At 39.5% G+C, this 125,504-nt stretch overlaps 2 protein-coding genes and 1 long non-coding RNA gene across 3 annotated transcripts; 2 read left to right on the forward strand and 1 right to left on the reverse strand.

Moving 5' to 3' along the window:
• The first annotated feature begins 3,059 nt into the window (after nt 1–3,059).
• Nucleotides 3,060–8,340, forward strand: RPL7L1 (ribosomal protein L7 like 1). The gene is made up of 7 exons (XM_052814307.1): nt 3,060–3,303; nt 3,446–3,554; nt 6,036–6,199; nt 6,382–6,519; nt 6,783–6,892; nt 7,133–7,345; nt 7,612–8,340. The coding sequence occupies exons 1-6, from the start codon at nt 3,290–3,292 to the stop codon at nt 7,339–7,341; spliced, it is 744 nt and encodes a 247-aa protein (XP_052670267.1). The 5' UTR covers nt 3,060–3,289; the 3' UTR covers nt 7,342–7,345; nt 7,612–8,340.
• A 477-nt stretch (nt 8,341–8,817) lies between these two features.
• On the reverse strand, nt 8,818–11,430 carry MAD2L1 (mitotic arrest deficient 2 like 1). The gene is made up of 5 exons (XM_052814323.1): nt 11,306–11,430; nt 10,941–11,087; nt 10,670–10,790; nt 9,934–10,037; nt 8,818–9,670 (listed from the first exon to the last, which is right to left on the reverse strand). The coding sequence occupies exons 1-5, from the start codon at nt 11,379–11,381 to the stop codon at nt 9,498–9,500; spliced, it is 621 nt and encodes a 206-aa protein (XP_052670283.1). The 5' UTR covers nt 11,382–11,430; the 3' UTR covers nt 8,818–9,497.
• A 204-nt stretch (nt 11,431–11,634) lies between these two features.
• Nucleotides 11,635–83,532, forward strand: LOC128154144 (uncharacterized). Its single transcript, XR_008239262.1, has 6 exons — nt 11,635–11,934; nt 62,335–62,736; nt 63,502–63,602; nt 66,307–66,493; nt 81,584–81,692; nt 83,285–83,532. It is a non-coding gene; the product is annotated as an uncharacterized LOC128154144 (long non-coding RNA).
• Nucleotides 83,533–125,504: the final 41,972 nt, after the last annotated feature.

Here is a 125,504-nt window from a genome sequence, read left to right on the forward strand (position 1 = left end):
AAACAAATTCTGACTTTCTTTGGCCAAAGACAAACAGAAGAATGCATCTTTTAAGTCTAATACTGTAAACCATACCCGATTACTTCGTAATTTAGTGAGTAAAGTATAAGGGTTGGCTACCACAGGGTGTAAATCTTTAATGATTTTATTCACTCCTCTTAAATCCTGTACTACTGGATAAGTTCCATCTGGTTTCTTTACCAGTAATATGGGGTGTTATATTCTGATTCACATTCCACTAACAGTCCATGCTGTAAAAAATTACTAATTAGGCTTTCTATCCCTTTTCAGTCTTCTAGTTTCAAAGGGTATTGCTTTTGTTGTACCGGACTGGTTCCTTCCTTGAGCTCTATGACTATAGGAATGGCATTTTTTACCCTCCCGGGAGTCCCTGCAGCCCATACTCCTGGATATACCCGATTAATAATTTCTTCAGTTTCAGGGGTCGTTGTGCCAGACTTCCCAGGGTACATTAGGGCTAAACTTAAAATCTCAATTAATTGATTTTCCTTTATTTTTAATTCCATAGTCCCATGTTTAAAGTTATCACTGCTCCTAATTGTTCTAATATGTCCCGACCCAACAGTGGTTTGGGAGAATTTGGCAAATACAAAAATCGATGTATCCCAATTTGCTTCCCTAACTTGAATTTGAGGGGTTTTAAAAAGAACGCTTTTTCCTGTTGGCCAGTAGCTCCTTTTACATTTACAAAGTCCTTACTTAAAGGTATCAGTTCTTGATTTAAAACAGAGAAAGAGGCTCCCATAGCCACCAAAAATTCTACTTTTCCCTGATTTCCCTAGCTTAATTTTAACCAGTGGATCCACTAAGGTAGATGCCCCAGGTCCCCATCAGTCGGCCTCCACTTCTGCTATCACAGCCTGTTGTACTCCCTTATGTTTTCGGGCATTCATTTTTCCAATGTCCTTCCTCCCAACAATACGCACGCTGATTTCTTCCCAATACCCATTCTATCCCTCTTCTATTCCCAAAGGGCCTTCCTCTCCCACGTCCTCTAAATCCTCCTCCATTTACCATTCCTTTCCGTTCCAAAGCTGCCACCATCACTGTCGCCATTACTTTTGTTAATTTTCGTTTATCTGTATCCTCTTGATTTCTAAAAACTCTCCATGCTTCTTCAAGCAACTTCTCTAAGTCCCTTATATCTGGCTCTTTTAATTTCTGTAACTTCTTCCTTGTATCTGTAGATGACTGTCCCAGAAACAGAGATGAGCTGTTGCTGTCCCACGTCTGAAGAAGGATCTAGGGTAGTGTATTTTCTCATGGCATTTCTTATTTGATCTAGAAATTCAGTAGGGGTTTCTTTTGGCCCCTGTTTGGCAGCATATAATGCAGACCAGTTTACAGCATTTGGAATCGCATTCTCTAATCCCAATTTAATCCAATCTTGATATCGTTTTAGCATTCTGTAATCTCATGCATCATTGGGATCCCAGTGTGGGTCAGTCAGGGGGATGTGGTCATCTATGTTCCCCTGTAAAGTTCCTCCAGTGATCTGGGCCTGTACATGGGTTCAAGCGGTTTTTAATACCAATTGTTTTTGTTTCTGTCATTTCTCCTAAAATTAAATCTACATCTGACCAATCGGGATCCTGATTTTTTTACTATCAATTCAAATCACTTTGCCACTTTAATGGGGTCATCTCGATACCCCTTAGCTACCTCTTTCCAGGCATCCAGATCGGCGGTGGAAAAGGGAACTTTTAGCCTAGCCGGACGTCCCACCCCCATTACTTCTCTCAATGGGGCTAGGAGTAACACAGCCCCTCTGGGTTTTACTCCGGGTTCGTGCTGTAATTGGAGTAAAATCGCTTGTTGCTCCTTCCTCCTCACTGTTACTATCTGTTTCGGACGGGGGTAAGGGAGGTAGATTTTGTAATGGAGGGGGTAATCCCAGGTCCTCGGGCTGCTCTTCTACCTCCTCTACTTTCTTCCTGGGGTTTGTCAGCTTCAAACACCTTTGTCCAATGCTACACGCTAAGCAGCATCTCTTCATTTTCTCCTGCCTCTTTCTTTCACCTCTATGTTCTTTTTCTAAGGATAAACCCAGGGGGGTCTTGTGGTGGTACATTGATCCCACAATCTCTCTGCCAGTCTGGGTGGTTTCGTAAGGTAAGGAACATATTGGCATATATAACCTCATCCTATTTTTCTTCTATCCGCAAAAATAACCTTAACTACAATATAGTATTATAATTCAAAGATCCATTAAAGGACCATTTTTCATCCTCCCCCAGCTTGTATAAAGGCCACCACTGATTACAGTATTTAATTAATGTAATCTTGATCACATTCCCACCTGGTGGTCCCCCTATATCTCTCCAGTGTGCTAGGACACATCCTAGGGGGCTTTTCTTTAGAATTCCACCACTTTGTTGTCCCCCCTTCTACTTTACTGATTCTGTACCTTGTTTATTTTCCCAGATTACTTTAATAACTTCAACCTGTCTTTCTTTTCTTTTCCCACCCTGACCACGTTAAACAATTCTCACACTGAATATCCCATCCAAATACTACCCATAGGTTTTGATCACAGATAAAGCAATTTATGAGAAAGTGGTTCACATTCATTTCCATGGTGAAATACACAGTTCGCCGGGTTTCCCACACTCACTGTGCTGCGTCCCAGTCGCTCACCAGTCACACCAGAGTTAACTCAGCTTATTCATACACGAGTGTCAAATCCAAATCAATTTTCAGTAAACAATTCCTTACAAATATATCCAAGTTCAATACCAATAAATCAATACCGCCACAGAGTACGTTACTGCAGAAGTACGTAGCCCAACCCGTGCCCGTACCAAATACCAGAGCGCAGCACTCACAGCGAGCGTGCACAAAACCAGAAGTACAAAAACTTACACAAGTTATATTGAGCATCTCAATACCGAATGATACCAGACGTATACCCTCAGGCACCAGTAACCTGGTATACGGTGCTCCGCGTAGGACGTCTCCTACGACTTATGAGAACGCCGTAACGCCCGGTCCCGGATTCCAGAAAAATGTAAAGAATACCTTTACTCCTTTAGATGGTCCTTGTCTGCTCCCGCAGCGATCCGACTGAGGCGAGGAGTCCCTCCGGGAAATCCCGGGGGTGCCCTAGGGACTCCTGTTCTCCGCGGGTCCTGCAGCCGAGCCGAGTGGATCCCTTCGGGTACAAGACGAGGAGGAGCTGCGGGGAGCCCGGCCCCGGGCTGGGCGGCCATGACACCGCCCCGCGCATGCGCGGTAGCGGCACCCCCCCCCACCCTCGACTGCCGGCGAAATGGCGGAAGAGGAGTGAGTGCGGGGGAGCGGTGGGTCGGGTATCCGCCGCCATCCGCGGGGACTGCGCTGTCGCGGGGCTGGGGGCGGCGGGGGTGTCCCGGGGGGTGTCGGGGTGCGGTGCTGCTGGATGTGACCGGCTTCTCCCGTCCCGCAGGCCGAGGCGGCGGATCCCGCTGGTGCCGGAGAACTTGCTGAAGAAGAGGAAGGCCTACCAGGCCATCAAGGCCACCCAGGCCAAGCAGGCGCTCCTCAACAAGCGGAAGGTAGGGGCCGGCCGCGGGGGGATCCCCGGGGCGGCGGTCCCCGGCCCGGGAGCGGGGGAGTTGGCGTTGTCCGGCCGGCTGGGAGAGCCTGGCTGTAAGGGGGCGAAGCCCGGGGTGGATCTGCAGTGCTGTTGCGGCTGTCCGTGCTTGTGTTTCGGAGGAGGGAATCGTAGCTCCGTGCAGTCGTACGAATGATCTGAGTGGTCAGCTTCCTCTGCGAGGGGGATTGCCGGAGCCCTGCGGGGGGGGCAAAGGAGGGAGCCAGCTCGTTGCTGAGACTCTGTATTGATACTGTGATGATCCTCTGGGTTATCTCTGAGAGGAAGCTTGAGTTCATCTCTTCAGTTATTGAGCGTCTTCCCCGTGTGTCTCTGAGCCCTGTAAAGAGGACAAAACTTTTTGGCGTGTTATACCGAAACACAAATTTATTGAAGACTGAGTCGTTCCTCTCAGATCAGTGATTACCAGGGTGCGTGTGTGCACGGCCAGATGTGGTAAAACGTAATGCTGCCGAGTTGTTTGTGCTACCATGGGATTACGCTGTCTGAAAGCAGTTCACCTTTGCATTGTAAACTGTCATGGAGACGGTGTGCCTTTCTGAGGGTGCGTTTAGAGTTAACTAGGTAGATAAATCTGTTGGAGCGTAGGCAGGTCATTGTGAAGCCTTTTTCTGTGTGTCAGGTGGCACGTGTTGCTCCCTGTGCTTGGTGTGTGGTTTTCAGACTGGCAGAGCACAGCAAACTTTCCTATTTCAGAATTTGAGACCTGTTCTGCTGTATTTCAGCTAATACAGCAGGTGCTTGTCTTGGAAGTGGCTTAAAGCTTTCCCAGTGAATCTGTTTTTGTGGAGTTGGTGGAATTATGTGCAAAACTCCTGCCGTTTTGGTTAAGTACTGTGTTTATGTTTTAAACTATATGAATGGCTTGCTGTATTTACGAGGTGGAAGGGGAAGTATAAGCAATAATGTTAAATTGCCACCTTTTAAGATTCTCATTAGAAAAATGACCCTAGTGATGAGATTTTGATCAGGTCTACCTGCTTTGAAAATTCAAACCAATTTTATGGGTGATTTACAAGGTGAAATGGGACAGAAGACACATAACATTAAATACTTCAATTTTAAAATGGCCTAATAATTTAGTCAGTAGTGTATCTGAAATATTACTGGGTAGCTGCCATGCACATTCAGCTCCTATTCATATGAGAAAGAACTATGATTTAGGTGGATGTACGTGTTCCTGAGCTAAGGATAGGCATTTAAACATCTTTTTAATTTAAAAAAGCTGTAAATTTTCCCATAATTCTGAAAAGACTTTTTTTTTTTTTAAGTGAGCTAGATGTTCTGTGTTTAAATTAGTAATACTTAATAGTTATTTGAATGCTTGGATTTTTTTTGTATGTGTGCCTTTGTAGAAAGGGACTTTAAACCCAGTTATTTTCTGTTGGGTGGTAATTTTGAGTCACACTAGGGTATTGCTGTAGCATCTGTTTTACCCAGATACCTACGTTGTTTCTGGCTTTCCCAGTGATTGGCTGAGCTGTGTATGTAGTTGTGAAGATCTGTCTGTCTGTAGCTGCAAATGCTTCCATTTGATTTCTTCTATGCCTAGAAGTGTCGTGGGTCTCACTTTGTCCTAATTTATTTTTTTTTCTGAGGAAAAACTCTTAGTTCACTGTTCATAAAATATAGGTAGATGCTTGTAAATTCGTATGTTGTCCTCAGTTCTGTCTCCCTGTAGTGGGTTGACCCTGGCTGGATGCCAGGTGCCCACCAAAGCTGCTCTATCACTCCCCCTTCTCAGCTGGACAGGGGGGAGAAAATATAACAAAAGGCTCATGGGTCAAGATAAGGACAGTTTAATAAAGTGAAAGCCAAGGTTGTGCGCGAAAGCAAAGAAAAACAAATGATATTATTCTCTACTTTCCATCAGCAGGCGATGTCTAGCCACTTCCTGGGAAGCAGGGCTTCAGTATGCGTAGTGGTTGCTCCGGAAGACAAAAATGCCCCCCTTCCGTCTCCCTTTACTTAGCTTTTATATCTGAGCTGACGTCGTATGGTATGGAATATCTGTTTGGTTAGTTTAGGTCAGCTGTCCTGGTTATGTCCCCTCCCGAGATCTTGCCCTGCCCCAGCCTGCCATTGAGGGGGGGGGGGGGGGGGGCAAAAATGTTGGGGAGACAGCCTTGATGCTGTGCCAGCACTGCTCAGCAGTAGCCAAAACACTGGTGTGTTATCAACACCTTTCTAGCTACTGATGCAGAGCACAGTGCTATGAGGGCTGCTATGGGGAGAATTAACTCCATCTCAGCCAGACCCAATACACTCCCCTGGGCTTAGATTATCAAATTTATTTTTCTTCTTACTGCCTCCAAAACTGAAAGACCATAGTTCATCAAGTTCTGAATTTCATTTGGCCTTGGAGATGCAAACCTCTGAGACTCTTGGGAAGGGTGATAATTTCTTATCCTTTTGTCTCTAGCACCAGAAGGGGAAACAAATCCAGTTTAAACGCCTTGAGGCTTTTGTTCGAGATTCATGGCGCAAACACCGAGATGACATCCGGCTGAGGCGCATGGAGCAGAGACCTGGACAGGCGCCTGTACCTCAGGAGCACAAACTAGCCTTTGTTGTGCGGATTGTAGAGTAAGAAAGTTTTGTTACTCCTTACCTTTATTGTTGTTACTATTTGTAGCTGTCATATAATTTCTAAGCAAAGGAAGGGTGATCAACCCAGACATGTCTCCTTATAGGTAATCTGAGACCTTTCGTTGCTGTATTAGAGAAACGTGGTTACTAATACTAAACTAAATGTTTTTCTGACTCAGTATTAAGGGAGTGAGTAGGAGGGTAAGAAGAGTGATCGAGTTGCTGCGGCTGAGAAAAAATTTCACTGGAACATTTGTTAAACTGACTCCTTTATCGCTGAAGATGCTGCGGATTGTGGAACCTTATGTGGCGTGGGGGTAAGTACCAGCCCCGTGACTTGATAGCAGTTTGTATTTAAATTTCATAGCTTTTTGATTCTCCCTCTGGTGTCACAAATCCATAGCTGGCTTTTCTAGTAATGGTCAAAACTTTGTCAACTTATATCTAAAACTTGTTATTGTCCCTTTTCTCATTGTTCTAAAAATAACTTGGTTACTTTCTCACCTCTATACAAAGGAGTAGGATGAGACTTTCAGCTGTATCACGTCTCTCTTGCAGAATCTGATTTTTGTTTTTGCAGACACCCTAACCTGAAATCTGTACGAGAGCTCATCCTGAAACGGGGTCAAGCCAAGATAAAGAAAAAGAGAATGCCTCTGACAGACAATATGCTGATAGAGCAGCATTTAGGTGAGGAAGAGGATGAGAAAATTAAGTGAATCAAGGAAAGAGGCCAATGTGGAGAGTTTGCAATCTGACCTCAGAGGGAAGGGAGGGGAGGGAGAAAAACCTTGCAAGACTTGCAGATGGAGAACTGGCTATTCTGGAGTAGCGTGAGGAAAGATAATACAGTTGGGCATCTTGTGTATATGTTGTAGGGGGTGTGCTTTTTGTTTTGTTGGGTTTTTTTAAAAAAAAAATTCTCTGCAGGGAACTATGGTATTATTTGCCTGGAAGACCTCATTCATGAAATCTACTCAGCTGGGAAGTATTTCAAACAAGTCGCAAACTTTCTATGGCCATTCCATCTGTCAGTGGCTCGCCATGCTTCACGTAACAAAGTGGGTTTCCTGAAGGAGATGGGTAAGCCTGGCTGCAGAGGTGAAGCAATCAACCAGCTTATACGTCAGCTGAACTAGTCAGGTGAGGAACGTCTGTTGTGTAACTTTTAAATCTTGCCCTTTATCTGGTTTCCTAAGAAAAGCTATACTGCCATCAGAGATGGGTGGAGGGGGCACCTATGTTTTTGATTCTTCACTCTACAGAAGAGACCCCCAAGGTAGGGGAAACTAATGAAGAGGGTGGGTTCCATTAGGTGTCAGCAAATCCTATTGGACATCTCTATAAAGGCTTGACTTCTGGGAGATTGCATTAATGTGACTTTTTTTTCTTTCTTTCTTGTTCTGCAGGGTCTTTGTGAAAACTTCAGGATTTTGCATATAGTTTTCATGGATGTTATCTCTATGCAATGATATACTCTATCTCTTGGCTGTTGGTGCCTCTATAAAAAAAGAAAAAACATACAGACTTGGAGATGGACTTGGAGCTGGTCCTTCTTAAAGAAGATAAATTGTATTTGGTACAAGAAAGAAGTGACTTGAATTTCCTGGAGCAGTCTGGCTTCTGTACCTCTGTAAAATAAGGGTGGTTTTTATACTCACTACTGCTGGCTCTGTACAAGTCACCTCCTGATCTCACCTTTGGTATGAAGCAGTGGTTGTCAGTTCCTTATTTAAATTTCTGTTACAGTTGACTTGCACTCACTGCTTTGATCCAGTCCTCCTCAGGGGCAGTGCTTGAAGGTGCACCTCCCAGGTGTAAAGGGGTAGCGCAGTCACCTGTTTAAGAAAATTGCAGACAGGCAGAAGAAAAAACACTAGGTATTCCTCTGTTACTGCAGTGCAAGCCCTAGCACTGAATAATGTAATATTTTTTGGAAGTACCTAGACTGTATGTGTTTTAAAAAGCTGTGATTTTGTGCTGCTGATTTACAGAAGGCTGCCTTTTCAATTCTGCTAGATTGGGACTGCTGGAGAGAACTATTTCCTGGTAGGAAAGCCCAGAAACTTTGTGATATAGTGGTGGAGTACTTGTAATCAATGTTTTTTAAATAAACTTTTGAAATTACACTGTTATAACAGGAAGAGTCATATATATACATATATATATATATATATATAACTCTAGAAGAGTGAGAAAAGTTAAATACTCTGGCTGAAGTGCATTTGGTGAAGGAAATGAACAAAACCACAGAAGTATCTGAAAGTTCTGTTAACACTTACAGTTTTAAATCCTAAATTTCTTCCGGTACAAACTGTGCGAAGAATGCGGGAAGAGTCCGATGCTATTTAACAAATACGGAAGGCGCTGTGCTTAATCATTAGGTCACTGTGACTTATTTATTTATACTGTTATTTGAAGACTTAAGTGCGGGAAAACTACTAATCCGTGACTGGATTTCATATTGACTGTACAACACTTGTTTTGAGACTCAGAGAAAACAGTTGAAGTAACAGTAAGTAGGACACCTTTAGGGTACTAGTTCTGTGACAGTTATAAATTAAGATGTAGCATCCATAAAAACATCTAAAATATGAAGTACTACAGACTTGGAATTAGAGAACACTATACAAGTTCAAGCTTTATTTGTAAAACAAGAATACAAACGTAGAAAATGCTTGACAGACACTAGAGACATACACCGACTTCGAACGACACCACCATCCCCAGAAGCAGAGTCCAGCAGTCATTAATGTACAAGGCTTCATATAGTTAAGATTTTCCTGATAAACAGCTGCTTTCATTGTAAAGAGGTACAAGTAACTTCAGAATTGTTCTGTTGATACATTTTAGAATTGTTTCTGGTAATAAAACAGCCCAGGCTTTTAATGAAGAACCGGCACGTCAGGAGTATGATATTTTTTTAGTGCCAGAGAGAACTTAAGCCTGCTAATAGAATGCAGTTTATAGTAATAAAATACGAAATTACAGGATCTGAACACAATTCTAGCAATTGATCCTAGGTTTAGACAGTTTTTCTGGTGAACACACCATTTGTTTAGCTCATACAGATAAGTAAGAATTGAACTATTGTTATGAATATCTTATTTAGACCTGTTTAAAAACAATGCCAGCTTAGTCTAGTGTTACACCACATTATCCTAGGCAACCATGTTGCCTTTTTTCTGTATCATACTTCAGCAAGAGCAACAGTAATGATGTGTTCGTGACTCAGCTGCACTAGGAACAGAAACTATGCAAGGTGACAGGATATATACAACACCCCTGCTGTGTCTTAGGGGAAGGAATCCTTTTTGTAAGCTACCATACTGTTTACTTTGTGGATTGTAGTAGTGAAGGAACGAAGACGAACCTCTTCCGAATTGGCTATGAATTGTGGTCCTGACTCTTCCCACTTTTCTGGCACTGCCAAATCTTTATCTGTGTATATCAGCAAGTCGAAGGCACCTGTAAGCAAGTGGAAACAAGTTAACAGTAATGCATACATAAGAAGATGGCATATTTGAAGTTAAAGTGCATCTTCTAGAAGCCACCCTGAGTTCTGTCCTGATCTCAGTCTAACAAAATGCTCTCAGAAATGTAATGATATATGACATGTAATAATGAAGAAGCCTCAGAAAATAGCAGAAAGTATTTTCTAAAAGTGGAAAAGTTGTTGAGATTTTCCCAAAGCAGCATTTGATTTCTTTAGTGAAGTTAGGAATACTCACAGGCAGTTTCCAACAGTGGCAGAAAAGTTACTGTGGCAGTTATTTGTCTGATAACAGATCTAATTTCATCCTGAATAGCTTTCTGAGATTTCTCTCGTGGTGCACTGGAAAAATAGGAAAACTCTGTTAAGAAAGCAAGCTTCTACTATACTGACAGTTTTCTTTAAATACAGTCCTCTCTGTTAAGCTCTGTTGGTCTGTTTGCTACAGAATTTTTTTATAGTAGTGACACTCTTTTAAACCCTAGGTAGACAGGCTTAGAAAAATTAAGCAATAGTCAGTTTCCCTTTATTGTTGTTTGTGAAGCTTCACAGTACTTGTAAGGAATGTTACATTTATTTTCAGTCCGGAATGGATGAGAACATTTTGGCATAACAACAGGAAAGCTGTAGTTCTTCAGGGCATGTACCCAATACAGGATTTTATGTACTTTGTTGAAGATGAAAAATCAAATTTTGATCTGGTGCTTTAAAAAAAAATTTAAAAGTCAACACCTGAGGATTATGTATACTTCAATCATATAATGACTGGTTTACAGACAAACAGAAGGAATAGCAGTAAGAAAGATAGTAGGTTTGGTAAGGTTTGAAGGAACACCTTCCATGTTGATACTGAGAAAAGGCCGTCTCGGCTGCTCTGAGCAACCAGAACAGTGCTGATGCACATGGAATTATCTTGTGCCTGCACAGCTACTAGGTAGAGGGAAGAGCAGGCATAGAGGAACACTGTTACTCACCTCTCATCCTTTGCAGTTTTGTCACACTCTATGTCAAACTGCCACCGCTCCAGAACCTCGTTGTTTTCGATACTCGAGATGACCACCACCAGGCGCTGCACGATGCACTTGTACAGCCACTCTGAAAGAAGCCACAGCGCTTATTTGCAGTGCGAGAAAGACAAGAAGCATCACCAGAGACACAACAAGGAGGGCACAGCAGCCTCCCGCCAGCTGCACTAGCTTGGCAGTTTGAAGAAGCCCCCCCCCCCCGCTCCCCGCGCCCCGCCACCTTTCATCTGCTCCACCACATTGTTGAGGTAATTCTTCAGCTCGGGGTCGGTGGTGACGAGGAGGGTGAGCCCGTACTTCTGGACGCGGGTGAAGGTCTCGGGGGGGTAGATGCCCCGCTGGTAGAGGATGCTGTTGATTCCATAAGCTGCAACACGCGGAAGGGAGAGGGGGTGGGGAGAAGATGTGTGCGTGAGGAGGCCGGGCCGCCCCTCCCCGCCGGCGGCCATGTCGCCCCGCAGGAGGCCTACCAGCCGCCCCGTCCTCCCTCCCTCCCTCCCTCCCTCCCTCCCTCCCTCCCTCCCACCCACCCACTCACTCCGGTCGGTCTCCGAGCCCCCCCTCCCCAGCGGCGCAGCCCCTTACAGAAAAACTCGGCGACGATCTCGGCGCTGCCCCGCAGGGTGATGCCCTGCTGGTCCCGGCCGAGCTGCTTGGCCATGGGGACTGCGCGGCGGCGGCCGCCGCTTTCCCCGCCGCCCGGTTCAAATCGAGCCCCGCCCCGCCACAACGCCCCTTTCCCGCCTCGTCAGGCCGTGGCTGCGCACGCGCGCTAGCGGAGGCCTCCCCCGCCCCCTCCTCCTCCTTCCCCGCGTGCGCGGACCGTTGGGGGAAGTCGTCCGCCGTGGTGCGCGTGCGTTGCCCCCCCAGGCGGCTGAGGGGAGGTCGCGGGACCTCACCTCACACCACACCGCCGGCCCCAGCGTGTCTTCTGGTGGCGAAGCGGGGTTGCCGTGCTGTGCATCGACAGAGGGAGCTGGCTCGGCAAGCTACCTGATAGAAAGGAAAGGTCTTCCCGCGTTAAACTTCCCACCAGCTCTAGGTGCCGTTGAGGCGGGTCGAGCCGTCGCCTGTGGCGGGGCTGAGGGAAGCACAGGCTGGGGGCGGAGTGAGGCCTCGCCGTGGAAGTGCTGTTGGAAGTTCGGTTTCAGAGTTTGTTTAGATGCATTCGTCCGTATGAAGGCGCTTTTGAACTTAAAAATGAAACTTGCCAGGTACGAATGAAATGAAGCAAGTACCTCGTTTATGGGTGATTTTTGGAAGCGTTCGCTATGTAAATCATGTAGTAGCTATCTAAAATAAAACCGGTCTATTCTGCAAGCACTGTCAACAGGCAGGCAAGGGAGACCTTGGGAAAGTGGGATGAAACAGACACTTTTTCCTTAAATCTGTAGGATAGCAAGTAACACAAAAAGAAAGGGGTTAAGAGGCATTTAGAAAGACAGGGAACCCACAAGCTCACCGCTCTGTTAGGGTGCCGCAGTGAAGGGCAATTGCTAGTTGGTCAAAGCACTTCAATCCTGTTATTACAGGGACACCAAGGAAAACACTGCAACTAGCAGTGACTATCAAAAGGAGGAAACTGGCAGATGTTAACAGGTAAGAGAGACAAGAGTGAAACAGCAAGTAAATGTGAAGTGTTGAAATATTTAAATAGTATCGTGAATAGGGGAAGCCATAGTCCACTGGGATAGTAACTAGGTGGCCAGCTAGTCAGCTGATAAAATCAACAGGCAAGTAAGTGCAAACTGGAAAGTGAATGGATTTGTTGGGCATGCAAGAGCTGCAAATGAAATCCTTTCCTGAATGTGATTTTTCTGAAGTGTCTGAAATTAATAGACATTTATCATCTAAGAAATACCTGTATTAAATGCCCATATTGACCCTGAAAGAAACTGATCAGAACAGCCTTAAAATGCAGTGACGTTCAAAACAGAAGTATTTTAAAACTTGGATAAAAACCATATGGTCATTACACAGTGCAGTAGGCCAGCTGCTAAAAGAGTGACTCGATGGCATGATTGCTTATTTTGTCATCATAAAATACTTTTTCTCAACCTGTTGGCTCCAATTTTTGCTCTAAGAGGAAGTACTGTTTTAATCACGCTGATGTGATTAAAACAAATAGCATAGTCCTGAAATCATGTGCTGAAGTTCTGAAAGGGTCTGAAGAATTCAGCTATTCACCTAGAGAACTATATTCTGGGCCTTGATCACAAGTGATTGTGTTATACATTAGTCTTCTGAATAAAACGTTTTCTGAGTAAGAGTGGTGTATTTCAAAGCCTATGGTAATGGAAGCGTTTTGATCGGAAGCCCAGCTTTTAGAAGCTAGATAGCTGTGAGTATCAGCTGGTTTGCTTCAAACCTTATGTACTATCATGCTCTTATTCATCTATCCCAAAATGGTCTCAACCCACTTTTTTTCCCCACTTGGCTTTTCATCTGTTTTGCTTCCTCTGAGGTTTTTGGAGAGCTGCTCATTTTTGTGATAAATATAAGAGCTTGAAAGCCCTGTTGCATGAGGCTAGGCAAGAATAGCAGAACTTATGATTAATATATACACATTTCTCCTCCAGCTGTTTTGTTACTGTTAAAACCAAATGAAAGAAAAAATTCAAATGCTTCTTGGTTTACCAGATTCACTTCACTGTATTTCAGGGTAGATGGCTTGAAGATCTGTTGATATGACCTGGCAGATATGCATATCAACAACAGACTTAATTGCACCATCTTTTTTTCTCCCAAGATTCATCTGGGAGGTATTGAGAGGTGGTGGTGATCCCCAGTACCTCTGTTAAAACTCTAAGCTTCCTTCAGTGAGCCTGGCACATGGTGTTTCACAGAGTTTTGGATCACTTCTCTATCCCCATTTCTGTGTCACAGTTAACACTGGTTTCTGCCCTGGTGTGCCCCCCCCCCCCAAAAAAAAAAACCCAAACAAACACCACCTTTGCATTTTGGAATTCTAATTCTTCTCTCTCTAGGGAAATACATTTCCCTTTTACAATGTGTTACTACTTCTCTTTACATTTCTTATATATGCTGCAATGTAATCTAATGGTAAGAGCTGCGTATTTTCAATACTTCTTTCTCCTGAGCCCCTAATACTTCCCTTTGTCTTTTAACACATTATTTTTCTGTGGCCAATTCTGTGGCCTTTTCTGTGGCCTTTGAAAAGGTCAATCTTTTATGTCCATGAAGTAGTGTCTTTCTTAACCTTTGTATTTCTTCTGCTGGAATGTTCTTCATCTTCACCTCTCTTTTTCTTCTCATGCCATCAAGATGTTCCTCTCTTTCCCCCCCAGCAATAATTCACTTGCATGAAGGTTTACTTATTTGACAATGTGTGTTTGCTGCTTTTCCCTTTACATTCTCCAATTATCTCATCTTTGTTTCTCTGTTACAAGTCCTAAGCTCCACAACACTTGTCTTCATTTTCTTCACTTCATTTAGGTTGGTGTCACTCAGCTTCTCTGCCAGGTCAATCCAATATCCCCCAACAAAGGCACCCAGCGAATGTGTGCTTACCTGTTGTGTAACTAATCTTCAGTCACCACTTGACCGTAGCCTGGTCAAGTGTGATGGGGACATACGTACATAACTCCTTTCGTCGTATTACTAAACGGGCATGCTCCATGCGATGATGGTGCCTATAGTTTGTGTTTAGGGCACGTCCAGCTACATGACAGGAGGAAGGCTGCGGGGCTCTTGCAAGGGAGAACAGCAGGGAGACTGCTGTGGGTTAGTGAATGATTTGTGTGGCTGACAGCCTGCTTCCTGACCAACTCTGAGGGACTCTCAGGAACGAAGATGACAGGCTGAGTTATATGTTCTGGCACACCAGGAGCTGGCTATCCTTGCTTTAATTATCTCATGCTAAAACCTTAATTTTCATAAGGAATGTGAAGTCCCAGTTGTATTTAATTTAGGTCTCTTACGATTCTTTAGTCATTACTCTGTTTCTCAATTACGGCTTGATGTTACGACAGAATTTTTTTCTCTCTCTGTGAAAGGAAACGTCCCCTATTTAGCTTGGCTTTTCTGCAACATTTAATGATTGCTTCCCCATGACAATTGTCAATGAACCTGGGACAATCCAAATCACTGGTACGTCTTCACTTTTTTTAAGGCAACCCAGGTCATTCCCATAGTCATCCAGCAGACTAGAAGACATAATCCACTTGTAGAGTTCATTCCCAGTTTTTTTTTTTACCCTCAGGATGATGTGGACAGGTCTCTCCTTCCATCATAGCAAAATAGTCTATAAAATGAAAGTTCTGTCTGGTACAAAAGCCCTCATATCACATTAACAAATTGTCATATTAAGCCTCAGTAAAACCAGTTTTTCCTGTGCAGAGAAAGGAATTCTTACCCTGGCCAACAGAGCCTTAGTGCTTTGCCTTTTCTGGTAGATCTCAAGCTCTTTTGAGTCATTTCTTCCCACACTTTAGGAAGAGATTCTGTACTCTTCTGTACTCTGAGCCTATAGAAATAGCTAACCCTTTTGCCTTCTTCCCTCCTATTTTCTGTGCATCGCTTTGATTCTCTTTAGGGTTTTAGAATGCTGTCCAGCCCTGTAGTTGCCAGCACTCAAAATTCATGGCAGGTGTTGAACTCATTCTTTTTCTGCAAGTTAGACATTTTGCTCCCTCACTTCCTTAGCCCAGCTTGTGGTATTTGTAGGTCTCATGCTAGGTAAGGCAATTATCAGTTGGCTGAGCTGCCATGATTTTTGGTGAAACTTATTTTTTCTCTATCAGCTGTTTAGTTTCTGTCCTGTAGGAGGGTGTGACATTTGGGTGGTTCCCGGGAAAAGCTTTTCCTGGACGTAGGGTAGGTGACCAGCACAGCCAAGTACCATCACTGTTCCTTTATGTAAGAGTTATTTTTAAATCTTCTAAATCTTTAAGCCACTTCCTTATCTTTAAATCACTTTGCTGTGTGTGAGCTTCTTTACAGCCTTCCATTGTGTCCTCACAGCTCTCATCCAGGATTCCCTTGGTGATTTATTATTATCTGGAATTAACTCTAAAATTAATGTAAAATACTGCACCTTTTGACAGGCATTTTATTACCAAGCTCTTTTTGTTTTTGTTGTTGGTCAAGTTTGTTTTCAACAGTCTTTGTAGCATTAAAGTTTGCAGGGTAAGTACAGGTACCTGGTGTCAGCTGTCAAAATAACTGTAACGTTTCTTTTCAAGTTGGCTAATGCTATTTTTTAAAACATAAAACATGGAATATTATTACAAATAGCAATACTGTATTGTTTCACAAACAGCAGTGAGAGAGTGGTGCAACTGGGAAAGATTGTCTTGAATTTTCAGTAGTCATTAAATTGATTTTAAAATGAGTCAGTATGGGCTAATGAGCCGCACTATAACTTCTAATATGATGAGCAGACTTCTCAAAGGGACTTCCTTATTTTGGCTTTGAACACTGTGCAGAAATTTTTAAAATTAATTTTCATTTAAAATGTTATCAGTGGTACTGAATGCATTTTGAAATTAGACTTACTCAGGTGACTACTTATTTCTTCTATAAAATGAAAGAGTTTTGTTGTTTCCTTATTTAAGCCAGTGTAAGAACACCATCTAGAGTGAAAGTAGCTACACCCAGATACTGGCTGCCTTGTACAGTGAAATAACTTTTTATGGATTTTGAGGGTTTTGAAAGCTACTTCTGTAGAACAACATTCAGTTCTCTCTTTCTCTCTCTGTTATTTTTTTTCCCCTCCCCCCGAACACCTGACATTTTTCTAAAGGATAGGTAGGAAAAAATTTAGTAAATTTGTGATGGTTTTACCTCTAAACTACCGGGAGGTGGCACCAGGCACATATATTATCTGCACCCTTTAAGTTTAGTCTTGAATTACAGCGAGTTTAATGTTAGGTACTTTGGTTTAGGCAAGCTCTAAATGCATTTCTTTTGCTAGTTTTAAAAACATTGTTCCAGAATGAAGGAAATACTTTATTTGATGCCAAGTTTTGATGTTTACCTTTGGTTGCTGTTGCACTAAAGACAATTTAACTGATGAACAGGTTTTTAAAGGTTTCAAGTGAAGACAACAATCCTGTTTCAGAATCAGAAAGAGCAGAACTTGAATGAGCTTTCCATGCCTTGAAAACTCTGTAGGGCTTGATAATATCATGTTACAGTGGTAACAGGTAATGTGAAATCCACTGAATCCATCTCTTTACGACTTAATCCCCTTTACTACTTAATCCCCAACCTGAAGGTTGGTAATTTGAAAGATGAATGTTAATCCAGTTCGTGTTAGCTTCTGTCACATCTGAAGTTTTCATATTAATAAATTAATGGAAACTAAGGAGTTCTCAGGTAGTTTAGACTTACTAAGCTGGTATACCACAGTTTAGCTTTAGGCTAAATCAGGTCTTCTAAAGAACACTAGAACAGATTCATCAGCGGAGATTTAGACTGTCAGTTGGTCATCGGATACTGAGGAGCAAAAGGGTCTAGAAGATTGGTAGCATAGTAAATATACCTTGATAGTACCGTAAGGACTTTTGGTAGGATCCTGTTGTATGATTACAACATGTTAGATGACAATTTTTGTGATCGCTTTCTAATCGTGTCACTTCTGATGTATAACCATGATGGACTTGTTCAATTAATTGTGTTGCAAGGAATACAGTACAGCTTACATAATGCCTAAGAATTATGATGACTGAGGAGGTAAATATATTGTGAAAAGTATACTATTAGCATTAGAAATATTTGAAGCAAAAATATGAATAATTCCTTAATTTCCTCTTGAAAATTAGAGTGCTTATGCATAATTTATTTCTACAGTTAGATCCCCAGGCAAGTTAGGTGCCCCGTTGTCAAAATGATAATCATTACTGAAAATAGGCATGCAAAATATTCAAATTCTTTCTCCTAAGTATTGGACAGCTTAAGAAAATGGTGAAGGATGACTTTCTAAATAAGACATCTATTCCTGTATAGAAGGAGGAATTCTTTAAAGACCATAATTTATTTCAAGAAAAACATCCTTTTTCACATGTTTTGAGAAATTTATGCATAACATTCTTTAAAAAAATGAAAGAACAAATGGTCATCGGTGTGTCATGGTAGTGAGATGAGCTAAAATATTTTATGAGGCACCCAGGCCACGTGTGCTGGGACTATACCCGGAGCCGTTCCACTCCACCTCACTACCTGCACCTCTCACTGCACATTGCTGCATTGGGAATTCTAATCCTATAGCATGGAGACAAATGCCTCACTTCTAAACTTTCTGTGATGTCTTCATCAGAACTCGTCTGCTCTGCTGGTTAATAGCAGAAGAAACATAAGTAGTCTAGGAGTGACGTGGATTGTTAAAAATACCTTTATCTGAAAATAAGGGCAATATTTGTTTACTAACATTGATAGCTTAAAAGCAATTAAAAAAGATGTCTTTGCACAAGAACAGCATTGAGATAGGCATGGGAAGTATCAGGTACAAAACAAAGCTTATACAATTCCACTTTAAGTGTAAAGAAGCTCCTGTCTCTCAATTCATCACATAGATCACAAGGAAGGTGAAATGTCCTACTTCTTAATTATTTTTTAATGATTACACTCATCAAGTAATAAGTAAGTACTTAAGTGTTTCTTAGATTTTAGTAATTGATTAATTTTCAGTCTGGCAGCCACTTAAGAAACGAGGGAAGACTATTTTGGATTCTGTTTGCCCTTAAAAAATCCACTTAGGGTGGACAGCAGGACGATTTGCAAAGTAGCTAGCAAAACAAGTGAAGAAAAGATTTGCCAGTACAATTTGAATAAAATCACTTTATTTTCTAAGTCATTAATGAGCCCAGAAGGACATGCTAGTCGCTGCTTGTTGTGTTAGTCAGCACTGGCAAAATTTTTAGGAGAAAAACTAGAGAATAGTGGAACAATATTTGAAAGTTCACGCTAGTTATCTGCGTCTCCTGCACAATGGATGGCCTCATCCAAACCTCGCGACCTGACTTTGCTAGGAGTGTAAAAATGGAAACCAGATGGCTTGGTAATGTGAGTAGAAGTTTGATGCTAATTGTTCCTTACAGTCTCCCTTCCTTGAAATCTGATTTGAGTGAAAACATGGCATTATTGCTCAAGGTAAGCTATTCCTTGGTTGTAATCTGACAGTTAGTTGGCAGGTAGACCAAGAGTAGGTACTTACTCTAAGGTTCAGGTCACTCTTGCTACCGAGGAGAATTCATTGAGGTAAAGCAAAGTTGCACTTTGTTTGTGTTAGCTGAAAGATTTGAGACATCTTTGATCTGATAAGTTTCTTTAAGCCTTTAAAGATGTTAATGAAGAAGTCCATGGATGTGGACTTACATGTAATGAAGTAGCAACCTAAGCAATGATCTAACGTTTGTCAGAGAGAGGAAAAAAATATAATAACTATAAATAAATATTTTTATTAAATGCAGTGTTACTGCAGTTTTTGCAGAAATGCAATATAATCTGTTAAAACAGGAGAGAAAGGTTATGCAGGCCTTCTGCTTGATGAGAAGAAATCACTGGGTAATAACTGATTACCCAGTTACATCAGGGGGTGGCATCACGGCTTTGCTGTGCTCTTTGCTTAAGCTACGTATTGGCCCAGGGTTTCTTTTTTTGTTACAAGCTCTCTGCAGGGACTGTGCAGCGTGACTGACCGTACAATGTTTTGCAAGGTGACACTCCCTTGTGGCTACTGCAGTTGGGAGTCAGCACTCAGCTTCATTTCCATCCTTGCTTGCCAGGGATGTTGTATGAACTTGGGCTAATAAGTTTAGATCTAAGTTTCCAACAAGGGATTTACAAGTCCTGCAAGCTTAGGTACATTGCATTTCTGCAATTTCTACCCTGGAGATGCCTTGCTCACTGCCATACTTTTATTTTAAAGAACAGAGAGTTTCTACTTTTTTTTTTTTTTTTTGTAGAGATGTGTCAGTGATGATGCCCACAGTTACTTATTTAATATTATGATATGAGAACAGTCATCTAGCATTGAGAAGATTGAGATTCATTAATTTTTGCCTCCAGAAGATATCCATAACCTCATCTCCCATGCCCAGAGAAGTGTTCTTGTCAGCAAGCTTTAGGCTAGTTTGTCTGGGCAACATTCTTTATCCCATCTGTTGAAACTGTGCCACAGAACAAAAGGGAATTGAAAATCCATTTGAAGACAGAAGGGAAAAGGAAGAGATTGAGTTTTAATGGTCAGACCTGGCAAAGAGAGTCCAGAACCACAGTCCAGCTGCCAGGGTATTTTGTGTTTCACATGCTTTATTTTCCATAGTATTCAACTTTGCATAAGCTTTTCAGTACCAGTAAAATCTCAACTTACTGAGGTCTCCTGTTCTGAATTAAACTCATGACAGAAAATCTCTTTTAATATTTCTTTTTAATGACTGATGAATTTGTTTATATGACATTTTCATTGTAAACAATGTTAAAAAAACACAAAACAGTATGGTGGGAAACAACAATAAAGACATGCTGCTGTAGTGATCATAGTAAACTTTAGGGGTACACATCTCCTGTTGTTATTACTGAAGTAATCTCCTAAAATGCTGCAGGATGATTCACCATATCTCCTTGCTGCCTATGCTAATTTGCTAGGTAAAATGCCCTGCATCGTTTTGTGTTCTGTTCAACATGCCCACAGTTGCATGTAGCTCTTTCCACTCAACAGCATGACCGGATTGCTGAACTCTGCCAAAAGCTTTATCTCACTGTGAATGGCTGTCTCCAGTTACTGCCACACATGCGTTTTGCATTACACTGATGATGTTGAGATTTCATCTCCGTAGCAGCCTTAACCTTGCTCTGTCCTTGGGCACATTTTGGCCAACCAGGCTGCACATGAATTTAGAAGTTGTAATAATCTGTGCTGACCCGCAGGTTTTTACACATTACTGTTGCCGATTTTGCATTATATTTAGCAAGCAAATGGCACTGTTATTCATAAAGAGGGAGAAAGAATCTACTGAAATTCTCTTTAGACAGTAGAGGATATGCACTTGATTACTCTATCTCCAGTGACAGCTGTGCTGATATTTCATGAAAAATATGAAAAAATGCTGATAATAACAAAACTGGACCTAGACTTAAACAAAAACCTGGAGGAAAGAAGCAGTAGGAAAGAAGCAGTTGCAGACACATTACATAGATATTCTCCAACATTAAACAGGATGCTGTAGAGCTGAAGGACATGATCTAATGGTGGGTAAGCATTGTAAACAAAAGCTTTGTGTAACACCTTAAAACACGCAGTAACAAAAATAGTTTGACAGAGATGACCTCCATATGGGTGCATTCTTAGGAGTAAGCAAGAAACTAGAGCTCAGGAAGCACATGGTTTACTCTGAGGTTCTCAATTACTCATGACTTGCTGTGTCATGTTACCTTTTTTTTACCCCTGACCCCATTCTTCAATTTCACCTACTTCAAGATGGGGTTGCAGTAGTCATGGTACCATAAATAGCATAGGTTTGTGAAGGATTCTGCGATGTTTGTCTGGGCACTGCTCATCAGCCACCTCTGCGTGAGAGAGTTGTTCTTGTATGTGTAGTTAGTATAAACTGAATTTTACAGCTACTAAGCACAACCACAACTGGAAAATGATTGGCTTTAAATTTGCATGGAGAAGTCACAGATAAGAAGCTACTGGCTGAACGGTATTTTGAGACTTCCTGAAGATTTAGGCAAACAATTTAGATACTAAAAAGGGACCCCATTTCTTGAGATGATAAATTGTGATTAAGCAAGATTTAGCCAACTTTCAGTATGTTAAAAGCTCATAAGAATCAACTGTACCTACTTCACTATATACAGAGCAGCTCATGTCTGAGCTGTTGTGACAAGGGAATAACTTGTGTTTGTGTACAGCTGACAATGCTTGCCTTTGCAGACCTTCTGAGAAGGCGGTGACACACTTTTCACCTTCACAATTCAATTAGTGATGTGATTTTAAAAGTATTTTGAAAAAATTGATTAAGTTCTAATTCACAAAGAGCACCTGACCCATGTATTAATGAATAATGACCACAAGTTACTATAGCCAGGTTTGGATAAAAGCTAGCGTGTATTGGTCTGAAACAAAGTACTGACCTATCTAGTGCTACCTCAGCTTTTCTTTATACAGAGTATTTCTATTGTGTTAAATAAATAACTTGGAGTTCCTTAAACCAGGCAGTATCAGTCCCTACTCAGCCCTGTCATGACCCTTTTTTCCCCTTTGTTTTTCTGGTTGCAGCCTTATTCTCATTGTCTTTGAGTGCAGGAGAAGGATATGGTCTGGGAGTGTGGCGTTAGAACTGCATGTCTCCCTTATTTCCTCTTGAGATTTGTAGTGTGAAATTATTAGTATCTTACAGCGTTAAGGTGAGATTTTATGGACCAGTCTTTTCTCGTATTTGGTAAAGTTGCTGTTACTTATTTATATGCTTGAGAATGAATTTTCTTATATTTGGTTTACTGTATTATTAAGTGGAACAGTAGAAACCATGCTTATTTTGGAATAGGACTGCCCTTCATAACCGGACTTGTTTTTGTGAAGCAAAATAATTGTTCCCAGAAAAACATGTTCCTTCCCCATCAAACCTCCATTCTATTTGACACACTGACTGTTCATTCTCTGGGAATCTAAAAATCATTTTTAGTGATTTATGGACTGCTGTTGCTAATATTTCCATGATCCTGTTAAAAGCGAGTGTTTTTTCCTCAGTGGCCAATTTTTGTGTTTTAAATAAGCAAAATGTCAATTAAACTAAAAACAGGTCTAAATCACGTATATACTAAAATTGGCAACAGCTTGCTGGCAGGTTTTATAAATCATCTGAATCTGTCTATATCTGAGGACAATGAAAAGCAAAGTTCTGAATAATGTAAGTAACCAGGAAAGGCATAAATTTACATGGTGTGTGGCAGTGAAATAGTCGCAAGTAAGTCAAATTTCAAATATTCCTCATTTGTATTTATTGTGTTACATGCTTTTGTATTATTCTATCTCAGACATGGTTTTATATATAAATATATATTTTTATATATATAAATATATGTACTTGCTTTGGTGGATTTGGTTTTCCTTTTTCTGTGATACTTTTTTCAAGTAATAGAAGTGAAAAGGTTACATGTGCAATTCAACATGTACTTATTCATAACACGTGTTATTTCTAGCACTTTGAAGGAGGTAGAGAACCACAGAATGGTTGAAGTTTGAAGGGATCTCAGGAGGTCATCTTATCCAACCCCCTCACTCAAGCAGGGTCACCTACAGCAGATTGCCCAGGACCATGTCCACATGGCTGTTGAATATCTCCAAGGAAAGAGATCTTCTCCAGGCTAAATAGTCCCAGCTCTCTCAGCCTTTCCTCATAGGAGAGGTACTCCAGTCCATTAATCATCTTAGTGGCCTTTTGCTGGACTCTCTCTAGTAGCTCCGTATCTCTCTTGTACTGGGGAGCTCAGAACTGGACACAGTACTCCAGGTGTGGCCTCACCAGTGCTGAGTAGAGGTGAAGGATCATCTCCCTCTACTTGCTGCAACATTCCTCCTAGTGCAGCCCAGGATACTGTTAGCCTTCTTCATGGCAAAGGCACATTGCTGCCTCATGTTCAACCTGGTGTCCAGATCCTTTTCTGCAAAGCTGCTTTCTAGCTAGTTGGCCCCCAGCATGCCCTGGTGTGTGGGGGTTATTTTATTCTTCCACAAGTGCAGGACTTTGTACATCCCCTTGTTGAACTTCATGAGGTTCCTGTTAGCCCGTTTCTCCAGCCTGTCGAGGTCCCTTGATGGCAGCATGGCCCTCTGGTGCATCAGCCGCTCCTCCCAGTTTTGTATCATTGGCAAACTTGTTGAGGGTATACCTTGCCCCATCATCCAGACCATTAATGAAAATGTTACAGTAAAGCTCTGGATAAAGAGCTTTTAACTGAACAGTTTTTTCTCTAAGGAGGAAGCCTCAAAATCCTAGTAAATCAATTGGGTCTTTTAAATTCTGTGTCTCCTCTTTTCTACGAGCATTGCAATTTCTTTCTTTGGGCATTGTGCACCATACGCATCTTACGGGCTTTGGGCACAAAGGCTCTGGGACTAAGCAATCTCCTTTGTCTCTTGGCAGTATTAAAGAGTTCACAGCCCCAGCCATCTCCTACACACCATAGAAAGACTTGGAGTCTTTTCATTTCTAATGAAATCTGGCAGAACAGGGGAAACCTCAGGGATCCACAGAAGAGTTAAGCCTGCCAGATGAATCTGTTTTACTTTTTCCTTCAGAGACAGGCTCAGTGACCTCTTCTGTGTCCGTGACAGCACAGTGGTTCTGATGCTTTCAGCACCTGGTGATGGGAAGGTCAGCAGCAAAGTTTGGCATCTTTGTAAAGTGAAGATATCTTTGGTTGCTTCTGTCCAAGAAAACTAAACACCGAACAGAACTCACCTTTCTGGTTTCTCAGTAGTGGCAAGAATCCTAACTGGTTGTATAATGGAGTATGTGACTGGGTGTCTGATAGTGGGGTATCGGGCTTGACCATCTTCTGTCTCTAAGTCTCTCCTTTCTCCTGAACACTTGGGTAAGTTAACACAGCTGATGTAACATCGCATGTGATTATTAAGGAGTGAAAGCCTTCAGCCCTAGTCATGACATGACAAAACCCACGTCAGAATACCTTCAGGAATGATGCTTAATATCTCATTTCTCCCCTATGGGAATGTTCCGCAAGGCAAGCTCAGTTAAACAATGAAACCGGTATAGTTACACCACGTTTACATTCATGTAAATGGGAACAGGCTTTGGCACAATACCTATGAAGCCAGATTTCTCTCAGTAACACAAGAAACAGCAAGATTAGAGGATATTTGTAACATGATACTTCTCTTACTTTTTAATAAGTTATCCAAACTGGATGCTTTACTAAATGTAGTTATTTTTCAATAAATTATTCTGGTGCTCATGTAGTTTCTGTTTACAAATGATTGAAACAGCAGCTTTTTCTCAGTAAACAAGCCTAGCACATCAGCCTGCTTGTTTACAGTGAATGCTACAAAAGCTGCATTAGGTATTTCCTGCAGAGAAGAGTTTTTTCCTATCCCCTGTATTTTATCCTAGAGGAGATGAGCTCATTGGTAAATCTGTTTGGCTATTAATGCTGAAAGGGGAAACAGGAATAGAGGCATTCAGATAGGAAAAGCCTCAAGCTTAGTTTTTTATTAATGTAGAGCAGAGTCTTATGGAGTAAGTGTTGAGATTGAAACATCTCTTGCCATAGTGAATGTTAATGAAATTACCTAAATGCACAAGGATAAGAGTCTAATTGTTTAATTTTTCATGAGTTACTGTTTGGTTTTTAAATTCACTTCTAAAAATATTTTTGTGCAGTGCAAACACTGTTTTATGAAAAAACATTGTTTCATGTGCCATTCTGAGTGATGTCCCATACTGAACGTCTTCGACTCTTGATTCATCCCCTATACAAGCAGGCCACAGCTTTCATTTGGTTGCTGTATATTCCATAAATTCCAGGTTGCTAAATTTAATTTCTTTAATCCATGTTTACATGAAATTAGCACTTCTGAAGTGACAGTTTCATGGAAAATATTCTTACGTGTTTCCCTAAAATTACAAAAATTCATATCCACTGAGCATTTATTTGCACATTGGAATATGACAGATGGCATCGTGTGCCGCTGTCATTAAAGCACCAGTTGATCTTGCCATTGCTAACTGAGGACTAAAGCTGAAAGTTAAGTCATGATTAGCAATATTTTTGGTCTGCATTTGATAGAAATAGTTATAACTGACAGTTATAAAAAAAACAGTCATTCCGTAAGTGTGTGAAGGAGGGCAGCACTGTCTAGTAAATGCTATGAGGCTGGTATTTCTAGAACCCCACAGCGAGTGTTTGGTGTCACACAACTGAAGTGTATGATTCTGGCTCAAGAGTGCAGTCAAAGGAAAGTACAATATTATAATGCACAGACATAATCAATAGTCTGAGTTTGTTCTTTTATGTCCTGTGAAAAGTTACAGGAAATGTTGTCTATCAGGAGGTACTTCATCAAGGAGGGAGTGGGGAGAACCAGAAGATTATTAACTTCTAATACAAAAGTCTGTACAAATGTCTGGAATTATCCAGACATGCTAACCAGAATAAAACCAATATTTTTGTTCTGTAGGAAGTTCTACTTTACGTTGTTCTTAACTTCTTGTCTACATGAAGTTAAACTAAAGCACACTTTTTGAGATGTGTATCTTTCAAAAAGTTTTTACTGGATAGATTGCAAGATAGATAATTTTTGTGCTCAGCACATCAAAATTTACCGTGACCATATAAACCTATGTGGATTATGAAGTATATTGTAAACGCATAAATGAAATGCATAGAAAATGTAGGAGAGTTTTGGAGTACGAAGTCAGTGCTTCTGAGACAGATTAAGACCTAGGTTTAGCTGCAAAATTTCTGGCTAAATATGGTATTGCCAGAAAATACGATTATGTGAAAATGTCAGTGAAAAAAATGAGAGTTTTAAGATTAATGGCATTGGAACTTCATGGATTTTCATTTTTCATCAAAATGTAGTGTTTGTTTTATTCAGGCTGTAAGCAAGCATTTTGACAATTTTTTAATTATTTTTTTTTTTTTAATTTAATCCTTTGCCATCCTGCTCTGTGAATAGGAACAATAAGTATGTAGGCAGGCACTGAATTGAAAACAAAGGGGTAGTTTCCCCACTAATGATTGAATAGGATTCAAGAGCATTCCAGCATAGTGCATTCCAGATAGGAATCATGTTTAAGAGCAGGAAAGGTAAAGGGTTGTGAACACTGCCCAGCTGTTTGTGTTGTCCAGGTTAGAAGGTATTTGTCTGAGTAAGGACCTTTTCAGAGCTACTAGTGTTTCAGTTGCTGGGACTGATGAAGTGGACATTTTGTCAGGGGAGGGAGAGGCTTCAGAGGTGGATTGTGGGAGCGCAACACACAAGGCTACACAAGATCCAGAGATGGGGATTTTTATGTGGCACTTAAGAAATACAGAATAATTTGCTTTCTGCTAATCCTGGACAAGTGACTGTACTAGCACAAGGACAAAAATATTAACATCTTATAATGGCATACCTTCTGTCCAGAATTTCACATAGCTTCCAGACTGTTTGGTTTCTGCTGCAGTTTAGAAAAAAGTATGTAAGTGTAAACTGGTAGTTTTTCATTATTATTTTTTTAAATTTTATTTTTATTATTTTACCTTTATAAGGCACTTTTAAAAAGAAAAAAACATGACTAAATTGAAGCTCATTGAAGCATTTTAAATAATCGTTTTAATGTGAGGAAGGTGGAGAAAAACCTAGAATAAAATAAATTCTAGTGGTTGATGTCTTTCTTTTTATTAAGAAAGATAAAATGTTACCCATGAAAACTCTCATCCGTGGACATTTTGGGCCAAAATAGCTGTTTTTATTGAAGTGGGGGGGGGAAGCAAGGAAACCTTTGATTCAGCTTATTGTTCAGTGTCAAAATTAGTTTGGGATCTGTGCTGCCCTTGCAGAGCCTATTAGTATCATAGCATGGTGCTGAGCCTTTGCCGAAGTGGGGTAAGTAAAGCGGTCCGTCGAGTGCAAGGTATCTGTAGTGCTGGGTGGTCCCAGCTCAGCACTAACCTCCTTCCACAGAGTCCTACTTCCTGCCAGTGTTACTGGAATCTTATTCCTAGCTCCATCCTAGCTGCCCACAGTATGCATGGCCTCTTCCTTGCATGCCAATAGCTGGTTTACAAACAAAAGCAGATAGCTGTCCTAAAATAGACTTGGGGATCTGTTCTGGATCGAGTTGCAGCTGGGGTTCAGAGGTAATAGTACTGCATGACCCTTTGTTGATGCACGTGTTAGCTTGGTTCAATGATCTCTTCACTGCTGTCTGCTGTACAGTGTAGCCCTTCTCTTGTGATCCAAGTACTGTACTATTTGGAAGCCTAGTTATATCATTTGGTTGGTGGCTGCTACATAATTTCTGCCCATTCTAGTTCAGTTGTTCAGTTAATCTGAGTGTGTGTATTTGTCTTCAAAGGGAGACCGTTGCTGTTCCGTCGCTGTTGGGTATGCTTGAGGAAGGCACTGTAACAAGGCTCTTTTTCACACATGCTATGAGGCAGTGTGCTCCATGAAGGGGGTCTCCTTTCCCCGTGTGAATGATTTGTCTGGTAAATGTTAGCAAGTTCTGTAGTTCTGTTGTGTCCATATGTTCAGTATATCTTTCTTACGCTGTTTAATTAATCCCCAGTGCCTTCACAACTCCTACACAAGGGATAAGTTTGCTGTAAGAAAATTGAACTCCAGCAAGTTGGGATTCTTTCACTGTTCAGTCACTTTTAATGTCCATTTTGCTGTTTTGCGATGAAAAACTGAATTATAATAGTAACCATATCAAACAAAGCTGAATGAGAATCATTTGCATTCCCATTAACTCTAATTGGCTTTTTTAAACTCAGTATAAAAAACAGATTGTCTCTAACTTCCAAAGTACCCCTTTTTACACAAAGGCTATCCCAGGGGACACTTGGCAGACCTCCCCGTTGAGCTTTTTTGCAGATTCTTGTATGCAGAAATGTAGTAGATGATTAGTATAAAGCCACACCATTTGTTGCTGTGATACTTGCCTTAAATTCAAGTGTTTTCATAACGATGCCACCGAGGGAGTGGAACTGAAGTCCAGAGTACAGTTTGAACCCCAACAGAAGGATACTTGTGAATATTTATTGAGACAAGCCTCGGTATTTGAAGTAACTGCAAGTGTGAAATAGATTAGTACAAAGTATTGTCTCCATCAGATAACTAATTTTGAAAACAAACAAAAAAGTTTTTCTGCTGTCTTATCTCTGAAGAGGGCAGAGGCAAGCCTGGGTTCACATTTGCCTCTCCTCTTTCTTACTGTCTGTGTGTGTTTCTTCCTGTTTGTCCCATTTCTGTCCATTTCACTTCCAGTACTGTTTTTCAGAGCTGTGGGTAGGCCACATTTCCAGTAGGCACAGATTGCCTGAATGTGGGTTTTTTTGAGTTTGGAAGCTGATTAAAGGGTCTACACTGTCCTGGTTTCAGCTGGGATAGAGTTAACTGTCTTCCTAGTAGCTGGTACAGTGCTGTGTTTTGAGTTCAGTATGTGAAGAATGTTGATAACACTGATGTTTTCAGTTGTTGCTCAGTAGTGTTTAGACTAATGTCAAGGATTTTTCAGCTTCTCATGCCCAGCCAGTGAGAAAGCTGGAGGGGCACAAGAAGTTGGCACAGGACACAGCCAGGGCACCTGACCCGAACTGGCCAACGGTGTATTCCATACCATGTGACGTCCCATCCAGTATAGGAAGGGGGAAGTGGGGGCAGGGATTCGCTGCTCGGGGACTGGCTGGGTGTCGGTCAGCGGGTGGTGAGCAATTGCACCGCGCATCATTTGTACATTCCAATCCTTTCATTATTTCTGTTGTCATTTTATTAGTGTTATCATTATCATTATTAGTTTCTTCTTTCCTGTTCTATTAAACCGTTCTTATCTCAACCCACGGGTTTTGCTTCTTTTCCTGATTTTCTCCCCCATCCCACTGGGTGGGGGGGAGTGAGCGAGCGGCTGCGTGGTGTTTAGTTGCTGGCTGGGGTTAAACCACGACAGCATCACTTTAGAGCAATAGACAGGTGACCTACAGGAGCAAAAGCTGTTGTTGAATTTGCATAGTGGGAAGTTTTAAGTTGCTATATGTTGCTATACTTTATGATTATTAAAATTAAAGTCACTGTGAAAGAGATGATACTGAAGTAGTAAGAACTGCATCCTTGGAAGCATTGCCCGATAATCTGAACAGAGGAGAGGAAAGAGAAATGAGACATGTGGAATTGAAGAGGATTCTATAGAATCCACAGGACAAAGAGAATGGCTTGGAAATGGATTCACTGAGGTCTGCTAAGCTGCAAACCTCCTTCAACATTTTCCTGTATTTAGGACGTTCATAATACCCTCCTGTGTGAATTGTCTGATATCTACTAAGGACTGAGAGACATCATTCCTCTCCCACATGGGCATTAGTAAGTTTTCTCCCCATTCCTGAAAACTGTAGAAATTTAACATCTTTTGAGACCTCTACTGTTTTGATAAATCTGCTTGAAGGGAGCTGGCAGAGCTTTAAAGTTATTGAGAGGGATGGCTCAGACAGATGGATACACACACCATACATGTAAATCTTACTTCCTAAGAAAGCAGCTCTTCTAAATTCCGATTTAGGTCTTCAGACTATTTATTTTATGATCACAGCCCTTAACTCTGCTAAGAGCTGTTTGTGCTACTGATTGATAGAATCAGGGAGGACGATAATCTGAATAAAAGGATAAGAAAGTGCAGCTGTTTGACATAAGGAATGCTGATGATTTCTAGGGCTTGTTGTCCATAGGTGGAATATACTATCTGAGAAAAGTAGAATTGTCCAAACCAGGTATCCCCCATTTACCTCTTTTTTTCCACTTCCCTGCGGTGGTTTCTTTCTTTAAAGAAAAAATGAAGAAAGCCAGGCTATCTTCAAAGTATAGGGAAAACAGAGATGCCTTTTTTTTTTCTGTCCAGGATATCTAGAGAAGGAGAGTAGGTAGAAATATGAGTTGGAACTGCAAGATTTTTTCAACAAAATTCTCGGTCATATGCTTTTAATTGTGTACCTGCACACTGAGTTAGTTGGCTGTTGGCTAGCTAGGAGACAAGGCCTCTTTTTAGACACATTTGTTTCCTTGTCTGTGGTTGCATTTCACCGTTCCTTTGGCATGGCATTGACTCATGACATTACTGAGGTTGGCATAAAAACATGAGAAGCAGTGAGCAGTGAGAAACTTACTGGTGAACAGGACCTATGTTGCAAAGGGGTAAAACTAGTCACATTGGTGTTTCTGGTACAGTTCACAAGACATAGCAAACAGTTAAGAACATCTTCCCTTTCCAACCCAAAGTATCCAAGCTATTGTTTTTCCATTACTTACCATATCCCAGTTGTGCAACTGGTACCGGTGAAATCTTCTGCAAGTTATTTGTGTTCTCTTATTTAGCATGCCTGACAAAGCAGAAATGTGCAGATGCTGCTGCTCAGTACTTCTTTACAGATCTTTTGCATCAGTTTTTTCAGTTTAAGATACGTAATTTTTACTTAGATGCATCTTAATACCTCTCTTGAATCTGCATATGTTCACTTGTGTAGAGTTGAATGTTTTGCTTCCCACAGAGAAAATTATTTTATAAATAAACACAATGTATTTGTTTACATGGAGGATAGACTATATGATTCTAATGCTTTTTGTTTCTTTCCTAAGGAGACAAAAATGTCAGATTTTGTGTATTTTCTTATGCATGTTTTTCTTCTGATGTCTTCTTTTTGTCTTTTGGGAAGCTGTGCTTCAGTAGAAAGCTATGTTAAAAATATAGTTAAAAGAAAATTGATCTTAAACTAATCCTTTGAGTCAATTAAATAATACTGATCTCAGTAGAACATCTATTAGTGTACATGTGATGTTACTACTAATACAGCATGAATTTATTACAGCCAGGGGTAGCCCAATGAATTCCAGATGAATTCACAATAGCTGGATTCTTAAAATGCTACCAGGTTTACTTCAGGTTTTCTGTTTCCTTGTGTAATTAATACCAGAACCCAGCACTGCTACCTGCTCCTATTTAAAATAAATAAATAAATAAATAAATCATATATATGAAATCAAACTGAAGAATTGAAAAGATGTGCCTGAGCCTTGGCATTGATAATCTAAAATAACAGGTTTGAAGCCACCTGATTTTACATAATCGAAAGTTGTTATGGTTTATCTCCTTCAGAACAAATCCAAACAACCAAAATACTTCAAATTATTTTAACATAACTAGCTAGATTAGTAGCTTACTTGAAAAATTATTCACAATGTATTTAGAGATGCTTAAGTGTAAAATTGGCTACAAAGCTGTACTTCAAAGATATCTGTGAAAATAAAATGTATTTTCAAAGATTCATTAGTCAAACATCCTAATCCCAGGTAGAAACCTAGCAGCTTCTTTTCATAAGAGTGGCAAAATCTGTTTAAATTGGTACTTTTTTAAAAAAGAGACATGGAAACTTACACATTTTCACACTGTCGTGGGTTCTATTGATAAGTTATTTTTTCAGAAATGCCATGTGATTGTTAGAAGCTTCACCTAATGAAGTTCAGCATTTCATGTGGCATGTTAGGTTTCACACTGGAATCTCCAGCTACGTTTGGACCCATGTAACATCACACATTTTTAATTACATTATCCCAGCTTGGTACTGGCTATTACCAGAATCAGACCCCCAACTTTGGCAAATGTATTTAGGTTTGAAGATTTCACTGGTCTCTTTTTTCATCAGCCCTTACCATATGGTTCACACAACGTTTCCATAGCTTAATAGACCAGATGTGTGTATTGTGCACACTTCATCAGAAAGCACTGCACCAAGGACATGGCAAAAATCATCTCCAATAACTATTTAATGTATTGGTCATGTGATGATGTAAATCAAATCATGGTCCCATAAAGGCTGTTTCTTTTTCTGTAACGTAGAGGACATACACTGATAATGGGAAGTGAGGGAGCAAGTTGGGATGGTTTTTTTGTTGCTTTCTGTGTATGGTAGGAGAAGGTTACTTGTATCATAATTGTGAAACTAGCCATTTTTTACTTCCATCTCTAATCCCAGCTGAGCATTGTAGCACTGAAGTCAGATGTGTATTTAGGCCAGCACTGTTTTCTCAAAGTTTGCCTAACCCTGACAGTGAGGAAAATTTACCAAGGTCCCCTCAGCTCTGAGATTCATAGCCCAATGACAGCTTAGGGAAGAGAATGAGGGTGAATATAAGATGTGCGTAAGGTATCAACAGACTGAGAACAGTGCCCGCTACTGAATAAGAACACATTTGCCACAAAGATTTAACAATTAGTTTGCAACTCACAAATAGAGAAAGTACAGGACACGCTTTTTCCTTACGCAAGCATAGTATGAGAAGAAAGGCCACACCAAGGTCTGTGAAGTAGTGCTGGATGACAAAGTTTCAAATATGCATGTAAAGAGAGATCTCAGCTTTTCCTCCACTCTTGGTTGGATTCAACCACCTCCTGTGTGAAAGCTCAGGACAGAGCTGGGTGATGGGCTGATGCAGGGCTGTCAAACAACAACATTGCACTGGGATGTGATGCTCACAGGCCCCTATCAGTAACCATGAGGTTCTGTTAACATCTATGTAAACACCTCCTGTATGCAAATGTTTCTTTGATTCCCTTGAGGAAAAGGCAATGCGTTGACAGGTTTAGAAGAAATTTTTGTGGCTAATGCATTTTGGTGTGGACAGGACAAATATTCCATCATCTTATTCTTTGCTGAGGCCGTGCACTTTATACCTTCTACATCAAGAGCGCTCTGGTCTCTACCTTCAGACCCAGAGGACCTTGTGAGACTGGTAAAGCAGTAAACCTTTTTTTTTCAAAGAAAAAAAATCACCTGCAACCTTTTCTAGATACAGTCTGGTTTCCTTCAAAATAATGTGTTCATCATGAGATTCAGTCCTACTTTCCTGGTTTTAACAGGCTTAAAAATAATTTTTGAAGTCTAATGAAAAAGGGGCAATGAAGAAGCACTGAATGGAGATAGAAACACAGACAAAAGAGAAGGATGTAAAAGGAGAGTATAAAGGAGGCAAAGAGAAAAGGGAATAAAGAAGGAAAATAAAATTAAAAAAAGAGAACCTACACAACCACCTCAGAAGAAGACAACAGGATTGAAAATAAGTTTTATACTTTCAAGGTTTTACATAGGGTTGGTGAAACTTAGACCTGATATTGCTGGGAAGTCCAACTGGACTAGTGGATTTCTACCTGATTACAACAGGGCAGAAATGTATCTTTGGTTTTGGACAAAATGTTCAGTGATTTATGAGACAGTCTGTTTTCAGAAGGGAGTTGTGAGTATCAGGGTTTCACTGAGACTTTGGCTCCTAAGTGCCTATAGCATTTCAAGAGTTAAGCTTAGGCTAAATTTTAGAGGTGTTTGTCAGTGAGGAGCTTAAGTTCCATGAAACAGTTGAACATCAATGCTTTTGAGAACAGTATTCATTAAATTTTCTAGGGACAGTGAAATAACCAGGAAAGGATAATAATTATTGGCTTGAACACGAGGAACTTTCAGTTACCACGCCTGGCTGGGATGCTAAAGGAGAGAATGTATCCACATTTTTGTTTAATGCAGCTATTCAGTAAGGTCATTCTTATTCCCCAGATTTTTAAGGATGGTCTTTGCTGTGTTCTGCAAAGAATAACTTTATCATATTTACAATAGTAATACAGTCTGTCTGATGCAGCAGGACCGTCTTACTAAGCTGTCTCCTCATTGGGACAGTACAGAGAGTAAAAAGCTGTAAAAGACCTCATGAGTAACATAATGTAAAAGACTACAGAAGTCTGAGAGTGCTCCTCCTGCTAAAGGAGTTTGTGGCCATTTCTGTAGAGGTGTTCCAGAGTGTCCATTTGCAAGAAAAGAGAAATACTTGTAGTTACAGGCTACCCAACACATTCCTTCACAATACTGCTGAAAATGTTTAACGTAGAAAACCCTCAAAATTAACTACTGAATATATCACTTGAAAAGACTGTGAGCTAATGATATTCTGGCCTGGGACTTTTTCAGTCAAAACCACATGCACATTAAATTTTCGTGTGAATGTTGGGCCGCAGAGAGGATTAAACACTCACAAAAATCGCTCCAGCAAACATAAAGATAGAAGAAAGCAAAGGCATCTGGGTTTTGTGCCTTTTTCCTGTCACGCTGGAAGAATGAGCTACGGCCTGTTGATTTAATTGTGCTAAGTGCTGTGGGCCTTCAGCTATGTTAATCATGCTCTATGCAGAGCAGCTGTGCAGCACTGGGCACGCTGGCTGGGAGGCAAGCCCTGCTGCAGCCTCCCTGTGCTTCCTGGGGCTGGGGCTGCGGGGGTCAGGCTAGAGGGCATTTCAAAGCACAGACCTTTGCTGCCTAAAGAAACGGCCTCATTTTCTTTAATTTTATACCTGCTGTAAAATCAATTCCAAATAATAATATCTAACCTATTATTGACACTTTATCCTGTGGGAAATAGCTGGTTTTGACTATTATAAGCAACCACTGATTTTCCCCAGGCCCTCAGGGCCTCCTGTTGTGACTGAGGCAAATGTTGCTAATAAACGCCTCCTTCAAAGTGACTTTTCCAGCTGAATCGGAGGGATTCCAGTCACCCATCTGATGGAACTTTAACCAGAAACGTGTTGGACAAATTAAATATGGGTTAGCCTCTTGCTCTGGACTATATCAAGAGCCTATAAATGCAAAATGTTTGAGTCACAGAAGACCGTGCTCTGTAATTAACTATTGTAACTCTCCTCGCAAATCAAAAGCAGCCTAACCTGCGGAGTTCAATATGTCAAGACATGGGCACTGAAATGGTTTAGAGAAGGAAGAAGAGGAAAGAAGAATAGGAGGAAAAGGTAAACAAGATTTTGCATACGTGTATATTACTGTTAGCTAGTATCGGGAGCCTTGAATTGTTCACCTTGTTACGGACAAGCAAAGAGCTGAAGTGTTTTAATGTATGAACTCACATTTGAGTCCGTGTGTCATTTATCCTACTGGGGAAAAAAAAAAATCTTTGGACTTACCCACTTGGAAAATAATGATGAAAGGTTTTGCAAACTAGATATACCGGTTTTTCTTTCTTTTGGGCTGCACCTGGAATATCTACAATTTAGTTTAAAACAGCTAGTCAGTGGCCTGTTTGACAAGTTGAAAATGGCAAGGCTGATGTCTGCCAGTATGATAGTAAAGTAGGCAGAGGTTGACTCTGTTTTCAGATTTCAGTGCAAAAGGAAGGATTTTTTGGAGGGGACACCAGGTAGCTTTTTTTCTGTCTCTAGTCAGGAGTTTAATGTTTCAAAACATGGGCTCAAGTAATTTAAAGAGAGAAGAAGGATTTGATGAACAAATACTGAGCCTTATATTTTAATTGACCAAAATATCATTTTAATCCAAGTTCAATTAAATATTTGTAAACATGTTTATTGAAAAACTTCTGTCTTAAATTCTGTCTCAACATTAATTGTAACTGTGCTATAATTCTGCATCCCTCTCTTACCAGCCATCTTCTGGCAAGCATTTGATGTTGTTGATCTTAAGGTAATCTTAAGTCATTAGTTATGACCAGGTTTCTTGGAAAACCTGTGCAAGTGCAGTTTTCAGTGATGCTCATGCATATATATTTCATCAGCGATAATTTGAAAGAAGTGAGGCTAAATTTAAACTGGTATGCTATGATAGTGCTTGTGCAGAAAGAGCTATTTATCAAAGATGATACCTCTTTGCTTATCTGCCTTAATTTTCAAGTAAAAGTAGCTGACAAAATAGTAAGAGGAGAGTGAGAGAATAATTTGCTTTTTGCACGAATGTGCTTGTAAGCTAACTTTGACTTCCTTCGTTAGGATGTCTATGACAATGTTGTATTGCATCCAGTAAGAAATGAAGAGCTGCTTGATTACTTGTAGTTCATACATAGCTATAACTCTAAACGGCATAAATAATCTCTGTTCTCTCTTACTTTGCTGTAGTGCTTCTATCAGATATTCCTCTGTGATTCCATAAGACCTTGTATAATCAAGAGCAATAATATCTTTACCATTTCTATCATGTGCTCTATTAGTCTTCAGACCTTCTCACTTCCTAAACTGGAGAATGAAAAATATAGTGATTTTGGTTTTAAATCTCCAGTCTTTCTGATATTATTTTTATTAACATTATTCACACAGTTGTTACGCCAAAGGGATCAGCTAGCTCTCTTGACTTTGTAAATTCAAGCTGACCACAAGGATAGCAATCCAAAGCATTAGAGAGGAAGTCTTTGTTCTCAGAAATATGGAAGAATAACTTGATACTCATCTTGTCCTTCCCACTTGGAGTGTAGAGAGAGGGCAAGTGGAAGGCTCAGTGGAGAGATAAAGCTAAATAGCTTTCTCCTCCTTCTCAGTCTAAAACTGCTTCTTAGTACTTATGATACTTAAAACACCAGAATATTGGTAAAGGACTTCCATATCTCTGGCCAGAAAATCATGGGTAGTAAATATGAGTGTATGTGTGACATGTGCAAGTGAATCTGGTGTATACATACAAGGGCCAGGAGGATTCTCAGATGCCTTTTTTTCTATTAGACAAAATCTAGGTCTATAATACCACAGCTTTTCCATTTGGGAATACATCTAGGAGCAATAAATGTAAAACCAAGCTGGTTTTGCCTAAGTTCTGTGGACTGCAAGGCAGGACTTCTGCTGAAAACACTCTTCTTGTCAGCTCCCTTCCCTCATGGTTTTTGGACATCATATTTGTCAGCACTGGTATCTCCGGTGAACAGAGCTGGGAGAAAAAGCAGCTGAGGAAAAAAAAATTACAGTGGCAGACTTATCTGAATCTTTCTAAATCTTCCTGGAAAGAGACTGGGACCTTGATGTGGATTGGGTATTGGACTGGTAGCTCTTGCAGGGCAGGGAGCAATGAAGTACGGTGTTCTTCCATCTGCCCTCTTCACATCATAGGCTCACAGCTAATTAATCAGTTGTAATTTCCAGATGGCCTTCCAAATCAGCCTAAGGCAATGCAAACTTCAGCAAGGAAGCATGACAGAGCTCCATTATCAAAGTCTCTGGTAAAAGAAACACAATATAATGTTTTCTACTGTACTTAGAAGGCTGAAAAACTAGGAGCTATAGCTTCAGAGAGAACACATTGTTCGAACGTGAGTACACTAACTCTTTCAGCAGCAATACTTGTCATGAAACACTGTTTGCTGTGATGTGCATACTTACATAAATAAGCTCTTCTAAAGCACTTGTAACAAAGGAAAAGGACCTTTCAGTTTCATAATAATACTAGAAAACTTTTCATCTTTTTTTTCCTGCACTGCACCATACTAAAGATAATTTTGAAAGAGCAAGCTACTTGTAGTTCTCGGATTACTTTGGTAATTGATTACTTTGGTTGGATCACAAGTGTGATAGAATGTTGTTAACAACTAGAAATGCCAAACCCTAAGCTTCACTACAGTTATAATTATTTGAAAACTGAATGTTAGCACCTATAAACTTTGGCTTCATTCAAGTATGTGAAGAATATCTACTACTGTAAGAAAAACTGTCAAATGTGGCGCAGTACCAATAGGTGGACATTGCAGCTAAATTTGTTTTGATGTATATTGTCCAGAAACTAGAATTTGTTCATGGAAACAAAATATTTTTGAACACTGTTTTGTATTTTACCATAACTATTCCATTTTATACTACACATAGAAGGCATTAGTGTGAACAGTGTTTTTTTCTCCCTTGCAAAAGGATGGGTTTATATGCTGGAATCACTTAAGCTAATCTGCAAGTTACCTTTTTTTAGAACTATTGTCATGCGAAGTACCATAAGACACCAAATTCCGTGCCTCTCTTAGTGCAGATGAAAAAAAGGATTCGTTATTAGAAACCTTTTCACAAGTCTTGTCCAAATAATGGTGCTAAATCTAGCTTTTATTAAACTCAGCACCATGGAAAATTTAGGTGAGATGTAGCTGGGGATGTTTATTATGAGAATAAGGGTTTATGTGAGTTTGTTTTTGAAAATTAGACGTGGGGGATGCAAACTCCCACAGATATGAAGTTGAACAGAATGTTTGCACAAGCTCTTGCAAAGGAAAACCACCAGCTCTGAACAGCTTTGTTGCATAGTCTGAATATTTCTATGATCTTCCTGTGTTTGCTATTTTTTTCATGCCATGACTGTTAGGGGCCTTCATTTGCTGCATAATATAGTTCTGAGAAGACAGGAAACTGGAGGGTTTCTGGAAAGTAGCTTTTCCTTCAGCCATGACCTTGTGAGTAGTATTAAGTGTTTTAAGTTGAGTTTTATCTGGTTGAAAACCCAAAACTCTTTTAAAAAATCTTGATTTTTAAAGCAAAAGTACCCAGCACTTCTGAAAATTATTTTTCTTAAGGCATTTAAAGTAGAGAAACCATAAAACTGAGCTTCTCTAAATCACTTTAAAACTTTTAAAACTGTAATGCTAAACAAGCACAGCAGCATGATTCAGTGAGCATTTTAGCTGGCATAATATGTAGTATTGAGTATGTGGGGGTTTTTGATCCTTATGTAGTAAAAAGGAGTTACCACACAAATAGTGTCAATAGTCAGTGCACAGGTACCATACTGATAGCACTGATGTGGTGTGGATCCCTGAAGAAATATTTGTGCTGATGCTTTAATTCTGACGTAGTGGCAAACTTGAGGGAAAAATACAGGATGTGAAAAAAGATGAACTGTGTTCTTGTGTCCTAGATTTAACATTAGAAAATCAGTGCATGACCAATAGATAATGTGGAATTGCAGAGTTGGTAGGGAAGTTTTACAACCACACTATGTAGCAAAGAGTAACTGCCAGGGGACCGTGGATTGCCACTGTAAATCCTATCTAGGAAATTGTGCTATATGGGATCCTGCGAATTACAGACCACTGAGTCTGACTTTCTTCCCTGGCAAGTTGGGAGACTAATAAAAAAAAAGAGATTTCTGAATGCATGGAAAGCAGTCTGTTTGGCTAAGGTTAGCATGGCATCTTTAAAGGGAAATCCTGACTTTTTAGCTTGTTGGAGTTCTCCAGGGCTGTAACAAAAGCACATGGTTGAAGTGAATCTAGTGGACATACTGGATTTTCTTACTGCATTTTAAATAAGCTTTTGGCCACCTTTCATACCAACGTTCATTAAAGACACGAGTCACCATGTGATTGCAGAAAAAGTCCCCTCATGGACTGAAAGCTGGTGAAAGGCTAGAAAGCATAAGATAAGATTTAGTGATTACTTTGACCATTAAGTGCCAACAAAACATTTATTCCATGTCTTCATGGATACCATGCAGAAGAGGCTGGAACAGTGAGATTTTCAAGTCTGCAGCTGCTACTAAGCTGCTTAGGTAGCAAAATGCCACGCTTGCATTGCAGAAATATGTAGGGACCTCACAAAACTAAATGAATTGGCAAAAATTGACAGAAAAGTGTCAGTGTAAATTACTGGAAGATTATGCATCTAAGAAGAAGTAAACTGTACTTACATAATCCTGGACTCAGAACCGGAGGCTGTAACTCAGGAAAGAATGATCTTACCATCATTGGCAGTTCCACAAAACCATTGGCTTAATGTGCCTTGGCAGCCAAAACAATCAACATCATGTTGGTCATCTCTGAGAGAATATTGATAACAAGACAAAAGGTGTCATTATGCTACTTTACAAAACCTTGATGGGCCCACATCTTCACACAAAGTCACACAGGTGATCACACGGTTGATATATCAGATGGGTTTGCTGTCGTTCAGAGGGACCTTGACAGGCTGGAGAACCAGGCAGAGAGAAACCTCAGAGTTCAACAAAGGGAAGTGCAAAGTACTGCACCAGGGGAGGAATAACCCCAGACACCAGTACAAACTGCAGGTCAACTGGTTGGAAAGCAAGTCTGCAGAGAAGGACCTGGGTATTCTGGTGGACAATAAGCTGAACGTGAGCCAGCGATGTGACCTCACAGCAAAGAAGGTCAACAGACTCCTAGACTGCATTAGGCAGAGTATTTCAGCAAGTGAGGTCCCTCCTACTCAGCACTGGTGAGACTCATCTGGAGTGCTGGGTCCCATTCTGGGCTCCCCAGTCCATGTCTCTGCATGGACTTACTGGAGCAAGTCCAGTGAAAGGCTATAAAGATGATTAAGGGACTGGAGCATTTCTTATATGCAGAGAGGATGAGAGCTGCAACTGTTTAGCCTGGAGAAGAGAAGGATCAGGGGTCTTACAGAAGGTGTATAAATAACTGATGGGAGGAAATAAAGAAGATGGAGCCAGACTCTTCTCAGTAGTGCCTACTGACAGGACAGGAGGAAAAAGGCACAAATTAAAACACGAGATTCCATCTGAACAGATGTCCTGGTTTCAGCTGGGATAGAGTTAACTGTCTTCCTAGTAGCTGGTACAGTGCTATGTTTTGAGTTCAGAGCGAAGAATGTTGATAACACTGATGTTTTCAGTTGTTGCTCAGTAGTGTTTAGACTAATGTCAAGGATTTTTCAGCTTCTCATGCCCAGCCAGTGAGAAAGCTGGAGGGGCACAAGAAGTTGGCACAGGACACAGCCAGGGCACCTGACCCAAACTGGCCAACGGTGTATTCCATACCATGTGACGTCCCATCCAGTACAGAAACGGGGAAGTGGGGGGCAGGGATTCGCCGCTCGGGGGACTGGCTGGGTGTCGGTCGGCGGGTGGTGAGCAATTGCACTGCGTATCATTTGTACATTCCAATCCTTTCATTATTGCTGTTGTCATTTTATTAGTGTTATCATTATCATTATTAGTTTCTTCTTTTCTGTTCTATTAAACCGTTCTTATCTCAACCCACGGGTTTTGCTTCTTCTCCCGATTTTCTCCCCCATCCCACTGGGTGGGGGGGAGTGAGTGAGCGGCTGCGTGGTGTTTAGTTGCTGGCTGGGGTTAAACCACGACAACAGAAGAAACACTTTTTACTGTGAGGGGGTGGTCAAACTCTGGAATAAGTTGCCCAGGGTGTTGTGGAGTCTCCGTCCTTGGAGATATTCAAAAGCTGTCTGGACATGGTCCTGGGCAGCCTGCTCTAAGTGGCCCTGCTTGAGCAGAGGTGTTGGACAGGGTAATCTCAAGAGGTCCCTTCCAACCTCAGCCATTTTGTATGATTCTGTGTGGGCCACAAAAACTGGCCAGGTTTACCTGCTGTCTTTTAGTGACTGTCCAGGTTAGCATACCAGACCGTACAGGCCCTTTGTTCTGAGTCAGTAGGGCAGTCCTTATATGATTCTGTAGATTCCATAGGTTGAAACCTGCCTTGTTTCTGCACTTTCTGCTGAATTTAAGGTCTGATCCATTTCTGCTGTTAAGTACGTCTGTGCCATCTAGAACCTTGCTTCCTTTTGTATTCCCCTGGACTCTGCTTGTCCGTAAGCCATTTTCCCCATCTGGCATAACTTGTCCTTTATGCTTACAAACTGTCATAACTATATTGCTTCTGAAGTAATGGAGTAGAGGGAGGTGAAATCTGGCCTGTGGCAATGAGGAACGGTGACACAAAGGGTATGAAGATTTATGTTTGTTTCCTGTTGCTCAGTTTTTATCCAAGTCTAAACTTTATTCCCTTATGGAGCAGTAGACTTTGCCTAACTGGTACAACTTTGCTCACTTTGAGTTAATCTTCTGTTTAGTAAGAATGACAAGTTGTGAAGGGGCTAAGCACTAGACACTCATCTGGTGAAGTCAGCTGACCTACTTTAATTTCACAAATTAAACTGCTAAAGTAAACTGATCTACTCCATTTACACTAGGCCTATGTATCTTATAACAGTTGCTTCCTTTTAAGACAAAATGCCCAGAATTAACTGTCTGGGCTACTCTACAAAACCGTTTAATTTAATAGAGAAATTTACTTTTTCCTGTGTTTTTGGTATATTGTTTCTGAAATAGCTGTCCATTTTGGAACTAAATAACATGTTTCATGAAAGCTTTTGAGGAAGAAAAGTTGGTTCCTTATGGTCTTGCAGCTGTCTAAGGAACTATTACAGATTATGAACTGTTTATGCATTTTGTGACAGCTGGCAACACTGCTCCTTAAAATCAACAATAATAACCAAATGCTGGTTTATATAAATTGATGTGTCCACATATTCTACTGCTGTGCTGGCCTGTCTCTGTTATTACTTGCTGCCCACCACAGTTGTTAGTAAGAACATAACAGTGAATTCATGGAGTTCTAGTATTTCTTTGCATGCTAAAGAATATTTTAAAAAGCATGTTCTTGGCAGATGATACTTATCTGACTTGAGTTTCTTTCTTAAACATGTACTATTAATGTAGGCAATGCCTGAAATGATGAGGACCTAAATGTTGAAATGAATTAGCAAGAAATTAATCCCGTGATCAAAACATTTTGCATTCTTCTATAATTCTTGATAGACACCTAATATTTTTTACTTCCTTCCTTAAAACTTCATCTGCACTTAAATTATTTGTTAGATAAAAACTCAGTGTCAGAATGTGGGTAAGTAAATGGAAAAGTATTTCTGTTCATTTCGGGTTTATTCATAATGTTGGCTGGAGAGGCCTCCCACATCAGACCTGATTGTGGGCAAGTTCCTTTTTTGTTCAGGGCAAACATTTATGTGTGAAATCGCAATCTCTTGTGGATCAAAACCTAGTCTCAGATTTTCTAAGTATGAGATGCAGACTTGAATCTGTTATGTACCTTTTGGCTCTTCAAATCTTTTTTGCATTTTCAAAAATTATAAAGGGTAACCAGGTGATATGTTAGCTGATATAATTTTGTAACTATCAACACAGTGGGTTTTTTTGTGTTACACTACTGCTGTAAATGTTATTCTGTCCCAAACCCACAACTGTGTATGGAAAAATTGACACTAAAAAAAAGAGTATGTTTTTCATGAGCATATATGGGTGTGCTAACACTACTGCTGTAAATGACAAAACTGCCCTTGGACCTAGTGTGGGTGAAGGAGTTTGATGTGGAAGTGAATTTTTTGTTGATTGTTTCCTCTGTGAGTAGAAAACAACAGAATTTGAATTTCTTTATCTCCCTACTCTTTGTTCAGTAACTCTTAGCTCAACATAACTGAGATAGGAAGATTACAAGTATAGAGCAGTGGAACATACTAGACAGTGAGATATTAATCTTGCTTATCCTAAGGAATCAAAACAAGAAGATAATGTACTGAATATATAATTATCCAGGATATTTAATATGCATAATGAGAGAACATTAGTATTATTAATTATAAAATTTTGTAACGTCTTTCTAAGCTCTTCATATATGGATGGATTTGATGTAATAAATGGCTAAGACTGCAAATTCTGGTTGATTGGAGCTATAGAACTACTTTTATCTCTCAGATGCAGTGCTACAATGAGCATTATCATAAGCTACAGTAACATGCTACAGGAAGCTTATTCTTGTTGTAGTATTTTTAGAGAGGAGGAAACGTCCCAATTGTTTTTTTTTCTGTTACTGTTAACTACTCTCTTTTATTGTTTTTACAAACAAGGTATGTACAGAAATTTCTAGAAGGAGGGGCAGCAACCAGTAAGGAGGCAGACTGATTAAGAGACTAAGGAAATATTGTAGGCCATGACATGAAGAATAAACATGACAAATAAAACCTGTGGTAAATAGTTAACTCTGATCTGTAGAAAAGGGTAGAAGAAAATGATGCCTGACTTGCTCATGGATTTACCTATGGCACAGTCAGTGGTGTGTTCACCTGTTTATCTCCAGGCCTCAGTGCTTAGCTGGAGTGAAAAAACTTACTAAACTGTACAAAGATTTATTTCAACCCATGATTTTTTGCAAACCAGAGTCCTACCGTTCACATATAATTTCAATTGCTATGTTCTACCATAGATGGACCATAAAGCTGTTCAGTACTCAGTCCTTATACCTAAGAGTAACAAGAAAAAGAAATTATTTTGCTGTGCAGTACCATTCTGTTCCAGTGAGTCTCAGTACTGAAATATGGTGCCTATTTGAGCCAAGTCTTTGTTAGTGGCTGTTGCAGCTGCCTCATAACTCAGCATGACTGAAGCTCTATCCAGAGTTAGCGGCATCTCTGATCAGTGTCCCTGCTCATCCCCTTTGACCCATCCAAATGCGCTTGTCTGCTGGAGATCATGTCTGGTCTGGCTGCTGTGCCTCTGTCTTCTCCCGATTTCTCTTCTACCTCCCTATTTATGCCCTCGGCACTTCTTACAAGCAGATCCTCTCCAATTCCTTCCTCCTTTTCTGTGGGAGTTTTGTGCCTCTGAGTTCCTCCTCTTTTCCTTCTACATCTTAACTTGGGATAATCTCTCAACAAGGTCATTCAGTTGTTTCCTTTAGTCCAGACTGAAATCTTTGTCATTCTCCATTAGCTTCCATTCTTGAATTCTTTACCATCAATTTGGCTCAACAGCTCAGTTCCTCTCCTCTGCTGAGGTACTGTATGCACCACACTGCTCTATCACTGCTCTGCTACTTCTACCAAACTGATTTCCCCGTGAGAGCATCTTCCCCTGTTACAAAGATTTCCAAACAAGCTTCTTTTGCTTTCTTCTAAGTTGTCCTTCACGTTTAGAAGGATTTCCCCGTGAGTTAGCAAAGCCACTTCAAAACTGTTCTTCAGCATCTGATATTTCTGCTTTGTGATGAGGTCTACAGAAATATTGAAAGCAAGTATGCAGATGATGTGCTGAAATGATTGATCACACTGTTGACTAATCTTGGTTTCTTTTTTTTCTACTATTATCTATTTGTCCATATTTGGGGGCAGCAGCTGTATACTGAATATTTGTTCGTTTAGTAACTGGAGTCCCTGATTTTGGACTATGTCCTAAGTAATACAAATAAATATTAATAATAAAAATGTTTTTAAATTATGATAATGATTGAATACATCAGGAGTTACAAATCCTAGGGTATCACATGAATTTTATAAAATGGAGACATTTCTTTTCACCCATGCAAAAATTCAGTACATGCTGAACTTTCTGTATTCCACATGACTTTATGCTTTTATTTATGTTAGCTCTCATTGGATGCTCTCTGCTTTTTCTCCACCCTTATACTCTGTGCAGTTGGGGGATACTCTCTGGGGGTCACAGTGTACTGCTTTCAAGTTCTTTACTAATGGCTTTCACTTGCCTTTCATAGTGTTTTAATTCATTGGCTTGAATCTACCTCTGTTTTTCCTTAAGCCTCTTAAAGAAATGTCTGCACTAGTCTTCTTAAATTTGTAAGCCAGTTGGACAATGAACTTTGCCAGATCTTCCTAGCTGATTTATAGAACTGAAATCTCCCCATCCTCCAGGGCATGCACTCTGATTTTTATGTATAATAATCTTATTTACATTGTTCTTACTTACTTCTGGCCAAGGAATCCTCTTATTCTCCCAAATGGAGTACTATGAGTGCTGGAGCACAGTGTATCTTTTTTAGTTGGCTGGCCTTTTCGAGATCTAGGAGTTCCTAATCACAAGGGTTTTCTGAATGATTAACAAACAACACATCTGTCCTTTGGACTCCTTTGACTGACAAAGAGCTGCTCTACTAAATGCATCTGGGTTTCCTCCATCTGCACAAGATTATTTCCGTTGAAGTTTCTATATTTTCCTCATCTACTTCATTTCAGCAAAAATGGAATGTGAAAGGAAGTGAAATTTGGACTAAATTTACATTAGCCTAACAGCTCTGTTGTTACAAGTGACATAATAAAGAACAGTATTCTTCAAGGAAGAAAAGTAAGTTTTGATCCAGAAACACAGGCTATTGAAGACAGGCGGAGCAGTGGTGTTTAAAGGTGAGGCTGAAACTGCAACTAAATGAAAAAAGCATTTTATGAGTAAATCCGGTGTGGTGGACAACTGGGTTCCTACTATATTACCCTTAACACAAGGTAGGCTGTTCTCAGCTTCTTTGTAGGCTTCAGTTGTCTTTAAATCCCTTTTGCCCCATCCTGTCTTTTGTAAAGGGATAATGATAATAAAATAACTTTATTCCAGAAGCAAAGATCTGCTAGCAAAATCTCAGAAAACCTCTTTTGCCTGGGAAAATTTAGCTTTTGGCAATGTATCTACCTCTGACACCAGCAGAAATAGGGGAGAAAGAAGTAGTAGGGAAAAAGAAAGAGTTGGCAAGGTGGAGAAGAGCAATGGAAGAAGATGCAGATTCTGACTGTGGAGAATGAAGGGGCCAAGTTCCATGTTAGCGGTTGTTTTCACTGGTTAAGAAATGTGATGTGCAGTGTTGCTACTATTTATATTGCTGCAGAATGCTGAGGTTCCAGCTGAAACCCGTTTATGTTAAGCCCCATACCAGTACTAGGTATGAGAGGAAACAGAAAAAGTATCCTACCCCAAATCCCACAACAGATCAGTCTCATGTGTGGAAACAGAACTGGTCGCCAGTCAGGAGCATATAATGCATGTCAGGCTATTACACTTAATGAAGAGGAAGTAGCATGAAGATTGACTTCACAAATCTCAGCGTAGTGTCACGGAAGAATAATCTCCACCTTGAATCTACTTGTTCCAATAAGAGAAAAGAGGCACCTGAGTAGATGCCATCAGGCAGTTCTTGAGTGACTCAGCTCCAGGACCTGAAAGGGCATCTCAAGGGAAGGATAAATCTCTAAATACCTTGTTTTCCTAAGCATCTGCTACTCAGCTAGCTGGACCTTTGGTCTGACTAGAGATGATTTTCTCATGTGTTGAACAGCAGTAGATAGTAGGAAAGCAGCAGGAATGAAACAATTAAATTGGGCTTCCCATCCTAAATTTTTGGCATTCCTTTTTATGGGTAACAAGAGCACTGTGAGATACAACTGATGAAGGATGCATCATGCATGTGAACACTCATAGGACTGAATGTTAGCAACTGAAATGTTGATAAAATAATCCTGGAGTGTAATGTCAGAAACAGTGAAAGAGATGGGGCCTCACATCACTGCCACAGAATGCTGCAGAATATAATTACTTCAAACAATGATGTGATTTTTTTTCTTTCCATTAAACAACCCTTTCTATGCTGGGGGCATAGGTGATTAAAAGAAAAAAAATAGCTAGAAAGTGACATTAAAACTGCACCTGGCATTAAATGCAAAGGTGATCTAAAAGAATATGGAGTATTTTATTTTACACTTTCCAAGTTTCTCTTGCTCCAGTGCAATCCTTTTATAGAAATAATACTTATCAGCTATGTATGTCTACAAAGAGAGTGTATAATCCATTCTTGATATCCAAAAACTACATTAACACATCTTGCATCCGTGTACCTGTAGACCTTGAAAGTTGAATTTCTGAAATCAAACCCTGGCTAACCAGAAACACTGGGCTAGTGCTCAAAACCTGAGCCCTGTCATGCCACGTCATCAGGTATGGATGAGAAAATGTAGCTGAGATGCAAATTACTGATTAGAATAGTTAATTGTGGTATGTTCATGAGAAAGTCAAACCAAGAAATCAAAGTTAACTCAATAATTAATCCATTCCTCCCTACACACCTTGCTCAACCTTCTAAATCATTTGATGTTCTAACTTGGCTTCAAGAAATTTTAGACAACTCTTCTAATTCTTTTCAGTCTGCTTATTTATAGCTTTTCAGCAAATGGCAAGTACTTTTATTTGTCTCCTTTGCAAAAATTGCAACATTTATGTGCTTCCAAAGCTGTTTCCCCCCCACAGATATACCCTTAAGTTCTCTCTCAGGGAATAAAAAGTCATCTTTCATTCTTATTACATTGTCAGCTAAAGACACTAAGACAATTTAGGAGAACCAGGCATATGGTGTCCTCACAAATTTTCTAGAGGCAAGATGTACTCAATCTATATATCATCAATAATCTCTGAAAATTCAATAGCAAAAATTCTCTAATGTATATAATAAGCAATAGCAGGGAAGGCTGAATTTTATGTAAAATTTAACGAAGAGGTCCTAAGCCTCAACCTGAAAAACAGAAACATAAAACTATCTGCTGGCAAATATTAAAAAAGATTGAATGTTTGGTCCACATAAACATTCACAAATCTATTCTAGTCTATTCTAGTTTTCCATCGTTCGCAGGGACCATTCACCTTTACTGGTTGCAAGTTTATTGCTGTTTTATCATGAGGATTAGCATAATGATGCATCTAGGCCTAAAATTTATGAATAATAGCAGAAAGCTTATTTGCAACTGACAACAGGCATTTTGAGCTAAGACTGAGGCTTTTTGGACTTACTCAGCAAACAACAAGGGAAATCTTGTGTTTCAACAGTTATAGCTCTGGATGCTCTTGGCTGTGGAATGTGAAGGGTGCATGGTGATTAATCAGATTTATACATAATACAGCAATGCCTGCTTCGAAACCAGCTGATGGGTGAAGTGAAGGATTGCAATAGAGTACTTCGTGGTATACAGCACTGGGATCACAGGTATAGTAATTCCAATGTTATTCTTTGGGCAGAAATTCAGAAAACAGATTATTGCTACAGCATAGATAAAAGTCCATGTGAGATTATATCTCATCAAATAAAAGGACAGTATGATTCTATGTTTCATGCTTTAGGGGTTTTATCTTATTATATGAACTTCTCATAACCTATCGGGGACAGTATCAGTCCTGTCCAGGTTTCAAGACCTGCTCTGTTTCTCCCCTTGTAAAGGAGAAGAGTAAAAAATATGGTCTTTGGTCTTCATATTGCAATTCTCGTATTAACATCCTCAGTAATTTTATGGCAAAAGTTTTAAGGAGTCACTTGAGATATCATACATTGTTTGCTCTTTAGTCAAATATTCTGCCTTTACTGGTAAAAGGATACCCTGATGTTGTTTTATTGATCTTCTCCCTTGCATTTGGTTAGGTGGTGAACCTATGTACTTTGTGGTTGAACATCTGGGGCAGCGTTTACGATGAGAAAGCCATAAATTTTGCTTTTTATTAGCTGCCCCTGGTTACAAACAGATTCTCATCTGAAGATCTAACCTGCCTAGGTCAGAGACACATAAATATTTTGGCAAGATTTGCTATCTCACGTTACTCCCAGTTTTCAATCCCCCTCCTCTCCCCTCTAAATATTTGAGCCATTCCAAACTTCCATCCTCTTTTATTGTATGGTCCCCAGTGGGCCCCACTGTAATTTGCTTACAGGGCATGGACTTCCCCTCTCCATCTTTTTCTGTTAGTATCTGCCATGCTATCTGGAACAGAACTTCCTACATAAGGTACTGTGTTACCAGAAAGTCCTAAATTTGACACCAAAGAATGCATTTTGCTTGCTTAATGAAGAATGCAAATTTGTCATCACAAATATTGATCATTCAGTCAGGCCTAGCTTGATGCCGGCCCTGAAGAGTATGGCATAATACTTTATTCAAGCAATTCTTCCATTGAGTTAGAAAATACAACAGACTTTATGGAAACACAAATCAATGTTTACCATGTTTCAGACCAACATGGGTAAGAACTGTTAAGTTCTTAAACCAAGTAAATTAGAAAAGAAATCAGTGTCTTATGCTAAGGACTGCTTCACTGGCAGCCCACACTGCTTACTTGCTTTCAAGGTTGAGTAACTTTTCTTCAGCCAACAACTCCCATGTTTCTCATAGCCATTCTCATGCCATTAATCTACTCTAACAGGAGAAACCCAAACACCTTTACTCCCGAAGAGGTATTGGACCAATACGCCCCATCTGGCCTTTTTCTTCACACAGAATTCCCAAGGTAGTATCATGCTAAAACTGATGGTAGGGTGGAAGTATAATTCTTTCTAAATACATATCGGTACCAAAAATGTGCCCTCCTTCTTCCCTTATCTTACTGTATATGTTGTGATAACATTGCTTTCAAATTTTAAATGTCTATATCATATTTTAAAAATGTGGTTTTTATCTAGTCTAAGTACCACACAGTGTCCTGAAAATTTATTGGAGGTCTGTAATTTACTTCATACCTGGCTGAGATTACCAGATGGTTCAAAGTGAAAGTTAAAAGTATGAATAGAGAAATCTAATGTTTCCATTGGTGTTTCTAGTGAAGCTATGTAACATGAAGTGTACAATCAAAAAAGATCTCTTATGTCAAAAGTACTACATTAGTAGTCCCGTGTGCATTAATTCAGAGAAGAAGAATGTCTGAAATGTATTGTATCACTGCAATCCAGCCTGAGAATCATTTCATTAATGAAAAAGAAATCACAATTTACTCGACTCTGTAATCCACTGAGGGTAATATTGGAAGTGTAAGTTGCACACCCCAGCAAAAAGGCCATTTTGTTGTCATGGCCAGGTGAAAAACAAAGTTTGAAAAGCTATGTGAAAAACTGGAGTCAAAGTTCTGATCTGTCGTGGCTAGGTATGGAGCCATTGACTCTACTCCAGAACTTGCTAGTTTACATTCACCGAGGAGCTGAGTCTACATGGGGCTCCAGTGTTTTCAGACACTGACACAGAGAAGCTATGAAAATTGTGACAGACACAATGACCTGGGGAAGAGGCTTGAGCTGCTACATTTTGGTTTAAGGCTGTAAGGTTAGTGGAAGAGCATTGTTCCTCTTCTTTGGATTTCATTTATCTCTCACCTGTACAGCTTAAATCCTTTGACTTTCTGGCTGTGGTGCAATGTCCAGCTATTTGTATGGCCGTGCTGAGAGATCTGAAGTGAACGAGGGCACAGACAAGAGGGCAATTTAGAAAGGTGGAGTATATAAACTGATTTCCTGTGAATTGACTTTTTCCTTGAGCTTTTTGGCTGTTTATTGCTTTTCTGGTTTACTCAGTTGTTCCGAATTACACTTTAAGCATTCTTTTATGGAATTTGGTTTTGTTATGGTTTTGTATCTGCTAATTCAAAATAAATTAATGGAGACGCTTCACAAGAGGAACACTGTAACTTTGTTCTTTTGGCACTAACTAGGTTTAGATAGCATGTGCCATACAGTCATGTATACCTTCCAGCCATCTGAGAAATGCTTACCTGTCAGATCTTTTGTGACTGCGTTGGCTTTTGCCAAGTTGCATCCGCTAACACCAGGACTGAATTTGTCCTATACTGATGTTTATGGATTTGGAAGCTTCCAGCCAAACAGTTGGATATGATACTTGGAACCAAATTTGGAACAGTCACGGGCATGACTGAGTCAGAGTTAATAATTTTGCAACTCTGAACTGTAGTATTACCTAGGGCCTATGGAGAAAATGCAGGTAATTCAGAGTTCAAAATTTCTGTTGAAACTGAAGCTTCAAATATTTCTCTACCTTTGTTATAGGACTCAATATTAAGAATATCGTGGCATGTGTCCTCAAGTGTGGCTGACCTCTCCATGTTGGTGCACATTCCCCATGGGGCAGTGAGCTGACATTCTGACAGGTTAGAAATGGTTTGTTCTAGTCTGGCTGTATCTTCGAGGGCATTTTCTGAAAAAAGAGCTTGATCCTTAACAGTTTTAGTTGAAGTCTTTTGGAAGTTTCACAGTGAACTTCCTTTCCCCCAGAACCGTTTTGATCATGTGTGGCTAAGAGGTCAGCAACATTAGAATAAACTTGGTATCAGTATCCTTAATGGAGCAGGCCCCAAATCAGGCACAACAGGTGCACAAGTCAGTCATTTCAGATGCACAAAAATGCACCTTGATCACCAATGACCACTGCATATTTACATAAAATAACTACTCATTCTGTCAAGTAAAATGTCCTTGTAATTGATTCTCCTTACAGGATGATTATAGTAGTTATAGTACTTCCTACAGTCATTCTTAAAATACTAGTGTCTGACTCACATCGCAACATTGTGGGCAGGTATCATTTATGTGTTGACAATTTTGTTTTAAGTTGATCTTGAGAGCAGCCAGATTATCAGACATGCTGTTGCAGCATGTAAGATGTCTTTAGAAATTACTTTTGCTGGAGACTCTGGGCTGCAGTGAAATGGTTCTGCTAGTAGGGACCATCTTTCAAGATCTTAAGAAAAGCCCACAGGCCACTGCAATAGTATGATTTTCACCTTTCCTTTATACAGCATTCTTAGTTACAGTCTAAGCACTTGATATTTTCTTCTTCTTCTCAAAAAACAAAACCTGTTCAGTGCTTTCTCCAGAGAATGATGTCTAGAGCTGTGCTAACAGTTGCAGGTGATACTTTTTAAATACATAAGCTTGAGGATTTTGATAGATTTGACATTAGATTTGAGGATATTACATCTTGCTTTGTGTTGTTTGAAAGACGCTATGAGCTCAGATTTGTTTATTAACATTATTATCCTCTGAGGCAGAATTTATGATTGCCACGTTTTGTCCAAATGCTGCTTTTAATTTTTTTTTTCAGTTTCTTTTTGCATAAACTAATTAAGTGACACATTTGGTCTGTTAGTCTAACCTACACCTTTGTACACTTATAAATCCAACCCTAGGGAATATGGTCATTATTGTATGCCCCTTTGATGGGTATGACAAACTAGAATTGCACAGCCCAGTAGAAGAGGACACCTTGCTTTCTTCTGTGGTCTGTCAGGATCTTCATTCTGGTGATTTCTACTCTGGAACATAGACAGAGATTATATCCTCCATCTGTTCATAGTGATTTCTAGATGGTACAGTGCTAGCTTTCTGGCTGATTGTCTAAGTCTTACTTGTATTTTATAGGATATGGTCTATAAAGCCCAAACACAGCACCAATCAATATGAATTTTCTTTCCTTTTCCCCATATTCCCATTGATATCAAGAGCCTAAGTGGTACATGTGGAACTTGTTCTCCCATTTCCCAGCAGTTGGAAATATTGCCAGTACAGCTTAGAAAGACTAACAAAAATAAACAGATTTTGAGTTAGGCTATCTTTGAGTTTCAATTTGATTTTAGTCCATATAAAGTGAGAATAGTATTCAGTGATTCAATGGAGTTACTATGATATAAAAAGATGTGAGATCAGGAATCACTGTTCATTCAGCCAATCATGATAGGTGTACATGGGCACTATTGAAAAAGAATTTATTTATTCTTTCCTGTAAAACACTTTAATAACAAACTTCCATGCAGTGACGTCTGTGCATTATGAATTATGTCCAATGATTTCCACAGGTAGATGCTTAGTTGTTTCTTTTCTGCTGCTTGGAGATTTGGAGTGTATTAACTTCATGGAAAAATTATTGCTTTTTAGAGGGATTATTCAATTACCCACTTCAGGCAAAATGCAATAAATCTTATGTTACACTAAAGCCAAGCATTAATCAGCAGACCCTGCGAGCATGACGGCTCTGTTCTTCTGAATGTCCAGCAGGCTTAAGACAGTATTTGTTGTCTTCATTTCATTGCTCAGAGGTACAGGTGATCAATTCTTATTATTCTGCAGCATTTTTTACTTACTAACCTCTGTCTTCATCTTCTGAATTTGCTGTAACCCCTAGTTGTCCTCATGCATTTTGATTGCAGTTTAAATTCTGTTCCCCTTTTAAGTGAGTTCTGTAGAAACATACAGACAGAGGCAAAGTATTACCTATTTTCCCCTTAACTCCTATAGTTTGAAGATGTTTAGGAGCCATTTTCAATATTTGTAAAAAATATTTTTAGTACAAATATTGTTCTCTGTTTGAATACTCTCTTTTTTCACTAGTGGCAAAACTTTATGAAACTCAACTTTGGTACTTTTCAGTAACCATAAGAACCAGGTAGGAAGCTGCCATTTCTTAAGTTTTTACTTAGAAACATTTTCAACTTCAATGTTAATCACAAATACAGTTCCTTATCATTTATGGTTTGCTTGTTAATGTATGGAGAAGGTACTCTGTCTAGAAAGGGAGAATGAAATATTTAGACAGGCAAGAATAAGAAAACTGTTTTCTAAACTAAGCCTTCGTGTGAGGCTGTTTTTGCATTCATACTTTATGGATTTTGCACAGCTAAGAACATTCCTGGCAGTTACACTGAAATGGCTTGTTCCTCCTCAGCGTCTGTGTGGTGAAGAATTGCTTGCAAAGTCAGTGCAAGCAACTTTTTGTTTATTTGTACTGGTTATCTTACAGACTGGAAAGATCCTATTACATTATATCATTGCACTCTGATGAATGTCAACAGTAATGAGAAGCTAAGAAAATATTTTTCAAGGATGTAAGTTAAAGCCTTCTTGGAGATGAGAAAATAGAAATATTCACACTGCAAGAAGAAATTAGGGCGTATTTCCTTGATAAATATATATTTTCTTGGTCTTGTAGTCCAGGCACTTTAATTCACTTTTCAGTAGATGGTGCCAGAGTCAAAGTAACCTCTTCACTCTCTGAAAGACTATTTTTATGCTTGCCAGTGGTGTTAAAATGTAATTTCAAAATACTATAAAAATGCTATTAGTGGATATAGATACGCAAGAAAGAGGTTTTGTGTCACAAAGCTCTTTTAATGAATTTCAAGATACTTGGTTTCATCTTTAAACCTTTGATAGAAGCTAAGCCTAGAAAGCAAAGAGCTGGTATGTCACAATTTAGGAATAAGGTGGTACTGAATCTGCTTTACCTGATAACTCCAGATTTTTCATGGGAGAGCAGTGCTGCTGGAAACAGAAGGAAATACAAATTATAAAAGATGAAACAGATTGTGAAACAAAACATCACATGGAGACAACACTCCCAAAGCTTCCTTATGCATCTTTCTCCTGGTTTGTTGAAACATTTCTCTGCCTTGGAAGAGGAAAGATGGTTTAGAAGCTCTGTTTATTGAAGTGAAGATTGAAATTCCCCTAATTAGCGAAAAAGCTGAGGTCTTTGTATTTGATGTTTCCATTTTACTCAAAAACATGGTAGCTATTAAACTTGCAAAACAATGCAATATTTTATTTCCAGATTCACAAAAATATGGGAGATATGGAATTATGCTTTTTGAAAATCGTATGTGAGGGTTAAAAAGAATAGGAAACATATAAATTTCAATTTAAGAAAACAGGAGATTTGAGAACAGGAACATAACATGCTTTAGAGGCTTAAGGTGAGAAATGAGAACAATGAATAGCATTAGTCAAAGTCATGTCCCCTAAGTATTGCTAAGGATTTTCAAAATAAATTCTTCAACTAATTTGGTAATTTTTTAATTTTAGGGAAAAAAAGCCAAAAAATAAAAAAATATGTTTTTGTCAGGAATCCCACAATATAAGATGTAGGAAACATTTAAACTTGGTATTTCTTTATCTAAGTTTTTACCCCCCAGTCTTCTCAACAGATGCTGGTCCCTGTCGGTTCTGGAGCTGCCCAGATCAGGCTCAGGGCAGATCTTTTAAAATCACCTGCTAGCTTGCTTCTGGCTTTGCTTGGTTTTTGGGACACCCGGGGTCTTCAGGACGAGACCTCCAGTTGAGAGCCCCTGAAATGGCATCCCCAAGGCTGGAGCCAGGCCTAGTTCCTTCAGAAGAAATAAATACTCACCTGTGAGAAATTTCACTTTCAGGGAAAATGAGTCATCTCTCGGAGATATCCTCTGGCATAGTTTCTAACCAGCTCTCATTGGAAACATTCCTACAAATATAGCCTACTATTCTGAACATCCTGCTCTTCATCCATGTGTTGTCTTTGCTCCTGGTCTAATTTGGGAATTTCTTTTGATATTTATTTACTTCTCTCCCTAGACAACATATAGCTCAGTGTTCCAGCTCACGCTGTATTAGAGGGAAGATCCCAACCAGAATGCAGGTCTGGATGCAGCAGTACAGATACAACAGTTCTCCTTGAGCTTGTCTTGCTGCCATTGCATCTGGATGATGATCATCCATTTGCTTTGGTAGAAGCAAGTTTTAACTCGTTTGATTCTGTTTGATAGCTACGTTAAGGCAAAAGGATTTTTTAAACTATAAAACCAACTGAGAGAAGATCAAATAGCTACCTAGGCTTTTTTTTCTACATGAGAAGGTCAGTATTTCTTTCGTGGAGGAGTGTAAACATTTTTAGCACTCATTTGCCTGCCAGGCTCTTCTCAGAGGGAGAGAATAGTGTGCTGGCTAGGTCAACAACATCGCTTCAGCATGTTGGCTTTCTGCCATGTTTGTGATTACTGATTGTTTATTTGTATAACCTTGGTTCGTATCTGTAAGGCTGAAAACTTCAGCTTTCCAATATTTGGGCTGAATTAATGTAAGGCAGGACAAGCAAACGAACACCTTCAAACTTGCTACATCTTCAGTCCTGCGCATCCTGGCAGCACAGCAGTGCTACCAAGTATTCTTTCAGTGTAGTAGCTACAAGTCCAATGATGTTTGCTCTGCAGTATCTCATCTGTCATCTCTGTCAGAGACTCCAAAATGTTGCCATATTCTGGTGCTACATACTGCCTTCAGGATGGGACAAAGGGATTTATGGATTGCTGGCTACAGTCCAATTTTTGTCTAGAACAGACTACATTCTTCTGCTATCCACTTTGAAATACAGTTAAGTGACTGGCCTAGTTTATTATACATTGTGATTGAAATTTCAGTCTGCGAATTGCCTATCAAAATGTGTGACTCAGGCAGTATTCTGACAGCAGTCAACTATGTCAGCCATCTTCAGCATAACTTGGGTTATCTAGAAGATCTTACCACATACTAACCTGAATGTTGTCCAGACTCAGCTACAATTGTATGTTGTGGATATCCGACTCCCACTAAAAGGATTATTCAAATAGCCAGTTAGGAGCTTCCTCCTGACTTCACAGCTGTTTGATCAAGTGAATTGAAGCTATATGTATTATTGCATATAGTCCCTGAATGTCCAAGTAAGGACTTAGAGGTGTATACAACTACGGAAGTATTTTGGTATCTTTCTAGTCAGACTCTAACATACACTAAGACAATTCATGCATCCCTCTAGGCATGTACGTGGCTGCCTAGAAAAAGTTAATACTTTTAAAGTTTGGCCACAGTTACATAAGTTGTCTTAGTTGGTTACAGGTAGAACCAGCTTTGTCCAATAAAACACTGGTTTTGACTGATTACAGCAGCACATTTTGAAACCTTCCTGCAGTTTAGTGAAGTGTGAAAAGTAGAGCATCCTTTAATAGTAATAAAGACTTTTTATGTACAGCTTCCCACCCTGAAATAACTCTCTGCTCTGTAAACAGAAGTAGTAACATGGGGAGGAAAATGATTAATCCAAGACTGTTCATCAGCTAAGCAGCGGTTTCTGGACTAGAACTCCTTCTCCCAAATCCCCTTGAGTTACCCACAAGGCAGTTTAAAGTCACTGCTCTAGCCATAACCAGGTAGATTTATAAGACTTTATAAATAAAATATCCATGTGCTAAAGGATATGAACCCATCAGACCATTTCCCTGTCTGAAGGGATTTGGATACATCACTGTGTGTGATTTCTTCACATCTCTGCATTCAGACTGCTCTTCCATTCTTTGCAGAACATTCAGAGGGAAGGAAGAACAATACCTCCTGCATACATGTAAAGCATTGCAGAAAGTAATACCAAGATAATTAAAAAATCATACAAATATTTATTTACTGACAGGCTCCAGAGTCAATGACAGTCCAATTTATACAGAAAGGAAATCCCTCCACACTACACTGTAAGTTGCAATAATGAAGTAATATGGCTACTCAAGCACACGGAGTTCAGTCATGGATTAGCATAGTCAGTTCCTGAGAGCCCAGAAAATCCTCTAGCTGGAGAGGACCACCCAGCTCACTGGCTGCAGTCTTTCCAATCACAGGCAACAACTCAGGAGCTGAAATATTTCTAACATCCTCAAACAAAATTTAAACTGTAGTGAAAGGTCAACAGCCAAACCTATAATATCTCAGAGGCCTAGCAGGAAACAGAGCAACACAGATGATTGTGTACATTTCATCTTGTGCTGTGGTGTGTGACTGGATATTTTCTTCAAGGTTTTGTGGATAAAATGGGTTGAGCTAGCTAAAAGTGACTGAAGAGCCATAATCACCTAAAACCCCTTTAGTCTCCGAGGCTTGGAACCTTTGGGACTGCAATACTCTAATGGAAAATATTTGAGGACTGGTTAAATTTGTGGCTATTGTAAGTGAAGATAAAAGAAATATTTAATAATATGTTCCTGCTGTTGTCCAGTACATTGCTGCCTGCATGAAAGCATGTGGAGTCCTCTCTGTAGACAGTGGAGGTAACTCAGTGCAATGCGATGGGAAAGAGGGTGTCACTGGTTGTAATTCAATTGTCACAGAATGCCTGAGGTTATTCTAGCAGACAGTGTGTACAGCTTCAAGATCTGAAAGGGCTTTTGGTGATGTGAAACATGTAGTTGCTAAATGCTGGATTTGATTTGTTTGTTGGAAGCTCAGAATAAAGAGGATAACTTTAAAAGGGGTGTTAATTCCTTAGCCAGGGACAGTTGCCATCTCACCAGAGGCACATGTGTGTAGGATTAGCTCCTCTCCTAGGCTCTTGAAGCTGATCTGTAATATAAAAGAAAAATTTTGAAACAAGCAGGATCTGTGCTGACCTCCCATATGAAGGGTAAGACTGGGCAGTGACCATGTGGGTGGTAGAGTGGAAGTTTCCATGAAGTATGGGTGGGAGCTTCTCTCATCATTTACATTTATACTGATTCCAGTTGTAGAAGGTTGGATCACTGGCAAGGTCAATGCCTGATGCATGACTTGGTCCCGCTTGTTTGTTTATGTAACATTGTTTGGGGTTCCTAAAAAAAACAGCCTTTCTTAATACAGTGTGACTTCAAGTAGAACTGATATGAAGCAGACTGGGATGAAAGTGTGCAAGATGCTAATCTTACTATCAGTGTCACTGCCATCTTCATTCACTTGGCAGCCATAGCTGGGTTAGGAGATATGGAACAAATATTTAAGGCAGTGTCAGAGATGGCCTTGTAGCACATGATTATCAGGACATGTACACAGCCCAGTGGAACAATGAGAACAGGTTCGCAGCACTGACAAACGAATGAAAAGAAGTTGTGGTTTCATGAGTGTACATTGCTGCTTCGAAACCCAACATTCTTTAGCTATCATTGTGAAATCTTGCTGGTGGAGCACTGCTTTGAAAGATGCGATCTGCAGATGTTCAATGTGGGCTCAATTTTCCCCACATCACAATAAACTTATAGATGAAGTATTTCCATTTGTTATTATCCATGGTGAAAATGAAAAAAAAAAATCTTTAAGGGATAAATATCCTTATATAAGATTTTTTTGAAAAAAATGGTTGTTTTCCTTCATCTGATCCAGGCTTTCGTCTCCTTAAGTATACTTATGGGCATGGTTGAACTTCTTCTGACTAACTTTGAATCTGTTTGAATATTACAAGTGTGAAATTGTGACCACACGTGTTATATTAACACTTTGCATAGGAGACTCATGTGTATGTGAGAGAAAAATCAGATGCATATATGAGGTGAAAATGGAACCAGTTGAAAAAGACTGGAAAGAAATGAGGGAGACAAAATAATATTCTGTGTGTATGTAGTGAAATACATAATATAAATTTAGTTATCTAGACTCTTCTAGTCCAGCATTTGTGAATATATCACCAAATAGCTCAAAAATCTATTTAAAAAATAACTTAATTACTCTTTTAGTAGAAATACTGCAGTGAAGGCTTTAAAGTAGAGGCAGCAAAATGATGGTGAACTTGAGCTAGACTGAGACACATACAAATCAAACCTTAAGACTTTCAAAACTGTGCAAAGGTCACAAGATTTTTCCATTTTTGTTGCAATAGAAATGAAAACTTTCTATGTAAACCAAGAAAAAGTTAACTGAATTTCACTAAATTTTGAAGAATAGATTCTGTCTGTCTGTCTCCTTTTGTCCACCTATTTAAACACGCATGCACTTCATGCAGAAGTGATATATGTAGGAAGAAATATTTCAAATATCAGATGACCTGCTCTTTAGGTTGTGGGATACTTTCATACTTTTTAATTTTGAAGGTCATGTCTATCTGGTGTTTTTTTACAGTTATTAAACTCAATGCCTCTGAGAAAGGCTCCTGCATACTTTTACAAACCCACATTTCCCATGATTTGTGCAACTTGGCTTTTGAATGGATTTTGCAGTTTCTGGTACTATATGCATTTTGAAATGCATATAGTATCCAGAAATCTACTGAAGTCAATTGCTCTTTCCTTTCTGCTCCTAAAAAGTTTATGATGATTAGCCTTGAGCATCGCTTAAGCTACATTTTCATGACAGCATTGCTGAGTACATGCTTTGAGTGTTCCTCCCCAATATAGTTGCACTCATGTTCCGCAAGCTGCCATGGAGCCAGGCTTTCGGAAGCCCTCAGAACCACCATTGCTTCACAAGATATCAGGTGTTCTGTAAAATTACTGAGAAAAGAAAAAAAAGAAAATCAATTAATGTCTGCAGATGGGAGAAAATAAGACTACAAAAATCAATGCTTTGAGTCTAATATTTTCCTGTGCATAAACAAAAATAATTGGGAAACATGCAAACAAATGGCTTATTTATTTATTTTTTAATTTCTGAAGGTGAACCAATCTTATGTTTTCTTTTTTTCCCCAAGGCTGTTAAGTAGTCTTCTGATTAATGATACGTTGATCAATACTGCTCACAGGGAGTGCAAACACCTTGAAAATTAGTCCTGAAATTTGCTTCAAATTGAGCAAACTGAAATGAAGACTCATTTTGAAAAATGGTTGTCATTTTAGGCTATCTTGTGAAGTTTAAAGCCACTACAGCACTGAAAACCTTGAAGATATCCACGCTCGCCACGAACATTTCAGTAGTGAGGCGGACGTAGCTGTGCCCCAGCAGGGAGATGGACATTCCTAAGAAGCACGCACTGCCCTTTTACGTGTATTTATTGAGAGGGAAACACCCAGCAGCCATTAGGCATAGACAAGACACGTTGGTCATCTCACTTGCTTAGGGCATGGTTCTAAGTCTTAGACAAGTCCGAGGTAGCCTTCTGCAGACCCTACTGCAAGCAAAAAAAAAAATCATATTTTTAGTATAGCTACCACATTTTGCTGAAAAATCCTGGTGTTTTTAAGCTTTCCAAATAAGCAATTTTAATGAAAAGGGAGAACATGCAGAGAAAGGGCTTCCAGGCAGAAGACAGGGACATGAATAAAAATGTCTTTCATTTTTCCCTTCTCTCCAAAATCTAGCATGAAGCGAGGGCAGTGACTGTGATAATAAAGGCAAATGATAAATGAAAGAAGGGACACTTCAACATAATCTAGATAACAGGAAAATTTTAAATGGACAATTTAACATGAGGGTCTGCATGGAATTATTTTTCATTAAACAATCAAATCTTGTGATAATGCAAATGAAATCCATTTTTAGCTGCAGGAAATTTTGAGAATTTCAGAGGAATAAAAAATGTGAGAATAATAATATCATGATGGTAATTCACAGTAATTATAGAAAAGCATAATTGCACAACACAAGCACTAATCAAAGCTTGGAAGAGTACTTTGGCAATCATTAGGATTTCAGAGCTATTAGCATTTACCTTTGTCATTGGGCACCACACAACAAGCATTATTAATTTCATGTCGATCTAGAGCATAATTTCCCTGATCAAATATCAGTTCATAATAACTAACCACAAAGATTAGCTTATATGACATTGATTTTTGTGAAGTATTTTAGAAAGCAAGCTTTACTAGTGATTGGTTTGGAAGTAGCAATGTTGTCCTTGAACTTAGATTATTTCTCAAGGTTTGTGGGCTATCCTGTATGTGTACAAATTCCATCAATTTGTACCAAATCTGCTGGCCTAAAAAAGCTTCAGAGCATTGTCTGTGCTTTCCCTCTTGATATCTTATAGGTGTAATTTTCTGAGCTTCATACATCTGTGAGTGTGTTAGTAATCAAAGTAGTATGGAACTGTGCACATATTTTGTGCTGCTGTGGTACATATGTAACTCATCATTTGTGCTCACTGTAACTTCTAACTGATGTACAGCTAGTCCTAAATTATTCTGTGTATAGAATTTGTTTAATTTGTTCTTTTTTCTTTCTTTCTTTTTTTTTTTTCCCCATTGACCAGCAATACTTTTGTTCAGACCTGCCCTGACTGCCTAGCATGAGGAAAAGAATATTTTACAGTTCATACCATACAGGGATGGAGGTAAAGGGAACATTTGACCAAATCAGAGTTCAATTAAAGAAAGAAGAATATGGATCTGGAAAACTCACAATGTGCTCGTGGAGAAGGGATGATCAACCATTAGGAGAGGAGTTGGTTTTCAAGAAAACTGAAGAGATAAATAGAAGCACAAGTAAACAGTTGAAACCAAGAAGAAGTAGTTTGAAACTTTGGTTTGGAGAAGGGATATCCTGTAAGGAACAAAATCATGACCAACATGGTTTTCCCAGGTGAAGAATTGAAAACGTGAAATTAACTAAAGCACAAACAACTAAAGCATAGTTATTCATGCTAGTATTATATGTAAGTATTTGGGATATGCATAATGTTCTCTTACGTTCAGTAGAAGAAAAGCTGTATTTTGTGCAACTAAAGAAACAAACAAAACCAGGTCCCTAAATATGAAATGTGACTTTCTGGGCCTTCTTGGTTCCTTTTATAACCTTCTCTAAGCATTAATTTTTTAAAAAAATTAAATCTGTTCTCTTACTGACATTTACAGACTTTTAAAAATTCTATACCATATGTATAGCTTTTAAAGGGAAGGGTTGTCTATAGGAGAAGACATTGTCTGGTAAGTAAAAAAATATTTCAATTTGTTGTTCAATAAAGCAAGATACAACTTACCGACATGCAGGTGGGGTCATTTCCCAGTGTCGGAAATAGTAAGTATTGAATACCTTTTCCATTTCTCAACTGACTCACTGTCACAGTGCTTTTCCCTCACTTGTAGCAGGATTGTTTTTCTGTTAGCAACTTATTTTTTAACACACCGTTCTGACACCTTGACAGTTCATGTGCTAAATCAAACTTTACAATTACTGGCAGGCAGTTATTAGATGTATTGCACTTAATTAACTTTGCACCTAATTACAAGCAGTGCTGGCCGATTACAAAGGGCATAAATATATTAGTGCCCTAGCTGTCACATCATGAAAATGGCTGTTTGAACAAGTCAAGCAAAAGCAATTACCACATTGTGTGCATGGTGAAGTGTAGCAGAGTGCAGAGAGAAGAATGAACTGTTTTACTGTTTGTAGGAATTTAATTTTGCACTTTGCATTTCAGGTGACCCAGATGAGCAAAGAGTATGATAAAAGGTTTCCTTTCATTTGTATAATCACTTCAGGAATGCTTCATGTGTGTGAAGGGAAAACAAAAGTTGCATGGTAAGAGCTGACTTAGGTTTTGTTAGATACCCACCCTGTGTATCTGTAGATGATGAAAGTATGAGGATTCCAGCATTAAGGAAGAAAAGCAGTCTAACGTGAGGTATATTCTATGGATCATAAGTAAAACTTGTGATTCAGAATGACACTGTGCAACTGTTACTTATACCGTAGTTGCCAAAATTAGAAGGAAAGCAGAATTTGGTCTCATCTGTAGAGGGCTATGTTGTAAAGAACAAATGTTAGCACTCAGCTGGCGTTCTGTGGAAATCTGTCTTGTGTTAGCATAGGAAGAAGACATCTCTGCTGGAAAAGTAAGCAAGATATTCAGAGCAATTTTTAAAATTTTTTAAGTGGCTTTGTAAACAAATTCTATATAAGAGAGATGTTTCCTTCTGTATCAAGTATCTGTTCTAACCACCACATGCTCTCTTTTGCGAAGGAAAATATAGCATGTTACAGGTGGCTTAGCTAATCGTTGTGCATATAGCCATAGAGGGATGTTGTGTTCATTTTACAAGAACCCTGGCTAAGGAGAAAAACTGAGAACTGTTAAATACCATAATTTTTTTCATTCCTTAAAGATTTCCTTTTTCTGCTTAGCAGCCGAATAGCCCCTGTATTAGCAATGTTTTGCAACAAAACTAATCAAAATGTTTGTTTTCCTTTTCAACAAAACTTAGTCCCACACTTAATTATTCAGCAATGCATAGACGAACCAACTTAAGCCCAGTCATAGGAATTTCATGGTCAACAGACTGCTTTGTAGAAAACAGTACCGAGGTCACACAAACCAGTTTCATATATATTGGCCAAAAAAGGTCATTAGAACTTGACTTTGCTTCAGGCAAATGGAAAGAAACAGAGGGAGTCACAATGTGGTGCTAAATTAGTGGCTGTAGGGCTTGTATGCTGTTGTTGTTTACAAGCTCTGAATAAAGAGAACTGTGAGGATGTATGTAAACCTTTCCCAGCCGAGAACAGCCGTTCATTGTTATTCACTTCTAAATAGGCTGCCTGTGTTGTTTCTGATAACTCATGGAAAAAGTAGGTGGCCTTTAACAAAAGTTTCGGATGCCTTTGCAATTGTGCTTGCATGAAAAAGTCAGTGGACTCCTTTGTGTGCAACAGCATAAAGTAGAAAGTGGGGAGATAATGTGTTTTCAAATACAACATTACATCACTGCTGAAAACATTGCTCAATGTATTGAGACCTTGGGTGGTCAGTAATTTTTACCCTGTATAAAATTAGAGACATTGCTGTAGAAAAATAATCCTGTGCAGGAAAGTGTCCTGATGGAATGATCTGGGGGAGACAAGCACTGTCATTCAAGTAGCCTGTGCAAGAGCACTTTGGCTTTTTAACCACTCCTTACTAGAACAGTCAGGATCTCAGCCCAAGAGAGGTTAAATCAGTCAAGGGTTCATGTAAAGCTCTATGATTTCAGTTTTCCAGGGCAAAATACATGCTACTAAGCTTTTCACCGTGGAGAAACTGCAGGGTGCAAGGAATTAATGTGAACTAATGTGCACTTGACTCTTCCAACACACAAAGTGAGTTATGGTCAATACCAAGTGGGTTAAAATGTTACTTTCTTAATTGAATGCACTGGAACCAGCAAATAATCCATGAAAAATGTTTAAAAAATTAAAAGTAAATCTAAAGCTCCATGCATTTGAGGAAAATCAGATGAAACAGCAATGAGAAGTTATTCTAGCAGAATATGTCTGAATCTTATGTGCTTGAATTTTTTTCTGATACAGATGGTCATAGAATCATAGAGTCATTTAGGTTGGAAAAGACCCTTAAGATCATCGAGTCCAACTGTAGACCTAACACTGCCAAGTCCACCACTAAACCATGTCCCTAAGCACCATGTCTACACAAGTTTTAAATACCTCCAGCGAAGGTGACTTGTCTTTGCTACATAGTTGCTGCCTTGATCCAATTGCTATTAGTTAAAATATTCAACCCAAATAGTCAGTTTGTGTATAAATTTATAAATAAAACTATGATATGTTGTATCATAAACCCATGGTGGGGGAAATGGGGATATATGCAAAAATACACATCACCGCTTCTCAATTTTGAAACAGGATATCACAACTTTTTTGTGCAGCAGTCCTGTCCGGAGCGGGACAGCAGGGGTTTCTGTGCATACAGAGCCAAGACACTGCTAGCTGGCTAGTGTGTGAGAGAATGGGGGCCACTGCCTCTTGGCTGCTTCCTCCTGGACAGGCTTTGGGCTTTGGTGAGAGGCACTGCTCAGCAGGGCCACGAGCCACAGCCCTGCAGGACACAAGAATCTGACTTCTCAGGACTTTCAGGGACTCAGCAAGAGCTTGAAGTCCTGCCTCTGAGAGAATGGATGCTCCAGTCATTCAGCACACTGCTGGTACCTGGTGCTTACACAAGGTGGGGAGTCCCAGTCCTGATGAAGTTGTCTCCTCACTTGAAGCATGGGCGTTGTATTAAGCACTAACAATGTGGCAGCAACAGTTGCCCTATTTTATTCCTTGCCCCTCACCCCCCACCTTGAGAACAGTGGAGAAAAGACTGGGAAGTTAACTAGGGCAGCTATTTTGCCCACTTGCATAATATTTCACTAGCCACTGTGGAGTCCTCAGCTTTTCTATATTGTATTTGTACTAATGGAGCATTGACAGAAAACTGAGCTGGTTGTTTGTTCTTTTTATTCTGTAGATGAGACATTTCTCAGTCATGACTTCTGAAGACTTTACAGCCTTAGCGTGCTCCTAAGACACAGAGCCTTCTAAGATCCAAGGACATCATCTTACCTGTCTTTTACCCTTTTTTGGAAGCATCTAAAGAAAAACTGGGTTTTATGAAGGTATATGAAGATATCTTCTGATATATGAAGAATTGACAGGTATGTAAAAGCCCTCTGTTAGATTTTCCATCCAAGTCTGCTTTGTTCACGAACTGCATACTTTATCGTTTGACTTTTACACTCTGTTGTAATGACTCTTTCCATCTGAGTGCATCGTACTGTAGAAAGCTAATTGACTTTGACTTCTCTGCTTTTGTTCTCAGTGGGATAATGCCAGTTGTAATTCTTTTATTGATTGTTTAGAGCAATTAGCGGAAAACAAATTTCTCCAAAGAACAGATAATTTGGTTTTGTTGCTCTCTACCATTAAAGCTAAACAATTTGTTATCTGAAAAAAAATTAATAGGAAACATATTCCATCTGTTTATTAGCTGAAGAGAGACAGGTTACCTCATCATTAATGTCATCGGTAATTAGCGCTCTTGTGCTGCCACCATCTGCACCAGTGGCTGGCAATCTGTCAGCAGCTTCAAATGCCAGGGCTGATTGTGTTTATCTGTGCCAAACAATGGGCAGACCGTATGTGATTCTGAAATTTGTAAACAGTAGTTGGCTAATGTAATTTAACTAGGCAGTTTAGTTATATGTGTGACTGCTACCCTGGGAAGGACATGAGACTTTAAACCTCCAGGGCAATTCCCAGTCATTGGGTCACCAGCACCAGGCTCAGAATGCCACTCTCAATTAATCAGATTTCTGATGGTCACAACTGGTTTTTGTTTCCATTCGGGATGAGGTCTGGAAAGGTGCTGCGGTCAGAGTGGCAGGACCTGCGCTCACATTCCATCAGCATCACTGCCCTCCACGATAACTGGCAGATAAATCCTGACATGTCTCACAGAGGCCTCATTAATCGGATAGGCTTCTTAGTTGTTATATAGTAGGTAATTTCTTGTTCTACTCTAGATGAAAAGAATGGATTTTATTTTACACTGGGTAAAGTTTCTCCAAATTAAAAAAAAAAAGCCAGGGAAAAAGGAAGTAGCTCTGTAATATTTAGGTACTAATCTTAGTGTTTTACTGACTTTTTGCTCTGTTATTCTTGATCTAAAAAAATACATCAGACTTGAGTTTTATTTTCTTGTTTTATTTTGAGCAGAAAAATATCTGAAAATTCTGACTGCCTAATAAAATAGCTTCTGAGGGTCAGAGACTCTTGAGATCCCACACGAGGGGATTTGAAAGCTTATGTAAGAATATGTTTGTAGTGGTGGAGAGCTGTCTGCCATGCTTAAATTTGTGTCATAGTTACTATACAGTAAATGATTATACATGTAAGTGGTTAATGAGTTACTTGTTTAGTAATTTTTCATTGGTACTATCCTGTTCTATACATTCAGTCATGTGAATAATATATACAAGTACAGGTGGAAGTTAAATGCTTTCTTTGGCACATGGTTTTGAAGCCTACATTAACGTGTATTACTTCAAGTATCATATTACGATTAGTGAATATCTATTAATAGTGCCTATTGCTAATACCTGAACATTTTCCTCTCCAGGGCTACTGGAGCAGAAAGCTATTAAAAATGTGAGGTCCCGCTGGCATTGTAGAAAAATCCATTTCATAGTTGTATGGTAGCATACAATTTCCAAGGGTCTGCTAGATATTTGTATTTGATGCATGAAGCCTAAGTATGTTCAGGGAGTAATCTCTTTTTCTGATGTGAGAACATGGAGCTGCCGTTGAAAACTGAATCTCAGTCAAAGGTGAGAGGAATCATGAATTTCAGAGAGTCCAGTATAATGCATTTCTAAAGATCTGGTGTTAGCAAGAGGTGCAGTTGGATTAGTTGGTCTCTAAAAAATGACTAGGAATAGATCATTAGAGGCACTAGCAAAATAGGGAAGAGTATGAAGCATACTAAGAAAGCTATAATGTTTCAATATATTAAGTCCCTATTGTGGAAAAGGGTCTCTGTGTGTGTATATATATATATATGTATATATAGATACATAATTTGGAAGGTGAATAATGTAAGGAAAGCGATATTGTAACGAACAAGAAAGTAGAGTATTTTATGACTTAATATTCTAAAATGTTTATTTACAAAAGGTAGTTTGGACTTGTGGACTGATCCAAAGCAACCTGAATTGAAATATTCATTTGGGTTTCAATAGGTTTTAGGTCCAACCCATCTTTTCCAATGTTTATTGGGTAAATTTACTGCATGCAAATTTTTACAGTATTTGCTGCCTTCACATACCGTAAGAAATTGTCTGTCCTAATGAGTGTACACTAAAGATGGAATAAATGTGGCATGAAAAAATCAGGTGTTTAATATCCAATAGGAATAGCAATATGGTATATAAGAATCTTTTGTTCTTCCATTTACTTTTGAGTCATTTCAGTAATTCGTTTATGTGGCGTGCCAATTTGCATATTATAGAATATAATTTTAAAGGTACATATCTGTTTATCCTGAGGTAACGGTGGATCAATACAGAAAACAAAGTAATTTTAGCTTTGGGATTAGAGGAGGAAAAAGAGGTTTTAATAGCAGTGTAGGGATGTTCTAGAATTTAATTGTAACCCCTCCGCCACTTTTCTACACATAAAATAGAAAAACATTACAGATACTAAAATTAAATGTGATGCCAATACTGTAAATCCAGTGTAAGGGTTTATTGTATCACTGAGCTCTTTAAAATGTTAACATTCCTTGGCTTCATTTAGAAACATTAACTAATTCCAGGTGAGTCACCTCAGACAACAAAGCCCACTGTTGGTAGACATCCATCACACAGAGCATGAGGTAACAATTCTCCAGGGGCATGTGTAGATGTGAGAATATTTTGTTATGGTGTGGTGACTAACATTCCTTTATTTCTCATTAGTTTATACTGTACTCTATTATATAAAAACTAATTTCTGTTAGCTTCTACATTCAGTTAATGTACACACATCATTTAATGAACATAATATACCTTAAAATATTAAATTACAGCCTTTCTGCCCCCCCAGGTAGACTGCCAGACATGGTGGTATAAATTAATATGTAGTGCTGCAAAGCTAAAAAATTCCATTTAGCAAAGAAGACTTAAAGCAGCTCCCAGAGGCAGGGCTGGAACCTTCTGCTGTAGACCACTGAAATCAATGGAAAGACTTACACTGACTTCATTAATTGCTAAAATAAGGGTGGGGATGGAAGACAAAGATCTTTGGAGAACAAATTAGGGAAGCAGGTTATATTTCTCCATTAGCAGTTGAAGTTTTTCTTAGAGATAAGTAAGCATTCAGTCACAGGTTGCCTAAATAACTATTCTAAGGTATTTCTAAGTTGCTCTTTGCATATCAGTATGATTTAGCTGTTTTCAGGTATAAAATGCATCCATTGTTTTTACTTGAGCTAAAGAGGAAAGCTTAGCGTTGTCATTATCATCACAAGCAATGGGAGTCATGATTTGAAATGCAGGTGGCTAAAGTCACCTCAGATGCTCACAAGTATTCTGGCCTGGCCTATGAGGGCCATGTCAAAATTGTGCTACCTGGCAGAATTGAAGACAATGGGAAATGAGCAGTCCCTTTAGACCTTGCTCTCTGCTGTCCTTTTTATGTTACTTGCACTATAATGCCACTGTTATAGAAAGATCAGGAAGAAATGGAATTTAGACTAAAGGAAGCAAGATTTTAAAAAAACCAAACCCAAACAGAAGGAATCAAGACTAAAAATAGGGAATCTAGAACTCAGCTCTAATCCCAGAAATTATGTGATTTCTGTTTGCAGACTAGCATTCATTATGATGAAGTCAACTACTTCTGTTGCTTAGGTCTTTTATTAATTGGTCACATGGCAGCTGTGAAAAGGCCAATGTTTTGTTTTAGCCAAAATGCATTCACAAGATCAAACTGAGTTCATTTTTTTTTAAATTCCTGTAAAGCAGCATATTATGCCTCTGATATTGAATCTTCTCCTTTTCACTCAGGCCAAATTTTCATATATTATTTTTCAAAACACCTGTTGAGTTGGGATAGAAGAAACTAAGCAACTCATGACATCATTTTTCATTTAGAAAAATATGATGTAATCTTAGAAGATTATTATAAATTGTTTCTTCATTGTAAATAATATACATACAGATGATGAATAATTGCAGGCAAAGATCAATTAAGAAAGGTTGTCTTAAATGTGACTTATTTGTCTCTATGATTATCACTGGTCAAATGCAATTACGTACTTGTCAAATTGCAGCTCTGGAAAGATGGGTTAAATGTCACTGTAAATTGCAGGTTTTAAAAAAAGTAAGTAATATATATTTCTTGACTATTTTTAGGGTTGGGTTTTTTTGTCTGATGATACAACCAGAGCTTAAAGCAATCAGAGCTGACTCAAAACACACTCAAAATATGCATTTAATTTTACTAAGCCTTGGACCTAACTGTAGGAGCAGAAATGTCTTAGCACAGTTGGCAGTCTTAAGTAGATGCAATGCCACAGCAAAAATACTACTGTTTCTGACAAATGGGCAAAGTGTTGTCAAATAACTTCACTGAGTGCTCCTAGTAACTATGAGAGCTCCATCATAGGCAGATGAAATCTGGGATCTAACTGTTAATATCTATATTAACAGAGGCTAAAGAGACACAGGATGGCTTCTTGCATGAGTAAATAACCAGCAAAGTAGGAATTTGGGCCTTTTAAAAATCATCTTTCTTTGTGACAATCTAGTTAGATTGTTGCAAGAAGGATATTTTTAATTTCTGATTATGCACTGATACTAGGTCTCAATGTAATGATCTGCTACTGAATTTCACTTCCAAAGTACAGTAGGTATGTGTATATATGGGTGTGTACTAATAACTTTCCTGATTATCAGTCAGAATTTGCCAGTGATGAAAGAAAATTTTCAGACCTTTCTCATTCTTTTTATAGTGGGACAACTTCATGCAGCTTTTGGCATGCTTCACTGCTCTAAGAAACATAGCACTTCTGAATTTTCAGGTGATTTATTTTGAATTTCAACCCCCTCCTCCTTTGCCCTATGGATTTTGTGCAGTACAGCCAGAGCCAAGAGGAATGTAAAGCTGTAATTTTGTTGAAGTATTGCAGTGATGTGAACCTACTCCTCAAGAGTCCCATCCTTGGTAACATATTATTTGAATTTTGCTTTAGAGAACATAGCAGGATGGGCAATATCCTGTCTTTATGAGTGTGAATGCACAAGCACGTGCTCAGAATCATCACACCACCAGATGTTAAGAAGAATATCTGTAGGCAGCAGGTTTACTTGGCCAGGTTGCAAGGTATCAGAGCATTTGGGAATCATTTTAGTTGACAGACTCTCTCTGACTATTTCTGGATGTGTTCCCTCACCATTATAGATATGAGACTAAGCATCCTGCATGATCTATGAATGGAGAGCTCTTGACAAAAAAATTAGGCAATATTCCTAACAGTGAAGACCAACTCCCAACTTTTTAGTCTTTTTTTTCCTCCCAGCTTCCCTCCTGCCCTCCACAGCTTTTCTTCATTCTGTGCTGTTGTTGGATACATCTTCAGATTTATTGTACCAACAGTCAAGTTTTGAGATTCTTTTGAGGCGTGCTGGCACTGGCATTTTCAATCTGTAAAGCCGTCCTGGACACTTCAACATAACCCTCTTCTGGCAGTGCTGCGAGCAGTGCATCAGTGGTGGGTATCAGATCTGAGCTAATGCAGGTCAGATTTCATGGTGCCTGCTGATATTTATGGGGATGGAAAAAATAAAACGGATTTGCCCAGAATGTTGTAGCCTATTTTAAATGCAAGTAAAGGGGTCATGAATCTGAATCCCTCATCTATCATAACTGCTGGAGGTAGAGTGTGGCTGGGACAAAGCCAACCCTATGCATCAGAGCTAAGCTGTGAGCTAAGGAAAAGAGGTTTAGTAAGAATGATCATTGATAGAAATCCACTGAAGTGAGTAGAAGTGTATTTGCCTACTGATATGATCCTGCTGCAAGCTTACTTTTCACCTCCTTTGACCACAAACTGTGAAGCTTCACTCTCTTTCTCCCCTTCATATCATGAAGCATCTCATGTTGAAGAGGGAACACAAATTATACCCCACACCAAAGAAGAAAACTTTTAGAAAAAATGTCCTCCAACTTCTTTCAACCTTTTTTCTGCTGGGAAAGGTTGGCTGACAGGGATATTAGATACATCGCATTGATTATCTCACCACTAGTGTTGACATGTGAGCTGAGAAAATGAGCAGGGTTTTTTTACTTTTCTTTAAATGTTTGGATCATGACAAACGATTTTGTGTACAGATCACTCTTTAGTAAATGTAGCCACACCTAAAATATGCTGCTTTGGTATGAGTCAGAGCTGTGTCCTGGAGCCAGAATAAACTTGCCTCAGGTCCTGATGGACCTGAATTGACAGCCATCAGGCACTCACTTTATTGATATCTGTGGTAGGATAGAGAACTGCTTCTTATTTTTGCTGACTCAGTTACTTCAAATAATTAAATTTTAGAACATCACAAGCACTCCTCAGTGATAAAAGGACAGTTTCTTTTGGCTCATATCCTTTGAGATGGAATGAGTTTTGAACATCAACTTGTGGTGTACAGTTTCACAAGTGCAAGTCTTGGAAGATATCACAAAATTCTTTGCACAAATATGCATGCTTACTTTTGAATCTTAGACTTAAAACTCAGTATGGATTATTTTCAATTATGAATCTAAGCTTTGAGAATGCTTTTTTTAAATGGGGTTAATCTGATACGGGAAAAGAGGATAACTTTTCCATCTAGATTGCGTGGATTGCATATGCAAACAGGAACAGAAATTGCCTACAGAGCCTTCATGCTTCAGGTGTACTGTGTGATTATTTTTATATTCAGCCATGAACACATTCTGTGATAATATTCCACTCCTTTTGTCTTACAGTATCAAATGAAGACTAAGACATTAAAAGCAGGGTGAAAGAAATGAAAAAATGTCAGTAAAAGCAGCTGATGAAAACCTTATTAAAAAGCTATGCATGTCAGGCTGTGATCCTTCTGTAATGTATATGTTTGTAATAACAGCTCTGAATTCTGCAGGGACCTATAAGTAATGAAGAAAATTGGTCAAGCAAAAAAAGAAGTTATTGGAAACTTGAGTGCTGTTGAGTCCCATAATATGCAAACTGTGTATCTGCATAAAATAAACCTGTGCCCTGCTGATAGGTTTTATATTGTTCCCCTTGTATACATCAATTTGTTTGCTGGGTTGAGTTTACTCCAGTAAATGTTTTATAGTGAGAATTATGTCCCCAATTTCCATGAGTAGTCAACATTCATTGTCAATTTAATATCAATAACAAGGCAAAATGTAAAACTGAACAGGACAGACAGTGTCTCCAAGGAGAAAGTTGTCCTCTTACCTAGAATGGAAAGCTTCTGGTGTTAATATATCTTTCCCAGTTGAGGAACAGAATAACGAGGGGAGAGAAGAGAATGATCAAAGCATTGCAAATATTCTGGGAAGCAAGCTAAAGTGTGGAATCAAGTCAAAGGACACCAATATGAAGAGTCAGGCTTTACAAACGTCAAAAAAGAAGGAAAACAAAACCAACAAACTGTAGTGAAGGGAAACTACTTATTTGCCTAGAAAGACAGACACTAAAGAGGCAGGAATAGAGTCTGAAACGGGAAAAGAAACAAAACCTATTGACTTGGAACAAAAGTTGCCCAGAAGTTGTAATGTACCACAGTACCAAAAATCATGTGTTTGAAACTCTTACAGTAATGTGAATGAAGACTAAAAGGAAACACCTTGTGGTCAGCAAGGTTTTGAGATGGGACAAGCATGTCTTGCCAAGAAAGCCGTAGGCTCTGTCTTGGTTTCTTTCTTGGTTCTACTCTGTCAGAAAAAGGTTGATCTGAGGGAGCTGCCTTGAGTAAACCTGATGATAGCAAGCTGGTGGAAATTATGAAGCTAGAGAAGTGAAAGCAAGTGAAAAGTTCAGTATTTCCTTGCCTATGGGAATATGGAATGGTAGAAGGCAGGAGGGAAGGGGTGATGAGGTGTATTGGTTTTGTGTGGCAAGGTTTTGGTACCGGGGGGGGTTACAGGGGTGGCTTCTGTAAGAAGAAGAAAATAACATGTGATGAACTGACCGTAAACCCCATCCCCGTCCCCCTGTGCCGCTGGGGGTTGGTAGAGAATCCGGGAGTGAAGTTGTGCCCGGGAAGAAGGGAGGGGTGGAGGGAAGGTGTTCTGAGATTTGGTTTTATTTCTCATTACTCTACTCAGGTTGATTTGTAATAAATCAAGTTAATTTTCCCCAAACTGAGTCTGTTTTGCCCGTGACGGTAGTTGGTGAGTGATCTCTCCTATCCTTATCTCGACCCACAAGCTCTTTGTTATATTTTCTCTCCCCTGTCCAGCTGAGAAGGAGGGGGAGTGATAGAACGGCTCTGGTGGGCACCTGGCGTCCAGCCAGGGTTAACCCATCACATGAGGGAGAGTAGGTTAATAGATTACAAAGATGGTGGTCTGTTGGAGGAAGTAGCATTCATTCCTTTAGATGTGTTGCTTGTCGTGAATACAATGCCTGTCAGATGCCTGTAAATGTGGTCTCGAATTGCAGTCCTGAACTTCAGCCATGGGCTTTTAGTAAATACTTTTGAAAACATGGTGTTAGAGGATCTGCCTCCACAGAACTCACTTTCCAATAAGTAGACTTGATGGGACGTACTCTGGGGGAAGAAGATGATTTAGGTACTCAATAATCTTTCCTCTTCTGCCCTGTGGAGAAATCTTCAGACTGGCCAGCAGGCCCAGAGTCAAGGAGGGTTCTAGGCTGCTGCTGGAGAGGTGATTTTATATTTGAGTACTGGAATTTCTTTTTGGTCCTGCCATCATCAATATCAGCTATTTGTTTGTTTCTCAACCCATGCAAGGTACTTCTTTAATATTAGAGTTGAGAATTAATACATACATCCCTTTTCAAACATTAACAGGTTTTACAGAAAATGATAAATTAGCAAATCAGAACAAATTTTAATTCAGTATTAACTATAAACTTGAAATCAGACTAACATTCAAATGTAACTTAGCTTCCTATGCATCAATACATTTGGAATAGGCTGGGGATATGCACTGAAGTTTCAGCTGCTCACATAAGAAGAGAGAAAGGGCTGCTCTTGTATGGGACTCGCCTTATCTGCTGTTGGCCATCTGAGGGCTGGGTGTCTAAAGCAGGCAAGTTACCAAAGATTTTCTTGTGGTTACCAGAGAGACCCAGGACAGCTCCATTCCATTTATCTTATGGTATCAAAATAATCTTTGCTCCTTACAGCATGAGCTGGAGTTCAAGTCTTTGTACAGCCTGAATGGTTTATGAAAGACAGGTTCACTGTGAATTCCCAGGAAAAACCAGAACTGATTGTATGAGAGCTTTTCCTCAGGTTTGTTCAAGTATTAAGTCAAAAACTACAATCTGTTTGGCTTCAAGATGAAGAGAAGCAATATTTACACAACGATGCCCAAGTACACGACACAAAATGCAGGTATACTATTTATTTTCTGGTCTATATAAAGAAAAATGTCAAACGAAAAAGTCTATTCTTTAGAGTGACACAGGCAAATTCTCAGTGTAATTCCATTTAAAATTCAAGTGTCCTCTGTTTTTAAATATTAGTTTGACAGACGACGAACAAGAAATCTTAAAGCTGGTAAATACTAAAAAGGGGAAAATGTGACCATATCCCTGAAAACTTTGCAGCTGGCTTTCAGAGTACACAGCCACTTCTGTAACTGTGGATATTACCAGCTGCATCTCCAATTTACTGAGCTGCTTTATTTTCAGATGTAGCAGTGGAATAATGTGTAAACTTATTTCTACTTGATAACATCCTTGAAAGAAATCTCCCAGAAAACACCAAAGACCATTGAAAGAAGAAACACTCTTAAGTTACTCCAACTAAAAGAATATTGGTTTAAATATGCTGTATGCAGGCACCATTACTTGAACATAGGTTTTATTGCACAATAGAGCTGATAGCGATGATACATCTTCCCCCTAAACTTGTCACTCCTCCAGGTAGCAATACTTAAGTAGGCACAGTATGTCACATTTTACGGCTAGGAGAATGCCCAGGACACTAAGTCAATCTCTTTCCATTTGGTGTCTTGCATCAGTGAAATAAATACTGATTTAACAGCTGTCACAGACTCCACTGCACATATCACCTGAAGTTATGATGTATTAGAGATCATGATAGGGTGGTACATCAAAATAAAGGGAACTGGATTTTTGCAGTAGGCTGGACACAGTGGGCAAGTAGAGTATGCTTCACAAAATAGCATTAATTGGTTTGTCCATAAAGGACAAGAATAAATAAAAGCCATTAAGTTTCATCTGTGTGTAGTATCAGGGTACATGCCACAATTGTAAACTGTGAAAATTAAGTCGTCTTTCCTTTATTTATTCTACTTGTCTCAGGGTTAATCAGCTGTAGCACCAAACTAACTCCTTTCAGTCTTGCACAAAAGCCTATAATATATCACAGAATTAGGTTCACAGGTGGCTTGTTGTCAGTGAGGCAAGAAGTTCAGCTTAAGAAAGTATAAAATAGAGGTTTATTTTGTATTCCCTTAACAACTGTATAGTATGCAGAAACATGCAAATAGTTGAGTTCAAATGGCTGTTAACATTCTTCTTGAGTACTGATATAATAAGGAAGTAATGCCATAAAAGTTCACAGTAAAAAGGTACATTACATTCTCTTGGTAGTAGAGTCTTAATTTGTTAGCCACAAAGGCATTGGGGTGGGAGACTAGAGTACAGTTTAAATGGATACCAGTGCACGTACAGCCAAAGGAAAAGTACGCATTAAAATAATGATTTCCAATATTTTTTTTTTTTTGACAAACAGAGCATGCTCAGCCTGAACCACGTTCTTACAACCCATGATGCACAGTATCAGGTGAACTCGTAGTTTAATGTTTTCCAGCACACCAGTTAGAGATGATTGGCCAGGCTGACACATAGGTCAGTTTTCCCTGAATCAGAATTTGGGAATGAATACCTAAAAATACCTACTCTGCTATTAGCCTGGTTTTTGTCTATAGCCCATGTCAAACTCTTAAATTTGAGTTAATTTTTTATGAACTTTAATTTTTAATGAACTTTAATTTTTTTTTTCTCTGTAAGCCTTTTTAATCTATGTTTCCCTTCACCCAGGATGGGAGAGGGCCCATTATCTGTACCAAGAAGAGAAGAAATAAAAAGAAACTGAGAGCCAAATTAAACTGAAACTAAGCAGGTGCAGTTTCACTGAAGTTAAGAGTGAAACCTGCCGTCCCGTTTATTTAGCCAATATAGCTCAGTTAAAGCTTAATGCAAGAGCCTGCATAGCTAGATGATTGGGCAAAGTTACCCATCCATGGTTTGTCATCTCAGGCATGAAGTCCTATGACAACCTGTGCCTACTCAATGACTGTTTCATCCTCCTGTCTGCTAATAATATTTCCATATAGTATTGGTTTAGTCCCATTTCCAGTCCCAAATTCCTACCTCTTTTCTACTGTCCTGATGTCATAGTTCCCCTGTACCAATTTATCCTATTTTTTTTCTCTTCTGCTCTTACCCTCTACTCCACTTCCAGCAGACATTGCTGTGTTGAATCTTGTTTGTTTGTCTAGGGAGCAGAGGATGAAGAGCCTTAATTCAGTGGTGTCATGTCTGAGATCTGCCAAGGCGGTCTGGGATTAGTGATCTTAAGGTGAAATGTGTAGTGGCACAAATGCAAGAACTTTGATGCTCTCTTCACCATGTCTGTAAATATCTATAGTGTGTACTGCTTTGACTTAAAATATTTTTGAAAGTTAAATCTTCAATTTTCAGTTCCAAAAATCGTAACAACTGGCAACAGATATCCAAAAGTGGCCTCAAAAGAATAAATGTGCTTTGACATATTTCTTTGTTCTTTTAAAGTAAATGAAACAATTAGTCCAAATGAAGCACTTCATCACTGAAACCCAGAGGAATTTCTTGGCTGCTGACAAATTATGAATAATAATAAAAGAAGAGAGTGCAGAAAGGAAGGAGGGGTCATGAGAGTAGATAATCTATGGGTGACGAACAAAAGCCAATTTCAAGGACTCTTGAGCTGGGTTAACTTCTGCTGAGATGTTCAGTTTCTGTTTCAAAGAGTTCAGTAAGCCAAAAGTGTTACAGTGGATTGTATGAGCTTCTGCAAAGTGCTGTGTGCACTCATTTTATTTCTATCTTAAGTAACTGATTATCCTCCAGTTTCATGTAAAGCACTGTCAGTGGAGATCTTTATTTCTATTAGTAGAAAGCATGTTCACTTGCAAATGTAGCTTGAATCGCATAAGGACAAGCTGAGCTTTCTACTTTTCTGCTTTCTGTTAAACCCTATTTTATTTTGCAATTGTCTTGCCCATCTCCACCACATTTTTCTGTTTGCTTACCTTTCTATCCTGTCTGTCTGCAATGGCTTAGGGCACAGGCTCTGTCATTGTTGCTGTAGGTCATGCTCACTTTATCTGAAGTCTTTCACTGAACAGGGCCTTCATTCCTGAGGGATGTGACAAGGCACTACATTAACATACAAGCCATGTATATGTGCATGTGTGTGTGTATTGATATAAGTCAGGATCTATGTGAAATCTCAGTATTATCTAATGGCACTTACACTCTTCTCACCACGGAAGAAAAATGTCTGCCTTTAAAATCCCGGGATTCATGGACGCGTTGAGGTAGCTGTTCAGCTTCAGAAGTGAACAATATTTTAAGTAAAATCTTTATCTTGTAGAAGAAGATGCTGAAATACAATTAAGTGGCTTTGCATCCAGAACATTTCATGAAGTAAAGAATGAAACAGAAATACCAATGTGGTCCTTCAACAATTTCTATTTCCTATTTTAGAAGTCTATACATTTTAGGAAAGCTCTTAAATCAGGTATAGTTTGATGAGATGCGGTTATCACAGATCGATTAAAAATTCATCTGACAACAAAAGAGCAGATCTATTTTGCTACCATGCACCTCATGTAGTGGACACAAAACACAATTCTTCATTCTTTCTACACACTCTAAAGCTGTGTCCTTGGTGCTTAAGACTTCAACAGGGCCGCACAAGAAAGCACCATGGTTTGACATACAGGAAAGGGGGAAAGAGAGTGTACTACCGTTCAGCTGTATTTTTGTGCATCCTTATGAGCTGATTTTGGTTTGCACAGATCAGGAGGAGTCTCAGGACAGTGTCTACACTTGCCACTGGTCGGTATTTTAGGGGATAGTTGTGTGGCTGGGTAGCACAATAATGTGGTTTGTAGACTCAGTTACTCTGCCGCTGAGCATGCCCAAATGGTTTCGAACCTGCTCGCAGAAATAGGTCAGACTATGCCAGAAAGTCCCAATATTTCAAAGATACAAGTGTGTCGTTTTACTGTAAAGCTTCCTAAGGTTATTTTGTTACCTATTACAAAATTATATCCTAGGTAATGCTGCGTGAAGTGTCCCTAAGATCTGCTACACCCGTCACCCATCAGATGCTGCAGGCCAAAACCACTGCTTTTGTAACTCCATTGACTTCAGAAGTTTGCATGAGGGAAGAGTTTGGTCCATTTTAACTAACTATAATACACTGTTCTTTGCAACTTCCCAGGTGTATAATTCTTATAGCCTTCTTTCATAGAGTAAAGGAGATTAATTTTAGAAACAGTAGATTTTACAGATCCCAGGGTATTTGCCCTAACCATTATTTTGCTTTGAGTAAGTAGGCTCTCTGGCTTACTTTCACTTGTGGGGAATTATATCACAGACATATTAACAGCTATACCCCAGTTAAAGTGTGTACCACTAGGGATTGTCTTCAAGCCCAGTAAGTTTGCTATTATTTCCTATCATAAAATCTGTGCTAAGTAATAAAAATTAAAAAAAAGAAAAAAAAAGGTTGAGGTCACACTGCAGCTGCAGTCTCTTTGAGAATTCAGAAGGAAAACACAAGCTAATCTATACAGAAATAACACCTGAAAAAGACACTTGAATAATCTTGGACATGAAAGAAAATTTTAAAAGCCCCACAGTCTCAGCAGCTTTAATAATATCTTAGAGTTGTAATCACCTTTCCTGGTGATGGGCAGGCAGAATGATGTTTTGTTGGAATCTGGTCCTGTTCTGGGAAGTCCATAAATCCATTTTTAGTTATATGCATATGATTAAGTCCTATTCCTGTCATGGCCAGTTCAAAGCGTCCTGTTGCCTTATCTCCTTGAAGGGTGAATCCCTTGTAAGACCTTGTATCTTAATTCCTACAAAGAGCCACGAGGTATAACGTATTCTCAGGGGCAGGAAAGGACTGTTGATTACTGCCTTGTGGCTTTTACTAGCCAGTTAATCCTAAGGTGTGTGACTGGAAGCTCGTTTCTCTTATGCTTCCCTGGACATCCTCACCAGATGGCCTACACAATTCTGTAAACTATATCATTCTTGCTTTTAAGACAACTTAGCTCGTGAACACTCAGGAAATCTGTGATGTTGCAACTAACCAGGTGGTCCCATAATTAATTATAATTGAGCTGATCGGTATTTTGATTTTTAATAATTGACAATAGACTTTCTTTTTAAAGTAGGATCCCCATCAATGACATTGATTTTAAAATGATGAGGATATTTCCGCAATTCTTAAAGTTAAAAAAATTATTTGTGCAATTATTATATGTATTTTTTCCTGTGTTCACATTTTTCTCCTCTATAGCCATCTAGCTAATTTTGAAAATTGATTTCCCCTGAGCTAAAATGGGAGGGAAAGGAAACAGGCAAAAAAGGGGGAAAGAAATAGAAATCTGTAAGTGAAAGATTTCTTTTAAAGTGCTAAAGCAAAAAGGTGAAAGACTTGAGAATGGGGAAAGAAAACTTGAAATAAAATTAATCACAAGCAGGAGAAACGGTGTGGAAATCATTAATGAAATTGCTTTCCAGCTTTTCTACCATTTTGTCTCAGCAAGCCAGAATAACAAATTGTCAGCATAGTTCCAAGATGGACATTTTAGTGTCTCTTTCACAATTCCATTTCGGGGCTATGGAAGAGAGGTTCCAATTGGTATTTAATTCTTAGACTTACAAATGTGCCTTTTCCCAATAAATAGAGAATCAATGATGCACTTTATTGTTTTTTCAGCTTTCTCAGCAGGGAAGATTGGCCTCTTTACATTGGAAGACCTCTGTCTGTGGTGTATGCATTTCAGAGCCTTCCCACCTGCTTTTGACAAGCTGGGTGAAATATATCAGTAAGTAGCACGATTTTGACATAAAAGTAAAATTGTATGTAGTCAGGAATAATTGAATAAGTGAATTCGCAGTTCAGTTTGAAAAAACCTATGACTAATAGTAATTCAGTATTAACAGATTATTAACTCAACATTTATTAACGTTTATATGCTAACAGACGAAAATGTTTCACATATGAACTAGGTACTGTTCTGTTCATAATTAAATGTTTACCTGTGTAATATTTTAGCAGTAGAATAAAGAGTAGCTTTATGTTGAGCCAGGCTACTGATTGGAAGAACTATGCTGTGTTAAGACAGCCTTATTCAAACCTTCCTGCTCCCGCTGGGAACACGTTATTGCATGCAAGGGCCATCCTACTACCTTCTCAGTATCAGCAAAGATAATAAGGTCAAATTATTTCATACATTGCAGAATACTTTCCATGGATGATCTTGTAATACTAAAATTTAAAAGCCCTTTAGGCAAATACTAGAAACACACACAGTTGTTTTGTCTAAATGACACCACTGATGCAGTACGAAGGAGACAACACAGGGCTATCTGAAACTGGTTACCGAGTGGAAGCTGTGGTGTGTGTCGCAATGGCAGTTAGACTGTATGTAAGGTAACTGTAAGTCCATCTGACAAAATCTCTACTAACAACAGCCAAATTCAGCCAGCTTTCCTCTAACACAGTAAAGACAGTGGAAGCCTCACAACAAGATCATGGAGTCTGTTCAAAATGCCTTTCAGATAGTATTTTGGTTCTGATCCTACAGAGACTTAACAACTTAGTTAATTTTGACCATCGCGCATGATCAGAGAAGTCAATTTTAAGCCTGCCTATTTGGCATGAAAGAAATACTTTAACAATATATGTAAATGTTTAATTTCCATACAGTCTGATCCAATTAAGTCAAATTGGCATCTTTGCATTAATTAAAAAGAGGAGCCCGGCTCAGTTATTTGAGTGCTCTGTCAGAATAATTGCCCTGAAATTAGGATCAGAGGCTTTTGTTTTTCATTACATCCTCTAAGTTATATACACCGTATCAGGTGTAAGAGATTGTTTTTGAGTCCTACCATCATTTGGAGTATTTTTTTTCTCCATCTCTGCTGTTCTTGCAGCACTAAATCCTTTGGGCAATGTTCCTTACAAGAAGAGAGGGGAAAGAACAGTGCATACCAAGAAGGTAGAAAATTTTAATGCCCTGTACAGCATGATCTCCTTCTGTCTTTACTTACCTGGTTATAACAATGACAAAATTGTTGGGCCCTTCAGCTCTTGGAAAGTGCCTGTTTTTATCAGCATTAATTGCTTCCAGGGGGACTAAGCATTAGTAAAGGTAAGTCTTCGCACCATCAGGGACTAATTAGGACAAGTACAAAGGAAAGAGAAGTAGAATGAAAATTGTTCTTATTATTCTTAATCTTGCTATGTATTGTGTTCTGAGCCTAACAGCACACTTCTCTGCTTCTTGCTTGTAACATTACCTATTAGTGTTATAAACATTGTCTAACTTGGAGGACTTTTTTTTCCTTTATCCATCCTTTTCATGTATTTACATAAATGCTACCAATTAATGTTTGGTTTTGATGCTGCTTTCAGTGGGAAGCCACACTTGTGAAGATCAGGTACACAGTTTAGTGTCCCATTCAAGGAACACAGCCACTGCCGAACAGCTGGAGGTTGATTTTTCCATAGTGACTTTAACTGGACACATATGGGAAGACATAAGGTATGCAGTAGCTAAGGAGGAAGTATATTATTTATTTAATTTTGCTGTTAGCTATCATCATGCTTACACATTTAGGTGGACTATAATCATTATTTGGCATTTTTGAAAGATCAGTGATGGAGGGATGAAAGAATAAGATAGTTTTAGTCTTGTAATAGGTTCATACTGTATATAGTATACTAGATATATAGTATTAGGTATAGCTATAGATGTTTTATATTTATATTATATATATATAAAAAAAACAGTGTATCTAAGATTAATAATATATTACCAATACTTTTAAAGAAAAGATATAAAATTTGATTCCCGTGTTTACTCAGGGCTTTATCTGACAACCTAATAGTGATATCCCTGCTTGCTTGATGTAGTAATCTGTTATAATGTAACCAAAAGTCAAAGGAAATCAATATAAATACAAAATAGAAAAGTGGTTTTTTCCCCAGCTGCTCAGTAACACTTCTGAGAATGAGCAGGTAAGTCAACATTTCCAAGGGTGCAGCAGCCCAGGCATGGAGTGAGTCCTTTGCCCAGATGTTCTGCAGCCACCGTAGTTCTTCAGGATAGCAGCATGAGCTAGTCAGTTTGTCTTTAGTGTTATGACAAGGTGAAATTTTTTGTTGTTGTTTCTGGATGTTAAAATTCTTAAAGGCTCATGAGTGTCAAGTTTAGTAGCCAGCTTATTTTCTCTTTGTGTAATATATAGCTTTCTAATATAAGCACTAATTAATCTGTAAAACAATGCATTTTTCAACGGTGTAGGAGTAGAGTACCTCACTGCAGTCACTCTCTAGGGCATTAGAGCATAATCTATATGTAAAAAGCAGAATGTTGTGTTCACCCCTCCTTATTATGGTTCCTGATTACCTGACTTGCCAATCACACACAGGATTTTCCTTAATGGAGGTTAAGTTTCACTGACCACAGGACCAGCTGACATGGTAAACTGTAAAACTTGAAAGTTTAATTTATGCTTTTCTGTGTTTGTTCTAAGAAGAAACAATCTGATCAGAAAAAAAAGAAATGCAATAAAGAAAATATTTTAAATTCAAGAAGAGAATCCATTTCATCACATTAAATGTTTCCAGAAAATTATGTGCCCTGGAAGGCATTTTTGTGACCTTGTTTATTATTGTTAATATTGTAATTACTGTTTGCTACTACTATAAAATACACTTCAACTTCAAATATTGTCACATGTACACCGTGTACACAAGGTAGACTGTCCTGTTTAGCATCTGTGTGCAAGTGAACTACTGATAACTAGTTTCTGAGTATTTCTTTCATCAAACGACTGTGCCTCTGTTGTTTAATCTTGACCATCTCTCCCAGTTTGCTTTTGGGATATGTTGGACTGTGTCAAAACTTTGTTATGCCATGCAAATTTACATTGTAATCCTCCCACTCTTTACCAGGCCAGTTGTAAATGAAGGAAAGTAAGCGAGGTTAGCATTTGGGTTTGATAAATCTTTGCCTTTCAGTTTACAGTGCTGTAGGTGCCTGTAAATTGATTGTAATAGTTTCTCCAGATGTTTTCCCAGATAGTCAAATTAGGTTGTCTGTACTATAATTTCCTGAGATGCCTTTTTTTCGCCTTCTTTTTTAAAAATAGGTAGGATGTTTGATCTGCTCCAGTTTTCTGGATCTTCACTTAGCTCAGAGACATGGGAAAGAGTGAACTTTCCCAGGTCACACTGTGTTCAGAGGCCAGACCAAGAATAACAGAACACATAACAGGTATCTCCTGATTCCAGATATATAACAGATACCACCTGATTCCAAATCCACATTATGCCACACTGGCCCTGAAATCTATCTGAACAGTACTAATTACTTAATACTTCCATCTCTGTCATTATTGTAGCTGCATAATCAGAGATTCTGGAGGCAGTCTATAAGCTTTGAAAAAGTCCACTAAAGTTTGAGTTAGCTCCTCAGCTGTTATCACTGGTTTACTGGCATTGTCTGACATCATAATTCAGAAGCCCAAGGTTAGGCAAATATCGTGATCAGTTCCCACATTGAAGAAAATGCTTTTGTGCCTCTGGTGTGCAGCTACTCTTTAACCAGTCAGCCCTGTCACCCTCTCCCCAGCTATTTCAGTTCAGGAGGAGAAAGCAGGCCCAAACACAGGGAGTCGTGCTGGTGCACACAGTGAACATGAATCCCAGTAATCCCAAAGTGGCAGAAATTTGTGACCACATGAAGAAAGGACTCCAGACAGGAGGAATGAGGGAGAAGTCCAAGCTCTGAGTAAGAATAAAGAAATACGAAAGCACTGCTGTAAAGAAACAGACAAATAGCATGGGTTTTGTGAGAGACCTCAGCAATTATTCTTTTACTGGAATCATTAAACCTTTCTGTAATTAAGTGAAAAGCTTGTAATGTTCGCATACCCATCTCTGTAGGAATTCCTTGAATATTTTGTTTAGCATGCAGAGGCACAGCTTAAGTTGGCCAATGGTAACAGACCATCCTTGGTTTATTTTTCACCGGGGACTTCTACACCACACACGCTTTCTGTTTGACCTTTACATTTTCTTCAGAGGACAAGAGGTTGAAGTCTGCAGGATAACCAGAAATACCCAACATGGCACAGCTGCTCTGGAGAAAACCTAAACTGCTTTTGAGCACAAGAAGTAGTAAACATCTGGGGATCATTTGAAACTGTAGCTGCTCACTCAGTATGGAAGACATGAAAGAAGCAGTTAATGTTTCTTTTCTGGGTAGGGGATTGATCTTTATCACCACTTTCCCTAAACTGTATTAATAACAATCACCAGGGACAGGAGAAGTACGCATATTTTAAAAGGCAGCAGTAGTTGCCCCAGGTCACAGAAGTAAAGGAGGAATTTAAATCTGAGTTTTACTTGTTTTCTATCCAGAAGCATGAACCTCTTCTGTTGGAAATAATTTTTGTGTGAAGTTTGACTGAGACTTCTAACAATACATACAAATAAATCAAATTAACTACAAGAAGAAGAAAGAAAAAAATCCCTCCTGTAAGGCCTCCAAAATAAATCTTTCTCTACTGTACCAAAAAGAACTGTAAATTTTTTCTTCTTTTTTTTTTTTTTTTTGCACTAGGGCTTTTAATTTTTAATTTAAGATAGAAGTATATGAGAAGGTAGTTCTTGCTTCCTAGAACATTTGATCTTCTAGTATTTTCTATACCAAGTCACTGAGGCTGCTTCCATCTATGGAGCCAAGAGTCTCTATAGCACCCAGAGGACTGTCCTCCAGCCACCCAACACACATGGCTTGCTTTGTGTGGAAACCAAGTAGAGGAGTGGAGGAGAAGGGATGGTCTTCTGCAAACATACCTGGTGAGGTCGCTTGAGTCTACTGATATGAAATATCACTGTGGGAGTACTTCCTTGTACGCCCACAAGACCATGTAAAATGGGACTAGGGAGTCCTTCCTCATGTCTGTTCTGAGTGATTCTGAATCTTCCTGTCTCAGTCCCCACTGACCAAAATAAGTGGAAAGGAATGGCATCCAGTTCCCTCAGAGCTGTCGCCTTTGTTGAAATACTGCCATTACCATGGAGCAAGTTGTCTCAGGAGCTGGTCCATCTGCTGCTCAGCAGTATCTTCCTTCTGGAAGAGATAGGGTCTTCTACATCATCCGTACCTCTTGGATGCTTATGATGAGGGTGGATCAGCACAGGAAGGGTCTGCCCAGAGCACCCATGGAATTTCTGTCCATGGAGATCCTCAAAACTCAACAGGACAGTCTCTGAACAACCTGATCTAGCTTTGAAGTCAACCGTGCTTTGAGCCAGGGTTTGAACTAGCTGACATCCAGCCGTTCATTCCAACTTAAATTATTCTATGATTCTACTTTAAGTAGTAGAAACTGTATACCTCAGTAGCAGATCTGAGGTCAGAAGTAATGAGGAACCCTGCTGGCTGCAGAAGCCAGACCCTTGGTCAGTTAACAGCTGCTTAACTGAAATAGCCTTTTCCCCAGCCTCTGAGCTCACCAGGCTACATTCCTGCCTGTCTAATAAATGAGTTGGTTTTCTTGGGTGGAGACTTTTCAGGACCAAGTACAACTATCAGGCATTCGTGAGCTCAGAATTCACCTATGACCACTAATGCTTGACAGCCACGTGCTCTCCCATCAGTGAATCTCCAAGGATGGCAAGGTCCATCGTCCTTCCCAAACTGGAGGAGCCATGGAAGCTAAGAGCCGTCCCTTAGAGCTCTTGCCCCAGGGAAAAGCAGCTGCTCTTCACTCCCAGCTGCTCCTGAGTGTCATCCCTCCTCTTCAGCTCTTGGAAGAGGTGCACTGTTGCTCCCCCTTTCTTCCCTCCTTCTCCTTCCACTCCCATAACATAAGATGAAGCCTTCCTAGTTCTTTCTACACAGAGCTACAAGACCCAAGGGAAAGAATCATGGGAATCTTTGTGTTTTTCTATGGGTGTAAATGAAAATTTGGGTTTATGCTGTTAAATTCTTACTGAGGAAAGTGTGAGGTGCTGCTTTTGCTGATGTAGTGGAATAATGGAAGTACCAGTCTAAACTTTTAAAATTTCCTCTATCTGGAGCATGAACTAATGTATGGAGTGAATATGCCATCTCAACAATCTAACATACCCCACAGGTCTTTATGTACCTTGGGGATGTTTTCTTAGAAAATCCTTACTTTTCTTAACTTTGAGAATGTAGTAATGCACAGATATCAAAAGCAATGCAAGATATTAATCATGTAGGAGATTTTCTAAAATTTCTTGACTATTTTTAAAGGAACCTTTTCTGCACAACTATGGCAAGGCAAATTTCCAAAGCAGCATACTTGAGTCTTGCTGCTGTTACAGATATTAATGGATATTACTTGGTTGAGTCCCCCTGTGGTGCTTTGAAAGGGTACACTTGTGTGTATAATAAATTAGTTTGTTTCCTTGCTCACAGATTTTTTGAGGAGTAGAACTACAAAAGCATTCCTTCCCATAAGACAGAAGCAAGGCCCACATATCATACTTCATCCCCTCCAAATGGGATATTTCTTTGCTGCACCTGGAAAGAATGCCAGGATCCCAGCTGACAAAAATTGGATTTCAGTGAAGTCAGAGGGGAACATGAAATCACTGAAGGAACAGACCACATATAAACCTAACAGCACAAATTAAGGAAAGGTTCTTATCTGTCACAGACTAATTGGCTGGGGCCTACTGGTTCATATATCAGATCTCTCCCTGCTGTTCAGAGAATCTTGAGTAAAATAAATCTGTGCCAGAAATAATTTATACTTGTATGTCTATATCTGTTCATAGATCACAATGTGGCCTGCTTCCTATACACCCCTTCCATTTGCAAGCATCACCACTGATTTAAAAAGGGGCTGTATGCATCTACACTAAAGTAAACAGTGTTTGTAAAGTTAGACACCACGCTCATTCATCTTTATTGCGTCACATGTCAGTAAGGGTTTTGTTAAGTGCTCTATTATTGTGAAAGTCAGTTTGATGACTGCATACTATAAAAGTTAAAGCAATTATATGTAATGCATAATGAACAATATGACTTCCAAATGTTCACATGTAATGCATGTCAGATTTCAGTTGGAAAACAAAACAAAACAAAACAAACCCCTCAAGGTCGCAGTCTGCTCTGTAGAAGAGCCACATGTTGTAACCTCAGAACCTCAAATTATCAGCTGGATTCTGTGCATGATCAGAACAGTGGAATCTATGCCATATTCTGCCCTTTATTTTCTTGAATCTGGCTGCAGTAATGATCGGATGTGCACTTCTACCAAATGCAGTCAGTGTTTGATCCACATACAGATCAGTGAATTGATCTATACGTTTTTTCTCATGGCATATCTCATTCTGACATAATTTTTGTACGGGATGTAACAAAGACAGATACACAAATAAGGAATGACCTTTTCTAAAATTCATCTGTGGTTGCCCTTCTTATATTACTTTTGGTAAAATGAAAACATCTATAGACACCAAAGGAGATTGAGGACCATTGCACTCTCATACTGGAAGAAGTGGCCTTTTGTGAAACATTTAACATATAAATACTCTGGACAGATAAAAGAAGCAGATTCACACCTTTCTAGAAAGAAGAGTAGAAGTGATTAGTCATAGTTGCCAAGAACGCCTTGCCTTTGTCAGAAGAACCTCTTGAGGAGGCCAGTTACTCTTGTTCCAGTCCTTCAGTGCAGATTTCCATGTCCCACGCACCTTTCCTATTTTCTGTGTACCTGCTTCTCCTGTTCTTATCCACTGATGGTGCCTTCTTTACCATACAGTGTTAATTTTTTTTTCTTATTAGAACTGTAGATGTAAGTTACCATAGTAAACTGAGCTCAAGCCATTCAGGAACTGCTTACCTGTCCCTTCTGGCTCACCTTTTCCTTCCCCAGAGGCAGTGGCACATAGGAAAGAGGTAGGGGTAAAGACAAGGATAGCAGCTGCCTCAACTGTCAAACTCTGGTCTGTTTGTATTCATGAGTTGGCAGTCTGAAATTATACAGCAGTTCAGTCAAAGAAAAGTTCCAAATAAAGATAATTAAATATAAAAAGGACAGTGGGAAAGCCTGGCTGGACCACTCAGATGTCTCAGACTAGATTTCTTTGAATTCCTCCTTTGCAGGTGAACCTATTTATATGAGAAATATGGCCTCAGGCCCTGAAGTTTTGAACACTTTATCAAAATGCATTGATCATGATTTTGCTGAGGATTGCAGTATTTCTTGAAAAAATCATATGAAGGGTGGGTTGGTTTGGTTTTTTGCAGGTTTTTTTGCACCTACAGAAATATTGTAAAATTCTGTTCTGAAGCAAATCAGCTTCCTGGGAACTTTGCAACTATTCAGATTAGTTTCCTGTAAGTTGCTTAGGAGTATTCCCTTCAGAAAAATAAACCAACAATACCCAAACAAGGCATTTGAGTACCACATTTGGAAACAAAACATTTTATATATTGAAATAAAATTTTATGTATGGAATTTTATTTAATACAACATTAATGTGATTTTAGGTAAAGCTGTCCAACAGGGCAAAGCAAATGCTTGAAAGAGTTTTTATTTTACTTCTTTGCTTATACTGTGGTTGGTATAAACTGCTTTTGTTAGTTTAATAACAAGGGTGGGAAGAGGCCAAGCACTGGGAGATTAATTTAAAAACTAGCTCAGAAGAATTAGTCACAGGAGAGCAACTTCAGGGTGTCTGGCACATATCAGCATTTTATTTCATTGTAACCAAAATATTGCACATGGATTCATAAAACACATTTGTTGGGTTTTCTTTTAAGTTTCACGGTTTGTTCTTTTAAAACCTGTGGTAGGTCAGAATTAATGGTAGCAATTTCCTTTGCTAATGACCTCAAATACACTGTTTTTAATCCCAAGTAGATGCCTTTTTAAAAAAGGGCTGGAGGCTCTTCTAGCACTATTGAGATAAAGCATGATATGACACTTCTAAATTAGTGTATCTACATTTGTATTAAAAACTGCAGTAAGCCTCAGCAGAATTATTTTTAAACTGCTGCAAAACATACTTAGTGTTCATAGGCGAAACATTTTATATTTTTATGGAGATAGTCTTTGTACAAAGATACTAACATCCGTCTGAATGTTGTATGTGAGATTATAAAAAAATGCAGTGATTACAGGAATGTAACAGAAACTTAATCAGTTTTTTTCAATATTTATTATCACTCATGTTTTCCTGGTCATTTTTTCTCCCTTTTGACAGAGAGGAAGAAACATCACAATCCATTCTTTTAAGTAGGATTTTGTAGTTGTATAAGCTGGTTGCTTGCTTTCTGTATTTTAAAGTGTCCAACAGGGTAGTAGATGATAGATTTGTCAATGTCCTTGGTATGAAATTCAGGTATGTGTATAGGGGACATATCTCTGTGTGAAGCATTTGTATCCTTGGACAGCTTGAAGGCATTTTCATACTACATTTCATACTACAAAGTTATGTTACTGGAGATTACACAGTTTAAAGTAATCTGTAGAGAAGTTAGGGGTTTTTTGATATTTTATTTTTCATATTTAGAGCATAAGATCATTATTAATTGGATTCAGACTAAGTAAGTGCCAATAAATTCCACAGGCCTATAGGCCAGAGATGTATCAAGTGACTTTGTCCTACAAAGATGAAGGAAGTAAATTACTTCTTACATTGTGCAGTTCCAGGCTGTGATTCCATAATTGTTAATACAAAGTCTTTGCTGATGCACACAGTGATGTAAATGTGATCTGGATCAGACACAGGTATACAGTTGCATTACAGCTGAGTGAGTCAGTGCATTTAGTTCAATCTTTATGCCATCTTTATGCTTTTAGATATTCTCTAAAAACATGCAAACACCCCCAAAACCCAAAACCCCCAAGTCTGTGAAGTGAGTCTCTACCAGATTGGTAAGCTGTATTGCGTGGCTGCAGCAATTTTGAGCCAGTAGTAGAAGTCCATGAAGTGGAGGTTCTTGTTTGGTCCATGATTTAAGAGGGAAACAAATGCCTGGGAAGGCTACCGAATTAATGGACATCTTGTTCATCATTGTCTAGACATAAGTGTGGACATATTTATTTATCTTCCATGATAGAGAAGACACAAAATTCTGACTACAGCTGACCTGTTACCAGCAACACTTGTGCTAGCTCAGCAGAAGGCCAAGAAACATGATTTCCAAGCTAGTAAAGAGAGACCCACTCTGATAAATATCTTATAAGAGGAGGTGCGAGTGGGCAACTGCAAACAACTTAATTCAAGCGTGCAATGTCATACATTAAAAATCAAAATAAGCATTTTTCTCTTAGTGAAAAGACAATCTTGGTGTGATAGGAGTACTTAGGTGATGAAAATGCTGTATTTGAAGCACTCTAGCCTCTTCTTTTTTCCCCTTCCAAATGGCAGCTTCACATTTCATCAAGGTCGCATCAACACTTCATCTTTCTAAGAAAGATTAATAGTGTGCCATAAAGTTTCCCGTGTGTCCGCATCTATCTGAGGAGCCTTTAAAACCTTATCTTCTCAGCAGGACTATTTTTTTTTTTTTAACCCAACAAAAACAACAGTAGGGGTTTGCCCCAGTGACCTCATCCAGTCTCTTTCCGGAGTCACAGCAGCTTGTTTTCTGAGTGGATGTAGCACTGCACTTCAGAGGTGGCTGCTTTTTAATTAGTTTGATACTGTTTGTGAAGGGAAGACCTAGATAAAGGTAAGGTATTCAGTGAGTTTTTTCAAAAGAAGTGACTAATAATCAAACTCTTTGCTTATTGAAGCCAGTCACAGGCTTTAAGAAGACCTGAGGCAGGGCACCAGTGGATATTTATGAAAAATCCATCCCTGCACTGTTGGGTTAATTTAGGATAAACAGAAATCAAATGCATCTTCCTTTGTTTACCTCTTCATTTCTTCCATAGGGTTTTCTAGTTACTGGCTGAAAAGAAACAATTCATCTCTCCATTTTCTAAGCATGGAATTGTCAATGGACTCTTCCCTTGCTGTAGATGTTGACACAGGGAAATACTGTTTCTACTTTATATCTATAGCATGTTTGTTTCTGGCATTTGCACAAAGACTGGCTGTGTTTATTTTCAGGTACTGTTTACATAGTTCCTGTGGAACTTGGTTTAATGATACTCCTTTTGATTCATCTGCAGAACAAAACATCTTTTTATGGGTTTGTACAAAAGACTTGAAATGGTTGAAAAATGAAAGGCCATTTAAATGCATTTCTCTACCTTCCTTTCGCCAGTGTAATTTTTCTGAATCACCTTTGTAAAGGAGTGGCAAAATTTGTCATGCATTTCTAGATAGCTCAACACATGCAGGTTTTTATTTAAATACATTTGCGGTCAGAAGTTTTGTGCAAGTGCCATCCGGGGGCAGCCTGTTTTAAGACAGAAGCTTTCCAATGCAGGCAAAGTACTACGGCAGTGCCTACAGGGAAGTCATGTCTCTTAAGAGCACAGCTCTGATTTTAGAAGTTTATTTCTTGTTCTCAAGCACAGCACTTTTCCCACCCTATCATATAATTTCAAAGCATCCTTTGAACAAAAAAACCTACATGCAGAACTAGTGTTTTGGAGTTTTTTAATTTATATTTTTATTAGGCTCCTTATTACTGATGAGGGCCTGATGATAATCCTGGAAGCTTTACTACTCTTCATTTGCCAAGACCCAGCTAATGTTTGTTTGTGTCCCACAAAGGCCCACAGACTCACAGCACACAGATATAGCAAAGCAGGGACCAAGCAGAACTGCATCAAAGGCCTTTTTGTGAAAATATGGACAATGCTATAAAACTAACCTTGTGTTAACCTACTGAAGAACAGAGGACAAGAATTCTGAATGCCAAAATATAGAGAGATGTGTGAAAGGGAAAACTTATACAAAAGTAGGCAGACTGAATAAAACGATTTATCTTTAAGCCACACAAGTCATGGTAATTAAATTAGGTCAGGCTGGCTATAAAGCTACAAAAAGCAGGCTGTAACTAATTTAGAAAGAGACAGAGAAGACCTGAAAAGAAAGCAGATTGACAGCCCCCTATTATTTTTTATCTAATCAAGGCAACAAAACTTAAGAAAGAGGAAAAGGAAAAAAACCCCAAAACAAAACACATTGATTTATCAAGATTTTCTCTCAAACCATTAGGACAGACAAAAGCACGTAGTCACATCTTTGATATGTGAAGGTTTTCACATTGTTGTTAGTGCTAACTGAGGGTTACATGCATACAGTTTTTACCCCTGAGAAAAAGAGAATAACTGAATGCCTTAAAGTTCAGAAAGTGGTGGAAAGTATAACAAAGAATAAACCCGATCTGAGCTTTATCATTACAGTATCATTTCACTGAATCATTCTGAGCAACCTTACCATCTGCTGCTATGTGAAGAGAATTCCTAAACATCTGTGAAAAGAGGACAATTAGACTTTTATTTAAAACCATTTCTTCATAAAACCCACCTGCCAGTTCATATTAAAACAACTCTTTTTGAAAATGGTTTCAAATATTTGCTTTGAATTTGAATGTGTCAGGTTGTACAGGGTATGGGAACTACGATTCTTGGAAATTAAGAAGGGAAAGATTAGGAGTTTATTTATAGGTGTGGATCCAGGCTCATTAAACAAGGTTTAAAATAATATTTCAGTTGATTTCTACAATAGTTTTCATTCTCCAAGTGATTAGAAAAATTAGCATTCTAAGGCTGTCTGAAGGGTGAAGAGGACTGTGTGAACAAAATGGGGGAAGGGCATAGACAAAAAGCCCAGCTTGGTTTGTGTTGGTGTTTAATAGCAAACAACCCTTTCCCACCCTGCTTCTCTTTTATGCCTGTTTTAGTTTTAAGTAACTTCTAAAGGTTTTCCAGCAGCAGATGACGCTCAGCCACTACATTCATCTGAAATAAGATACGAACTTTGCCCTGTGAAGAAAATATTTGAGGTTTTCAACACAATTAAAAGGGGTTGCAAATTCTCTGTGAAAATGGAAATTCCCTCCCATTTCTACCAATAGGTCCCCGAGGGTGAAGTTTTGACCCCGTCGAAGTCAATGGAACCTTCACTCTCTTTCATTAACACAAGAGTCATCCCTCATCCCATCTTGCACTTGCAATAATGAAATGTGGATAGTAAAGGAGAAACTGTCTTATTGGGGTATTGCCATTAGGTAACACCTTTTCCAGACAATGAGAAAGAGAGGGAGAGACTCTGAGAGATGATCAGAAAAGATACACAAAAATGCATAAAGTCAGAAAGCGGGAGCAGTCAGGGGAAAAGCAACTTCAAGCATTTCTCCTTGCAGAACCTGGCCGTGGGTCTGGCCTGATACCTTGAAGGTAGAGAAAGAAGGAAATCATTTGAAAAGGACTAAGAGGGACAGTAGACTGCTCACTGCAGGAAAATGTAGTATAGAGAACATAAGCAGTCTGAGCTGGCTTGTCACTTTTTTGAAGCTGAACTGGCACCAGTAAGCAGGGTTTATTTCTTTTTGAGAGAAGAGGAAGCTCTCACCCTTCAACCTGAAGAGCACTCAAAGCTCCTCATCCATTGAAAGACAGAATTTTAGCAAGCTGCAAAACTAATTAACAGAACCTCAGAGCATTGGCCCAGAATTTGGCCCAAACACAGGCTCAGCGATTCCCAATGTTTTTGTACCAAAGGTTGTTGGCAAAACCTTCTTTTTCCCCTTCATTCCTCTCCTCCTCTGCCTGCCTCCTCATCCATCTTCTTCCTCCCCATCACTCACTGCTTCTGACTCCACACTGTTTCATGCTGCCGCCCTCTCCCCACCGCCTCCTCTTTGCACTGGCAGAGGCTCCAGGGATGGCCCTCCGGCTCTATCCCAAGCTGAGCCTGATCAAGCAGCAAAACTTAATTTCTCGAGCTCTGAGCCCCTTCTCATCGCTACTGTACAAGTGTACAAATGTTAACACTGCAAGACATTTTTCCTCGTCTGTCACTTTAAGTCACTTGTGTATAAAGAATAGCTAGCAGAATGGGTCACGTCCAAGGACACATAGATTTTCTCTGACTTGTGCAATATTGAATTAATACATTGTGGAGAGGTCAAGATCACAACCCTTTTCCTCCTAATTTTTTCTGCTTTGAGAACAGAACACGTTTGGGACATGCTGGAACAAGACACAGAGCAGAAACAAACCTACTCTACCTTATGACTGAACTTTCAGTTTTGCCTTGGCACATTCTGATTTGAAATGTCTTAAAGGATGATCATAAGCTCACAAGGAAGGTAGGCTGCCATTTTCAGAAACGTATGTCTGACTTGAGATCTTAAGTAAACTGTGTGCTTCATGTTTAGTGAATACAGTGGAGCTCTGAATATATCAGAAACTGCCAATGGAGATGGGCTGAGGCACCAAGATAAGAAAGAGCTGTTACCAGGTGCATAGTTCTCCTAAAAATTACTAACCAGAGAGTAATATAGAACCAGATTTTTAAAGATAGACCACGCAACCAGGTCTGAACTCCAAGATTTCAGTATAGCAATTTACTGCTATACATGTGCAGTGTTCACATGTAGCCAATATGAGCCAAGGGACCGAATTAAGCCTGCAGAGTTTTGACAGATTGGCTGTTACTTCATTTTTATTGCTTATAGGTAAAAGGGGACCTGCCAACCTACTATAGAGTCTGGATCTACGGGATTTGGACTATAATATCTTATGTTTTATTGTGTTTCTTTAAAAAGACCCCTCCTATTTAACTAGAAGCTGTAGTTTCTATTATTTTTTCTATTTCATACTTAAGATAAATTAGAGATGGCAGAGAGCAGTGGAAGAGCAACAGCCTTTAGAAGCACTCTTCAAAATTAGAGTTTGTGAAATACTTTCCAAACATCTGCATGAACAGTGCTACATCAACCTTCCAGGCGACTGGTTAAAAAGAGCGTCCTTTAATCTAAACCATGTTCCTTGGGATTTCTTAATGTAATTAATTCTTAATCTTCTTTTTATACTTTGCCAGTGAGAAACTGACTAGCGGTCATTACCTCTGAGTCCTTTCCACTAACTGTTTCTTTCAGTTTTGGCACAATGCTGTACATTTTCATTGCATGGGGATCGCCTCAAACAAAGGAAAATTATGAAACTGTCAGATCAGATTTCATATATTACAGTTGGCACTGCACTCACTAGACCTGGTACACAGTGAATTTTGAAAGCCTTTGATCTTTTATAACCATTTCCAGTCTTATACATACATTTTAAAGTTCCTCATCTGCAGTCACTGGGAATATGATTATTAAAGCTGAGGTAATTTGGATATTTTCTCTCTGTAAAGATACAGAGTGATCCATTACACTATAAACCATTCTCAATGTTTCATTATCCTTTCTGCTACATTTCTTATTGTTTTATTAAGACTCTGAATGTATTCCTTTAACTTTTTTTTTTCTTCCTGCTAGGGATATATAATGCTTTAGAACTTAAAATCAAGGTGCTTAGATGTAAGAACAGATTAATCCAGTTATATTTTCAGCACCTTTGGTTTTTAAATCAGATTAATGCTTCCTTTTATTATGTTTTTTGCTTTCGGATTTTCTAAAAAAATGTGCTTTTATCTCTAAGCATCTTTGATTTAGTAGATTTACATGCTTATATAAATGGCAAAATGTTCAAAACTATTTTAACAAAAAAAGGGTATTACAGTTTTCTATATCTCTGATAGACAAGGTAGGATAAAATCAGTGGGTTTTGTGACTGCTCTCCTAGAAGGGCAGAGTTAAGGTTACTCAGGTATTGGTCAGAAAGTGTGCCTATGGGGATGAACATGGAGAATGGGTTCAGAGTGGTGAGCTCCTCCTAGGTCTTATGATACCATAAAATAGAGCCATCAATCTTTTTTTCTCTTCCTAGACTGCTGTGTCAATCTGAAAGCCTAATGATCATGCATTAGCACCTCAATTATTAACCATCTTGTGGGCTGGGATGAGTGTGATTTTTTTGCAGTATTGTGTTCCTCCTCAGTTCAGGGAAATCAACCAAACTGAAGATACGTTGACCTTTTGAGGCTTAAATGGAAGAGAAGATCCCTTGACACAAAATCCTTTAAGTGTGTTTATACGGTGATTCCCTTGGCCAACTCAATGGGCCACACAAAGAACTTCCAGAGCTGAAAGCATGAGCCTTGATAACTACGGTCTAAATTAAATTAAAAGGCTAAGCTTGCTGGAGAACACTGACAGACAGAAATCCCATGTTATTTGTGGGATCGTAACTCAGCAGTTGCTTCAGAGATCAATCACACACGACTTCTTTAGGAAAGAAGAATAAGTTTTCTGGAACAATTGGCTGAGATGACACATTATTCAGATGTCTTTTCTGAATGCAAACAAAACCAAACCATACTATCTTTAATGCTTGCATTATATACAACTTGCATCCACTTCTGAATCCCCTTCCTCCTTTCCTTCACTCACACAAGCACTTAAATTTAAAAGGGGGAGTTGTTTTGTAAATCTCTGTCAAACTTCTGATTGTACTTCCCTTCTTACTTGTACAGCTCATGGACAAGTCAGAGCAGAGTATCTGCATTCCTTTGTTATGAATACAGTAGACTTTTTGATTGCAGCTGCCACTATTTCCAAAACCATTTCTTAGTAGCCTTTTCATCCTGTCTAGGAGATTAGTAACTTTCTTGGATTATTTTTATCCTTTCTGTTTTTCAATTCCTTTCCATTTTTCTTGGCCATCTACTTAGCCATGTAGCCTACTATTCAAGTTCCATCTGCTTTGCTTAGCTCAGATGAAAGTCCTTCCTTGTCTACGTACCAAATGTTGGTCTCCTGCCCCAGTGTTTCTTTTGACTGATCCTGTTATCAGTTCCATATCCTGATCTTTTGAAATTTCAGGTAGTATATTCAGATAGCATGTAGTATTTCAATGTAGCTACTTTCAGTTATGTTTATCACTTCATACATCATCCTGAATTGACGGCACTGAATCTGTCATCTTGCTTAGTGAAGAGCTCTGCATGAGGCGTGAGTAGTTTCGTTCACTTCTTGTCTTCAGCACAATAAGCTTTCCTACCTCTATTCACTGTTCTGTTTTTTAATCAGATGCTTGTTGCTTTTCTACATTTTGAAATACCACTGTATGTCAGTGAGAGTAAGTCGGTGTTATTCTTGCAAGGTAAAGAGCGTCTCCAACCCAATGGTATACCAAGAGTATGGCTGGGTTGAGTTGAGACATGTTGGAAACAAGTAATTCCCAAGCCATCAGGGAACAAATCCTTGTGGATTCTTCTCTTAGCTGAGAGTCTCTTTCTTATTTCAGAGAAGTTCCAAATCTAGCTCAGCTATTTTTTCCTGCACTGGGAAGATATGTGTAATGTCTCTGAGAGAAGGACATTAAAACTTTTTTCCTTAATGAGGTTTGTGGATAATATTGCCTCTGCTGGTCTTAACAACAAGCATAAAGAGGCTATTGCCTAAAGAAGCTCTGCGATTCATTAGCTAGTTTTATCTTTCTTTCAAAGAAGAAAAAAAAATCTGACTGATATGCCCATCTAACACTCTCTGAAAAAAGAAATAATTCTTCAGCCAGACCATTCCCTTCGCTAACAACAAAACCAAACAAAGAGAACTCATGTGTTAACTTTTTTGGTTCTCAAAGAAGAAAGCCTATAATCTAACAAAGAAATGTTTCAGATTTAGAAAATGTGATAGATTTTGCTTTTGGAGGCAAATATCAGAGCGCTAAAGAAAGGACAGTGCACAGAAGTGAATGAGAAATATGGCAAGGTTATCAGTGAGTGTAACGTGGAGGAAAGTAGTCTTTAATGTTAAAAAGGAAAGTGTTTTAGGGGAGGGTTCCTGTGTTTAACAGAACCCTAAGCTTTGCTCTAAGTGGTATGTGCAGAAAATCTGTGAGGTTTGCTCAGAGTGGTTCACCTTGTGACCAAACACATTAGGGAAGCTGCTATACAGCACCAAGTTCAGTATGGAGATTATTACACCACTTAACCTTATCGTCAGGTCAGGCCCTCCTAGATCCATTAACTGTCATTTTGTTTCCTCCCACTTTCAAAAGCCCTTCAGATGGTCTGAAAATAAAGGGCCTGTTTTACTTCAAATCATTTGGCGTGGATGTAGCTTTGATCTCCTAACCTTTAGCAAAGCAGGGCAGCACAAGAGCATTGCAGCATTGCTGTGGTATAGCATAAGCAACCCTGTATGACGCTGGTAACCCCAGCATCCGAGACACCATTTCCTATTATCAGGACTTTCGTTGTGTTATTAGCTGGTAAGAGTCGATAATTTCAAATCTTAGAGATAAGTAAGATTCTCACAAAATAATAAGTGAACTTAATTCTATTTCATTTTTTAACATTTCTTGAAAGTGCTCCACCACAATTTAGGAAAAGAAGAAGGGAAACATTCACTCACTCAAAGGAAAAGAAAGGTGACTTGTATTGGGCTGAACAACAAAGCAAAGGAGGACACGTGGCCAGCACACATTGCACTCCAGCTGTTCTCAGCTGGAGGATGGTTCTCTGGAGGCTGGCATAGATTCGAGTCTCCTGATGGTGTTTTACTTTACCCCGGGATTGTCATATAGAATTTTAAATTTGGCTTTAGGTAAATAACCTTAATCATAGCTCCCCTAGAAATATAATGGAACCAAGGGGACTTGCTTAACCTAGAGGAGTGAAGAGCTTTTAATTTGTAAATACATATGAAGCATTTATATTGAAGACAGTATAGCATGTGCAGTACAATAACAGGATGACTTATCATCTTATTAACCAAATTAATTGATCAGCCTTTCTTAAGTGAACAGTGAAAGGAAAAAAAGCTTTTGTTTAAATGAAATATTGGTTTACTTTGCTATGATGGTTTAAGACATATTATTACTAGAGGTGGTCTTTAATACTAGTCTCGTGGTATCCTTAAGCCGTAACTCTTGGGACCACCTTGTTCCTTATACCTCTTCCTCTGAGCAGGAATCTTGCAGCAGAGCACAGTTCAGCACTACACGCTCCATTAAAGGAGCTTATATAGCATCCTACAGGCCTATAGGTCCAGTGGGAACCTTTGGCAGACACAAAAATACTTTAGAAGACTGTGGGAATGCTGATGACCTGAGAATGATTTGTAATATTGCATTAGAAAAATAAATACCTGTATAATAGGGCAGAATCTGTCAGAATGGGTAAAACAAAGATTTGCCAGTAACTATGCTGTGCAGCTTTCCAAACTACTGAACCTGTTGGTTACCCTAGGCCTCTATTTCCTCCAAACCCTCATAAAAATTTATTGCAGATAGGTACTAAGAAACTACAGGAAAATCCTTCACTGTTTTAACAGCATCTCTGCCTTATGATAGTCTTGCAGTAACTTTTTTTTTCCTCCCCCAGCAGGAGAGGTTTTCTCCAGCCCAACATGGTTTAATCCTCTCTTACAAATGCCAAAGAAAAAAATTTATCGGCCTATCTGGGATAGCCAAGGGATGAAGTACCAAAAAGCTGTATATGAACAAGAGAGACTTAAATCATACTTGCAGTCGCAGGCACAGTTTCAGCTGCTGTGTGAAGAGCCCTGACACTATTCTCAGCCCAGGTATTATTTTGCTCTGGGGGCTGATGGTAACTAACTGCCCAATATATCAGCACAAGACAGTTTTGTGTAATTTGGCTTCTCTTCTGCTATGTATTCATCAATATATCAGGAGCAAAAAAAGCCCAACTGAAAGCAAACCTGGGCGACAGTGTGATTTGGAGCTGACTGAAGGCTGGAGTAATGGGGCAGCATACTGGCATGCTGGGGACCAGGACTTGGCGTGTGCCGCGTCCTTTTGTACTGCTCGCTGAGCAGAAAGGCATGACAGATCCAGCTTTGAGATCCAGCTGGACATGCTGTACCGATAAATCTCCTCTCACACTGGCGAACATCAGCATAGCACAGACCTGGCACTTGTGGCTATACACTTGTACACCATTCATTTGTATCATCCCGAATGCAATGGGTTTACAATTAGATACTGGGAGTTGTGGGCTGCAGTCACCCACCATCCACAGGAAGTCTGCCTGTCCCACCCTGCCGGCAGGCCCTGCGGCTGGCAGGAGCTCTGGCTGCCCCCGGGCTGTGCCGACCTGGAGCAGCAGCCGAGCAGAGCCCTGAGCTGAGGCAGCACCTGCAGCAGCTCCAGGGGCTGGGGGGGAACAAAAAGTGGTGGTGAGTCTCCTGTGCTTTTCTGCGCCCATGTGTGATGGCCAGGCTCTACATAGACAGCCATGGCTGTGTATAAAATACAGCACCGCTTATTTCTGAGCAGTACACAAGCAACCCAAGCTCTCTAGAGGAAAATAGTTAAGCCATGTATTATCCGATGACGTGAAGGCAGTAGTTTGAAGAGATTTGACCCTGACACAAGTACCTGCCTTCTTTTAAGCTTAAAGATGACCAGTCTAAACCTTACTGACTTCAAAAGGCCTGCTCCAAAGATTCAGGATGTGCACCTGAGTAGTTTATTTGCAGAACCATGCTCTTGCCTAGCCAGATATTTGAAAACAGATCGTCTGTCATCACAGAGGTAGGCGTTAAAGATTGACGGTAAATTAGTCTAGGATAAAACCGTTTTCTTTTCCCAGAGGAAAATCTGCTGTATCTAGATTTACAGGTTACTAATGTAGTATGAGCATTTACTAAAATGCGTCTCTGTGCACACACTTGTTCCAAAAAATGAACTTTATCTGTTTTTCCTGCCACTTTCTGTAATGTGCTAGTGAATCTACCAGGGAATTTCATTCTGTGGAATTTGGGATCTTACTCCTAAACCAGTAAAGTCTGAGAACTGAAAGCTGCATTTGCTGGAAATGTCAGGAATTGGGATGTGGAATTCAGGACAAGTGGAATTAGAAATACCGGTAAGAGACATCTGTTCAAGCTGTCTTAATTTTTTTCAAATACTTATTGGTATGGCTTGTCTGATCACATATATCACATTTATTTCATTGGTAACAACTGTTCTTTGTCATGAAACATATATGAAATTTAAGATTATCCTGTATATTGTTGTTAGTGCTTTTTTAAAAAAAGAAATTAAGCACTGAGAAATCCAAAATAGAAAAGAGGACTTTTTAAACGTGAAAAAAAGGTGACAAGCATGTACAAGCATTTTGAGAACTGATTGGCATTCCGTAATGAATAGCATGAGAATAAATTATAGCAAACCAAAATCTTATTAAAGGATATTGAAAAGCATAAAATCTCCTTATTAAAAAGCAGGCAATTGGACAAGTGCAAGAGTTAACCACGTATCTGATTCAGTTATACATGCCCTGAATCAAGATTGAATGTGTAGAGATGTGCTAGTATGATTTTAATATTAGAACTATTTTCATTCGTTAAGAGGTTACAGATACAAAGAGATAATCTCTTCTCTCATAAGAGAATACTTTTTGCCATATTACTAAGGCTACAGATCTAAATAAGTTTTACACTGACTATGAAGTATGCTTTGTGCATTCCTGGCGACAGTAGGTTAAATCTTGAGATAACCACTTCAGACTGGCTGCATACTTTAGTATTTTTCCCCCTTCACAGTTGTTAAAACTTTATAGAGCCTCAAAACATATCCAGATGGACAGTAACTGTGACTGCCACTTACGAAACCAGTATAATCTAGCACAATACACAAAGTAGGGTAAGTGTGGAAGGAAAACAAGTTCTGAATAGAGGACCTCCTTGGAATATTGGATCAGCCATCAGACACACCAATTCTGTTTAGACAGCCCTGTTATACACACCCAAATGTTCTGCAAAACAAAGCACACCCCCAACCTTTCACCACTGCAACTCCTAAACACTTCTGCCCAAGGGTGGTCTTCACCCTGCTTGAGGCACTATTTGTGCCTACATCTTTATTCACAAAATGAAGCATTGGTTTCCATAGTTTTTTGGCAAAGCTGAGACACATAAACCATGTTCTTCCTCTTGGAGGAATATCGTATCTTGGCAGTTTTATTTGGGTCTGACCTTTTCAAAATGCAATAGCAAAATATGAACAAATAGATCACTGTACCATTGCGCTGCCATTCTGTCTCTAGCGTATTTCCCCCACACTCTTCCTTCAGCCTGCTTGTGTGAAGCCAGGATTACCATAAATAACATAATCATAGCAGAGACCTTGGTCAAGATAAAACTATGGTTATTTGAAATTATAGTCTTTGTTCACTTGTTGGATAATGTCTGCTAAGCACATCAAATAGCAATATATAGTGGCTTCTATAGATTTTTTTGTGCTGGGCACAAAAATAATACATACTTTTGCGCATACAGTATGCATATATCACAACAGGATGATTAAGTAATGGAGGCATGAAATAAGGAAAAAACCCCAAACCTTCACAGAGTTACAGCAACTAAATCTATGGCTTCATTCCTTACTCCAGCTAGAATGGGTGCTTAATTCAACTGAACTTAATTTTGACACCTGTTTCTACTTACGCATATGTTGGCAGAGACACATCTGAGTGCAGCAGGCATTCTCAATTTTTTGTCACATTTCACAAATTTCCAACTTAAAAGTTAGCAATTAAAAAAATTGTTTGGGAAATTGCGATTTTAAGTCATGGTATTTCATCCCCTTTCCTGCCTTTCTCCTTTTTCTTTCAATTCATTGTAGTCGCATTATGTGTTAAAACCCTGGTGCAACTGTTCAAGTTGCATACCTGCTGCTTGTGGAGAGAGTGTGTTTTTAAATATATCATGCAAAAGGACAGCATCTCTTAACACATGGTAGTAGTGCTGTGTTTTAGTTTGCTGTTTTGCAGAAAAGATTGCTTGCCATATGTCTTAACAGAGCCTGCTCTTCTTTTCCAAGAAATTGGCTAAGGGAGTTAAGATTATTTAATTTTGGGGGGTCTTTTTGTATCACAATTAGAGATTGGCACGTGAAGTATTTAATTAAGCTGTGAATATTGCTGTGTATTGCTAAGCAAGTTAAACAAATGCTGTGTCATTCAGCTATCTCCAACTAACCAACTTAATTAAAAGTAAAAAAAGTTAGGTAAAACCTAAATAATCTTGGATTCTTTTAACCAGCTGTAATATATCTATACAACATTATTCTATTGAATAAGGAAACTATCATTAAGGCTTTTGTCAAAGCAAAAAAAAAAAAAAAGTTCTGATTTTTTTGTTTGGATTTTCTTCATGTTGCAAACAAAGCTCCAGCCTTTAGCATTTCAGCTCAGCTCCATTTTGTACCAGAGGTGACTGAGCCACTTGAACAGTTGGTTGCATGTAAATGTGCTGAACAAGAACCAGATCATAAACAAAAGCACGCTGGGGCTTCAATAAGCGAAGCACAAGAGCAGAATATTAACCACGAATCCTGCCTAGGTAAAAATTCCTTTTGCTTGGTCATGGCATATAACAAGGTTTCATGCCTCTCTTTTTGGCATGTCTGGTGCCACAGACTCCCCAGGAACCTTATTTCATTCAGATGTCTGGCGCTTAATAAGCTGATCTTCAGAGGAACAGCTATTTACTGATTCATTGCTGGGTTACACCTTTAGCACATGATTTTCTCTCACAATGGTTCATGAAATAGAAAACTCACTGCATCAGGCAACTCAAACCATAAGCAATTGCAGGAATGTTCATGCAGCCAACATGGGATTCCCTCATTTAGCTGAAGAAATTATTTAAAAATTGAATAATCCCTTCAAGTGGCTTAAGCACTAATTAGGGACTCTAGGGCACGTTTGAAAATATAGGGTACATTAGAAAATATACTCTAACATTAAACAATAGTGTTTTAAACATCAGTATATACAAAAAGCAATAAATTTGCTTCTTGAAGCAAAAAGTAACACAGTTGAAGAACGGCTCGAAGTATTGAACTAGCTAAGTATGAAGGGTGTGCATGAGAGTGTTAACTCTTGGATATAGTTATTCAGTATTATCATTCACCATCATTATTTCATCATGTCAGCAGAAGATAGGATGCATTTAATTTGGGAATTAGTACGTTTAGCTGGAGGGAATGCTTTTCTAAATGTCCTTCAGTCATTAGTGAATTTGAGGAGCTAGATTACAGTATAAACTTGTATTCTTGCATCAGATGTTTAAATCTAGGTGGTCTCTACTGATTTCACTGAAATTGCTTGGATTTAATTTACAGTAATTGGAATTGGAAATGGTCTATGTAATGAACAGACTCTACTATGTGTAGCACCATTAAAAGGAAACGTAAGAAAAGCTTGGCTTGACACAGAATATAGCCACAGACTAGCAAAAAGAACACATTTCAATATGCAAATGCTGTTCTCTAACAAGATTCTGAATTAGTAAAGTGTGAATCTAAAGTCATAATTGGTGTCATTTTTCCAGATGAAGAAGGATTTAGGATTAATGAAAAGATGGGTTAGTTTTGTCTCCATCATCAGACTATAAAAATAAAAAGTGAGAAAGAGAGGAGAGAGAGAGATTGTCCTGAACCACAACTACTCAGAAACCTTCCTGTCCTCTCTCCTCCCAGCCTTTTCATTTCCTTTCAGGCCCATTTGGACAAACATCAGTCAGTCTCATTGCTTTAGTCTTTTTTGCTGATGTTCTGTGGGTTTCCAGTTTATTTCTGCATAACCTGAAAAATTCATATTTGCATCACAAACTGACCAAAATGTTCGTTAGTTATTTCCCAGGAGCTTTGCTTCTTTCTCTGAGTGGGCACCACTGCGTTGCTACACTAAAGGGCTTGTCAACACCTCCATTATAGATGTCTAATTTTGCAGGATACTATAACCCAGCTGACTTAATTGCGTAGAGCCACAATTCGTTTTACTAGATTTCAGGAAAGATGCCAGTTATTTAACATGCTTACATTGAAATAACTTGGCTTTTTTTTCTTTTTTGGGGGTGGTGGTGTCTCAAATGTGATATAAAAAAAACCCCCAAATCACAGCAGAGTCAAAACTTGCTAGGTTGCTTCTTGTTAAGGTAGCCCTTCATTCCCATCTATATGTTGCCTTTCTCAGCTACTGGTTTTTAGACTCAAGCGTCTGTCATTCCTAATGCCTTCCAGGGAAACTTAGTACCCACCTGATTTCTTGGGAATGTCTTTGTTTCTCTCACTTTTAATCCTCATGTGACTTTGAGGACTATAATCTCAAAATTAGAGCTGATCAATTTTTTAATGATTTATTAGAACATAAAAGTTTTACAAACAAGATATTGAGGGACACCCCCTGCTTCAGCTGGGTGCCACACACCACCCATGTGAGGCCCACATGTGGCCTCTGTCACTATGAGTAGGTACTTTAGATACTAAATGGGTATCAGTGTATTTAGCCCTGGGATGTCTTCTACCAGTGGCTGGAGAAAGCACACATTATTTTCTTGTGAGCAATGCTGTTGCCACTGCCAGGAGTTGTCCCCTCCTCCTAGTGAAGCTAAGAAAGGTATCTTCATACTTGTGAGGCCTTTGGTTTAGATTAGGTTCAGATAAAACTCTGGCTTTCTGAGTATTTATGTATGAAAAATCTTTGAACTATGTGAAAATTGTCAATAATATCTTCTGCATTTGTTCAGTCCAAAGGGATTTTAAAAATTCAGATCGGAGCAGCTGAGGGTGAGAGAAAGTTCACCCCTTATTGGTCATCCAAATGTGCCGAGGCAGTTTTATGAAAGCAGTGAAGTGAATGCAGAAACTAAAACCAGGGACCGCTTGATAATGCTCTAAGCCAAAAACAAAACAGGCGTTGCTACTATAGCTTACATCATATGTAACTTAAATGAAAGGGAACAAGATCGATATAAAGTGTGTGGGTGAGGCAGGCAGACACATGGCGTTGGAGATACAAGGTTAAACATGAAACTCTTTCTTCCAAATTGAAATTCAGGGAATTGTCAACAAGTCCCTATCCACATGGAATAAGTGAAAATGTGATTGTGAGGGGCCTGATGATAATCCTAGGACAAATGCTGCTCTCCTTCAGCTTGGCGTCAATTCAGAAATCTTCTGGCTGCGTTGGGACTGCTTTGCATTGCCGTTCAATAGACCTGGAGCAGAGTTTCACCCTGTATCATGACACTTTTATCCCCAAGGCGAACGTATGCATCTGTTTTTGTATTCAAGTTTTTTCTTACGCAGTTCAATAGTTTCTTGCTAGTAGCCTCAGGGATATTTAAATAAGACGAACCCTTTTACCTACAGGACCATAAAAAGAGAAGAGCTAACAAGGGGCTATGAGGTGTTATGGCAAAGGTGATGAGGTGCCTTTACAGAATCTCTGCAAAGTGCTTGACACCCTAAGTACAACAGGCAGAATTCTTCTTCCACCAGTGTCTCGAGCAAGGTGGAAAAACACAGCTTTTTCCCAACCGTCGCTCCTCTGCGCACGTGTGCACAGGAAATCTTGAGGCACCGTCTGCGGCACGTTAAACGCTCCGTGCTTAGCCAATGTTCCCAATTCCCAACTGAAAACGCATGGAAATCCACTGCTGGCAAACCTGAGGCTGTCAGGGATTTAAGCCATTACACTCAAGTCATATTTATATTCTATTAATGGTAGATCAGTCTTAATAAAGACAAGCTCTGCCGCTAGTTTCAGTTACAGTCTATGTGGTATAACAACATTAACTGCTATACAGTGTATGTGGAAATTTCTCACCAGTGGGAGGGCATGGACAAATTCTTCACAGCCACCTTTTATAAATGATGGATGTATTAGCCTCTTTCCCTGCCAACGAGATCTTAGGAACTTGGCTTCCAGACTCTTGAAATTTGGCTTGGCCAAATCATTTAGCGTTGAAATCTTGGTAAGCAGCACTGTGCTGATTTGCTGTTTAATCATTGTCCAAACCACCCCACCAGGCTCTTACACGCAGCTCACATCCAGCAACCCCTCTGGGAAAAAAGACCCAGCATCACCAGTCACTGCTCCTTGTGTAGGACTGGCAAACATGATTCTGCCTGTATTTCACTTTTTAAAATTAGTCAGAATCTTTTCTTCTGTGTTAAAGCATATTTTGGTATTTCCTGAGGTCAAATGGAGAATACTGAGTTTGCTCTTTTCAAATCAGTAATCTGAAAAAAAAAATGTATTAGAAGAATGCATAAATACTTCAGAAGACAAATTTTACATGGATATGTAAGCTGCAATTTCTATGTGGATTTTTAAGTTAGAAGTCTGGTTCAAGGAAAATTTGTTAGACCCTCCCTCCTGCTTTAGCAATTAGAGGAGTATTTTGTAAAGTTTAGATCTGCAATTCAAAAAGCAACTTTGCAGCCTCCTCCCCCCTAACTCCCTCCAGCTTCAGAGTCCTAATCTGGAGAGATTCTTCCACTCCAAGGCTGCGATATTAAAAATAAGTGTGCATATGCCTGCCCAGGAGATGTGCCTAGCTCGTGACAGAGCATTCCCAGAGCCTTCCCTGGGAAAAGATCTCTGAAGAGTTCCACCCAACACACCATTTCAGGAAGTATGTGAATTTTCCATAGATCATCTCAAAGTCATAAAAGAAGAAAGCTGTTACCAAGAAAATTATTTGGAGGGTGCAATGTAGAGAATGAGAAGTTTAACACAGCGCTTGAGTGCCTAAGGATGACATGGGAACCACGGGTCAGTTGGCAATAAATATGATGTACTAGTACTACGTACTATCCCATATTTCCCAGACTGCTGTCACAGAGTTCCATTTGCTCAAGGCTTTGTTTCAGAGATACCAAAATAGGAGTAGGGGGCCTCCAGAGGTTTTTACATAGATGAAGTTTTGCTGTATCAACCCTAAGCGTTCAGCTCTCATCATCTGCCTGTGATCTGGGGGCAGAGGTTTTTGAACCTCATCTGACAGTTTCTGCCCTAGGAAAGAAGTGGTTTGATACTATCACAATACAAGTAATGAATTACAATCATCATGGGCACTGGTTTGTTTGTTAGAGGTGGAGGCAAGATGGAAATGGGAGCATTTCACTCAGCCTTATTTTGGAATCCCAAGGACTTAATCAGCTATCAGGAAAAATCACATCATCCAGGGTCAGACTTTCTTTTACCATAACAATTTTAAATTATAAATTAAATATTTTAAAATTATAAATTAAATTATAATATTTTTAAAAATAAAAAGCTCATTAGACTTTTAAAGGGATACTTGTAGTAACAGGACAATTAGTAACAGTACAAGGTGGAAAGTATGGCTAGAACTCTATTACAGCTTTTTTTCAGAGCTCTTTTCTTCTGTGAATATTGGCTATGGTACTGTACTTAAACTTATTCTGTGATCAGGGCTTTCACCTCTTCTGAATTATGGTCCCAACCCTCTTAGATGAGCAACAAGGATAATAACTTTACACTAGCTCCTACAATTTTTATTGTATACTATTTTACCCAGCATTTATAAAATCCTTCCATAATTTATGATAAAGATCTATTTATATGTTTTCTCTGAAGTGTGAGGGGGAAAAATTACATTCGCTAGCATGAGATGCTTGTTGAATAAATAGCGGGTAACTGTGAAAAACAGTGCCTAAAGTTCTACTGAGAGAGGGGCTCTGCTAGTGTGCAGAAATTAATGACAGGTTTCCCAGGGGTTTCCAACAGTACAGAACTGTGATGAGTAGTCCTCTTCTGTGTTTCCCCTTTTGCTTTGTAAAAATCTGTTAATTAATTAACATTAATTACACAAAATACAAAATAAAAGCCAAAAAAAAAAGGCAATACAAAATACGTTAAGATAGAAACATTAAAAAAGATCAATAAAAATCTGTAAGTGACTGTTAGCAGTTTTGCCTGGTAGTATAGGTGTTGAGGGTGCCAACTTAAGGTAAAAATTGTACTTACAGGCATAGCATATCAGCACTGGACCTATAGGCATTATCCAAGATGGTGTAATATTTGCAGTAGGTCTGTCACTCAAATCAGTTTAGTTGTGCTATCTTGATTAGGACCTGAGTCTCCAGTGCTGCTGCAAGGCCTGTACGTGAAATGAAATACGAATCATGACCAGAACATCTGTCAGACAGATGCTATCTCAGCACCGCCGCGTGTTTCACCAAACTGAACTTTCATGACTCCAACATTGAGAGAGATGGACAAAAGCATCATGGAAAAATGTTGTACTTTTTCCTTGCAGTGATCATAAACACATCTAAGAACAGAATATACCAAGCATTTGTATTATGGTGTTTGAAACTGTGTATTGTATTTCCCAAAGATAATGCAACAGTTAATTTTCTGCTTTAGTTATAATACTTTTCCTCAGCATCAGTTGCTACTAAATAAGTCCCTACCATTTTTCAAGGGCGTAACTTGCAACAAGACAGCAATAACAATTACATATTGTTTTCAAATAAGATGCCATTTTCCTTTCTGGCAGGCAGCAATGGGGTTTTAATGTGTAACATTTGTTTAATAAAACTCACAGATGCTTCCTTGACAATTGCAAAGGAAGAAAAGAGAGGAAAACAAACCCAAAGAAAAGGCAGAAATTATAAAGAGCAAATGAAATATTCAGCTTCCATCACAACTATTCGTCTTGTGTCCCAGGCTGATTATGCACATTTTGGCTGGATCAGACATCTCTGGTGAACCTGTGCATAGCGGGGAGGTGCTGTGATTTGAGTCCCTGCTTTGCTGAAGCGTCGCCTCAATTTCCCACAAACGAAGAAATACTGTGTGCTACCAGGAGGCCCCAACTTCACGAAACTCACAGCATTTTGGCATTTGTATTCTCATGAGGCAATTTGGCTGAGCAGGACAGACTTTTCTGCTGATTACACATGGCTGCTGTATCTCCAAGGTCTGCCTACACTTTTTCATTAATAGAGTGTGTGAATCGCAGCAGACAACATTTCTTCTTTTGGAGCAAGAGATAACATCTATAACCTTTTGCTGATTGACTGTGTTTGTGATAAACTGAAAAAAGTATCATTCTGATCTTAAAACCAAAACAAGCAAAAGGAAAGCCCACTTCTTTGCAATAAAACCCCTTTAATATCACGGTAAGGGATACACCAGAGAGAGGACACACAGATACACTGCAGAAAGCAGGACCACCTTCCAGCGGAGAGTCCGGAGCCCTTTTAAATACGAGAGGCCAATCTCTATTATTATCTGTACGACTATAAAAGGATGTGGGTCTGAGAGAGGAACCTTCCTCGGGTCACCCAGCCAGCTGCAGTGTTCTAGTGAGATCTTGGGTCTCCCACTTTTTGTAGCCTCCCAGCTTCTGGCTAATCAAACACCCACTCTGAATCACGATGGGAAATAATGGAAGAGAGTTACCATGCAAGTGGGGCCAGTCAAGCAAAAGCAAAAATCATAGGGGATAAGCTTTCCAAAATAAAAAAATAACAAACATAAATATAAATATAGAAGACAAATATAAATGGCACCAATCTCATTCTGGTAGATGAAGTGCACTGTGAAGTGGCAGTAGTCTAACCTGGACGAATGGAAAAGCCACCGTCTACAGAAGAGCCAGGACAGGAGCTATGGCAATTGCTTTTTCCATGTCTTATTTTTCGAGCCCTCCAGCATATCAGGTGAAGTGGCAATAGGCACTTTTTTTCCTGAACAGACCCAAACCGTGAGACATTGAAAAGAGTCCATCGGTGCTGCCTCATGGCTGGTACCAGGGAGCAAGAGACAGGCGACTGCGAGTGCCTCGGTCTAAGTGGTTGAACAAAATCCAGGGTGTCCATGTATTCTGCATTACAAAGAAAAACTGGTATCGTCACCGTGTATCTTTAAAGCAATCCTTTCACTTACCTACAAAGGTCCTGTTCCCCAGGCCCAGGAGTCAAGCCACAGGAGATGGTTTCGTTTGCACAGGTGTAGGTCAGGTTCAGCCAGGACTCAGCCCACCAGCCCTCTCCCCCTCAGCTTCCCACACTTGCTCCATCTCCAGTCTGTTTGTACTATTGCCTCACTCTCAGCTTCTCTGCTCTTGTTTCTTCTTTTATGCAGACACAAAAATCTCCAGAGAACAGCTAAATGGGTCATGACTAGTAGATCTCCGCACCTTTGTTTTGGATGGTAAAATCTCTGTACATGGAGTCAGGTATCTGAGTGTTCTACAAAGCAGGTTCAGTGAATTTTCCCTCATCTGATCCCAGTGCCTTTAATCTGAATGACCATCTATGCAATCCAGTATTTACTAATCATAGCAGGTCCAAGAAATACTGCAGCAAAAATAGGTTCCTAAATTTAGGCACTCTACAAAAATTTGCAAGTTCAATTTGTATTATAATGTGATACCAGCACATTATAATTTTTAATTAAAAATTCTAGCCCTTCGTAACATCTGCAGCTCTTTCACGTGGCTGTCATCCAGAAACAAGGCAAGGCAAGCTAATCTCCATAGAGAATGGGACATTGCATCCTGACCTCGGTACACAGACAGGGTCTTTTTTCAGTCGTCGCATAAACATTTCACTGGCACAAAAAGTAATCAGCAGGCATCGTTTTGTAATGGATGGCAGACTGGAAAGGGAGCAGTTCCCAATTGACAGAGCAGCCATACTTCCTCCGATCAGCCTATAACTTGCGATAATATTGTGCTCAAAAATTCCTCTAGAAAAGGGACTCCCCAGGCAGCTACAGATCAGGAGATCCTTCCTCATTACCGACCAGAAACTATGAACAAAATCCCTGGGAAAAAGCAAAATAAAACAACAACAAAGAAATGTATCTAGTTCTTATTCTATAGCGAGTCCAGTTGTATTTTTCTCTTCCTCCAGCAAGTGAGAGAAATGCTTTTGTTTTGTGTCTTGTTTCTTACCTGTACGTATTAGAGCTGAATACTAGGGATAATTGTAAAAGCAAAAGGAGAATTCTTTTTTTTAAAGCAGAAATATCCAGTAATAACCATGTTCTAACGCACAGCAATGTTGTGAAAAATCATGTGCTTGTAAGTCTGAAGAATTTTGAAGGGATTACATGCTGAGGATGGGACAGAAAAATATCAGCCAGAGTCACTGGTGTCCTCTGATGGCTTGCTGTTCAATTAGCCTGTAAAATTCCCATTATTTTAAATGGCAGCAGGATTTCAAGCTATGCAGATCATACCTACCTAAGAAACATGCATAGATTTTAATACAGGACAAGTATATGTCTAATGTGCCTTGCTACATACAATGTACTTGCTATGTTGCAAATGTTTGACTAAAAGCTGGTGGCACGGCCTTCTGTAGCCATGCACAGTCCCTGCTCTGTTATAGCCAGTCCACACTGCCTCCTTGGGCATTTCTTTCCTGAGGCTTTGCCTGATGCTGTTTTAATTCTTCACGCCATGGGACTCCATCACTCACTTTCCTTGGGAGATCATTCCACAGTTTAGTAGATATTACTATGGCTTTTTTTACCCCTGACAATCATCCTAAATTTTACTTTCCTTAACTTAATTCTGTTCTCTACATTTTTTTTTTCTCCATGGGTATTAAGGTGTTCCTTTTTTATTCCAGATAAAGTCAAACTATTAGCAACTAGAAATTTATATTATTTCTTAGTTGGAGACACCTAAACTTGAGCAGGTATAGGTAATTATGGATTGTACTTAGGGGTCCGCTAAAACTTTCTGCTTGATTAACTATCCCTGCAGGGATGATAACTGCTGTTACACATGAAAGTATCAAGCGCAGAGCGGAGGCACGGTCCCTCCAGCAGCACACAAGGCAGCACTGACAGGCTCTGAGAACAGCTCTGTGCAGTCCCCCAGGCTGGGAGAGAAGAGGGAACCGTGTCCCAGCTCTTTAAAACACTGGAGACCAAAACATACCCATGAAATACACTGCTGGAGGGACCATGGTTAGATGATCTTCTCCCCAGTCTATTGTTCCCCACTACAGAAGTAGGGAAGTGTGACTACTGGAAATTAAATTCATAAGAAGAGGAAGGCATGGGTTATATTCTGATTTCACACTGGCTTAAATCAGGAACTGCTCTAATAATCCTGTGGAATTGGACGGGTCTGAGCGCCAGCTGAAGTAAAAGGCAACTCAGGCTGAGGTGATATGTGCTGCCAGGTTTGGTTTTACTTATTTAATTATTTTTCCAGCAGTGATGCTTAAATAGCAATCACAACAGGTACTAACATAAGACTCAAGGAGCCTTTCCCAGCTGTTTTGGGCTGCAAGCCCCAAAGCTTGCCTCTCATAATTCAGTTTTAGCTTTAGGCACTTTAAAGTTAATAGACTCATTTGAGCAAAGGGCTTATTTGAAATCCACATTGGAAAAAAGAGAGCATAAGTGTGCTAGTGCCAAGCTATAAACACATTTATACAGTGCAGTAAATCAATACCGCTGCCTTTCCTTGGAGAGACCGGGCCAATTAAGCCGAATGTACAGGACATGATGATGGAATCTGTTCAGCTTATTACGGGACCGGTAGCAAAGACTGCAACCATACTACCCTGCTGAGCCTCATTTTGACATTCCCCAGCCTGGCCAAATTTTAGACCATTTGCTTTCAGCTTGGCATGCATTGAGTACCGGAAGAGAACAGAGATTTGGGGGGGAATTATTTGGAAAAAACGCTGGGAGTCAAAAAACGCATTCAAGGAAGGTGATAGTTTATTGTTTCACTGTCCGAAGAAGGTTGTAATGGTTTTTTATTAGAAAAGTCATTCAAATACAGGCTGGGCTACAAACACTGTAGCTTTTTCCTGTAGTCACCTGCTTAAATTTAAGCCTGTGAGTAGTCATGTCTATTGAAATGTTTGTGGGTTGGCTATCTTCCTCTGGACTGGGGTTAAAGTTATTAACTTTATGAACCCAAATTGATCTTGATGAACTTGCAGCACATGGAAGGTAGGGAGAAAGGCAGTGAGAAAAATGTACAATGAAAACAGAAAGGCATTACAAGCATTGCATGGGTGCAGCATGAGGACGAGCAAATGGGAAGAGGCAGGAAAGGTGATCCCTATGTACATCTTCCACTAGTACAAGGTCTACAAATGTACTTGGACTCTGTAACACAATAATGATGCTACACTCGCTCTCATAAATTCCTACATAAGTAGAGGTCGTATAATATGACCATTGACTTTTTGCAAACAAGAAAATGTTCAGGTTTTTGTTATCGGAGCATTTCATTCAACTGCCTCAGTTACAGGGCTTCCCCCCCCGCCCCTTTTGCCCTTTTTAAGTGTTATGCAAAATATAAAACAAGGTTATGGAAAAAGGATGTAACGTTATGGAGAGCTGGTTAGCTTTTGGTGCATTAAGTCCCTGAAAATTATTTATATTTTGTGTTTATGTAAAACCTGTCATTGACTATTAAACGTAAAGTTACCATTGCCTGAATAGGTGCTCAAATCATATAAAGTTTAGTGTAGCTGGAAGCTGACAGCTGGCAAAGCTGTCATAAAAACTCTCTAAAATGCATTAGAATGTGCACAAAAAGTAATTTTTTAAATGACAGAAAGGAGGATGAAGAAAAGCTCTGTGTCCCATTTAAAAGGGGAGAATTCAGACGTTGAGAGAACTAAAAAGGGGGATTTGAAACATTCTTTTAAAGGTTTTCCTTTTCACATCCAAAAAATTCAAGCACGCTTGTTGCCGCCCTAGGCCCTAATGCAAGATGGTCCTGTGTATATGTTACCTGTGTTGCCACGACTGAATTAAGCGCTCAAGCTCTCTGTCCAAGATTCCGTTTATTTCACAAAAGGATCAAACATATATGTTTCAACAAAGATCTAGAAAGAACTAACGGCATACAGCCAATACTACTAACACAGGAGCGCATATCTGGCTCAGCTGGGATGTTTGCCAGTCCTCAGAACCGTTAAAGATAAAAACATTTCACACACATACTCGTGATTGTCTTCAGCCACATCTTCCCAGGCCTACACAAGGCCATCCTCCAACCTGACCTTGTAAAACTAGTTCTTCAAGGGTTTGGCAAACATGCAGCACAACAATTTCTAATGGTCACTCTTGAAAACAAATGCCAGGTGTTCCGAGCTGCTCCCACATGTGTGACTCTGCCAATACCTATTTAAAGCAGGAGGAATTGATTTCCAAATAAAGTTAAGTGCCAAAAGGCAACTGCCAGGTCACCAGCAGTGCCTGCCCAGGTCCTAATCCATGGCACTAATTATCTATCTGCCTGTTCAGGTGCCTGACCAGATTCTCCATCCTACAGCTGGGCATAGGAAAAGGCCGCCTTTCCTCTTCGCTTTCCTCTTCACACACATCTTACTCTGTGGGTAGGTTTTTTAGCATTATTTTTTAACTTTGTACTAGCTATTTTTCTGTTTGTGCCTTCACTCATCTTATTACTTGTTTCGCTGCTCATTTACTCACTGGGACAAAAATTGATTAAGTTGAGACAGGCAGTAAAGTGTACGTCTGTGAATAGAAACCAAACTCATTCACCTCACAAGCTGAATCATAAAACAGAGATATATTTACCCTTAAATCTTGGCTTTTGGAAAGCGAGGAAAGAAACACATAAGCACCAAGCGCATAACATAAAACTGAAAATCCACAAATATCTTGTACTAGTAGGGCAATACACTCACCATGCTGTACCTGGTGGGGAACAGCCCATACCCCTAAAGATGCATTCATAAACAGCTTGTTACTTGGCAGTCCTTTGCAGAGGAAGTGCTGTCACCTGAAGAAATAGAGGAGGTATCTTGGCATGGGCCACGGAAACTTTTCTTTCCACAAAGGCTAACTGGTATCAGTATCATCTGGGGGGGGGGGGGGGGAAGCACGCAGGCTTAGAGGCAGGAAGAGCAGTGGCCTCTGATTGCAACTTACCTCTCGGAGCACCCTGGCCGTATGCTGCTGCCTACATTAATCCATTTACTTCACCAGTGAGGCAAGAGTGTATTTTCCCTCCTTCATGGCTTCTGTACAGCATGAATTAATGAGCTGGCTATACTTAAGTAAAATATATCCCAGCTCCCATCCTCTCTCCACCAAAACTGCAGAGCAAAAAGAGCATAGAGTGAAAGATAAAAACCTCATGTGTGAGCTGTTGGTAACTAGAAAGTGATTCTGTCTGTCTGCCTCTGTGGGTTATGTCACCCTAGCTATTCCCCTCAATGTGGCACTTACTGTGCAATACATTACCTTTCACAGCTAATCCTCATAGTTTCTTAATATATTGACTGCTTCTTCCAGTACATTAGTCCCATTTGCTTTTATAGCTAGGATCTCTAACCAACTGCATTTGTCCTCTTTATCATTTTGAAGAAATTTTGAAAGGCAACTCAGAAACTCCTCTATCTGTCTTTTTCCAAGTGTGCTTCATATTACAGTGTCCATTATATTGAGTTTGCATCATCCTCATATCTACAAGGTATGAGAGATTTCATTCATTGCAAGTCCTTTATAATAGTCTAACTTCTTGAATGGATTGGCAATACATTTCATTATTAATAAGTCTGCATTTCAAAGCTGCCAAAGGCTTCACACAAATACCAGTCTGGTGTGGCTCCCAATTTGCTTTTTCAGACTCACATTCAGGCTTTGCAGAATACCAGCTGCACACATACAATAAATAACTTCACGATTACAGGTTTTGTTCTTTCATTCCCCCACCAGTTTTTTTCCCTTTTCGTTCCCTTGATGTCAACCTCCAACCCAGAGGTGAATGATTACTTTGATCAGTACATACTAACATTATAAAAGGTGTCCCATTTGCCTGAGGTGAGGTATATTCAGTCAGTGCATCAGTCAGTCTAATGCTCTCCTTTACGGACATCAGACTACATTCAGCGTAACTAACCCAAGTTTAGCATCATTACTCCTGATTCTCAGCACAGCAAATGAGATCAAAATCTGCTCCAGTGGGTACACACTCAGAATAAGATACACAGTTGATTATTATCTGCATATGAAACAGCTTAGATTGCCATCGCTTCCTTATTTTCTCCTCCTGTGCTATCGAAGAATGGCATTGGTAGATGATACAAAAGCCTCAGTGGGGTTGTCAGGTGTAAAACATTTCAAATAACCCTGCAAAACTTTAAACAGTTGACTTATTTGTGGCACATAATGCGGCATGACATGGAAATTAAATATTGGGGTTGCATTTCACCATCAAGTCCACAAGGGGTTAATAAAGAAGTTAGCTTGCTGTTTGTTCTTCTGCGATATAAACTTATAAAAGTACATTAGTGCCTAATCAATTTGCAGTTTATCTCTGAATGTTCCCCAGTGGAGTTCCCACTAGCATTGTGGGGAGGAGTGAAATGGCCACGGGGATTTCGGAACAAATCCTTTGCAGAGAAGATAATAATTTACAATATGTACATTTATTTACTTCCACCATAACTGCTACATCTGCTTTATTGACGCTAATTAATTAAGCCTCATTTAATTAATTGTGTTCTCTGAGGAAGGTGGTGTTGACATTTTGCAGCTGGTACTTGAGAGGGGAGCTGTGGAAGGCAAAGTTCTTGACAGCGACCCTGGTTTGAAGTCCTCCAGCTCCCCATACCCCTGCCAGTGCCTGTGGACTACGTTGGGCCGCGCAGCTAGAACATGCTAGATCTGAGCCTTCAGCCTTCCTGAAACTGCCAAAAAAACTTCAAATGGAGAAATAACAATCAAAAATCTGAGCTGAGTCTAAATAAACCCCAAACCCAGAAACAGGTGTGTAGATAGCATACCTTGAGTTTCCTTTTAGTGCTCTAAGTGAGACTTCCTCCTCTATTTATTTACTCATTTAGAGTTATTTAAACTTTCTTGGGCCAAACTCGGATGTGATAGGACAGATCTGTTGTTCTGGATTAACTTAATATGAGCCCCACATGTCTGACTTGCATATCATTCCTGTGTGTGGCTGCACGTCTTGTTTTACACAGATGGGCAATCATGCATACAAATGCTCCTATAATTTATCCCAGAGTAGCTGAACTATTTATACAGGCAACTTTCCATCTCTTCCTAACACTCCACATCCTACAGAGGTGTTTTCTCTTGTTCCCAAAATATTATTCTTCATTAATTAAATTTTGGTAAAACAGCTATACCTTTGAGAGCTGGAGATTCTTCATCTCCTAACAGGCTCTTTGTGGTTAGGGAGAAAAAAGTCTAATATTCCACAGTGCTATGTCGCCTACTAATTTCTTGTCAAAATGGCGTATGTTTACCACCTCTCATTGATGCTCTGACTTGAGTTTGGCAATAAAACCTTTGCCAGCAACCATTTTAGAAGCAAAACTTGCACATTTCTCCCTGAAAGCTATTTTTAAGAACTCCTTCTTTAAAGAAAATGCTTTTTATCATTTCATAGCTTAGACATCCCGCTCCCAGTCTAGCTTTACTGATTTCAGCACCATTACACTAGGAATGAATGTGACTCGCTCGATTGTTTTCGGTGGCATGATGTCGCATGCATTTACTATATCCTTGGCAACAGCAAGGCTGCCCTATGGCCATTTAAGAAGAAAGAAATGGAATGAATCAGAATAAGCCATAGTCCCTGCAAAAAGGGGGAAGAAGAAAAGAAAGAAAGAAAGGAACAGCCACGGAGTGGGGTCTGGGAAGATTAGGCACTGGTTTGAAAACAACGATGCAGTGAACTGAAATCCGAAAGATTAGTTGTCTACTTTCTAGCTGCACCAATAGTCATTTCTCTGCTAATTACGTTCCCTTTTGTGGAGTGGGTGCCATTAGCAGCATCATAGCAGTAGTGCTGCTGTACCCATGACAGTCCAAGGGTATACATGAGGCAAAGCTCGCACAATGCATGTGTTTGGGGTACACGCCACGGGATCAGCCACCGGACAGATTTCAGGAATGAGTCTCAATGCCTGAGTTTATTTTGTTTTGCTTGCAAACATCTCAGCTCTCAGATTTGGCAAAAAAAAAAAAAGCACTGCATGTCATTCTCGTTAGGATTCCACATAAAAATCGTATCAGTGGTTTACAGACAGCAGCATGCTAGTTTTCCCAGCTTCAAATGCTTTCCTGTTTCTGCTACTCATCCAGATGGAATGGTTCTCCAAGCAAAAGCCTAGTACAGTGAAGGCATGTGTGAGTTTGCTTCCAGCCACTTCAGTTTGCAGATACTTGTGTTACTTTTTTGCTGTTGGCCAATCTGTCCTTGAAGGGCATAACTAGAGGTGTATTAGAAATGCAAAAGAACCTCTCTTCCTGTCCTTTCACTTTGTCTTTCCTGCAAAGCAAGTTATCAGCAAACACTTGTCAACATTTGATTGCTGTAATGCAGGTGATTACAAGAAATCTGAAATACTTGGTTTTTCTGAATATTTTCTGTCTCAGTCTGTACCCAGGGTGCTGCTTCCACTTGAAATTGTTTTCCACTGCTGTTATCTGAAGCCCACAACTTGTAACAAAAAGGGCTGATTATGTAAAAACAAAGTGACATTGGGCTGTCAAAGCAAAATATCCTCACCACAAATCCCAGCCTGGGCCTTGAGAGGGCAGCTGGATTGCGGAGCAAGAGGAACGCCTTTGTGGAAGTGGAGTGGAAACGCGTGCTGCCTAGCGGGGCAGCCCAGCCGGTGTGCGGCTCCCCTTCAGGTCCTTATTCATGGGAATGTGTCAGCCTCTTCACATGAGTTTCGCAATTGCTTTTGTGCATCGCTTGCTTCTAGATCAGAAGGGGCACAGAAGATAGGGAGCACTGGCAGAATATGTGTGGTTTTAATAGGAACAATGTGGAGCCAAGTATTTCCCTGTGAAAGACTTTTGATGTGTAATAGAAGCCATACTCCTCCGCAGTGCTGAATAAATTGTAGCCCAGGAAAAACCAAAGACTTTTGCTAAGGGTTTGAATTTTATACATTAGCTCTGTCTCATAGATCATGTTTATATATGTATGAAAAAAAAGAACATATGATTAAGTGGATTCTTTTTCTTTACATGAATGCAGGCACACTGCCGATATCCACAAGCTTCATTCTACACCACGTCAAAGGGAGCTGTCTTCACTCCTTCGCCTTATATTCCAGTTTAGGACCGATACTTCCACTGATCATTTCAATAGAAACTATTACTCCAAAAAAATTGGCACCACATAACCAGGGGCAGGACTCAAGTCACTTAAGTTTAGTCGTCTAAAAGTTGGGCATTGAGTCTAAGCTGCTTGGTTTGGTTTTCTCTATAGTGAATGGAAAATCAGATTTCTCCATAGGGCAAAAGTTTCCTCCATAGCATGGCTGTCACATGGAAAGGTCTCCAGAAGTACCTATTTTTCTGCCTCTGCCAGTGTAGGGCAAATAGTTAATCCTTGACTCCTAATCAGCTGAAGCTGGGTAAGATGCATTCCCCTTCGTTATGTTCCTAAATACTGAATCACTACAGCATCTCAATCTGATGTTTTGTTGGGTAAGTTTGTCAAACTCTTCCCCCCGTCTTATTATAAAATGGTATAAAATGTGTAAAACTGATCCCTCTTGCAGGATGAAGTTTTAATTTTAATTTTGAACTCAGCAGTAACACAAAGTATAATTTCAGAAAGGCTGCTATTATTGTTAAATTAGAAAGTCAAAAGTCAGTTTTGGGTAGAAGAGTTTCGGTTTTAGTAGAGCTTATTACTAGAATGAAGATGTGGCTTTGATAAATTCAGAACACACCCAAACTACAAATCAGAGGTGTTGTTAACTTCCAAAAAAACTCCTCCTTGGCATGCAGTTGGCTGACTTCAGGTTTTTTTGTTTTTCTCTCTTTTTTTTCAGAACTCTTGGCAACTTCTACACTAGCTGTGCTCGTTACAATCAACAGTATCTGTAGCATTACTGCCAGAAGGGGGGGAATTAAAAAAAAAATAATTTTGGACCCTTGCTTCAGAGAAGCCCAGTCATGAAAGGGAACTGGAGAGATCTTTCCCCTGGAGTAAAGCAAATGACATGAAAAAAAGCTAAGAAATGCAGTTCAAAGCCAAGATCATACCCTGGGACAAGACCAGGACTCTGGAAGGTTTCTGGGTCTTGGAAAGCTGCGTACATAGGAAAGGTGGTAAACCCACTTTTAATATAAAGAAGAAATCTCTTAAAAATGGAGAATTAATGAGTTTAGGTAAGTACAGAACAAATATTAGAAATGCATCATGGAAAATTCTAACGAGAACAAAAAAAATCCAAAGATGATACTGCCTTGGTAGGTAAGCATTCACCATGAAGGTGGGTTAAACATGCCCGTGCGAGTTTTGCAGAGGGGCCATGCAAAAAGCTGCTCCTGACTCCTCAGCTGCCAGTCAGCTGTTTCCAGCTGGCGGGTGATGCCTGACTGACAGCTTCCAGCCGGCCAGGGCAGAGTCACACAGGCTTGTGTATCCCATGCTCACTGGTGGTTTTGGCGCCTGGGTCGGAGTGCCTGGTGATGCACCAGGATCACTTCTGTGGGCACCCACATCATGCAGACCGCTCACGTGGCCATGGCCTTTCTTCTGCTGGACACTCTCATCTGCATCTCTTCATCAGTAAATGTCTAGGAAACAGATATGGGATGATGAAGACCCCCTGCTGTGGTTCTGTCTGGACCACTTGATCTTACTTGCAAAGTGGTCTGAATTATGCAGCCATAAACTTAAACCTGTATCTTCTGCAGTTAAGCTATTAAGGTAAGATTTATGTATCATAATTGTAAACTAAACAAAATGGGTTATTCTCAAGTGGAATGGAAATCATCAGTATCTCAAAACCTTTTCTGAAACAGAAATGTCTTCAAAGACCAGTAGTTCTTTCTAATGTAAAGAGCAAACCGCTTTCCCAAGCAAATGCCATGTTATATTGACGTTTATGCTCTTTCATTGCCTGTTAGTGAAAGAAGGGTACTGTGACATCTGCTAGAAAAAACAAACAGAATTACGGTCTGGCACCCTTCGACTCACCAGGGCCAGGAGGAAATATGGCACGGGGGTTTATGCTGAAGAAGAAAATGAAAAGTATGTGGTACCCACAGGCAGATGCACCACGGTGAGTAAACAGCATGCTGAACTAGGTTAGAGAGCTGCCATCCAGCTAGGTCTTAGACTGTACTCACACAAGTGTATTGTGAAAACACTGCCAAGTACAATGTCAAAAAATGCTGACCGAATAGCCTGCAGGCCTGGAAATACCCATTTTTCCATGACTCCTGAGACTAAGTCTGGTTGGCAACATCTCAGAAAAAGCAGCAGCAGATCTAAAGTCTCAGCTTCTTGGTTCCTAGAGTTGTTCTTTCAATACAGTAGATAATGGAGAGATCAAGGTGGGTAGCCCTTTTTGTGAGTGTGTTGTTGCTTTTCATGCCCAGCTTCCTATAAAAAAGGTGATCCTTTCACTGCTAACTTTCCCATACCTCTGTGAGACATGGAGATCACTGTCATCTATGTTCCTGGCCAATATCAACCAGACTTCTATTTCTGAAAGTAAGATAAGGCAGAGTCACTCAGTGAACATACCTGACTTTCACTGCCCTAGTAACGTGTTCAGTGCAAACAGATGGGATTATGTGCATCCTCCTCAGAGCCCTGCATTACATACAGACACATAAATTTTAAAGAGAAGCATGACATTTGCTGTGTTTTTTTCCCATTCTGTGATCCATGGTTTGACACATTTACTAAAATTATTCCTTTGTTTTAGTTATGAGTTGTGGGATGAAATTTCTTTAGACTCTCTTCAGCAGCTTGGATGTCCCTCTCTTATTAAAACTGACAGATGCTCCTATCTCCTGCTTTGCTCTGCAAGTTTCAGCTATAAATTACGAATGTGGTAGGTGTCCTATAACAGGGAGAGAGGATACATCGTGCAGTAAAACTGTTCCCCTTTATTTCAACCTCCTTGTCACTGCCTTTCATTTCTATTAAGAAAAATCACGATCATTTTCCCTGCTCAACACTAGTTCTTTTCAAAAGCAATTTGCTGTTTTTGATCTGATGTAACCGCTGCCCGTGTAACCCTCAGCTCTGTTCCTCTCTGGAGAGGGTCCATGCAGCAATTCCCACAATGGAACCCACATCAGATGCTGCTGGTGGAGATGGCGGAGGATGGTACAAATAAGGACTGGTGGGACTTGGGGTCCTGCTCCTCTCCACATCCCTGTGGCCAAGGGAAAGCGAGCGCCCTTGTGTGAGCTCCCTGTCCTGCAGCAAGGCTTAACCACCGCTGACTGCTGAATAAACCTTTACAGTATTGCCAGTCTGTCCCGTGGTCAGCAGACCATGGGACCTATCAAGTGTAGGGTGAATGAATTGTTTTTCTGATACAAAGCCCTTATCACTGAAGTATATCTTAGCTGTTACAACTTATGCTTATGACTGTAATTCCTAATTATTGCACAAGGAGAGTGTTTTAACATCATTGTCATAAAAATTTCTGACTTTCCTAAACTTTGTAGGTTCCTTTTTAATGTTTTCCCTATTCAAAAAAGTCAGCGAAAGAAAAAACAAATAAGCAGTTAAGGATTTGACTGGGAACCAGGCAGAAGTTCAGGCAAAACATCTCCCTGGTTATATCACACTGCTGCCAAAGCTGAAGACCCGTGTCTGGGATGAGGTGCAATGGAGGAGCAGTGTGTGTCTAACAGCGCCTCGGGAGCTGGGAAATGTCCAGGGCATCGAGATGGCCTCAGAGGCCTGAAGTACCATGGAGGAAATACTTTCCTCATGCCTCTGTTTTACCGCTGGAGATATCACTGGAATTCCTTGGTAGCACCTCATATTGAGCAGACCTCAAAT

Source organism: Harpia harpyja, chromosome 2, assembly GCF_026419915.1.
Source record: "Harpia harpyja isolate bHarHar1 chromosome 2, bHarHar1 primary haplotype, whole genome shotgun sequence".
NCBI classification, from domain to species: domain Eukaryota; kingdom Metazoa; phylum Chordata; class Aves; order Accipitriformes; family Accipitridae; genus Harpia; species Harpia harpyja.

Coding starts and splice junctions, on each gene's coding strand:
- MAD2L1 (XM_052814323.1), bottom strand. CDS start 11,381: ATGGCCAAGCAGCTCGGCCGGGACCAGCAGGGCATCACCCTGCGGGGC. Junction 11,088..11,305: donor GATCGTCGCCGAGTTTTTCT/GTAAGGGGCTGC, acceptor CGCGTGTTGCAG/CTTATGGAATCAACAGCATC. Junction 10,038..10,669: donor AAAACTGCAAAGGATGAGAG/GTGAGTAACAGT, acceptor CTATTTTTCCAG/TGCACCACGAGAGAAATCTC.
- RPL7L1 (XM_052814307.1), top strand. Junction 3,555..6,035: donor CGCTCCTCAACAAGCGGAAG/GTAGGGGCCGGC, acceptor TTTTGTCTCTAG/CACCAGAAGGGGAAACAAAT. Junction 6,520..6,782: donor GAACCTTATGTGGCGTGGGG/GTAAGTACCAGC, acceptor TTGTTTTTGCAG/ACACCCTAACCTGAAATCTG.